Genomic DNA, 144,179 nt, shown 5'->3' with positions numbered 1-144,179 from the left:
TAGAAGAAGAAGCATTACCTTCAGTTTTTATTTGCTAGGTATTTCATCTTTTCAATCATTATCCACAGCATTATCATATTATCACAAGACTAAAGCCATCATAAAAGATAACTGAGTCATATACTTAATAACAGCTAACTATGCCAGCCCTATAGATTACAGTAGTCCTGCCATGTAGACAACAGAACAATGTCTTCTTCTGTAATACTGTATTTCTTTTTCAAAACTATCTCATATCACTCCAGAGTAATACAAGGATAAGATTTCTCTCAAATTCATAATCATGTTTGGCACCTTGCCAGCATTTGGTGTGTATATCTCAAGGTCAGAGCTGTTATGAGTTGATCTGAGTTTTACTCAGGGCTTTTTCCTTTTCTTTACTCAATACCTCGGGAGCAGGAGTTTCCGACCTGGGGTCCATGGACTCCTGAGTTAATGGTAGGGGTCCATGGCATAGAAATGTTTGGGAATGCCTGCCCTAGAGCTATAGATGTAGTCAAGTAGTTCCCACCTCTGTCTTCATCTCCAAAGCATCCATCCTCAGTAAGACTTGAATGCCTATGAGATGACTTTTTAGAGCAGCTTGTGCTTGAGTCTACTCAGGGAAAGGCTATCTTGGATTGGGTGTTGTGTAATAATCCAGATTATATTAGGGAGCTTAAGGTAAAGGAACCCTTAGGAGACAGTAATCATAGTATGATTGAATGCACACTGCAAATTATGAGGGAGAAGCATAAGTCAGGTTTATCAGTATTGCAATGGAATAAAGGGAATTACAGAGGCATGAGAGAGGAGCTTGCCCAGGTGGATTGGAGAGGGATAATGATGGGGATAACAGTAGAGCAGAGGCGGCTGAAGTTTCTGGGAGTAGTTCACAAGGTGCAGGATAGATATGTCCCACGGAAGAAGTTATTCTCAAATGGCAGGGGTAGGCAACCGTGGCTGACAAGGGAAGATAAGGATTGCATAAAAGCCAGGGAAAGGACAGATAAGGTAGCAAAAGTGAGTGGGAAGTTGGATAATTGGGAAATTCTTAAAAATCCAACAAAAGGCAGCTAAAAGACCATAAGAAAGGAAAAGATGAAATATGAGGGCAGACTAGCCAATAATACAAAGCAAGATACTAAAAGTTTTTCAGTTATGTAAAGAGTAAAAGGGAAATGAAAGTTGATATTGGACCACCGGAAAATGATGCTGGTGAGGTAGTAATGAGGGACAAAGAAATGGCAGATGAACTTAATAAGTACCTTGCATCAGTTTTCACTGTGGAAGACACTTGCAATGTGCCAGAGGTCCGTGAGTGTCAGGGAGCAGGAGTGAGCGTCATTGCTATTACAAAGGAAAAAGTGCTAAGCAAACTCAAAGGTCATAATGTGGATAAGTCACCTGGACCAAATGGATTACATCCCAGAGTTGTGAAAGAGGTTGCTGAAGAGACAGCAGATGCATCTTTCAAGAATCACTTGATTCTGGTATGGTTCCAGAGGATGGAAAATTGCAAATGTCACTCCACTCTTTAAGAAGGAAAGAAGGCAAAAGAAAGGAAATTATAGGCCAGTTAGACTAACCTCAGTGGTTGGGAAAGTGTTGGAGTCCATTATCAAGGATAACGTTGGAGACTAATGAGAAAATAAGTCAAAGTCAGCATGGTTTCTGTAAAGGGAAATCCTGCCTCTCGAATCTGTTAGAGTTCTTCAAGGAAGTAACAAGCAGGGTGGATAAAGGAGAAGCAGTGGATGTCACTTACTTGGATTTTCATAAGGAGTTTGATAAGGTGCCACAAATGAGGCTACTTAACAAGATAAAATCTTGTGGCGTTACAGGGAAGATACTGGCATGGACAGTGGATTGGCTGACAGACAGGAGGCAGAAAGTGGGAACAAAAGGGGCCTTTTCTGGTTGGCTGCCAGTGACAAGTGTTGTTCCTCAAGGGTCAGTATTGAGTCCACTACTTTTCACATTGTCAGTTATTTAGATAATGGAATTGGTGACTTTGTGGCAAAGTTTTCAGATGTTAAAGAAGATAGGTGGAGGGTTAGTTAATGCTGAGGAAGCAATATGATTGCAGCAGGACTTAGACGAGTTGGAAGAATGGGCAAAAAAAGTGGCAGACGGAATACAGTGTTGGGAAATATATGATAATGCATTTTGATAAAAGGAACAGAAGTGCCGACTATTATCTAAATGGGGAGAAAATTCAAACCTCAGGAGTGCAAAAGGACTTGGGAGTCCTCGTGCAAGACCCCCAGAAGGTTAATTTACAGGTTTAGTCTGTGGTAAAGAAAGCAAGTGCAAAGTTGGCATTCATTTCAAGGGAAATAGAATATAAAAACAAGGAGATAACGCTGAGGCTTTATAATACACTAGTCAGGCCACACTTGAAGTATTGTCAACAGTTTTAGGCCCCTTATCTCAGAAAGGATGTGTTGTCATTGGGGAGAGTCCAGAGGAGGTTCACGAGGATGATCCAGGAATGAAGGGGTTAACATATGAAGAGTGTTTAGCAGCTTTGGGCCTGTACTCACTGGAATTTAGAAGAATGTATGGGAATCTCATCGAAACCTACCGAAAGGACTAGATAACGTGGATGAGGAGAGGATGTTTCTAATGGCGGGGGTGTCCAGAACCAGAGGTCACAGCCTCAAATTTGAGAGATGATCCTTTAGAACAGAGGTGAAGAACTTTTTTAGCCAGAGAGTATTGAATCTGTGGAACGCTCTGCCACAGACAGCCGTGTAGGCCAAGACCATGAGTATATTTAAAGGAAAATTGATAGTTCCCTGATTGGTCAGGGAATCAAAGGTTATGGCAGAAGGCCATACAAGTGTAATGGGGTTGAGTGGGATACAGGATCAGCCATAATGAAATGGCAGAGCAGACTCGATGGCTGAATAGCCTAATTCTGCTCCTATGTCTTATGGTCTTATGGACTTTCACCTTCTCCCATCCTAGTCACTCCTCCTGGCCTGACGTCCATCTTCACTCTCTCAGGTCCAAGGGTTTCAAATCTGAGTGTGTCTTATTCCTTGCTAGAGGATGAGGTGTTGATGTGTTCCATCTGTCTTAACCACATCAGTCTCCTTCCCTTAGCTCAAACCACCGTGCACCCCTAGCTTAAGAATAAGGAAGGCAAAAATAATCCTCTGCTCTATTCTGCAAATGGAAGCGAGCATGTTATGAGGTATAGCAGCACATTGTCCTCCTGAAAGAGTTGACATCATTTGTTGGGGCAAGGCTGTCAATCAGCCACTCTTTTGCAACCAGAGAGATATGGACAGGAAATATTCCTATCAGAAGATTTACAATGTTCAGTTCTCTTCTTCCCTCTGTCATTACCTTCTTCCTACAAGAGGACCACAAACTTGTCGTTGGGCTTTGAGGCCCGGAGAGCCACTGTAAGTATTGATTCTTGGACACATCCATTTTCACCAACAGAAAGGACTAGGAACTCACTAATGCATTTTTCAAACCCTTCAGCAATCAACCTCTCCTGCTCCCTTCTCCTCACCAACACCTACCAATGCAATCACCAGCATCTGTTGTTTCCTCTGCATTTCCCTCCTGGCCCCGCCGTGTTCTCCAAGCCAATTCCAATGTGCAAGATCCCCTCTCTCGATACTTCCCTGACCACGCCCTTTCATTGGGGTCCATGGCATCAGCCGCCCTACACTCCAGAATTCCCATTACAAACACTTGCACTTCCCATCTGAGCTACGTCGAAGCAGATGAAGCATCGGAGAGAGAAGTGTGTGGATGGTAAAAGACAGCAGACTGGCAAGGAGAGCATTGAACATGAACATAGAACAGTACAGCACATTACAGGCCCTTCGGCCCACAATGTTGTGCTGACCCTCAAACCCTGCCTCCCATATAAGCCCCCAACTTAAATTCCTCCATATACCTGCCTAGTAGTCTCTTAAACTTCACTAGTGTATCTGCCTCCACCACTGACTCAGGCAGTGCATTCCATGCACCAACCACTCTCTATGAGTAAAAAACCTTCCTCTAGTATCCCCCTTGAACTTCCCACCCCTTACCTTAAAGCCATGTGCTGCTGTATTGAGCAGTGGTGCCCTGGGGAAGAGGCGCTGGCTATCAACTCTATCTATTCCTCTTATTATCTTGTACACCTCTATCATGTCTCCTCTCATCCTCCTTCTCTCCAAAGAGTAAAGCCCTAGCTCCCTTAATCACTGATCATAATGCATACTCTCTAAACCAGGCAGCGTCCTGGTAAATCTCCTCTGTACCCTTTCCAGTGCTTCCACATCCTTCCTATAGTGAGGTGACCAGAACTGGACTCAATACTCCAAGTGTGGCCTAACCAGAGTTTTATAGAGCTGCATCATTACATCGCGACTCTTAAACTCTATCCCTCGACTTATGAAAGCTAACACCCCATAAGCTTCCTTAACTACCCTATCCACCTGTGAGGCAACTTTCAGGGATCTGTGGACATGTACCCCCAGATACCTCTGCTCCTCCACACTACAACAATCAAAGTCACACAGCAAAATTACAGCAGAAGAATGGCCGAGGAGGAATAATGTTAAGTAATTGGGAATTCAGTGACCCCCATCACCCAGGACATGCCCTCTTCTCATTGTTATCATCAGGACGGAGGGACAGAAGCCTGATGATGCACTCTCTGCAATTCAGGAATGGCTTCTGGGGGACATCCGATTCCTAAATGGACATTGAACCCATGAACACTATCTCACATTTTTTTATATTATTTCTGTTTTTGCACAACTTTTAATTTAACTATTTAATATACATGTATACTCACTGTGATTGATTTACTTGTTTATATCTTTCCTATGTTTATCATGTATTTCATTGTACTGCTGCCACAAAGTTGAAAGTTCCGCAACGTATGCCGGTGATAGTAAACCTGATTCTGATTTTAATCGGAAAGACTCGAAGGAGTGGTACTGTAGCTTAGTGGCTAGCACAGCTCTTTACATTGTTTATTCCAGGGACCAGCTGATCGCGCTTATGCTGGCCGGTTTAGCGAGCAGAGCGGCGGACACCCCGGCTGAAATCTGGAGGAAAACACACAGAGGATGCAGAGGGGGATCACAAGGTGAGGAAAGAAGACCGGGTCGAGACAACAGAGACTTATGGAGAAGAGGATTTCGGTGGATGAGTTCACGATGCTAGCCAGGTGTCAGAGAACATTTCGGGAATGCAGTGTTATGTGTTTTACTGGAACGGGGCTGCACGAGGACATACCCGATCCATGGAGGGCTTCCAGACCATTCGGGCTGACCGGAAGTGCACTGAGAGCGGTAAGCGTAAAGGAGTTGGGGGCTTGCTGTTCTGGTTAACAACAGATGGTGCAATCCTGGTCATATTACAATCGAGGAATGTGTTTGTAGACCAGATATTGAACTTTTTGCTGTTGGACTCCGGCCATATTCCACCGAGATACAACACTGGGCGGCACGGGAGGTTATTCCTGCCTGTGGCCATCGAACTTTACAGCTCCTCCCATGGAGAGTCAGACACCCTGAGCCAATAGGCTGGTCCTGGACTTATTTCCATCTGGCATAGTTTGCATTTTGTTGTTTGATTGCTTGTGGTTTTTGTATTGCTATATTATGCTCTATTCTTGGTTGGTGCAGCTGTAACGAAACCCAATTTCCCTCAGGATCCATAAAGTATATCTATCTATCTATCTATCTACAGCACCTGGAATCTCCAATAGGGGTTCAATCCCTGCCACTGTGGGTAAGAAGTTTGTAAGTTTTCCCCATGACCATGTGGGTTTCCCCCAGGTGATCCAGTTTCCTCCCACATTCCAAAAAGACCAGGTTAGGGTTGGTGAGCTGTTGACTGCAATGTTGGCCCCACCTGTGGGCTGCCCAGCACAATCCTGGCTGATTTGATTTGACTCAAAATGACATATTTCACTGTATGTTTTGATACACACGTGACAAACAGAGATAACCTTTTATCTTTTTATAGGGCCGAGTTCTGCGCAGAATTCAAGGTCATTCCCACGTAAAATGGGATTGATGCCTTTTAAACAACGGACGAAAACTGGAAGCGACACAGACAAAATGCTGGAGGAACTCGGCAGGTCAGGCCAGCATCCAATAAACAGTCGACGCTTCGGGCCGAGACCCTTCTTCTTGACTGGAAAGGAAGGGGGAAGACGCCAAAATCGAAAGGTGGGGGGAGTGGAAGGAGGATAGCTGGAAGGTGATAGGTGAAGCCAGGTAGGTAGGAAAGGTAAAGGGCTGGAGAAGAAGGGATCTAATAGGAGAGCAGAGTGGACCATAGGAGAAAGGGAAGAAGGAGGGGTCCCAGGTGGTGGTGATTGACACGTGAGAGAAGGAAAGTACCAGAGCGGGGAACAGAAGAAGGGAAGGGGGTGAAGAATTTTTTTACCTGAAGGAGAAATCATATTGGAGGCTACCCAGACGGAACAAAAGATGTTGCTTCTGTACCCTAAGGAGTGCCTCTTCTTGGCACAAGGGGCGGCCGTGGACCGACATGTCGGAATGGGAATGGGAATTAAAATGTTTGGCTTTCTCGTGCTTAAGGTAAAAATTTTAGACTGGAACAAAAACTGCAGTCGCACCTAACTCACCCCTCCACTTACTTCAGGGAACATAGAAGAGTACAGCACAGGAACGTCTTCATCCCACAATGTCTGTGCCCAACACAATGCCAAATTAAACTAAATCTATTCTGCCTGCACGTTGTCCACATCCGTCCCTTTCTTGAATATCCTTACTTATCCAAAAGCCTCTTGGTAACGTCACTATTGTATCTGCTTCCCCAACTGCCCCTGGCAACAAGTTCCAGGCACTCGCCACTCTCTGGGTAAAAAAAAACTTGCCCCACACTTCTTCTTCTAACTTTCCCTGTAGCCCTATTTCTCTCTCACACGCTCTCCTGCTCCCTTTGATTCTCCTGGCCAACGGTTGCACCAGGGTTAACTTCCACCAGCTAATTTCCATGTGGGAGGAAGCCAGAGTAAGTCATAAAGCCTGAGTGGTCACAGGGAAAACAGGCAAACTCCACACAGACGACCCCAGGAGCCAGGATTTGAACCTGGGTCCCCGGAGGAGGGAGGAGGTAGTTCTATCTGTAGCAACGCACACCAAAGCTGCTGGAGGAACTCAGCAGATCAGGCAGCATCAATAGAGAGGAATAAACAGTTGATGTTTCAGGCAAAACACTGATGGAAAAGTATTTGTTATTTGCTAAAGTGAATCTCTGAGGAGGGTAAATTATGGTATTGTTGTGCAAATGTGAGATTGTGCAATGCCTTGACATCACGTTGGGTCAATAGACTTTGAACGTGTTACAAAGAAGAGAATAGTAGCCCAAATTATTAAGCTTAGGTATTGAGCATCCGGGTGAATTATAGGCAGGAACGTTACATCACTGCAAAGTGCACGTATCACAATGCCTGCTCATTTTAAACTGGTTTCATGGCTACTTTCAAGTCCAAAACTGCCAAGTGGTGCATTGAATTTCCTTCTCTTGCCAAGAAATCTAAACTCATGGGAAAATCTCTGACCTGACATCTTCAGTGCCTCTCAGAGAGATGTCAAGTTGGGGTGAACTGAGGAAGTCAGGAGTGAAAACATTGCAAAAGGCACGCACAGATCTGTAGTTAGGCTGTAAAAGGTTGTTCGTAACTAAGGAGATCCCTATCTCTTTATCAGTTTATCTGCAATAAAGCAGACTGTAGATAAGATGATCATCTTCTCCTTGACCGCAACAATGACTTCGTGACTGTTGGAATCCTGGGACATAGGGTCCAGGAGCAGAAAATTGTACTATAAAGTTTCATCAGTGGGTGTGGTGAAGCAATTAACCTTCTCAAAGTATCATGTGATCCTCACCAATATGCGTTTATCTAAACATTTGAAAGTGGCTCTGGAGATCTGATCAAAAAGACCTGGGACTGGTTTTGTTTTATCTGCAAGCACACATTGAACAGTGTATTGGAAGCCTTAAGGGATCTTGCAATAGACGGTTTCCCAACCCACACCTATGTACATAGAACATAGAATAGTACAGCACATTACAGGCCCTTCAGCCCACAATGTTGTGCTGACCCTCAAACCCTGCCTCCCTTATAAGCCCCCACCTTAAATTCCTCCATATACCTGTCTAGTAGTCTCTTAAACTTCACTAGTGTATCTGCCTCCACCACTGACTCAGGCAGTCCATTCCACGCACCAACCACTCTCTGAGTAAAAAACCTTCCTCTAATATCCCCCTTGAACTTCCCACCCCTTACCTTAAAGCCATGTCCTCTTCTACAATCCCAAGAATGAGTGTTGGAGACTTCTAAACATTCCTGGAGTACTAATATCCCTGGTGGACACAGTTCAAAGCACCCAGGTGTTAAAGGTAACACAAGAAAGTCTGCAAATGTTGGAAATCCAGAGCAATACACACAAAATGCTGGAGGAACTCAGCAGGTCAAACAGCACCTACGGAAATGAATAAACAGCCGATGTTTCAGGCCGAAGCCCTTCATCAGGAAAAGAAGGGGGAAGACGCATGAATAAAAAGGTGCAGGGAACAGAGGGAGGCTAGCTAGATGGCGATATGTGAAGCCAAGTGTGTAGGAAAACTAAAGGGCTAGAGAGGAAGGAATCCGTTAGGAGAGGAGAGTGAACCTTAGGATAGAGGGAAGAAGGAGAGGACCTAGGTGGAGGTGATAGACGGGTGAGAACAGGTAAGAGGCCAGAGTGAGGGAATAGAAGAAGAGGGGTTGGGGAGTGATTTTTTTTTACAGGAAGGAGAAATCGATATTCATGCCATCAGGTTGGAGGTTACCCAGTCAGGGGTTACCTAGATTGACTATAGTTCAGCATTTAATACCATCATTCCCACAATCCTGATTGAGAAGTTGCAGAACCTGGGCCTCTGTACTGGATTTTCAACTTCCTAACTGGAAGACAATAAACTGTGCAGATAACATATCCTCCTCGCTGATGATCAACACTGGTGCACCTCTGGGGTGTGAGCTTAGCCCACTGCTCTGCAGTATATATACACATGACTGTGTGCCAAGGCATAGCTCAAATACCATCTCTAAATTTGCTGACGATACAGCCATTGTTGGTAGAACCTCAGGTGGTGACGAGAGGGTGTACAGGAGTGAGATATGCCAACTAGTGGAGTGGTACCACAGCAACAATCTGGCACTCGACGTCAGTAAGACAAAAGAGCTGATTGTGGACTTCAGGAAGGAACACACACCAATCCTCATAGAGGGATCAGAAGTGGAGAGAGTGAGCAGCTTCAAGTTCCTGGGTGTCAAGATCTCTGAGGATCTAACCTGGTCCCAGCATATCGATGCAGCTATAAAGAAGACAAGACAGCGGCTATTCTTTATTAGGAGTTTGAAGAGATTTGGCATGTCAACAAATACACTCAAAAACTTCTATAGTTGTACCATGGAGAGCATTCTGACAGGCTGCATCACTGTCTGGTATGGAGGGGCCACTGCACAGGACCGGAAGAAGCTGCAGAGGGTTGTAAATCTAATCAGCTCCATCTTGGGTACCAGGCTACAAAGCACCCAGGACATCTTTAGGGAGCAGTGTCTTAGAAAGGCAGTGTCCATTATTAAGGACCTCCAGCACCCAGGGCATGCCCTTTTCTCACTGTTACCATCAGGTAGGAGGTACAGAAGCCTGAAGGCACACACTCAGCGACTCAGGAACAGCTTCTTCCCCTCTGACCTCTGATTCCTAAATGGACATTGAATGGACACTACCTCACTTTTTTTTTTAAATATACAGTATTTCTATTTTTGTACATTTTTAAATCTATTCAATATACATATACTGTAATTGATTTACTTGTTTATATATTATTATTTTTTTATTTTATTTTATTTTTCTCTGCTACATTATGTATTGCATTGAACTGTTGCTACTGCTAAGTTAACAAATTTCACATCACTTGCGGGTGATAATGAACCTGATTCTAATTCTGATTCCGAGGTGTTGCTCCTTCCTCCCTGAGGGTAGCCTCATCTTGGTACAAGAGGAGACCACAGACTAACATGTCGTAATGGGAATCAGAATTTCAATTAAAATGTTTGGCCACTGGGAAGTTCCACTTTTGGCGGATGGAGCGGAGGTGCTCGATGAAGCAGTCCCCCAATTTACGATGGGTCTCACCATTGTAGAGGAGCCTGCATCAAGAGGACTGGACACAGTAAACGACCCCAGCAGATTCACAGGTGAAGTGTTGCCTACTCTGGAAGGACTGCTTGGGGCACTGAATGGACATTAAAGATGTTCACCTCAGTAAGATTTCTTTCCCTATTGGCTGTGGCTTGACTTGGCCACAGGGTCTAGCTCTGTGTGTAATGCCCTGGGGTCATATTTTTTACTGTTATGCTGTAGGTATTTCATTTAGCAGTTCCGCAAGAGCAGTCTGTCTGTTTTCAGCCTGTTTGGGTTATTGTTGAAGATAAGAGATGAGGAGAAACCTGTGCCATCCATTTAGGATGGTCGAATTAAGGGGAGGTTTCTCTGGTGAGGGACACTAAGGTTGGGCTTGGGGCTTTTGTTCGAGAGGAGATGAAGAGAGAAGACACAGGAGAGAAGAGGTCATAGGATTCGACCCGGAGCGAGACCATGATTCAACAAAGCCACGGACAAGATCGTTTGAGGGTCGGTGACTACGGAGAAACTTTGAGCTCCAACTTGTACACATTTGACTGTTTCATTAAAATGGGCCCTTTTCTTTTTTTTGTTCTTTTCTTTACTAACCCCTTGGTCAAATTAAAATTCATAAATATCATCTTTTAATTGAATGTGGTGGCACTAATTTGAATTACACAGCATCCACACAAACAGCAATTTGGGGTGGGAGAGTGTCTCAATCTCATGAGTTTGGTGGGACCGGGCGTTGTCTTCCTAGACTTACGCAGCCAAGGAGACTGGGGGCTTCACATGGAAGGCGTTTGTAACCACTAGTCAGCCTCTTGCTCTCTTGTACCCATTCTTCCACAGCTAATTCTCAATCACCTGTCCATGAAGTATCAGAGCTCAGGTGAAAGGAGAGAGAGAAATGTGGGTCTAGCGCGGTGGTGTAGCAATTAGCGTAAATCATTACAGTGCCAGTGTTCCATTCCCACTGCTGTCTGTAGGAAGTTTGTGCATTCTCCCCTTGACCACCTGGGTTTCCTCCCGGTGCTCCAATACTCTCCCACATTCCAAAGACGTACAGTTGGCGTTAATGAGTTTTGGGCAGGTTACATTGGCCCCAAAGCACTGCAACACTCGCGGGCTGCCCAGTACAATTCCTGCTGATTTGATCTGACACAAACAACGCATTTCACTGTCTGCTTCGATGTGCAGGGGGCAAATAAAGCTCAGCTACACTCAGTCGATACTTTATTAGATACCCTCTTCACTAATAAAGTGGCCACTGAGTGTACGATTGTGATTTTCTGCTACTGCAGCCCATCCACTTTAAGGTTCAATGTGTTGTGCGTTCAGAGATGCTCTTCCTCACACCACGGCCATAACGCATTGTTATTTGAGTTACTGTCACCTTCCAGTCAGTTTGAACCAGTCTGGCCATCCTCCTGAACTCTCCCATTATCAAGCCTCAGAACTGCTGCTTACTGGACACTTTTTGTTTTTGACACCATTCTCTGTAAACTCTAGAGACTGTGTGAAAATCCCAGGAGATCAGCAGTTCCTGAGATACTCAAACCACCCCATCTGGCACCAACAATCATTCCACCGTCAAAGTCACTTCGATCACATTTCTTCCCCATTCTGATGTTTGCTCCGAACACCAACTGAACCTCTAGACCATGTCTGCATGCTTTTATGCATTGAGTTGCTGCCACATGATTAGATATTTGTGTCAATGAGCAGGTGGACAGGCAGACATAATAATGTGGCCTCTGAATGCATCTATTCATTCTGCTCATTTCAACAATATAGTTGCAGGTGAAGGCTCCATTCAGCCCCTCGTTATCCTGGAAGACCCACTTCACCCCATCCAACATTCTCCCCATTGTTGTCTCCCAAATTAATCCTTTTTTTTTGTCTCACCACCCCTGTCTGGGAAATTATTCTGAATTTTAATCATTCATTTGTGTGATTGTCTGTATGACAGGCCTAAAGTTACCAGTTTCTGGCTATAACACCACAGTGGTATTCCCACAGCTTAAGATAACCTCATACACCTTGTACGGTAGCATGGTGATTAATTACCACAGTGGCATGTAGATATCGGAACTATTGATCAGGAGACAAGAGTTCAAATCTTATTATGATAGACGGGGACTCAAGATTCAAATAATTCTGAAATAATAAAACTAATTTTGTCAATTGTGACCATGAACTCTAATTGGCTGCATCACTGACTGGTACTGGGGAGGGAGGAGTGGGTGGGGGGAGACTATCGCACAGGATTGAAGTAAGCGGCAGAGAGTTGTAAAATTAGTCAGCTCCATCATGGGCACAAGCCTCTGTAGTTTCCAGGTCATCTTCAGGGAGCAATGCCTCAGAAAGCCGGTGTCCATCATTAATGTGCTTGTAAAGCAACCTGGAAGGTTCAGAAACAGTATCGGTTCATGCTGTCTTCTCATTGTTACCATCAGGAAGGAGGTACAGGAGCCTGAAGGCACATGCTGAACAATTCAGGAGTGGTTTCTTCCCCTCTGCCAGCAGATTTCTGAATGGACATTGAACCCACGAACACTACCTCACTGCTTCTTTTTTTAATTTCCTATTTTTGCACTACTTATTTAATCTAACCATGTAATATATATATATATACTGTAATTGCATGACAAATGCCAGTGATACTAAACCTGATTCTGAAACTATCAGGTTGCTAAGGAAGCACATTTGCAGTAGGTATGTCCTAACCTGGACTTTCTTTAAATGTGGCTGGACCCACAGCAAAGAAGTGCCCTAACAGAGAGCAATAAGGAATAGACATTAGAGTGGTGGGAGTGTGGAGTGCGCTACTGGAGGCAAGTACACTTGGGAGACTCTTGGATGGGCACAGGCTTACTTACTGCCTGTTACACCACTGGTGTTTAGGGCAGCAATGCAGGCCCTACATCTCTGTCAGTGCTTGGCCACTCAAATGGAGAAGGATTCTTCATTGCTGTTTCCGTAACAGTGATGTAATGAAGGTCCTCCATCTCTGGCGGTGTTCAGGGCTTCCTTCATTGTGTCAGTAGCTCAGCTTTCACTACTGTCACTCATGCAAGTCCCAGGTGGAGACTCAGGAGTACCGTCGCACTCAGATGTAGAAGAACTCTTCATTGCTGTTTCCGTAACAGTTTTGTTGTACCAGTCAGGGTTGTTATCCCTGAGCTGAACCCCTGAACCTGGAGGACCGGTGGACCACTCTTAGACTGGCCTCTACCCTTTGACCTGTTTGGCATGGGTGACCCTACCAAGAGCCAAAGCACAAGGCCCTGACTCCAGCCAACATAGCTCTCCATTGAGACACGCGAGCCCCCAAACCGTGACAAGGTTGTGGTCCTCTTGGAGGGATAGGCATGCAGATGAAAGAAAAATGGAGGGCTATTTGGGGGGTGGGGGAAGCATTAGATTGATTGTGGAATAAGCTTAAAGTTTGGCACAACATCGTGGGCCAAAGGGCCTGTACTGTGCTGTACTAGAACATAGAACATAGAAATCTACAGCACATTACAGGCCCTTCAGCCCACAATGTTGTGCCGACCAACGTTGTACTCTAGAAACTGACTAGAATTTCCCTAGCGCATAGCCTATTTTTCTAAGCTCCATGTACCTATATAAGAGGTTCTTAAAAAGATCCTGTTGTACTGTTCTATGTTCAGCCCTGCCAGCTCTATAATAAAAAAATGCTTTTTTGTTTCCGTATTGGGAAGCTATGCTCTCTAAGGTCTGTTCTCAGACCTGCAGCCACTGAGCACGGTAACCAGTCTCAGTCATATTCTCTGCATGGAGTCCGACACTCGAATAACTTCCCCATTTCTCGAAGATCAGAACTAGGCACAACCTGACCACAGCCCTACAAACACTGGCCAGTGCCTGCTCTGATACATAGGTGATGATGCCAGCCCTGCCATTTGCTACCACAAGATACAAATCCAGCAGATTTATGAAGCCATTCTGCCATTAGCTTACGCAAATTTATTGTTACTGAAGCAAACTTAGGCCAACATGCAACACAGTTGCAAAGACGCTGAATTAGATCAGATTTTACCCAAAACCTGGATAGTTGGAACTTAATTACTGTATAGGAAATCAATTTAAGCTCTGTAAAAAATGGCTCTAAGTAAATGGGTGTCCTGGAGAAATATAATTCTGGGAGGCATTAATTCTAAGAGGAGAGACAAGAGACTACATCCAGCAGCAATGCACGAGGAAAGGGGACCTCTGTGGGTCAGGCAGTATTTATGCTTCAATTTGAGATCAGATGACGGGTCTCAAGCAAAACTGCAGCAGTCTGATCATCACATGCTAAAAAAAAATGCGGCCGCAGACAAACGCAAACCAGCTTGTTTTCCACCGAGTGAGCACTAGAGGGCAGCACCAACAGGAGGGGCCAGGACACAACCCCCACCCCAACCCAGCATGGATACCACGCCACACTGCCTCCAGTATTTCCTTCCCTGAGCGGCTGGAACCGGGGCTAAGGGCCTGGTCTGCACCACAGCCGAGACCACTCAACTCCCCCGCTACGTCCGAGCACACGGCCATCCTACCAGAAGCCCCCTCCATAGATGCTATCTGATCCACTGAGTTGCTCCAGCCTCCAGGAGGCATGCTTTAAGATCGGCTCCTGAACTAGCAGTTATTTTTAAAGAATATGAATAAGGGTGGGAAAAAAAGCAAGTCTGAGCTTGTGATTTAAAGTTGTTACTGTCAGACTCTAAAGAACCAAGAGAAATTTCTTACTGGTGCAGTCACACCACTGACAGACACACTAAATATAAATTGTCCCTAATATCCTACAGAGAGAGGAATGAGCAAATGACAATTGTTTTATATGTATTAGTCAGCTCCCCGAGTCACGAAGAGAGGGATTATTCCTGTTTACAGAAAAATCATCAACAGGAGTATTTTAGGATTGTTTACCATAAGAAGTACAGTAGGAGTGAATTAGGCCATTCAGCCCATCAAGTCTGCTCCGTCATTCTATCATGGCTGATTCATTATCCCTCTCAACCTCATTCTCCTGCCTTCCCCTCATAACCTTTGACACCCTTAGTAATCAAGAACATATCAACCTCTGCTTTAAATATACCCAATGACTTGGTCTCCACAACTGCCTGTGGCAATGAATTCCACAGATTCATCATCCTTTGGCTAAAGAAATTTCACCTCATCTCTGTTCCAATTAGCTCCAATCTGCTAATTAAATTTGCTGGCGATACTACACTGATTGGCCTAATCTCAAATAAAAATGAGGCAGCCTATGGAGATGAAGTCATCACCCTGACACAGTGGTGTCAAGAAAACAACCTCTCCCTCAATGTCGCAAACACAAAGGAGCCGATTGTGGACTACAGGAGGAATGGAGACAGGCTAACCCCCATTGACATCAATGGATCTGGGTTTGAGAGGGAGAACAGCTTTAAGTTCCATCTCATGTGATCTGTACACACCAGCTATGCGGTGAAAAAGGCACAACATCACCTCTTTCACCTCAGACGGTTGAAGAAGTTTGGTATGGGTCCCCAAATCCTAAGAACTTTTTACAGGGGCACAATTGAGAGCATCCTGACTGGCTGCATCACTGCCTGGTATGGGAACTGTACTTCCCTCAATCACGGGACTCTGCAGAGAGTGGTGCGGACAGCCCAGCACATCTGTAGATGTGAACTTTCCACTATTCAGGACATTTACAAAGACAGGTATGTAAGAAGGGCCCAAAGAATCAATGGGGACTCTAGTCACCCCAACCACAAACTATCCCAGCTGCTACCATCTGGGAAATGATACCGCAGCATTAAATCCAGGACCAACTGGCTCCAGGACAGCTTCTTCCACCAGGCCATCAGACTGCTTAATTCATGCTGATACAACTGTATTTCTATGTTATAGTTGTTGTACATACTATTTATTATAAATGACTATATGTAAGGGGGTTTCGACTTTTATGTTACTGCAGAGGCTAATTAAAATGGCGTCTTTGTTATGTTAATGTGGGGAATGCGGCTTTGTTGTGTTAAACGTAGAGAAAGTTTGCACTAGCGGCTTGTTTTGGTTTAGAGGGTGATAAGAGAGTGCTATTAACCAATTGGGATAGTTGTTATGGTTTTGGTGTATTTGAAGATACTGTATGCGCGGGGTTTTGGGGCAGAAGGCGGGAGAGCGAGACAGAGGATGGACGAGATGCTGTGAGTCCGCTAACGGGATCGGACACCGAGCGGGACGTTCGGCGAGGAGACGGAGACGGACTCGTGTGGAGTGTCTGGTCGACCACCGTTGTTGGTCCCAGGCGGCCGGTCGAGGTGGTCCGAGGGGGTCGCAGGGTGAAGAAGAAGGTCCTTGAGCTCCAACGGTTTTGTGCACAAAGAGATTGAACTTTGACAAGTGTGGCACCTTTTATTTTCCTTTTATATTTTATTCTCTCTTAATTATATAGTTCCAGTAATATCTATAAACTGTAAATCATTTAATCGTATCTGGTATATTGTCTGTTATTTGGGCGGGGTGGGGTACCTCACACAGCATCCACACAAACGAATTACCCAGTTTGCCGGGGCCGAGGCTGTTTCCCTAGACGACAGCGAGCCGAGCAACCCTGAGGGTGGCCGGGGGGGCTACATATAAATTGCACATTTAGACAGAGACATAACGTAAAGATTTTTACTCGTGTATATGAAGGATGTCAGTAATAAAAGTCAATTCAATTCAATTCGATTCAATTCAATTCGATTCTAAAGCAACACCCTTCTATTCTGAGGCTGTGCCCTCTTGTCCTAGACTCCTCCACTACTGGAAACATCCTCACCACGTCCACTCTATCTAGACCTTTCGATATTCAGTTAAATAGTAAGATGAGTATTACAGTTCAGTGTTTGGCACAGGATGTCCTCGACCTGCACAGGTTGGGCTTGACTCTAGTAGTTAACAATACTTATTCTTGAGTATAAAGAAAGTAATGATATTCCACTTGTTTGCACAATCTCATTCTCTTTAATATTTGGTCAATACAATTGGTTTGTTATTGTTGCATATACTGAGATACAGTGGAATACATTGTTCTGCGTGCCACCTAGACATCATTCCAAGCAAATGTGCATCAAGCTGGAACAAGGGGAAAGGCAGTAACAGAATGCAAAATATACACTCAGGTATTTATTAGATACACCTGTATACCTGCTCATTAATGCAAATATCTAATCAGCCAATCACGTGGCAGCAACTTGATGCATGGAAGATGGCAGACCTGATCAAGAGGTTCAGTTCTGGTTCAGACCAAACGTCAGCTTGGGGAAGAAATGTGATCTAAGTGACTTTGGCCGTGGAATAATTCTTGGCATCAGACAGGGTGGTTTGACTATCTCAGGAACTGCTGATCTTTTGGGATTTTCACACACAACATCCTCTAGAGTTTGCAGAGAATGGTGTAAGAAACGAAAAAATCATCCGGTGGGCGGCAGTTCTGTGGGGGGAGATGCCTTGTTAACGGGGGAGGTCAGAGGAGAATGGCCAGACTGGCTCCAGCTGACAGGAAGGCGACAGGAACTCAAATAACCGTGCCTAACAACGGTGAAGAGCATCTCCCAACATACAACACGTCAAACCTTGAAGTGGCTGGGCTTCAGCAGCAGAAGACACTCGGTGGCCACTGGAGATAAAGTGGACACTGTGTTTGTGTTGCAGTTCAAGTGAAAGTGCGGTGGAGTCAGACAAATGAGGGTCATGATGAGGTAGATTGAGAGATCTGTTCATGACAGCAGAATAGAAGCTGTTTTTGAGCCGCTGGTGCATGGCTTCAGTTTTTTGTATCTTCTGCCTGATGGGAGGGGAGAGAAGATGATATGGGAAGGAGGTTTTTTGGTTTTGTTATCTGCTTTCCCAAGGCAGCGAGAAAAGATCTCTTCCACTTTGCAAAGTCTCTAGGCTGTTTACAACAGTGAGCCACTAAATAATACCATTAGTGTTACAATGTGAGATCATTTGAGATAGTTTGAAGGATGTTATTGCCATAAGAATGTAAGACTGATCAGAGCCAGCTCACCTCAGGTTAAACCTTGGGTGATCCCAATGAGTTGGACCCAGACTGCCATTATTCAATTTTTACTTGGATTTACCAAGTTTATTTATTCATTTATTGAGATACAGTGCAGGTCTTTTCAACCACGCTGCTCAGCTATCCTCTGATTTAATCCTAGCCTGATCACAGGACGATTTACCATGACCAATTAACTTACCAAATGGTATGTCTTTGGATTGTGGGAGGAAAGCAGAGCACGCGGAGGAAACCCACACAGTCAAGGGGAGAACATAAAAAACTCCTTACAGGCAGTGGCAGGAATTGAAGCCGGGTCACCTGTACTGTAAAGCGTTGTGCTGACCACTACGCTACCGTGCCTCCTCTGAAGTTCTCAGGTTACACAGCAAAGTTATCAGTGGTTAAATTACTGGACCAGCATCCAGAGACCTGGGCAATTGATCAGGAGATACAGGTCTAAATCCCATCATAGCAAATAGGTAAGCTTATCCTCAGTAATAGTGACCATGACATTTCCAGACTATCATAAAAAAAAAATTTGGTTCACAGTCTTCAGGGAAGGAAACCCCTGGTATGTCCCACAGCAATGAAAACAACTTAACTGCCCTCAGCTTCAGGGCAATTAGTGACGGACATTAAATACCAACCTTACTAACAATATCCACATGCTATAAATATTAAATAAAAATATATAATAAATATTACCCCTATCCATTCAATAGTTCCATTATTGTAGTTGCAAGACTTATCCAAGGCCCAACATATTGACGCAATTGCAAAGAAGGCACCTCAGAGCTATAGTTCAATCGGAGTTCGAGGAGATTTGGTACGTCACCAAAGACACCAGCAAATTTTTGCAGACGTACCGCAGAGAGAATTCTAACTGGCTGCATCACCGTCTGGTATGGAGGGGCCTCGACACAGGATCACAAAGAGCCTGTAGAGGGTTTCAAACTCAGCCGGCTCCGTCTTGGGCACTAGCCACCCCAGCATCAAAGACGACTTCAAAAGGTGATGCCTCAGAAAGGCAGGATCGATAATCGAGGACCCAGGCATCCACCATGTGCTCTCCCATGATGCTACCATCAGGGAGGAGGTACAGGAGCCTGAAGACACACCCTCAACGTTTTAGGAACAACTTCTGCCCCTCTGTCATCAGATTTCTGAATGGACAATAAGCCAACCCGCGAACGCTATTTCTTTTTTTGCACTACTTGTTTAGTCTAATTTTTAATATACCTTTTATTGCAGCTCATAGTGAATTTTCATGTGTTGTACTGTACTGCTGCTGCAAAACAACAAATATCATGACATACGTCAGAGATATTAAACTGATTCTGATTCTGGTCGAATCTAGAGCAATTTTGATGGGGAGCCTTTTTCTGATTTCTCCCAGAAGGAAAGTAGGCGTGAAGACAATTTCACTTGGTAAGATAATGGAAAACAGGGCTGGGTGAATCAGCAGCTATCCTACACGTATCTCGACTTCAGCGGAAGGAAAAGATGATACTGTTTTAAAACACGCCACTGATTTTGCTTCTCCTTGTTTGTATTCCATTGCACAGCTAACATTCCCTCCACTCTCACTCCACTCACTGTCCTCGATCAAGCTGTGTCCCAATCCTTTCACATCCTCTCATATTCCTAAACAGGTTTTACTACAGTATAGTGGATTTGCAGGTGGCGAGGTGGAGATTTGTCTCTACCCGAGGAGGCATAAAGTACTCCTTCCCCCTGCCAGCCTGCAATTCACCCTTGGGCAAGGTGTAGTACCTGCTTAGCCTCCCCCTCCCTGAATCAGGGTCATGTGAGGCCATGTGAAGCCATGGTGGATGGTTGTATGAGCAGCTGATGCATCTGACAAGTCCTGTTTATGCAACCACTGATGCCAAGCAGACAATCTCTGAAGAGTATTGGCAATGGCTGGGGTGGTCCATCTTGTAAAGACACTGCCCAGAAGAAGGCAATGGCAAGCCCATAAATCTGCCAAGAGCTATCATGGTCGTAGACCATGTTTGCCCACATCATACGGCAGGATATATAATGATGATGAAAGTGGATTCAAAGACCTAAACGCCACAGAGTCTGTCGTCAATTAATGATGCCACTCCCTGCCGACTTGATGGGACTGCACTGCTCGCAAGAATGTCAAAGAAGAACCTGCTTTCAATCTTACAGATGTTTTTGAATGGAAGAATATGTCACATTTCTTAAAAAATATCAGTTGCTTCCCACAAATGTACAACCGTTATTGTAATGGACATAGCCATTAGGAAGCTTTAGAGAGGGCGCAGTGGAGATTTACCAGGATGCTGCCTGGATTAGAGAGCGTGTCTTATGAGGAAAGGTTGAGTGAGCCAGGGCTTTTCTATTTGGAGAGAAGGAAGATGGGAGGTGACTTGATGTGTTCATCCATCGTTGACGTCGATGAGGACCTGGGCACCATTATGTTGGTGTCGAGACCAGCGCGTGAAGTGAGGGAGAGTTGCACAGCATCAACCTCACTCTCTCTTCCCAATTCCCATCTGGATCCAGTGGCAAGACAGAGTCGAGACGGCTGGAGATGGGACTAGGCGCAGTGGATGACCAGGATGTCTTCTGTGTCTTGTCCTGCTCTACACGTTCCACAACGCTTGCAGAGACCGCCTTCTTGACCGTTGGACCTTGACAGAGATATACAGAGACTTGATAAAGACGTACAGGATGATAAGAAGCAGACAGAGTGGACAGCCGGTGCCTATTCCCCAGGGCGGAAATGACTAAAACAAAAGGACATAATTCTAAGCTGGTAGGAGGGAAGTATAGGGGGATGTCAGAGATATTTTTCTTACAGAGAGAGAGAGGCAAGTGCATGCAACACACTGCCAAGTGGCGGCAGAGGCAGATATATTAGCGATATGTAAGAGACTCTTAGTTAGGCACATGGATGATAGAAAAATGGAGGACTATGTGGAAGGGAAGCATTAGATTGATCTAGGAATTGGTTAAAAGGCCGGTACAGCATCACGGCTGAAGGGCCTGAAATGTGCTGTGCTGTTCTATGTCCTAAACATTAAAAAAAAAACAGTTGCATATCTGCGGAACCTTCCTTTTCATGAAGATTAATTGAACACTTCCTGTGTTAGTACTGTCACGATTACAGTAAGTAAGAAATGATGAAATGGGGTGTCAGTCTCGCAAATGATGCTGCCGACCTCTAAACCAGCTGGGAGGGGTTAGATTCTCAATACTGAGGAGGTTAAGTTGGGAAAGGACCATTTCCAGCACCAGTCCTGATATCATAGTCCTGATTCCAATTAAAACAGAAAATGTTGTAAGCACTCAGGAGAAGAGAAACAGAGTTAGCTTTTCAGGATGAAAAGCCTAGAAATTTTCTTTCGCTTTCCCTGGCCACAAATGCTACCCAACCTACTCAGTATTTCTGCCACATCTTTTTTCACTTTAGAATTTGAGCACCTGCACTCTAGGCTCTGTTACGGCAAAGCATTACCAAGAAGACAAGGGATATGAATCTAGGATGTTCTCAATACTTCTTTGAGGAATTGGAGTATCCTCACCAACTCATAGCAATAGCTGGCCAATGGCTGTCAAAATGGAGATGGAGCATTTGGAATGCTATTGAGATCCATTGAGTCCCCTCATCAGAAGCACGGGGTGACAGAAGACGCAAAGAGCCTCTCACATCAGACAGCATCCTGTCCATTTGACTGTCTGTGACAGAGCCTGTGGGTCCCACATTGACCACATTGAGTGGAAACAGGACATCCTTGACTCATTGGAGCCACCTCTGAAGAATGCAGGGGTGCAGCAATTATGCTTCGCACTGCCAGACCTCGTGAAGACCGTAATTGGAAATGGGTGACAACCAACAAGCATGGGGTGAGAAGTGAATGGGATCTGCCGAGAATTTGGAAGATGATCCCCTTCACAACTCTGCACTAATTAGGTCCTCAACCGCAATCAGAAACTGAGCGTGTGCTCGTATAGTCAGAGGTGACTCAAGAGGTAATGTGTCTGTCTGATCTCTTCTATATACTAAGTAATAGAAGAATACAGGAACGGTTATTACCCTTCGTCCATCAGGCTCCTGAACCCGCGTGGATAACTTCACTCACCTCAACTCTGAGCTGATTCCACAACCTACAGACCCACTTTCAAGGACTGGACAACTCGTGTCATCAGTATTATTTATATATTTGTTTGTTTATTTATTATTATTTGTCATTTTTTGCATTTACACAATTTGTCTTTTGCAATTGGTTGTTTTGTCAGTCTTCATTGATTCTATTGTATTTCTTGTTCTACTGTGAATGCCTGCAAGAAAATGAACCTCAAGCATAGTATATGGTGACACAGATGTACTTTGATAATAAATTTACTTTGGACTTTTGAACTTCGAGCAATCCTGTTCGGCTCTTCCTAACCCCCAAGTGGCGTTCTATAAGGGCGGCGCATGGACACAGCTGCTGGCATTGATACCTCACAGGTCCAGTGACTGGCTTCAGTCCTGATCTCCAGTCCTAATGGAGATTGCATTTTCTCTCTGCGACTGTGTACGTTCCCCTGGGTCATCCCAACGATGTGTGGGTCGGTAGGTGAACAGTCCACTGTAAATCGCCCCTATTGTATGGAAAATCTGGGGAAGTGTTGATGGGAGTGGAGGAGGACATGTTAGAAGGAACATAGAAGTGAGGGAGTGAGGTTGCTCTCTGAGATTATGTCGACTCAATGAGTCAAAATGACCTTCTTCCCTCCCCACCCCCTGCAGCGTATGAATGAAATATGGAATGAATGGGTCTCATGACTTCAAACCCCAAACACCAGACTCCACCCTCGCACTCCCGCACATATCATCAGCATCACCCTCCCTAGCCACAAGCAACAAACACCACTACGACGGCCTATGCATTTAAACAAACACAACCATCAACCAGTGGATTTTGATGGCAGAAAAAGCATTAAAATTATGTATATTACCCAAATACAACAACTTAGAGTTATTCAGCAGAGAATTATGCTCTTCAATCCCTGCATCCACCAAGAAGTAACTTATATGAATTCAGTCTTACTCCTCTCCATTTGCACCACTCGCTCATGTGTTTTCCAATCTTATTTCTTCAAGAAAATAATTTCACTCCATTAATTCATAATCGCACACCCCTCTAGCTCTCTGTTCTAATAATACATTTAAAATGACAGAATAGTTGAGAAAGGAGACTTCTATTGCAGTTACATGATGTGCCAAGTTAACAAAATATATAACCAGACCTTGCAGCCCATTGCGGCCATCATTATGATTTCTATCAAATTATTAGTTCCATTGATAGCTCGTTTCACAAAAATATTCCAAAACAGAATTCCTCCCTGACATTCTGCATCATCAATCCATCAGGCTAACAATAGTGACTAAGTGAGCTCTGTATTTCTAAAATCACCACAAAAGTTAGCACTGGCCAATTAACGAAAGTCCCACTTCTGCACCCTAGGGTTTTGCTGACACACATCAGGAGTCATCTAACTTACCTTCTGAAAATCCAGAGTTGCTTCGCCCACCAGTGTTCAGCAATTACTGTAGGAGTGAAGCAGAGGACAAACACTATCCCCTACCTTGTCACAAGTCAGTAAGAAAGAGTTCAAGATCTTGTTGGTGTAGAATCAATAAAAATGTTTAAAGGTGTAATCAGCTGGTTAACAAATAACAGCAGCATCTACTCATTACCTTGTGAGCACAATATTAATCATTTGTAATTGGCAGTTTCTGCAAAACCACTGAGGCCCATTTATCTGGGATTACCCAGCTTGGTTTTTGATTCTTCACTTTTTGCTCCTCTCCTCCCCACCCTGTTTCTGTGCAGTGCCACCTTTTGATTCTGTTCAAAGAAAGTCCTTCTGTCAAAGAACCTTAGCCTGCGTCTTCCCAGGTCCTGAGAGAACCCTTATCAAGCAACAAGTTGCAAGAACTGTCCTGCTCTTTTTCAAGATGCTTGGAACTCATGCTGTTCTGGCCTTCAGATGCTTCATCGGAGTTGGTCCTCAGTCCTCAAATGGAGGCCAAGATATTGAGTATCACGCACCATCATGGCAAGCTTCATTCAGCCTCACATTCAACCCTTCCCCTTCATAAAGTCACAAGGGGCGTATCAGAATCAGCTTTAATGTCATTGGTATGTGTCGTGAAATTTGTTGTTATGCCAACAAAAACTGTAAATTACAGTAAGAAGTATGTATTTATTTATTAAAGTTAACTTAAATAATTAGTGCAAAAGGAGAAGAAAAGCAGTGGGAGAGTTCTCATGGGTTCACTGTCCATTCAGAAATCTGATGGCAGAGGGGAAGAAGCTATTCCTGAATCATTGAGACTGTGCCTTCAAGCTCCTGTACCTCCTCCCTGGGTGATGGGGGTTCTTAATGATGGATGCCGCCTTTTTGAGGCATCGCTCCCTAAAGGTGTCCTGGATGCTGTGGATGGTGCCCATGATGGAGCTGACTGAGTTTACAACTCTCTGCAACTTATTTCGATCCTGTGCAGTGCCACACCCCTCACCTCCACCCCACTCCATGGTACTTCTGTAGAAATTCATGAGTGTCTTTGGTGATGTTTCAAATCTCCTCAAATTCCTAATGGAATATAGATAACGTGGATGGCCAAAGTCTTTTCCACAGTATAGGGAAATCTAAAGCTAGAGAATATAGATTTAAGGTGAGAGGGGGAAGATTTCAAAGGGATCTTTTCCACACAGAAGCTGGTAGGTGTATGGAAGGAGCTGCCAGAGAAAGTGGTAGAGGCAGGTACATTTACCATATTTAAAATATATTAAGGTGGGTGCTTGGATAAAAGAAGGTTTAGAGAGATATGAGCCAAAGCTTAGCAAATGGGTCTGGTTCAAATAGATATTTTGGTTGTCAAGGACGGGGTAGGCCTAGGGCCTATTGCCATGTTGTATAACTACGACTCACAGCTCTGTGACAGTGATAAGGTTAAACATTTTGGTTCTATCTCATGTGATTTGTATATAATTCGCCTCATATATTAGGAATTGATCTCCACACAGATTTTATTTTCAGGAGTACTCACTGAACAAACCAAGCAGCTAAAATAAAAATTTTCCTTCACTTCAGATCTTAGAGTCCTAGAGCTATAGAGAAGTACAGCACAGGAATAGGCCCTTCGGCCCATCTAGTCCATGCCAGAAACATATAATCTACCTACTCCCATCAACCTGCACCGGGACCACAGCCCTCCACACCCCTATCCGTGTATCGATCCAAATGTATCTTAAACGTTGAAATCGAGCTCACATTCATCACCTGGTGAAATAACTTCGGATTAGTGTCCATTCCTAATTAACACACTCTCTTAGAGGGAAAGTGTCTGTATTTCAGAACTTCTTTGCAGTCCTTTCAAAGGATGGGCGGAACTGACCGGTGTGAGCTGGAGGAACTCCCACTGGAGCAGAAGAAGGTGAACCTCCAAAGCTCAAAACTGAATCCCACCGTCCTAAACATGGCACTGACTAGAACAATTCCAATTTCTATTCCAGCTATTTTGCAAGGAATAAAATAAAAATTGTTATCTGTCAAGTGTGGTAGATTATATAGTAACCTTCATGGATAATACAGTGCGCCCTTGGAACTGTTGCCCGATGTCAGGTTTCATTTCACTTTGTCAGCTTTCTCAGCTCTAAACCCATCACATATTCTGCTGAAATAAACAAATAAATCCCAATTTTTCTTTTCAGGAAAGGAGTATCAAATTTTAAAGGATTTTTATATTGTCATGAAAGGATTGCTAATAGAGCATCACTCAGATAGTTAGCTGAGAACTTCCTCAGAGCACATTACCTCCCATACTCCCATGGCTATGGGGAGGAAGTCTTCCCAAAATGTTTAGTGTTAGGACGTATTCTGGAGTTAGGGCATGTACCAAATATTTACTTCAACAGTAACCAGAATTCGAACATGAACGTGAATCGTAGATTGAATTAAAATGCAGCCCTGAAAAGTAGTTTTGCTGGAGCTTTGGACTAGAGTTGATTGCAAGCCAGACAATGTGATTAACAATCATTTTGGGTGTCTGGAGAGTGGGTGCAAAGGAGGAGTGTGAAAACGATATGTAACTCAAAGGAAGCATTGTAGATGCATTGTAACTATAGAACTGTCCTGCTGTTACCTTTGATCTTTAGCATATAGAAGTATCATTTAATACTGGATTAGGAGGCCTCTTCCTCCAAGAGTGTCTCATTCTGTTGAATAAAACACTTTCATATCCTTTAGCCTCAGGGTCTCCCTGCTGACATTGGTCACGTTACAACATTTAGTTATGTGAGACTAGGTCAAAGGGTGAAGGGTGTAAAGTGAAATGGTGAAGAGGTGGCTTCTTCACTCAGAGGGTAGTGAGAACATGGAATGAGCTGCCATCAGAAGTGGTGGATGAGGGTTCAATTTCAACAGTTAAGAGAAATTTGGATAAGTACACAGATGGGAAGGGTATTGAAGTCTATGGTCCAGGTGCAGGTCAATGGGACTAGTTCAGCCTGGACTAGATGGGCCGAAGAGCCTGCTTCTGTGCTGTAGAGTTCTATGTATATTGAACACTCAATGGCACTTTACAAGATCAGTTAAATTCTAGGTCTTCAATATCATATTATAAAGCATAGCTGCAATTAAAATCTCTTTGTGGTAAGTGCAAAGCCATTTTCATTTATTATTTTATTTGGGATCCAGGTCATGCTGACCAAAGAGGCATCTACTGCCCAACCTGAGTTGCTCTTTGGAAGTTGGTAAGTCTTCTTCCTGAAGAGCGGAAGTCCATCTGATATAGAAATATGTCCAGAGTCCTATTGAGGAGGGATGGTGCACAGCTTAGAGGAGAACATGAAAGTAGTGGTGCTGACATAAGCCTGAAGTTCTTTTCCTTCTTTCATGGTAGAGGTATTGCATCAACTCCTGATTTACACCCTGTAAGTGGTTGAAAGGGTTTGGATATTTAGAAGGGAGTCACTTGCTGCAGGATGCCCAGCTTTTCTTCTGTACTCATAAAGATATTATTTATGCAGTTTCTGGTCGACACCAGAATACTGATGATGAAATACAGAGGTGACTATATTGAGGGAAGATGATTAGACTTGCTCTTTGTTGTGGATGGAAAGCAGTTTGCACAATAGTTTTAATTCTGTCTCAAGCCCACAGGCAGGAGTGTCTCCATGAGAATCAAAATTCCTTGTGTTTTATACATTGTGGGTAGAATGAAAATGCATAATAACTGCATAGCCTATCAGATGCCACCATTACCACTTTATGGGAGATGGGTGGACAGAAAGCACATTGCCCTCTCGATAAGTTTAAGAAAGAGGACTCTTTTTCTTAGTCTTATGCTATAATGGTGTCAAATACCTTGATTCTTAAATGCATCATACCCCAATGTCTGGTCTAATTTCTGTTAATGGCATCTCACATTTCTCATCTACTTACTGTGTGTTTTTCTGTTATCCTTTTCCTTGTCTGTTCGTGTCTCCCGGCCCAGAATTACAACATCTCTTTCAAGCTGTTGACAGTAACTCGTAGCCCCTTCTGTCCATGTACGTTTGGACAAGCGTCCCTGAATCCTCACGGTCACACACATATCAAATTAAACAAGTATGTTGTATATCTCTACACATACACACATTGAACATAGAACAGTACAGCACAGTACAGACCCTTCAGCTTATGATGTTGCGCCAACCTCATAACCTACTCTAAGATCAATATAGCCCTTCCCTCCTTGATAGCCCTCCATTTTTCTACCATCCACGTGCCTATCTTAAGAGTCTCTTAAAACTCCCTAAGGTATCAGCCTCTACCACCACCCCTGGCAGCACATTCCACACACCCACCATTTTCTGTGTAAAAAATTACCTCCGGCATCCCCACTCCCATACTTTCCTCCCATAATGTAGTAATAAAACAATAAAGATCAGGATATCTCACAGAGCAACCGTAAGACTATCTCGGATCTTTGTAAATACTGTGGTTAATTTCAGGATCCAATGATATTATAGGCTGCAGCCTGTGTAAATGGCACAAATGTACCATTATAATCAATAGTAAAAAGAAGAAAGCAAGAGGAAGACCAAGACAAATGATGATGGAGACAGCTGCCAGAGAACTGGGAATGAATACCAATGAATTGATCCACTTGACCCGAAACAGGAGTGTGTGGGCCATGGCAGTCAAAGCTCAAACTGGGCACGGCACCTGATGATGATGATGATGATGATCAATAGTGGTTTGTGTTGGCAGTGGTGAATCATGGCGATTTCAATAGTCGATTATCATTTGTAATAACAGTTGTAGACTTGATATCAATATGGGTATAACATAAATCGATTGAAGATTGGAGCATGCTTATTATGAATAGTTCCCATTACCTTTGCCCTCTGACTCTATCTCTGGTTAGGTCTCTTTCTCTCTCTCCCTCTCTCTTTGCTCCCTAGCAGTCATTGTCCAGCTCAGTAATGGTGCAAATGTTTCTTGCCACTTATCAGCCCATGCCCGAAGTTTGCCCAGGTCTTGGTGCATGCACGAACCATCAGCAAACACTCCCCCTTTTGACCCCCTGCGAGCAGGGTTATTGCTAAGTGACCGAAACAAGGACTCTGCACACTGAGGAAGTCTTGCAGTGATGCCCTGGAGCTGGGATGATTGGACTGGCAGCCATCAACTACAGTATTATTTGAGTGTTTTCCACTTGGTCCCTATTGATTGTGGCTTCCGAATCAGGTTTACCATCGCTGACATATAGTTTGTCATGAAATTTGTTGCTTTGTGACAGCAGTACAGTACAATACAAAAAATATACTATAAATTACAGTAAGAAGTATATATATAAATTAAAAAACAGTGTTCATGGGTTCTTTGTCCATTCAGAAATCTGGTGGCGGAGGGGATGAAACTGTTCCTAAAACACTGAGTGTGGTTGTCAGGCTCCTGTACCTCCTGCCTGAGATTAGTAATGAGAAAAGGGCAAAGTGGGGGTCCGTAATGATGGGTGCCGCCTTCCTGAGGCACCGCCTTTAGAAAATGTCCTCAGCGGCAGGGCGGCTAGCGCCCATGATGGAACTGGCTGAGTTTTAGCGGGGTTCCTTGATGCTACCATCTGTGAAGTGCTGCCTTGATGTGGATGTAAACCTCAGGTTCGGCCCGGCGGTGTTAGTCTAGGGAAGGCAGTCTCTGGCCCCACCAAACGTGTGAAATCTGAGGTGCAAAACCTCTTCTTTGTGTGGATGCTGCATGATGTGTTCCCCTGTTACAAATCAGTACCTCGCAATAACAGACAGTACACCTCATGCAAGTAAATGATTTAGCTTTATAATTCTTAATTTGTCTAGAGGGTTAGTAAAGAAAAACAAAAAGAAAAGGGCCCATTTTAATGAAACAATCTAATGCACACGTTGGAGTTCACGATTTCCCTTCCACTGGTCCTCCATTGATTTCCCCCAGGTTTCATCGACCCCTGACCCCACACCGTCCACTCCTTTCAGGCATCTTTACTCTTCATCTTCCACCGAACAAAAGACCTCGAACAACTCGCTCTCAGGCACACAACAAGAAAAAGAACACTCCCTTCATGCCAAAGCCCCTGTTATCTCTAGTCCGAACCCAAACACTGCTGCTAAAGAACAACCATTACATTGGCAGTGAAACCTGGTCCATGTTTGAACCCTGGCAGCGATGAGGTCTGCAGAAAACTGAGTTCTGAGCAAAATCCGAATTAGGCATTAAGGAGAAAGTTATTCATGAGTTAGTGCTGCTCAGTCACACTGCCAACCACACCTTGCAGATGATTGAGAAAGGCCTCATTTGGTGATAATTAACCTGAATGGATTCGACTTGCTTTTGACAGAACATGCGTGAGCAATTTAAATTATAAATCATAAATAGAAAATAGAAAAATGGAAAGTAAGGTAGTACAAAAAAACCGAGAGGCAGGTCCAGATATTTGGAGGGTACGGCCCAGATCCAGGTCAGGATCCGTTCAGCAGTCTTATCACAGTTGGAAAGAAGCTGTTCCCAAATCTGGCCGTACGAGTCGTCAAGCTCCTGAGCCTTCTCCCGGAGGGAAGAGGGATGAAAAGTGTGTTGGCTGGGTGGGTCGTGTCCCTGATTATCCTGGCAGCACTGCTCCAACAGTGTGCGGTGTAAAGTGAGTCCTCAGACGGAAGATTGGTTTATGTGATGTGCTGCGCCATGTTCACGATCTTCTGTAGCTTCTTTCAGTCTTGGACAGGACAACTTCCATACCAGGTTGGTTTTTACAGTACATCTATAAAAATTAGTGAGGGTTTTAGGGGACAGGCCAAATTTCTTTAGTTTTCTCAGGAAGTAAAGGCGCTGGTGGGCCTTCTTGGCAGTGAACTCTGCTTGGTTGGACCAAGTCAGGTCACTTGTGATATTGACCCCAAGGAACTTAAAGCTTTTGACCTGTTCCACTTGCGCACCACCGATGTAAATTGGGTCGTGCAGTCCGCTACTCCTTCTGAAGTCAACAACCAATTCCTTCGTCTTGCTGACGTTGAGGGATAAGTTATTGTCTTCGCACCATGCCACCAGGTTCTTAATTTCCTCTCTGTACTCAAACTCATCATTACCCGAGATACGGCCTACAGTTGTTGTGTCATCAGCAAACTTATATATTGAGTTTGATGGAAACTTTGCTACACAATCATGGGTGTACTGTGAACACAGCAGGGGGCTGAGTACGCAGCCTTGTGGGGCACCGGTGCTCAGAGTGATTATAGAGGAGAGCTTGTCCCCTATTTTTATAGCCTGGATCCTGTCTGTGAGGAAGTTGAAGATTCAGTTGCAGATCAAGTTAATAATCTGGAGTTTAATTACAACCTGGCCAGAAGTAATAATGACCACAGTATTAATAAATTATTATAAAACCCAGTCTTGTTCACTGATACCTTTTGGCAGATTAAATCAACCATCCTTACGTGATCTAACCTATATGTAATGTCAGACCAACCAATGAGGCTGGCTTTTAAATACCCTCCGAAATGATCCAGTATGGATGGGCAACAAATTTCAACTTTGCCAGCAAAGTCCAGTAAAGTGAGTACATCTGAAAAAATCAGGAGGAGGTTTCCTTACCCATGTTTGACCAGGTTCCCCAGGGTTACTCGCTCTTACCTACATGCTATGTTGCCCCTTCTTTGTCTTGCCAATAGGACGGGACATACCAAACGAATGGAATGAGAAAATCTGTCCCATAGCCAGACTGTACAATTCTGTGATGACAGCAAGATCAATCTAAATTCTGTTGTATTTAGATTTCAACCGCAAGATTCTTAAGAAGACTATGCAAGGCCAGTTAAGTAGTGAGGGACTTGCTGTGTCTGAATTTATTCCTATGTCAATGTCAGGCAGTCAGTCTGTCTTCATTTTTTTCTCATTGTTTCAACACAATGCTTACAGTGCAACCTGGGTGGTTTCCTGAACCATTTCAGTTAACTACTTTTGTCATGCAAGACCTAAATTAATGTGCATTCACAGATCCTAATGAAAAATAAAGTTTATCAGTGTGTTTACTCAGCTGAGCAGCAAGACCCCTGGAAGTTCAGATTACTGAAGAGCGTTCACTGTGAACTGCCTCCCGGGTCCTTTATCGGTTCACTGTAGAACAACTGTCCTTAATCCAAAGCCGACAATGGTGTCTAAGTGGTGTAACATTCCTCACGTGGGCCAAGAACTTGCTGCCGTTATTAGTGAGCATTGCATAAAATGTCAAGTTTAATTCCCCTGAGGAACAGTTGAGCAGAAAAATAATGAAAGCACAAATTACCTTTGTGTCAGTCAGGGTATGTCCACATCAGATAAACGTGGATTCAAGTCCTTCTTGATATTGAATCACAGTCTACTGCAGGAGTACATTATCAATAGCATCAGAGGAGACAGGACATGGGAGGCCATCTACCTCCGAATCAGAATCTGGTTTAATAGCACCGGCATGCGTTGTGAAATTTGTTAATTTAGCAGCACGGGTACAATGCAATACATGATGAATATAGAGAAAATAAATTAACAAATGGATTACAATAAGTATATATGTATATTAAATAGTTAAATTAAAAATAGTAGTGTAAAAACAGAAATAAAAAGTGAGGTAGTGTTCATGGGTTCAATGTCCATTTAGAAATCGCTTGGCAGAGGGGAAGAAGCTGTTCCTGAATCGCTGAGTGTGTGCCTTCAGGCTTCTGTACCTCCTTCCTGATGGTAACAGTGAGAAGAGGGCACGTCCTGGGTAATGAGGAACCTTAATGATAGACACCGCCTTTCCGGGCCACTGCTCCTTGAAGATGTCTTGGATACTACAGAGGCTGGTACCCACGATTCTGTGTTGTTCCTTTTCACACCTTGTGGCGCATCAGGCGGAATTTCTTTGCAGTTTCTTTAGCATTTGTCTGTTTTTTTACGAGGCCGAGTTGCTAGCTTGATGCACAATGGATGAAAAGCGTACAAGGAGGCAGCCGGATTTGAACCCAGGACCTTCGGCCTCAAAGTCCAGTGCTGATGCCACTACATCACCAGCCGACTAGTACCCATGATAGAGCTGACTAATTTTACAACTTTTTGTAGTTTCTTGAGCAGTAGACCCCATACCATATCTATCAGAATGCTCTCAACATTACATCTGTAGAAGTTTTTCGAGTGTTCTAGGTGACAAACCAAATTTCCTCAAACTCTGAATCAAATATAGCCGCTGACTTGTCTTCTTTATAGCTGCATCGATATGTTGGGACCAGGTTAGATCCTCAGAGATATTAATCTGTCTGTGAAAAGCAAGACATTATTAGATGATGGAGAGACTCTCTTGGTGTCTGTGATACGACAACAAATTGGCATATGGCTGTCATTCATCTCACTAATTCTCATTTGATTAACTTCCACTAAAAGGCTACTGTATTCAACAGAGAAAGCAGGCCAAGGAACGGCAGGTAGAATTTAACTTGGATAAGTACAAGTGATGCATTTTGATAAGTTAACGTACAGCAGTGTGGGGAGTGTTGTAGAACAGAGCGGCCTTGGGGTATAATGACGTAGTTCCCTGAAAAGTCATGAATGTCATTCACACAGTAGATGCTGAAGATCCAAAACAACAAAGTGCTGGAAGAGCTCAGCAGGTCAGGCAGCATCCTTTCCAGTCCCGATGAAGGGTCTCGGCCCAAAACATCAACTGTTTACTTTTTCCCATGGAAGCTGCCAGGCCTGCTGCGTTCCTCCAGCGTTTCGTGTGTGTTGCCATGAGTGTCACCCATTGCAGTGACGCCTGTGGGTTGGCTGCGTGCACACAGTGACTCGGAACGCACATCCAGGTGACTAACAGGACTACCAAAGCAGGATCAGCTACTAATAAAATGCAAACTGTGAATTTAACCTGATGCCAGAGCTGGCCACTTCTATTTAATATCGCACGCTGGTGGAGCACTGCACACACTCTGCTGTGGCTACAATGCACAGCCGTCACTACGTCCATATCAGTTCAGTTTTTCATTAACCCCTTTGAGAGACATTGAGCAACAACAAATAAAGCCTCTACAAGGGCCATTTCAAAGCTGGTAAAAACAACAAAAATTAACTCAATTTATTACCTTTGTTCTGCTCTGAGGTCCTGATTAGATACGATGGGTTTCTAAGGTCAGTTAAAGGAATTCCTACTATGAGTCCTCATTGCCAATCAGCTTGCTTCATTTTATTTGACTTCATTTTATTTTTCTCTATTTTTTGTTAAGGCACTGACTTCTCGCCAGTTTGGCTCCACAGGACATAAAGAATACGGCAGAGGAACAGCCCCTTTGGTCCATCGTGCCTGTGTTGAACATGCTGCCAAAACAAAGTAATTCTATCTGTTTGCACACGATTCATATCCCGCCATTCCATGGGCGTTTGTCTAATTGCAGCATCCGTCATCAAGGACCTCCATCGTCCAGGCCGTGTTCTCTTCCTGTTACCGCCTTCGGAAGGAGGTACAGGAGCCTCAGGTCCCGCACCACCAGGTTTGGGATCAGTTATTAACCTACAAATATCAGGCGTGGGTAATTTCACTGACCGCAACTCGGACTCCATCACCTGTGGACTCACTTTTGAAGAATCTGCAACTCACGTACTCAATCTCAGTGATCGTGTGGAAGTTATCTAATTGACCGGTTAACGGGGTTATTTGGAGAGTGAGAACACAAACAAAGGAGTGTCAAATCTTGAAAATGTCAGCGTTGTCGGACATGCCCAGCAAACGGGAGGGAGAAACCCCTGTGGTCCTGCCACAATGCAATTGAAAGAGCTGCCACCACAGCAATTCACTCCTTCCCCTCCACCATCCAGGGACAGAAAATTGTCCTTTCAAGTGGGACGGTGATTTGCTTCCAGTTTAGTGTACTGCATTTCGTATCTACGTCGTGGTGGCCTTTGCACAGGAGAAACCAAATGCAGGTTGAGTGGCTGCCTTGTAGACCACCGGCATTCAGACGCAGAGTCACCGCCATGTTTCCTGCGGCCTGCTGATTTAATTTTCCGCCCCTCCCCTCCCACTGACTCATCTGTGGCCTCCTGCACTGATATAATAAAGCACAAGGAACTGCACCTTTCCAATTCAATATCAAAGTCAACAATTCTGTCATGGACAAAGAAGCGAGCGGAAATAAAATCACTGTAGACATTACACACCCTGCAAACTGCTATAGGGCTACTAAAACAAAAATCTTCATGCCAGCTTAAAAGTTTCTTTCTACAGGCAATTAATCTGATCAACCAGTCTAGTTCGCCCCTCAACCCCATCTATCGATTACATCAGTCACTAAATTGCAAACATTTTAAATTAATTTTTATAATGCTGTTTACATTATAAATTAATGTTGGTATGTATGTATTTATGTACGTTTTATCCCATATTTGTGTTTCTAACTTTGTTTTTAAGACAAACCTGACTGTGCAGGTAGGCCCATTGTCTCTGCCTGCTCCTGCCCCACTGAACTCGTGTCCTCATACCTCATCTCCATTCTATCCCCCTTGATTCAGTCCCTTCCCTTTCCTGGGCCTGACCACCTCATTTTCACCATGGGAGGGGTATGGAGGGCTATGGTCTGGGGACAGGTCGTTGGGACAAGGCAGTTTAAATGGTTCAGCATGAATTAGGTGGGCTTTTCTATGACTCTATGACCATGGACGTTCAGTCCCTATACACTTCTATCCCCCATCAAGAAGGCCTTAAAGCTCTCCGCTTCTTTCTCAATAAAATAAAATAGCCAGTTCCCCTCCACCACCGCCCTCCTCCATTTTGCAGAACTGGTCCTCATCCTCAACAAATTTTTCTTTGGCTCCTCCCACATTTTGCAAACTTGAGGGGTAGCCAGGAATGCCTGCCTTTTCGATGACCACGTAGAACAGTCAATGTTCCCAGCCTTCCCTGGTAATGCTTCCCAACGCTCCCTCCACTGCATTGGTGCTGCTTCATGCATCCATGCTGAGCTCACCAATTTAATTAACTTTGCCTCTAACTTCCATCCAGCTCTTAAATTCACTCGGTCCATCTCTGACACCTTCCTCCCCTTTCCCAATCGCTCTATCTCCATCTCTGGAGACAAACTGTCGACCAACATCTTTTATATACCTTCCAATTTCCACAGTTATCTTGACTACCCTACCCTGCTTCCAGTAAAAATTGTATTCCCTTTTCTCATTTCCTTCATGTCTGCCGCATCTGTTCCCAGGATGCAACTTTCATTTCGAGAACATCAGAGTCGTCCTCCTTCCCCAATGAATGGTGTTTCCCTTCCTCCACAATTGATACTGCCCTTGCTCACATCTCCTCCATTTCCCAAGCATCCACGCTCATCCCATCTTCCCATTGCCTAAACAGTGATAGAGTTCCTCTCGTCCTTATCTACCACCCCATCACCCTCCGCATCCAATACATTATCCTCTGCAACTTCCCCCATCTCCAAAGGGATCCTACCACCAAACACATCTTTCCCTCCCCTCTCTCTCTCTCCACTTTCCACAGGGATCACTCCCTCCATGATTCCCTTGTCCATTTATCCCACCCCACTAATCTCCCTCCCGGTACTTATCGCTACAAGCACCCGAAGAGCTACACCTACCCATTCACCTCCTCCCTCATCTCCATTCAGGGCCCCAGACAGTCCTTCCAGGTGAGGCAACACTTCACTTGCAGATCTGCTGGGGTCGTCTAATGTGTCCAGTGCTCCCGATGCAGCATTGGTAAATTGGGCCACCGCTTCGTCGAGCACCTCCACACCATCAACTTCCTGCTGGCCAGACATTTTAATTCTGATTCCATTCCCGTTCTGACATGTCGGTCCACAGCGTCGTCTTGTGCCACAATGAGACCAGCCACAGAGTGGAAGAGAAACACCTTATTTTCCACTTGGGTAGCCTCCAATCTGGTGGCATGAATAACAATTTCTCTTTCTGGTTAAAAAAAAAATCCCTCCTCCTCCCCTCTTCTTCCATTCCCCACTCTGGCTCCTTATCTCGTCTCAACTGCCTGTCATCTCCACCTGGTGCCTCTCCTCAGAATCAGAATATCATCACCGGCGTGTGTGGTGAAATTTGTTAACTTAGCAGCAGCAGTTCAATGCAATACATAATATTGAAGAAGAAAAATAAATAAATAAATTACAGTATACATATATTGAATACTCCTTCCCTCTCTCCTATGGTCCACTCCCCTCTCCTATCAGATTCCTTCCCATCCAGCCCTTTACATTTCCGGGCCACCTGGCTTCACCTCTCACCTTTTACCTATCACCTATCACCTGACCTGCTGAGTTCCTCCAGCAATTTGTGTGTGTTGCTTTGGATTTCCAGCATCTGCAGAATTGCTCTCGTTTTTATTTTTAAAATAAATGCGTGGTAAAAGAAATATGTGGTAACTTGCCTGAAACAGTATCATCCAGTAGCACTTAATTGTCTTATTTTTTAAATTTATTCATTTATGGGATGTGGGCGTCGCCAGCTAAGCCAGCATTTACTGCCCATTCCTATTTTTAAGTCAACCAGATTGCTGGAGTCACATATAGGCCTGACCAGCTAAGGACGGCAAGGACGCCTCCCCTAACCAGATGGGTTTTTACAACAATCAACATGGTTTCGTGGCAATCCGATATTTTTATGGAATTCAAAGTTTATCATCTGCCATGGTGGGATTCGAACTCATGTCTCCCAGCATATAACTGGGTCTGTGGATTACTGATCCAGTGGTGGTTACCACTACGTCAAAGCTCCCCATAACCCCATATATCCCCATATATCCACAGTGACAAAGCGTTTTGAGAGGTTGGTGTCGAAACATGTCAACTCCTGCCTGAGAAGTAACTTGATTCTGCTCCCATATGCCTACTGGCACAGCAGATGTCATCTCATTCGCTCTTCACTCAACTCCAAAGCATCTGAACAGCAAAGATGCATGCATTGGAATGTGTTTTATCAACTACAGCTCAGCATTCAATACTGTCATCCCCTCAGAACTAATCAACAAGCTTCAAGACGTTGGCCTCAATACCCCCCGGGTGCAATTGGATCCTGGATTTCCTCACTTGCTGACCCCAGTCAGTTCGGATTGGCAACAACATCTCTTCCACAATCTCCATCAGCACAGGAGCACCACAAGGCTGTGTGCTTAGCCCCTGCTCTGCTCACTTTACACTTACAATTGTGTGGCTAAGCACAGCTCCAGTGCTATATTCAAGTTTACTGATGACACACCACTGTCATAGGTCGAAACAAAGGTGATGATGAATCAGTACAGTATATAGCAAGGAGTCTGAAAATCTGAGTGAGTGGTGCCACAACACCAACCTCTCACTCAATGTCAGCACGACCAAGGAGGCGACTTCAGGAGGAGGAAACCGGATGTCCATGAGCTGGTCCTCATCGGAGGATCGGAAGTGAAGAGAATCAATAACTCTATATTCTGCAGTGTTATCATTTCAGAGGATCTGTCCTGTGTCCAGAATGTAAGTGCCATTACAAAGAAAGAACAGCAACACCTCTACCTTCTTCGAAGTTTCAGAAGATTTGGCATGACATTTAAAACTTTGACAAACGTCTACAGATGTGTGGTGGATAGTATAATGATTGGCTGCCACACAGCCTGATATGGAAACACCAATGCCCTTGAATGGAAAATCCAACAAAAAGTAGTGGATATGGCCCAATCCATCACAGGTAAGGCCCTGCCAACCATCGAGAACATCTACATGGAGCATTGTCACAGGAAAACAGCACCCATCACCGGGACCCCACCACCCAGGTCACGCTCTCTTCTCGCTGCTGCCATAGGAAGAAGGTACAGGAGCCTCAGGACTCACACCACCAGGTTCAGGGACAGTTACTACCCCTCAACCATCAGGCTCTTGAAACAGAGGGGATAACTTCACTCACCCAATCACTAAACTGTTCCCACAACCTATGGACTCACTTCCAAGGACTCTTTAGCTCATGTTCTCAATAATTATTGCTTTTTTATTATTATTATTTTATATTTGCAGTTTTTTTGTCTTTTGCAGACTGGTTATACACCCAGTTGGTGTGGTCTTTCATTAATTCTATTATGGTTAATGGATTTATTGAGTATGCCCACAAGAAAATGAATCTCAGGGTTGTATATGATAATATGTGTATTTCAGTAATAAAACTACTTTGAACTTTTAATATAATTCTTTATTCTGCATAATTATTGAATGTTGTTGTGTTTAGTTGGATGTAGTGCCAACACACCACAGCAATTTCCTAATACAAAGTTCAAAGTAAATTTATTATCAAGGTTCATATATGTCCCTATATACAACCCTGAGATTTATTTTCTTGTAGGTACTCACAGTAAATACAAGAAACACGATAGAATCAATGAAAGACCACACCCAACAGAATAGACAAACAACCAATGAAAGAGAGAGAGACAGAAAGAGAGAGGGGAGGAGAGAGGGGAAGAGACAGAGGGGGAGAGGGTGGGAGAGAGGGAGAGGAGGAGAGGAAATGAAAGAAACATCAAGAACATGAGATGAAGAGTCCTTGAAAGTGAGTCCATAGGTTGTGGGAACAGTTTGGTGATGGGCTGAACGAAGTTGAGTGAACTTGTCCCATTTGTCCTCTCTGGATCTAGTGCATTCCCAGCATAAATGGAGGAGATGTTGTGTGGCCAGTCCAAACCGACTGTGAGAAAATCGAGAATCCAGTTGCACGATGAGGCATTGAGGCCTGGTCTTGGAGCTTATTGATTAGTCTTGAGGGGCTGATGGTATTAAATGTTAATGGAGACCATCCTGATTAATGCACCTTCACTGTCCTGATGTTCCAAGGTTGAATGAAGAGCCAATGAAATGGCATCTGCTGCTGTCCTGCTGTGAGGGTAGGCAAACTGGACCCAGTCCAAGTCTCTTCTCAGGCAGGAGTTGATATGTTTCATCACCAACCTCTCAAATTCCTCACAATGGACATAAGAGCTACTAGATGACAGTTACTGAGGCAGATTACTACGTTTTTCTTGGGCACTGGTAGAAGTCTCCTTGAAGCAGGTGGATTCCTCAGACTGCCGAAGCGAGAATCAGTACAGGTCTTTAGAGAGATTAAAGGTATTGGTGAACACTCCAGCCAGTTGATCAACACAGGTCTTTAGTACACAGCCAGGTATCCCATCTATGCCAGATGCTTTCCGTGGTTTCACCCACCTTAACGGTGCTCTCACGTCAACCTCAGAGACTGAACTCACAGGGTCACTGGGGGCTGTGGGAGTTCATGATGACAGCCCAGAGTGAGCATAAAAGGCATTCAGCTCATCTGGCAGTGAAATCTAGTTGTTGCCTACGTTGCCTGGTTTCACTTGGTAGGAGGTGATAGCATTCGAGCCCTGCCACAGCTGTCAAGCATCCTTCAGCAATTCAGGTTTGGTCTGGAATGGGGAGGCAGAGGGGTGGCTGAGGTATAGCTTCAAGTCAGTGGATTAGGCTGTGTCGAAGGCCTCATCACAGCATCTGAACGAATACACCGACTTTATAAAAACTTGCCCAACTGAAAGCCCTGGTTGAACCGTGAGATCCACAATCTGCTGAGGGCCAGGTCAGTGGCCTTCAGGTCCGGTGACCAAGTAAACTACAAAAGGTCCAAGTGCAAGCTCTGGAAAGCCATCTCACATGCAAAGTGGCAATGGCAGACTCTGGACGAACCCCTCTGCCATGCCACTTGTAGCTGAGTGAAACGGCGCAGATGTAATTTGTCTTATTCCATTCATTTTTTGGAATATCTGAAACTGTCCTGCAACAAACTGTAGTCCAATGTCACTGACTAATTGTTCTGGAACACCAGCCCTTGTGAAGAGGCTTCTCAACACATAACAGTGTGTGAGGCTGTAGCGGAGGCTACTGGGAACACTTTCTGCCACCTTGTAGGCGCATCCACTACTACCAAGAAAGTTATGCCTATGAATGGTCTGGCAAAATTACATGAGTCCTCTGCCAGGGCGATGCAGGCCATTCCGAGGGACGGAAAGGGGCTGCTCTTGGCATCTTCTGGGCGTGTTGGCATCCGGAACAATAGGTGGCAAGCTGCTCCCTCTGCTGATCCATCCCTGGCCACCAGACAAAGCATCAAGCCAATGCTTTCATTTTGACCATGCCTAGATGATCAGCACATAGCTCCTCCAACACTTTAGCTCTCAGCCAGAATGATAAAACTCTCGATCCCTACATAAGGCAACCCCCGTCAAGGGCAGTTTTATGCTAGCACTGGTAAAAATGAGGGACCTGGAAGTTCAGCTGCGCAGCCCAGCCATGGAGACCTGAGACAGTGTGGCGTTTTTTCTGGTTTCTCTTTGGATCATCTTTGGTGTAATAGGGAGACTTTCAATTTGCATTAGGAAGAGTACTTCAAGAGAAGTGCCTTTTTTTTGTAATTTTTTCCAATATTTCCTTTTCCAAGGATAACTGGGACAATCCATTGGCACTTCCTCTTGAATTCCATCCTGTAATTGTTTCATCCAAGAGACAGGCCCTACCTCTGTATTCATGCTGCTGCAGTTAGTGGAACACCCTTCAGTGGACTGAAAATGGATCAGTAGCGAGGGTAATCCCCCTCCCAAACAAGTACTAGTTGAAACGCTTCACACCCCAAACCAGACTCGAGTCCTCTCTGTCGATCTGTGCGTAACTTTTCTCTGCAGCAGTAAGGGAACGTGATGCAAAGGCTATAGCGGTTCATGTCCGTCACTCATAACACTTGATGTGACTGCATCTAGAGCGCAAGGCGAGGCATCACAGACGAGCATCGCTGGACAATGTGAATCATAATGTGTGAGCATGGTGTCTGTTCAACCATTACCTTCACCTTTTTGAAAGGCACCTCACACTGCTTAGTCCATTCCCATTTCTTCCCAATCTGTAGCAAAGAGTTCAAGGGACGGAGCACAGCAGCCGTGTGTGGCAGGAACCTGTTACAATAATTGACAAATCCTAAAAAGGCCCGCAATTGCCACACATGCATTGGCCTTGGAGCATCCACCACTGCTTGAGTTTCTCAGCACACTTGTGTACTTCTTCTGCATTGATGGTGTGACCACGGTAGGCAATGCTTGTTTAAATAGTTCACACTTGTTGCATTGTGCTTTGAGCCCATAACGTTCTAATCTTTTTAACACTGCCTTGAGATTTTGGAGATGTTCCTTTATCATTCTTACTGGTAACAATGGTGGAATCCAGGTAACACTGGGTTCCTGGAGTGCCGATGCACCTCGTTCATAGCTCTCCATCAGAATGCAGGTGCCGATGCTACTCCAAAAATAAGTCTATTATAGCAACAAAGTCCTTTGTGAGTGTTTATGGCAAGAAACACTTTGGACTCTTCTTCCATCTCCATCTGTAGGTAGGATTCAGCTAAGTCCACTTTGTTGAAGTGTTTTCCTCTAGCAGGATTAGCAAAGATATTCTCTTTCCTGGGAAGAGGGTATTGATTTACTTTCAATACCAGGTTGATGGTGACCTTAAAACCACCATGGATCCTTACAGACCCACTCTTTTTGACTACTGGGACTACTGGCAACCCTCATGGGCTCCACTCAAGCTTAAAATGAATTCCTTCAGCCTCCAAGCAATCTAGCTCTCTGGCTACTTCATCACAGATTGTATAAGGAACCAGACGGGCTTTATAAAACCTGGGTGTGGCACTTTCATTTAGTACTATTTAACCCTTGATATGTTTGAGTTTTCTAATCCCATCCTTGAACACTGCTGTGGCATCATCCAGGACCTTTCTTAGTTCGTTTTCAGTTAACACTCTTACAGGGGATGTGGCATGCAAATAGTGGATGGATCTCTGTCGAGTTGTCTTAGCCAGTCACACCCCCACAAAGCTGGCCTCCTGTTTTTTTACCACATACAACCCCAACACAGCCCATTGGCTGCTGTATTTCACCGCTAAGAATGCCATTCCCACAGGAGTTATATTTTCTCCAGTGCAAGTTCTTAGTTGGATATCTGGAGGCAGGCTTCAGTTTAGGATCTTTGAAATGCCATTCAACCTCATTTTGTGGAATGACTGGAACAGCTGAGCCAGTGTCCAATTCCATTTTAATTATTTTCCATTCGCTTCTGGTGTAAGCCAAATTGCTTGTCTATTGTTAGTTTTCACATTGTAAATCATAAGGCTACTCTGTCCTGTGCCACTCTCATCATTATCAGATGTTTCATCAACAATATGCAGATTCCTGCTCTTTTTGAAACTGCAACTTCTTTCTCTACCCTGTGCAGTCTATTTAATTTTTGTCTGCCTGACATGCACTTCATATGCCTCCTAATTTGTTGCATTTTCTGTTCTTTTAAATGGGAGTTGTGCTTCAGTTAGGAGCCGTTTTTGAATGCTTTCTTGTAAGTTTTCCACAAACTAAATGATCTCTCAGTGCATCATTAAGCACATTATCAAACTGACAATGCTCAGACAACTTCAATACACTGAAATGGACTTCTCTTCCTTTCAATTCCACTTATGAAAGCTAAAACTTTCTGCAATCAACAATGGTTTCAGTTCTAAATGTTCCTGCTTTACTATCATGATATCAGCAAAGCTCGTTTCCAATGGTTTTGTTGGAGCAGTCAAACATCTAAGTAAACTGTATGCCTTTAAATCCAATGCACTCAGCAAAATTGGCTATTTCATTTGCTTCAAAATACTGCTCAATTTGGTCAGTATACTAAATCCTGTTATCTGATGTGTAATGGAACAGGTTTATCTTTCCAATGTAACCAGCCATTTCTGCTTTTTTATGATTATTATTGACTGGTACTCACTGCTTATGAACCCATGAATTCTTCTGTTTTTTGCCTTTCTTTAAAAAAACCTTGATCATTTCTGCACGTACTGCACTGCATTTTTTTTAACTCTACAGTTTCTTGCTATGCTTTTATTAAAACTTGAACATCTTCTGCTTCAACAAGTAGGTAGTCACTTCAGGTTAGTTTTTAAAATATCTCATCACCACGGTTACGTTTTGTAACTCTAACAGATAAAATTAATTGAAAGGAAAACAAAGGAGTTCGAAATGTGAGTCTAACTTCGTGCTTACTTTAAGCGAGGCACAGATGTATCACGTGGTAGCATCATGATGTATGCAATTCACATACTTACATATAACCCACAGTGCATTACATCAACAACAAAGAATGCTTAATCAAACAATAAATTTCCAATATTTCTCAAATATTAAATACCCAACAACAATCATGGGGATAACATTTCCAAGCCTGACTCTGGACAAGTGATACAGACTCACATTTCACAACATTTTACACTCCTCTCTTTGTTATCACATTCCCTGACTGCCCCCATTAACCTATCGACCAGATGACTTTCACAAATTATCCTTGCGGCAAGTTAAAACTAATTTGTTTTCTCTCCTCCTGGTATTGTGGAAAGGTCTTGGACTTGAAACATTAACTGTTTATCCTTCCATCATTCTGTCTGACTAGCTGAGTGTTTTCAGCTTTTTCTATTCTTTGGGCTTGAACAGTGTGTTGGCCTGGTGTCTCCAAGTATTCCAGTTACAGTGCAGTTAGGTACACAGTCCAATGTTGTCCAGTAATACTTGTCAAACCTGAAGAAATTTCAGCTTTTTTTTTTGTGTGTGAAGTTCTTTTTGAATTGTTTTTGAAATCACTTTGGACCAGCAACATCTCTGAAACAAAATCAATTCTGTAACAAATCGGCAGTCTTACAAAAGTGACAACACCACATTAACCAAAGACTTTTTGCAAGCACAGCAGACTTTGGAGATAAGTATTGCGTCTGTGTTTACTGCTGTAAACACTCCGATCTCAATGCAGAAAATGGTGCAAACAGCAATAAATTCCCAAACTTCAACATTATTGATCTGTTAGTTTGAACAGATCTCAACTATCACTGAGCAGCAGCAAGAAAACAAGGTATTTTTCTTTCCTCTAGACGAGCTCTCCAAATATTGAACAATCAAAAGATAGATGACATACTTGCTTCCTTTACGGAATTCAGAGCCGTTGTTTTCACCCTCCTTGGCTCATGGATAGAGCCAATGAGAATCCTTGTTGTGATCTCCAGGTATTGACCTGGCTGATTGTTCACCTTTCTTCCTGTAACCTCATCAAGAGATCAGTAAATAGATAAACTCCATATCACTGCAATGGCATGGAGCTATCCTGGCAAACACTGTTTAATTTAGTTTAAATTTGTAGTTTAATTTAGGATCTGAGGTGAAGATAACCAACTAGTAATTCCTGTCCCTGATCACTGTCCAAACATTGCTACTAAAATTTACGCCAGGGATATAGAATAAGAGAATAAATTTCTCTAGTGTGATGCCCCACATGATGCGATTAGACTCATATGATCTTGCCTCCCACTGAAGATGTCATCTCGGCAGGAGATTGCAGATGACCTCATAGCCATTCTACAAGGGTCAACACCTTCATGAAAGGAGGAAGAAAATTAGCTACTAAACCAGAAAAGAAATTGAAAAATAATCAATCATTCAATATTCAAACACAAGGAAATCTGCAGATGCTGGAAATTCAAGCAATGCACACAAAATGCTGGTGGAATGCAGCAGGCCAGACAGCATCCATAGGAAGAAGCACAGTCGACGTTTCGGGCCGAGACCCTTTGTCAGGACTAACTGAAAGAAGAGATAGTAAGAGATTTGAAAGACAGTATCATTCAATATTGTACAGGTCCTTCAGGGTTACAGCAGGGTTCCAGCCCTGAGGACTGTTCGTAACCCTAACATTGCATAAATCAGAAATGTAGGTACAAACTGAGTTCCAACAGGGCAGAAGATGTCTGCAGAGGTGGGGTGTCCCAACAAATGGAGTCTGAACAAGCACTTTAAATTTTGTTTTGCCATACAAATGGAGTCTGAACAAGCATTTTAAATCTTGTTTTGCCAACAATAACACTGATACCAACAAATTTAATCGGGTTAATAATACCTATCAAAGCTTTTATTGCAGACAAGGCTTTACATGCAATTCACATCAAAGTTGCTGGTACCTCTTCCTAGAGATGCTGCCTGGCCTGCTGCGTTCACCAGCAACTTTGATGTGTGTTGCGTGAATTTCCAGCATCTGCAGAATTCTTCGTGTTTGCGTTTACATGCAATTGATGGTTTTAAAAAGGGAGTTGTTGCTGGCCTGAATGGTGAGTCTCTAGGTAAGGTTCATGAAATGGACATCAAAATGTATTACTTAGAATGTATACTTCTTGGGTTCAGTGTGGCAAAGTTCCAGCAGGACGGTCACCTGCAGCAGTCAGATGTTTTCTCAAACATTCATTTGTATTTCCAGGCCATACGTATTCGACCTGTGATGGCCGGTGTAGCAAGAATACTAAACTAGTTTCAGTACTGGCAGCCATAATACTGTTCCACAGTCTGAAACATATCTTGCAGAGGGAACATTTGGAGTGCTAATCCTTAACTCCACGAAGAACATCAGCTGAGCTCTTCCTATTGCTCTTCTAAGACTGTAAGACATAGGAACAGAATTAAGCCATTCAGCCAATCAAGTCTGCTCTGCCATTTGATCATGGTTGACTTATTTCCCCTCTCGACCCTATTTTCCTGCCTTCTCCCATAACCTTTGACTCCCTTACTAATTAAGAACCCATCAACTTCTGCTTTAAATCTACGCAATAACTTGGTCCCCACAGCTGTCTATGGCAATGAATTTCACAGATTCACTGCTCTCTGCCTAAAGAAGGTCTTACTGATCTCTGTGCTAAAGGGGCATCTTTCTATGCTGAGGCTGTATCCTCTGGTCCTGAACTCTCCCACTATTGGAAGCACCCTTTCCACTTTCACTCAATCTCAGCCTTTCAATATTTGGTAGGTTTCAATGAGATCCTTCTCTTACTTCTAAACTCCAGTGAGTACAGGCCCGGTGCCATCAAACATACCTTGTACATAAACCCTTTTGCACCTGGGTTAATCACATAAACCTCCAATGGACCCTCTCCAATGGCAGCACAATACTCCAAATAAATACCTGAAGATCAACACAAGTCTTCAAAATACTGCATGTTTGATAATAATCCTGCTGTTGTACCGGACTTTGGCAAGACATGTGGTGCCTGTTGGTGCATGTGTGCATGTTGGTTCTCTGTACTCAAGGAAGAATAGCCATACCTGGAATAGGTCCAGCATAGACTCTCTCGATTTCAGGGAGGAGAAACTAAGGAAGTTGGCTAAGGCACACCTGAGTTTAGACAATGCTCTTCTTCATTGCAAGGGGTTTGGAGTTTAAAAGAAGTTGGAAAACTGGTGCGATATTGCAGACACCTTGCCTGGAATGCTACAATAGTTCTGTATTCCATTTATAAAGAATAATATCCTTGCGAGGAAGGCAGTGCAGAGGATAGGATGCCACAGTAGCGTGGTGGTTACGGTGATGCTATGACAACTCAGGGTGTTTGGAGTTCGGAGTTCAATTCTGGTGCTGCCTGTAAGATGTTTGCATGTTCTCCCCATGAACCACGTGGGTTTCCTTCCTGTGTAAATTGTCCTGTGATAATGCTAGGTGGGTTGCTGAGCAGTGCCCCTCATTGGATTGGAAGGGCCTGTTCCGCATTGTATTTATAAATAAATATTTTTTTTTCCCTTGGGTGACCACTAGAATGAAGTGATGAGTGGGCCAGACCATGCATCAACTAATCTTATTAAGTGGAGCAACATGGCTGAAGGACTAAGAATGATACTTAATCTTGATTCAATGTGCTTAGAAACCTACCTCTGTAATAAAGTTGGTCTGATGGTCCACCTAGTGGCATAAGAAGGAAAAGCAACTTAGAAATCCCATTTCAAACCCCCAGTTCAGACGTCGTTGCACTGCAAATGAACAATTTCTATTCTATTAACGTTGTATTTTTTCCAATGTGTCATTGCTCAACTGTATGATAAGTCCAGAAACAAGGAAACTGATATAACATATTTAAGATACAAAGGAGGTGATTGTATATTCTATCATAGCCAAGGGAAGACAGAGAAACCACAGTTTTAATCTACTGCAATCTGGTTAGAAGATGAAAAAGAACTAAATTATTCTCGATTCAGAGACCCTGAACATCGAATCGTCACAAAAATCTTTACAGAGGCACCCCAGAGATCAGTGGTTAAATTTGTGGTGTGTTCCAACAGACCTGGAAGATCCCATTTGTAATCCCTAGCCTTTGCAGATCAGATATTGTTAGGCAGACCATAGCCAAGAACTATAACTAACCATATTATTCCTGGGCTGTGGAGAATTGGAAAAGGGCTAATCTTATTTGCCTACTTATAACAGTCCATCGGGTTAAAGCTGGCTCCCAGCAGAGTAATCCCATCAATTGCATTATATCTCTTCTTATTTGCCTTTACCCCTACAACTTATTCTCCTACATGTCCTTCAATGTCCCTTTTTAATTCCATTTAGCCATGAAGGAGCAATTTAACACCACCAGTACATTCCAACGTCCAAGGTCAGGATCAGACCTGTGTTCTTGGAACTGTGAGGCAGCAGCACCATCTGCTACACCACCTTACTGCCCACCAGTTCCCTTTTCCTGCCCATTATCCTAATTCATCATGTCAGATTTATTTACTGTCACTGACAAGTGTCGTGAAAAACGTGGCTTTGTAGCAATTTTGTGAAATTAGCAGCACTTGTCAGAAATCCATTACAATTAGGAATGTGGTGTATACCAATACTGTGCAAAAGTCTTAGGTACATGTAAGTTCTGTAAAGCAAAGATGCTTTCAAAATAAGTTTCGAAACATCAAAAAAATTACTATAAAGAGCAATAAATCAAGTCAGTATTTGTTGTGACAACCCTTTTCCTTTAAAACTGCATCAACTGGCTAACACGAGGGGCATAGTTTTAAGGTGCTTGGAAATAGGTACCGAGGGGATGTCAGGGGTAAGTTTTTCACACAGAGAGTGGTGGGTGCATGGAATGCAGTGCCGGCGGCGGTGGTGGAAGTGGATACAATAGGGTCTTTTAAGAGCTTACATGGAGCTTAGAAAAATAAAGGGCTCTGCGCTAGGGAAATTCTAGGCAGTCTCCAGAGTAGGTTACATGGTCGGCACAACATTGTGGGCCGAAGGGCCTGTAATGTGCTGTAAATTTCTATGTTCTATGTTCAACTCTCTAAGATACAATGCCATGCAGTTTGATAAGAAAATTGGCTGGCAGAATTTGCCACAGTTCTTCTGCAGACTTTGGCTGTCTCACTTGCTTCTGTCTCTCCAGGTAATCCCAGACAGCCTTAACGATGTTGAGATCAGGGCTCTGTGAAGGCCATTCCATCTGAAATCATACCAAAAATCTAGGGTGCCTAAGACTTTTGCACAGTAATGTTCATAAAATCAGTTAGTACTGGTTATACCTTCTCTGGCTCCAATTAATGAACGTATGACTATCGTGAAAAAAGCCTTTTCTTATGGAAACAGAAAGGTTATGTAACAGTGTGGTTATTTAAAAATCCAGCATCTACAGTCCCGTGTGTCCATATTCAAAAGTGTGAATCCTATATCAGAAATAGAAATAACCATCTGTTTAACTGTCCTTTATATAAAAATAATGGCAGATAGCAGGTTAAAACAGTTTAGATACACTTCTAAGTTTCATTCTTCCCTTAATCGTTTTTGCCATTGCTCATTTCTGCGTTTGCCAACATTTTCATTTGGAGAGTAAAGAAATTACTGATGATGTTAATAAGAAAAACTATTACTTCATTGTAAGTACTAATCTTATTTAATTAGTTACATAAATATAAAATTAAATTGAAAAGTGTTTGAGGCATTACATTATGGGCATAAACAGAATGCAAATAAGACAATGTAGAGCTATGTAAAATTCTGCCAGAAGATCGGGGAAATTATTTCAAAGTACTGAACTGAATTTGGGCAAATTATCAAAGTACATGCATTAACGTCTGGGCAGGTTTGAACCCACAGATATTTCAGTGCAATAAATTAGATGGCTTGTGATCTCATTTTGAAAGAGCATTCATGGGTTGGCAATCCTACTTGACAACCATGGAAGTCACTGAACCTTTAAACCAATGCTAAAAAGATTTTCATTTATATTGCACTTTCTTGCATTCTCAGAATACTCCAAAAGCACCTTGCAGCCAAGGTATTTAACAAGTATGTTCAATGTTGTACCTGACAAAAAGCAGAAATCAAAATTGCAAATAGAAAGGATTAGCAAACTGCAAATACGATGATGGCAGGTGTGTCACTGGTGCTACTTGAGGGATAAGTATTAGGCAAAGACCTCCAAGGCTGATTAATATTACAAGTAACATATAAATTGCATAGAGTACGTACACAATTAGAGATCTGCCCACAGATTACACGTGCTGCTGCAAGTACAAAAGCACAGAAATATCATTGTGCTTCAGGTAATAATCGTGCTATGTGAAAAACCACAAAATGACGGTGATGTTAATTCATACTGCGGTCAATATTAGAATTCCTGCTGTTATGTTTACTAATGAACAACTTCTATACATCTTTTCCCACACAAGGAGTTCAAGTACCATACAATTAAGAAACAATTTGAGAAAGCAAATAGTGAAAGGTTGTTTCCACTACTTTACAGATTGGACCAGACTCATCAATTAGCTTGAAGGAAAATGGAGAGAAAACTCCATCTATCCTTCTCTCCCTAAATGACACATACAGGATAAGTAGATCATAATATTTAAAAGGTTTCCAATTAATTTTCAACAAGGAAGTATCTGGGAATCCTTGTTGACACATATTATGGGCCTTCCTTGACGTGACTTCTACAGTTCATGTATCTCTACACACTCTCTCCCTCAACACAGAGCTTTAATAAATCGGTTGGTAACTGTGCAAATTTCTTCAGCAAATCTCAAAATTTCAGATTTCAGTGGGATAAGAGGTGGGGCATATTGGGAATTGCATTGCACTGGATCAGAATAATTAAAGTTGATCTTGGAGATTATTTGTATCAAATTACTATTTGAGGATTGAATACAGTTTTATATCTAGTACTAGAAATAGTGAAGCAGAAATTTTATCTGAAGGTGGGTAAGTGTGAGGATGAAGGATTATAGTGGTCCATCTGGTGACTAAATCAGCAGATTCAGACCTGGTCAAGGTTCCATGCTTTGGACCTTCCTTAACTTGGTAGGCGGTTACCTGACCTTTACATGGTGCACAGCCGCTTTCGGAGTAAACTTTTGACAATGGGAACAGTTTTGAATAAGGATGCTTGTTTACTTCACAATACCTCTGCAAAGTACCTTAGAAAACTTTAACATTTTTAAATACGCAATATCAAATGGTGCAGCAAAAAGTAGTTTTGAAATTACAAATTCAGAAATGTTTTCATTCCTTCAATTAAATTAAACTGCCGATATTTTTTAAAAATCTGGCTCAAAGTCATGCAAGTGTTTAGCAGAAAACAGGTTTGTATTAGGAGTTCTTCATTTGCACTGTTAGGTGGTCGAAGAGAGAAGGACGAGTGATGTCCTTATAGAGCTTTATAAAATCATGAAGGGCACAGATAGCGTTGACACTCGCAGTCCACTTCCCAGGGAATTCTAAAACTAGAGGGCGTTAATATGAAAGGGGAGAACTTTAAAAGGGACTCAAGCTGTAAGATAATCACATAATGTAGGTAAAGTGGATTCCGGTTAATTGGGCCATCAGTTAATCAGACCAGCCACTTAATTGGGACAGGAGACTGTTTCTGAACAGTTTCTAATCAGTGTCAGATATGTGTACTTGTGTGGCCGTTAGTATACCATGCTTATTGCGAACAGTTTTTAAATAGAGTCAGTTGTGTGTGTTTACGTTCAAAAAGTAGTAATTTTTGTCACTGATAGTTGGTGAAAATAAGCAAAAAGACTTTCAGAGCCCTTTTGCTCACTGCGGTTTCAGCATTCAGGTTTGGAAATGCCAGAAACGGCCAGAAATGGTTTCACTACTTCAACAAGTTAAGATGCAGAATTTGAAGGTATCGACAATCATTTTGAATGTTACGTTGAAAATGAAGATTTGCAGGATGCAATTGTCAAAAAGATTGTATGAAGACAGTCCACATCTACACTAAGTGCCTGCACTGATTTCTGTTCATTTACAGTCAATCAAAAAACAATTAATTCCTCTGTCACTAACTATTAGGAACTAATACAGAGTTTTATAGTACTGTAGTACTATTGGTAGTGTTCTCACTTGTTCTGTGTTTTAATTAAATACATAGTTTGTCAGTCAGTTAAATGGTAGTTTGTCTTTTGTTGTACCTTTTTAAGTATTTCCAAGAAACTTTAGCTAATTGAAGCAGCCGCTTAATTGGTCCAAAACGCACTGGCCCTATAGCCCAATTAACCTGAATCCACTATATATAGAACAAACTGCCAGAGATAGTGGTAGAGATGGATAACAATTACAACATTTATAAGGACATTTGAATACAAGTACATGTATATTAAAGACTTAGAACAGGGGTTCCTAGCCTGAGATCCACAGATCCCTTGCTTAATGGGACTGGTCCATGGCATAAAAATGGTTGGGAACCCGATTTAGAAGGATTTGGGCCAAATGCAGACAAATGGGACAAGATCAAATAGGCTTGGTGGTCAGCATGGATAAGTTCTTACTAAGTGCCTGTTCCAATACGGTTTAACACAATGTCAACAGCGGTATATCTGTGAAAATACAACTTTGTTTCAATTATGTCCTCTGTAGTCCCCAAGAACCTGTTTGAGCTGGGGCTGGGTGCAAAATTGGGACCATGTAAGTACAACTCCCCAAGAACCTGTTTGAGCTGGGGCTGGGACTGGGACCGGATTAGTAGGTGAAATGTGTTTTTGTTGGTCTTCATTACAGATTCCTAACATTGACATCAGTCTGCAACCATGGAGTTGGATCAGTGACCATCAGCAGGTCCAGTGTCAACGAGGAAAACGTACAGCTACTGAGAACCCCACAAGCACTACTTTGTGTGCACCTTCCAGAGAGCAAAAAACACCAAGGGAAGCTGCAGACTGCCTTCTAAATAGAAGCTTACAACAAACGTGGAAGGCATGGCTGAATGTGCTTTCAGTACTTACATGAAATTTGGTAACTAATTATTCTCAGCTCCTTTCATCCAACTTTATGGGTTTTGAGCGACATCACACCAATCCCCAAATAGGCAATGGCTCCAGCTATCTGTGGCACTGAAATGATGCCGTTGAAAGAGTGGGAGTAGAAGCACTGTGTTGATCCAATAAGGGTGATAAAAACAAATAGAAATAGAAATGATAACTGACCCATAAGCTTAACAGTAATGAGTACAGCTATTAGGGACATAATGAAAATATTCCATTCCACAGCACAGCCAACCACCTACGCTGAATACATTATGGCACTTCAAAGGCTTTTCAGTTTATTCTGTACTCCACCTACGTACACCTTTCAAAACAAAATTGTCAAGGAGGTGTTAGTGCTGATGAACATTGTCCTGTCTCTGAGACCCTATGTAACATTTTGCACACCCACGTCCAGTTAGGCAGTAAGTGAAGGCTCCTCTATTCTGCTTATAACTTAAGAAGTTACCGGGTAAGTGCACTGGTGAGATATCTTCAACTTTGCATGCCCAACTCTCGCAATGAGATCAGCAGCAATTCTAAGACAGTTTCAGTGGGGGGCTGCACCCTTGAAATCTGGGTGGCAGGGGACAGTGTGAGTGACTTCCTCTGGGAGATTCCAAGCCCAAGGTAATAATGAACTTTCATTCCAGTTACAAACCAACACAATCACAAAAACCTTAGAAGGTGGAAATGCCTACACCATGGTAACACCCCGACCCACAAATATTAAATTAAATTATAGCTAAATAGATTGCTGTTGAAATGATGCAAATTATTTGTGACATTAAAAAGGTAGAAGATGGTTATAGCCCTGAAAAATCATTTGTCATGCCTCAGTATTTTTTAGATCAGTCTGTGTTGCTTCCACGCAATGTTTTAAAATAACATTCAAGTATTTGACAACTATTTCTCTCTCATCAATAGACACCTCCTGAAGGCTGTTTATATTCTGAACAGCCTCCTGCAATATCCTGACCCGATCCTGTGGGTTGGACTGAGTCATTGTTTCATCAGCCTCCTCTCCCGACGTCAGGAAGCGCTGAACAAAAGTTCGGATCAAGCTGCCCTTTGCCGACAGGGCTTCGTGGATGCAAGGAAGGTCTTTGCCAGTGACGAGACGGAGGAGGTGGAGCAGCGTCTGACAGATCTGGGTCCGCAAACTGGCACAGTATTTAAACTCCAGGAAGTCCTCAGTCTCCTCGCTCTTTTCCAGGGCCAGCACCAGTGCGGTCCAGATCTCACAGAACTGGTTACTGTCACCATAGCGTTCGCGGGTATCTGGGACTGAAAGTGCCATGGCCGACTTGATGCGCACTTTGAAGTTCTTGCAGGTTTTTACCACTGATGTCAAAGCACCATATGCTTGTGGTGCCCAAGGAGCAGAGTCTGTAAAAATCAGCGACAGAAAAACAAATGAAAGTATTCCATCACATTATACTTCATTTCAAGCATTAATCACAATCTCAAGTGACACTGAAAACCAGGCCTAATGTATTTTTAATTGAAGAGCTATACAAAGAAACATGCTAAACAAAGCTGCAGCAAAAGTGATTATACACTCAGTGGCCATTTTATTAGGTACACGCTCGTTAATGCTATCATGTGGCAGCAACTCAAGGCTAAAAACATGCAGACATGATCAAAAGGTTCAGTTGCTGTTCAGACCAAACATTAGAATGGGAAGAAATGTGATTGAAGTGATTGTGACTGTTGGTGCCAAATGGGGTGATTTGAGTATCTCAGAAACTACTGATTTCTTGGGATTTTCACACACAAAATCTTAACAGTTTACAGAAAATACTGAACATCCAGTCAGGAGCAATTCTGTGGGCAATAATGCCTTGTTTATGAAAGAGGTCAGAGGCAGATCAAACAGAATCTATGGAAATAGTCGATGTTTCCAGCCAAGACCCTTTTTCATGACTGAGAAGGAAGGGGGAAGATGCCAGAATAAAAAAGGTGGACGGAGGGGAAAGAGGCTAGTTGGAAGCTGATGGGTGAAGCCAGGTGGGTCCAAGAATGTCCAGACTGGTTCAAGCTGACAAGAAGGAGACAGTAGCTCAAATAATCACGCATTACAAAAGTGAATGCAGAAGAGCAACTCTGAATGCACAACAGGTCAAACCTCGAAGTGGGTGGGCTACAGCAGCAGAAAACCATGAACATACACGCAGTGGCCACTGTATTAGGTAAAGGAGGTAAATAATAAACTAGCCACAGAGTATATATCCACTTCTCCATATTCAAGGGATTCCTGGTTCCAGTCACCTACCTGAAATAAACAGCACTAAGTGGAGGAACATAAAGCAAAGGTCCAGCAAACCATCTAAAAGCCTTAGATTTTTATTAAGCAACCTTTGATACTAAGATAGCCCTGCTCCTTATTCATATTCCACTGGCTATTTTAGCTGAAGAAACGGGGAAGGAGAATTCTATGAGCAATATACTGTAGTAGGTGAGTTTCAGCTGGAATCCCATTGAAAGATCCAATAACCACAGCTTGTCTTGCCACGGGCCAAAGCCTACATTATACTTATAAATAAATGTACTTTAGAAGGAAAAGATTTTTTAAGAACACCACTAGATGGAGCAGGTCAATGCAATACACTCCAAACATCTTTCAAACCTCTCCAAACAACCAAATTCATTCAAGTGAATCAAAATCAAGTGACTGTTATGCAACACCTTTGATGCAAAAGATCCTGTAGCATAATTTTGAAGAAAAGCAGGGGGTTTGTTAAAGATGTTCTGGCCAATATTTATCTCTCAATCAACGTAATTGAAACAGATTAACTGATCAATATTGCACTGCCATTTGTGAGAGGTTCAATGCGAAAATTGGCTCCTGCATTGTCTACAATTGACTAGCCCAGCCTTCAAAAGTACTTCATTGGCTATAAAGCAATTCAGGATGTCATATAAGGGATGTAGAAGGTATTAAAACACTCAAGCCTTTCTGGCACTGCAAACAGAAAACACATACACAGCTGCCTCTCTTCATACTGTGAATTCAAGACCACTATATGGAAAAGATCACTTGGATTCCCAGTCAATTGTTATGAGGCTGGATGCAATTTCTGACAGGATGGTGCAAGCAGACAATTATAAATTTATAAAAAGAAAACTTGTGCAAATTCTTAAAAGGTTAAAAAATGTACAATTTATTCATAAATGAGACTAGTCACATCTCTTTTTCAAAATAGTTTGCACACTCACAATGGGCTGAATAGCTTCATTCTGTGCTATATGAAGCTATTTATTATGCGACAATACCATTTGCACCACAGGGCACCATTGACATTTACTCTTCCTGCAAGTAGCAAACCAAAGACTGACAGGGAAGCCCACTGAAAATCACATCAAACACTTCACAGCTATAAAGTTTTAGAAGAGGTGGAGAGCTCCAAAGGTCAGCAAATGAAATACATACCGAGTGGAATAGCTGGGTTTTTGAACATATTTCCCAGTGCATAGCATGCATTCCATCGCACCTTCATGGTTGCCTCACTCTGAACAGTGCGGATTAAGGCTTGAATTGATTCTTCGATGCCTGGCTTGAACTGGGCCTTGGAAATGTGATGGGGTTGCAGGAAGTGCAGCAGGTTTCCCAGAGCCCTCACTGCATTGCTCTTTACCTGATCATAAAAACAGAATGATGTTCAGTATGAAGGAAGATCCGATTTTTCTTTAAACATTTCAAAATTCTCAATGTCATTTCACATACATTGCACTTCAGTAATAATCTGAATACAAGAGATTCTGTGGGTGCTGGAAATCCAGAGTAACACACACAAAATGCTGGAGGAACTCAGTAGGTTAGGCAGCATCTATGGAGAGGGATAAGCAGACATTTTGGGCTGAAACTCTTCATCTGGGAATCAACTTTAGCTTTATTTCATCTTTCCATAAATAGTTTCAGTTTTCATAAAATATGAATATATAGCAGGGCTATGAGGATAAGAAAAATTTGGAAGGAACAATCTGCTAGAGTAAATTATGGTACTCAAGTACCACAATTTCAACATCTTAAAGTCATTTGAACAGGTACATGTTGGGAAAGGTTTAAAAGGATATGGGACAAACACAGGCAAATGGGACTAGATCAGTTAGGTGAGCTTGTCAGCATAGATGAGATGGGCTGAAGGGCCTATTTTCTGTGTAGTATAGTTCTAAGACAACCAGCATTACCAAATCAAATCAAAACCAGGCATGGAGCAATACAGTACTTCCAGTCTTGTGCTTATGCTTAAAGAAGAGAGATCCTGAGCAAAATGATTCATAGAGAAAATACATGGATAGAAAGCTTCAAGTTCAGTTTATTGTCATTCAACTGTACACATGTATACTGCCATGTATAACGTTCCTCCAGACCAAGGTGCACAAGACAGCATATAGCTCACACATATAATACATAAATTAATATTACCATAAATTAACAAATAATAAGATGCATATATGATACACGTTAAAAAGTAAACAGTATAACGCTCCTGGCAGTTCATGTGATGAGACCTGGGTGGTGACAGAGAGTTCAGTAGTCTTACGGCCTCGGGAAAGAAGTTGTTTCCCACCCTAACAGTTCTTGTCCTAATGCTATGGAACTACCTGCCTGATGGTAGGGTGTCAAAGAGATTGCTGGACTGATGGGAGGGATCATTGTCAACACTAAGGTCCCTGCGTAAGCAGTGGTCCTGAGAAATATCTCTAATGGGTGGAAGAGAGACCCCAATGATCTTTTCAGCAGTCCTCGCAATCCGCGGTCAGATACCTTGCAATTCCAGAATCAGTGATGCAGCTAGGCATGACACTCTCAATCATGCTCTTGTAAAAATGGGTTAAAATGGTGGGGGTGGATGAGGGTGACCTCAATGTCCTCAGAAACTAGACACACTGCTGTGCTTTCTTGACCAAGAGATGATGTTTGGGGACCAGGTGAGATTGTCCACATAGTGGACAATCGCAGACAAATGGGACCAGCTCAGATCGACATCTTGGTTAACATGGACAAAATGGGTAGAAGGGCCTGTTTTCATGCTGTATAACACTATGACTCTACTTTGATTATATTACAATGGATTTTTTTTTTACTCATGCTCTAATACTTTGATAATTGATGCTTCCTGACCTGCTGAATGCTTCCAGTATTTTCTGTTTCATTTCCAATTTCCAGTGTTTGCAGATTTTCAATTTTCACTTACTATGATAAATCTTGTTTCTGAAAAGGCACTAAATCCCTTTAAGGATGCACTCTGTAATGATCTATCTGTTCAGACAGATTAGCCAGGATATCTAGTAAATATGTAACATGCTCCACGATTTGGAGCTAAAATGGGAAATTATATAACAGTTTCAGATTATTTTGCATCAGTAACAATAAGAATGACATCAATTGTTTAATCTCTGAGTACACTGATAAATCAATGTTAATAGACCACTGGCAGATTGCCCGTGGCATTGATCATTGTCAGCTGGTGGCTGTACAATTTCATAATAACAGAGATGCTTTTAAGACTGCAAAATGCGAAGTGAAAATTACAGTAAATGCATACCATACACAAGATTACTACTGAGAGAGTCATACAGACAGACAAAAAGCAAACACCACTGGAATAAAATGTTACTGTGAACCTTGTCTTTATCATGGGATGCATGAGTTGCCGATTTCAACATCTTAAGAAGCAGAACATCTGAGAGTTCCTCTTGAAAATCTAGACCCATGGACTCCCTGAGAAAGAACAAAATGACATAAGGAAATAAACCTGGGGACATTACCCAGAAAAACATTCACAAGATAAAGTCTTATGGAAGCTATACGACCCATGAACTACTTGGTTTTCCATTTGTACTTTAATTTTTCTTTAGGCAAGCAAACATCTTCATTATACAAACGTTTGTATATCATTGGCAGAATCATAGAATACAGCACAGAAACAGGCCCTTTGGCCCACTGACAAACAAACGCCCATCTACACTTATCGGGTTTCAATCTTTGCGCTTGGGACTTAACTAAATGTAATTTTGAGGACTTGAGAAAATCCACAAGCAAGGTAATGACAGGCCACTAGACCGTAAGACATCAGGACAGAATTAGGCCTTCCGCCCATTGAATCTGCTCCGTTATTCGATGATGGCTGATTTATTATCCCTCTCAACCCCATTCTCCTCTCCTCACCCATAACCTTTGAAGCCCTTATTAATAAAGAACCTACCAACCTCTACTTTAAATATATCCAATAACTTTGCCTCAAAAGCCATCTTGTAGCAATGAATTCTGCATATCTGGCTAAAGAAATTCTTCCTCAGCTGGATCACAGACTCTTCACATCCACTCTATCTAGACCTCCCAGGGCCTGTTATTAAAATTAAAAGATGTTGCCCTCCCATCTCCGGTTCTCCATTCTCATTTGAAATCGGTGCTCATTATTGACAATAAATGGCAGGGTGACATGTAATTTATTCCATGAATAAATATATAAAAATAGTCACAATGGATCCTCCACTGTTCACCTGCTGGTATGAGTGTAGAACATCTAACATTCTTGGCGGGTGAACAGCAGACATTCCAGTGCAATTATTTTTATTTATTCATTCATTAAACCTCACACTTACTGACTATCATTAATTGCCACTGAACGGTTGAGGCAGTTAAAAATTAAACATGTTGGCAGTCTGAATTTGTGATACGTCTTCCATTCAACTTCCCTTCTTGAGCATGTGACCTAGCTTCCACCTTCATGCATTGCTCAGCAAACTCACAATACAGGGCATTGCTGGTGCACACCCACTTCAGTAGCATGGTAACAATTGCCAGCCTCGCACAATGACAGCAAACCGCATTCTGGCAGGGCTCAATTTCCATCTATCATTAATTCACGCAAGCTTTGGACATTGAAGGAATGCATGTAGGGGAAACAATGGATACATACATGTTGGCGATCAAGGTGTCAGTGAGATTAGCCAGCGACCAGGCTGCCTTAGTACGAACATTTAAGGACTTGTCATCCAAGGATGTCAAAATGGCATTTGCAGTGTCAGCAACAAACATCACGTCCTGTTTCATGAAGAAAGTTAAAATTTAGTTTTGATAATGAAAATAAGGTATTAGTTTCTTTCACTCACACCTTTAATGAACTGAACTTAAAGAATGAAAGTCAATCCACAGCTGATGGGTCATATTGTGTCCAATCAGTTGCATTTATCCCCACAATTTTCCAATAGCTCTGTTTAACATTTATGACTCTAGGAATAAATCAGCTTAAGGATCTGGAGTTTTTAATCCAGATATTCCGTAAAGTAGAGCAGAGCATAGGTGGTGACTAACGTCTCAAGATTTAGAAACCTTGGTATAATGTAAAAGGGCCAATGCTAAGTACAATCAGACCTTCAGCTCAGTCCATCAGTGCTACGTGGATAGGTGGAATGAGAAGCTTGATGTGTCGGCAGACCTTCATCTCAGCTCTGATATCCACATCTCAATGCAGAGGAACAGAGGTCTTGAGGCCAGCTGAGCCATGAAGATGTTACCCAGCCAAAGGGAATTCTATTCAGTCCAAAGGTGCCTTGTCAGCATTAGCATGGTGCAGCATAGGGAAGCTCCAGATATTCTGCTCTACTTTCAAAACACAGTGATGACCTTTTAGCTTTCAACGGCATTGAACAGAACACTCCTGTTCCAGAGTGCTGCTTGCAGGATCATGCTGTGTGCAAATTCACTGCCACATTTACTACAGTACAAGAAGATTAAATTACATTAGGTGTGAAGGGTTTTGTGACAACTTAAACTGCAAACAATAGAGTATAACTAGAATCCTTTTTGCTCCATTAACTCACATCCATTATGACATGGGTTGTGTTATTAACAATGCATTAGAAACAAGAAAGATAGGAAATGGTATTTGTATTTTCACAGGGTGAGTTTTTGGTCTTTATTATATCTATTCTAAAGCGTAGTAGCGTATGTATCATACAGCAACACAGTTTATTACTCACTGTATAAAAATTCACAGAAAGGTCAAAGAGAAATGTGCCACAAGGAATTTGCATTGAAACACATCATTATGCAATATTTAGAGCTGATTATCCTCAGTTATCCTCAGACTAGCAGTTATTTTATGCAGAATTCTTATCACATTCCTACACCTCTTCTTTTAACTTGATGTGCACTGTAATTTTTTCATTTTCAGTCTCTGACCCAGATTCTGGGCGTTTCCCTTCCCCTTTCCCAGTAGGAAAGGGTACTGTTAGGATGAACTAGGCTACTATTAGGATGAATTGGGTGTTACACTAGCATAGCAGTTAGCATGACGCTATATAACTCCGACATCCTCTGTAAGAATGTTAGTATGTTCTTCCCATGTGTACAAGGGCTTCCTCTGGGTGCTCTGGCTCCCTCCCACCAGTTGTAAGATGTACCAGTTGGTAAGTTAAATGGTCATTGTAAATTGTCCTGTGATTAGGCTACGGTTAAATCAGTGGGTTGCTGGGGCATGTGGCTCAGTGGGCCTGTAGGGCCTGTTCCACACTGTATCTCAAAATAAATATGTTAATTAGTCAATAAATTACCTTTATTTACAACATCTACAGCTTTACTTCTCATGTCTCATGGATTCACATGAAATATCAACTATCAGGAAATATACTTGTTTCCACAGCAATCAGTGCTCTTAATCACCCAGCGTACCACCCTGCAACATGCTGAAGAAAGAGGAACACTCAACAATTAATGAACATTCTCAATTCTACAGGATTAGCTGTACAACAGAGGTGATTCACTGACCTGTCGGAGCGAGGGGAAGAGGATGTAAACACCCAATGCTCGCACAGCAGCCGCCTTGACCAAGGGATGTTCACTGTGATTCAGTCCAAGCAGCAGAGTGATGCATAAGATCTGCTTTTCATTCTAACAAAACAATTTAATTAGAGAAAAAGTTGAAACTTGGAGTTTAGCAATATGCTCCATTATGTAAACCTACTCGTTTGGAAGTCCAACAACAATCAGTAGTCACCAGGATTAATTTTCTCACGTTTCAACTTTATAACATTTTTCCCTTGAAGATACTGGACCATGAATCACAGAGTCATAGTATACTGACAAGTAGGCACCCTACCTTATTAACTCTTCCCCCAGTAGCTGGTCCACAGCCTTCTACACCTAAGCAATTCAAGTGCTCATTCAAACATTTCTTATACGCTGTCAGTGAGTCCATTTCAACCACTCTATCAAGCAGCACATTTCAGGTACCTGCCACTCTCTGAGTGAAGAACATCTATCTTGCATTCAATTTAAATCTCTTCCCCCTTATCTTAGACCTGTGCCCTCTACCTTTATCTACCTCTGACTTGGGGAAAGGTTTCCTGCAATCTACCCCATCTACACCCTTATAATTTTAATTACCTGAATGATGTCCAGTCCTAACCTTCTCTGCTCCAGAGAGATCTGATCTACCCTCTCCAGTCTCTACTCATAACTGAACTGTTCCATTCCAGGAAACATCCTGGTGAATTTTCAAAGTTCGAAGTATATTTATTAACTAAGAACATATGTCGCCAACTAAAACTGGAGATCTATTTTCTTGCGAGTATTCACAGTAAATACAAGAAACATAATAGTAAGACTGCCCCCAATAGGACAGACAACCAATGTGCTAAAGACAACTGACTGTGCAAATACAAAAAGGGAAAAAGAAATACTAATAAAAATAATAAATAAATAAGCAATAAATTTGAGAACCTGAGATGACAAGTCCTTGAAAGTGAGTTCATAGGCTGTGGGAACAGTTCAGTGTTGGGGTGAATGAAGTTATCCCCTCTGGTTCAAAAGCCTGATGGTTGAGAATTAAAACTATTCCTGAACCTGGTTGTGTGCTCTTGAGACTGCTGCTGGGCTTTTTTTCTGCTGCCTTTCCTGAAAAGGGAGGCCAAGTCTGTTTTCCTCCAGTTATTTGGTATCGCATCCACATTTAGCGAAGATTTAAGAGATTCCAGCAATCTCTTCCCTTGCCTCTTGTAGCAGCCTGGGATAAATTCCATCCATTGCTGAAAATGTATCCACCTGCTAAGGAAAAGAAAACCTCCTCTTTGACCCCCTTCCCTTGTCAACTCAGTCTCAACCTTTCCAAACCTCACTAGCATGTCCTATGCTTTGGTAGAGTAGCTACTGAACTCCTTGTTAAATGGTCATCCTACAGCAGGGTATCTCAACGAAAGGCAAAGAAGTGAAGGAAACCTGCACTTCCCTGTAAAAGTCACTAAAGAACAACCAGGAATACACATTCCATAATTCCTCTTATTAGTCCACAGGTATATTGGCCAGCTTCACTGTTTTTAACACTGCATTGCAAATTTGGACAGCAAAACAGACAGAAATAAAATTGCTAAATCCATGAAATTTGCTGTAAAGGTACTGTAAGTGCAATACTAATTATGTATTCACTTCGGTTTACTGCCAAAGTGGCCTTGTTGTTTTCCCTGTATGGAATTTGCTGATCTTGGGGTTATCTAAGGATGTAATCATAATCCCTCCTTTTCCTTTACCCTACAAGTCTCTCTCTCCTACATTGCAGACAGGATAGTGACTTAATGGCTAACATCCTTCCCTCAAGCAACAACATCAAAAGAAAACAGTTCATTCGTTTCTTTTTCTTTGTGGCGTTGTTTCCAGTGTACAATAGCAAGTGTGTTAATCTATTTAACAATCATCATGAAACCAAATAACATTTTGAAGAATCTGTCAACACATTAAAATAAAACAAACAGAATGTTAAGAAGGAAGCACAGCAAAACTTTACCACAGAATAAAAGAATGCCAAAATACGGCAAGGTTTATCAACCATTCTTACAGGCAGACTGCTAAAAGCTTCTGGTAAAATTGAGGAAATTGCATCACAGGTGCTGGTCTGAAGTGTGGAATGCTCATCATTTTGTAACGCCCTTGGCAAAGGACCACTCAACATCCTGGACCAAAAGGTCACGACCTGCAATAAGAGAAATTATCTTAACATGGGTGACTAAATAGAGCCAGCAAGGAAGGGAAGTCTACAGATTCACCGTAGCATTTGCTGTACAGGAGGCTTGGAATTTCATAGACCCCCTGGGAGAGAAGCGAGTCCCATTGGGGTGGATGCTAGAAGATGTAATATTAGGAAAGAAGCATTCAGATTTCTGAACAGTTAACATCTGTATTAAATAGCAAATTATTGAGGTGAAATGGTGCCTTGTGGCAACAACATTTGAGGAAGGGTAAATTATATTAATCATGACATGAGCTAACTTGTACCTGACAGTAACAGACAACTGAGAGATAAATAACAACGTACCTGGGTGACTGGTACTCTCTGATCATGGGGTGTGGGCGAGTCTGGTTTATGTTGCTGGACAATCCCTGAACCGATCTCCTCCACCAGCTGAAATGATACAAGATATTCTTCAAAAGCAAAAGCAACCAGCGTAATGATACTTTGAAGCTCTTCTTAAAATGCATGTCCTGAGAAAGGCAGGATCAGAGAGAAACTAATGATGTCTAACATTGAAAAACTGATGCATTATGTCCTTTAAATCTGGCCTGTTGATTTTCTTGGCAGTCCAAGAATATTGATTCTCATAGTGGGGTACAATTTCAATGGGCAGTGAACATCAATAGAGAGTGTAGGCAAAATTTGAGAGAGATGACTCTAATGCCAACCTCATCGGAGCACTCACCACAATGATCACAGCGTAGCTTTTGCATGGTAATCAGAAGTAAACTCTTCTGGGTCGATTTCCTCTCTCCTCATTCAGCGCATTAAATCTCAATTATTGTTCAACTCATGACCAGCAGCTGACTTTGGATCTCTCTGCCAGTCCAATTTTAATCAGGTCCTACCGCAAGGTCAAGTTTCAGCCTGTTGATGTTTGAGCCACAATCTCACTGGGTGATGGAAAAGAACTAGGAATCTAAATGGTCATACCATCCATCTGCAAATGATTCTATCTACAACAAACTCCTCCTAGTCTGTATTATCTCACATTACTGCAAGATTACACCAGTGTGTCTCAGCACAAAGAAGTAGCTGATATGGAGTGAAAGGAATATGGGATGAAAGTAGTTTGTTCTCTGTAAGGGTCTGTAAGCAACAGGAGCACTGGAATCCAGGCTAGGTTGGGGGCTTCCTTCCCCCCCCCCCCCGCTACATCGCTGCTGCTCTCCAGTGTTCGTTCCCTGGAAGACAGGCTGGATTGCCTATGGCTGACCCAGCGCGAGACTAGTTGATTTGCCTTCTTCTGCGGCTGAAACAGCACGAGATGAGGGACTGCTGTGTGCTTGTTCTTGTAGAAACATGGCTCCAGGGCAGAATTCCGTGCACCATCAATCTTCAGACCATACCACTCAGGGACTCGTGCTAATATTATTTTTTGTGACTGTATGTGCTATCATAACTGTACTGCACCGCAGGAATGCTGTTTCGTTTAGTTACATACATGTGGATGGGTGAATGACAATTAAACTTGAACATGCAATGTTTAGCTCACGCAATAATTTCCAAGTGAGCAAGAGCATTCCTAAAGGTCTTCAGCAAATATGACACTTCAGCAAAAAAGATACTACTGCCCTCCCATCGTATTGTGTACAAAGCTAGGCAGGGAGCTAAACAACTTCCCAAAAATCACCCAAGAAACTTTCTTCAGGGTTTTTAAGAGAGAAAACTGCAGAAACTTAAGTAAAACACATATTAGATTCAATACAGAATCGCCACACACCTGAATATACCAATACTATCAACTATTTTCACAATCAGCATTAAACAAGAGAATACACATATGCAACATTCTATAGCTATGCCATAGACTAGAGTGAAATCATGGCACAATGACAGCAGAATAGCGATGAACGATAAACATAATACTTCCTTCAAAGTATATCTATTAAATGTTCACCAGTATTAACTCACGGATATTGCTGTTTTAAGAGCAATTAAAGAGTGGATGAAGATGAATGTGATTCGACTGTGTTTTCTCCAAGTTGAAATCCAAATTAACCCGCGCAGGAAATAATGTAAAAAAAACACCTATGAATAAGAAATGATGTCTGTACAAAACGAACTGCATACAAAATGAACAGCACCTCTAGAGGCAGAACTAAGATGTCTGGTGTTTGAAAAACAAAAGGGTGTGAGACAGCTGGTCCATCAATACACGATTCTAATGCCTGGTATCAATAAGAAATTGGTGCTAAGTTCACATGGGGTTTTCCCTGTGAAAACTCAGTGAAAAGCAAAGGGTGATCTTGCAAACATTCTTCTTTTTTAGTTGTTTTGAGTTACAGCAAAAATTGCAGAGATTTGCTCAAAAATTCTATGCATTCGATTCACTAGCCTTATCACCGCATCAAAAGATAGCCAAATAGGGGACTTCCGGTAGCGCTCATGGAGTGAAGTCGCGTTCTTGACTCGCTCCATTACTCTGAGCTTTTCTTCTTATGATCAGCTATATTTTAATTAACCATTAAGGCATCGACTTTTACAATACTTTGAAACAAATTGGGCTCTTCGATAATTGGATGTTTTTAAGGTCTGCTATGTCTAAGAATGGAAAAAACGGGAAGGACGGCAAACCTCCGGGTAGACCAAAAGGTACCGATTTCCCTCCGACTGAACCACCGGTGACTTTGAAAGCTATATCGGAACTAATTCAAAGGGAAATTTCAACCTCTATTACAGAGCTGATTCGTGAGGAAATTTCAATTAATTTCCAGAAAATTGCCGATTCAATCGAGAAGATACAAATATCTATTACAAAACATCAGTCGGCTATATCTGATCTTCAAAAATCCACGCAACAAAGTGAGCTCAAGATGGAGAAAATCGAAGAAACAATTAATGTAATGAAGAAGAAACTCGACTTTCTGACCTTTAAAAACTCTGACTTAGAATCCAGAATGCGACGGCAGAATCTTCGAATGATTGGGGTGCATGAAGCTGTTGAATCTGATAACCCTATGAAGTATTTTTCTCAACTTTTAAAAGATGCATTTCCTACTGTATTTCCTGACCAACCACCGTTATTGGATCGTGTTCACAGAGTTCCATCATACTCGCTTAGGTCAGATAAACCTCGACATGTCATTTTACGTTTTCATTACTTTCAAGACAAGGAGAAACTGTTTCGTTTCGTTCGATCTAAAGGTTACAATGATTTTCTGGATCTTAAGTTCCGATTCGTGGAGGATTTCAGTAAACCAATTTGGAATCAACGGGTCGTTACAGATCTGTGATGTCGGAACTCTACAAGATGGATTTAAAATCAGTGCTGCTTTACCCTGCAGGTCTAAGGATTCGTACGTCGGATGGAGCCCTCCGTTTTTTTGAATCTCCTTCGGATGCCCAGAGCTATCTGGATCAATTTTCACCTTCAACATCTTAATCGTAATTTTTAACTATCTCCGTTGATCGGAGAGTTGTGAATTTGTCAGTCTTAATTTTTTTTTGCCTTATATGGGCAGAAAAGTATATTTTTGATTATTTAATATGGTTGCTAAACTTTCTTTCTAACTGCGTCATTCCTTTCTTTTTCCCAGGGGATTCTGGGTGGTTATTTCCTCACCGTCATTTTACGTATTTCCTTTGTGGCCTTAAATTTTGTAGTTTTTAAATCTACTTTGTTTTGTAGGTTTTTATAACTAGTTTATGTTAATAATCTCATTTTTTTTGTGTGTTTTGTTTACTCATAGGGTCTGGGGTTTGTTGCGGTTTTTTTATATTTTCTGGCTTTTACTCTGTTATATTAAGTGTTTGTTTTAATTGAGTTACCTTTTTTTATTCTTTTACTGTTTTATAATTAGCTGATCTTTTTTATATTTACACTTTTTTTAGGGAGCGTATACCGGAAGTCATGGGGGTAGTTTTAGTGCTTGCTTCTTTCGGGCTGGTCTGCGTTAGATTTAGCCTTGGGGTCATGGGGTAGGGGGTGGTGGGAGGGGCTTCATGTTTTAGTTTCTTTCTTCTTGGGCTATGTACATTATTGAAGTATTGCTTGCGTTCTTCTTCCCGGTATCTCTTATTTGTTCTGTTCCCTTTCCGGGTTCGTGGGTCGAGCCTATCGTCAATCCTCCTTCTTGCGGGTTGACTTTAGGGTTTATGGAGTCTATTATTAATTTTGTCTCCTGGAATACTAATGGTCTTAATCATCCTATTAAAAGGAAAAAAGTTTTTAAAGTGTTCCGGAGACTTAAAGCACAAATTTTATTTTTACAAGAGACCCATGTGCGGAGGGGGGACAGACTACGTTTTTTTAAATTCTGGAAGGAACAACAGTTTCATTCGAACTCCAATGCTCAGATTCGAGGCGTCTCTATTTTTATAGGCTCCTCAGTTACTTTTATACAACATGATACTATTTCTGATCCGAATGGTAGATTTCTATTGGTTAGTGGTCTACTATTTAATAAAAAGGTAGTTTTGGTTAATGTTTATGCTCCTAATATGGACTTCCGGAATTTTATAAATCATTATTCATTCAGTTCCCGAATTTGAATGAGTTTTCATTGATCTGGGGCGGAGATCTTAATACCTGTTTATCTCCAGCTTTGGAACGTTCGGCTCCTCTACGGACCTTACCTAATAAATCTGCAACTTTGATTAATTCATTCCTCTCTGATTCTGGGTCGACGGACATTTGGCATTTTTTGCATCCTCAGGAAAAAGATTTTACTTTTTTTTCACATGTTCACCATTCCTATTCAAGAATTGATTATTTCTTTATTGACTCTCGTCTTATTTCTTCAGTGATTAAATGTGATTATGACTCTATAACCATTTCGGATCATGCTCCACTTAAGCTTTCTATTAAAATTCAGGCCAATACACAAAATAATAGACAATGGCGTCTTAATTCGCTGTTGCTTCAGGACTCGGACTTTGTTAACTTTATGAATGAACAGATTGATCTTTTTTTTACAATTAACTATACAGAGGATATTTCTGTGAACATTCTTTGGGATACTTTTAAAGCTTATATTCGTGGTCAGATTATCTCGTATTCTGCTGCTTTGAGGAAGAAGCTGAAGCAGGAGGAGTTGGTAATTGTGGACAAGATTAAGGAACTTGATAAGAAATATGTTATAGCTCCTTCTGAGGAGTTATATAAACAAAGAACTGAACTTCAAATGGAACACAGTTTATTACTTTCGTCCTCGATTGGAAACCAATTAAAGAAAACAAGAAGTGAATTTTATGTACACAGTGCCAAAATTGGCAAACTGTTGGCTAATCAACTGAAGTCTAATTATGCTAAATCTCAAATTAATCAGATTTATAACCAAAATGTCCGACTGATACTTGATCATGCGGGGATTAATCAAACCTTCTGTGATTTTTATTCTTCCTTATATCAATCAGAGTCTCCTCGAGATTCTAAATATATGAATGATTTTTTAGATAACCTAGACTTCCCTGAGATTTCACAGGATATGTCTTCTATGTTAGATACTCCCATTACCACGGATGAGATTAAGAATGTTATTTTCTCTATGAATTTGGGGAAAGCTCCTGGCCCTGATGGGTTTACCGTAGAATTTTATAAATGTTTCGCACCTTCATTAATCCCTTGGTTCTGTAGGGTTTTTGAGGCTTCACTAAAACTTGGTAAACTTCCCGAATCTTTCAATAGAGCATCAATCTCTCTAATATTAAAGAAGGATAAAGATCCTGCTCAATGTGCATCTTATAGACCAATATCTTTATTAAATGTTGATTCTAAAGTTTTTTCTAAGTTATTAGCAAATAGATTAGAAAAAGTACTTCCTTTTATTATTTCGGAAGACCAAACGAGTTTTATTAAAGGTCGTTACTCTTTTTATAATATTCGCACACTGTTAAATATTGTTTATACTCCCTCACAAAATGTTCCTGAGTGTGTTATCTCTTTAGATGCTGAGAAAGCTTTTGATAGAGTAGAATGGCCTTACTTATTTAAGGTGCTTGAACTGTTTAATTTTAGCTCGAAATTTATATCCTGGATTAAACTGTTATATCATTCTCCTGTGGCCTCGGTCCGTACTAACTCTTTAAGCTCACCTTTTTTCCCTCTTTTTCGAGGTACTCAACAAGGTTGTCCTCTTAGTCCTTTATTATTTGATATTGCATTAGAACCTCTTGCAATTGCCATTCAAGAATCTCCAAATATTACTGGGATAACTCGGGGCTTAAAGTCCCATAAAATATCACTCTATGCTGATGACTTACTTTTATATATTTCTAATCCCCAAAAATCCATCCCTGCTGTTTTAGAGCTATTAGCACAATTTGGTCTTTTTTCAGGTTATAAATTAAATCTTAGTAAGAGTGAACTATTCCCGATTAATAAACAACTTCCCTTATATCATAACTTTCCATTTAAATTGATTAATAATTATTTTTCATATCTTGGGATTAAAATTACTTGTAAATACAAAGATTTATTTAAGATTAACTTTTTACCCTTAATTGACCATATTATTCAACTTTCATCTAAATGGTTTCCTTTATATTTAACTTTGATTGGTCGTATTAATGCATTTAAGATGTTTTTTTTGCCAAAATTTTTATATATATTTCAGGCATTACCAATTTTTGTTCCAAAATCTTTTTTTGATAAAGTTGACTCCAAAATTTCTTCATTTATTTGGCAAAATAAAAACCCGAGACTGGGTAAAATACATTTACAGAAAGCTAAGAGAGTGGAGGTTTAGCATTACCTAACTTTAGATTTTATTATTGGGCAATTAATATTCGACATATGAAATTTTGGTTACTTGACCAGGATATACTATCCATTCCTAAATGGGTAGCATTGGAATTACAATCTGTTCAGGGTTATACACTTGGCTCTATTTTAGGTTCCTCTCTTCCTTTTGATTTGAAACGCCTTAAACAGGTATCTAACCCGATAGTTAAATATACCTTACGTATTTGGTTTCAATTCAGAAAATTTTTTGATCTTAACCAATTTGGGCTAGTGATTCCTATTTTAGGTAACATATTTTTTCCTCCCTCTTTTATGGATCGTGCTTTTCAAATTTGGAAGACTAAGGGTATTTCATGGTTTTGGGATTTATTTTTAGATGGTTCCCTTATGTCTTTTGAACAATTATCTAATAAATATAATTTATCAAGAATACATTTTTTTAGATATCTACAAGTTAGAAATTTCCTAAGTACTATACTTTCTTCCTTTCCAATGCTTCCTCCTACATACATTTTAGATACTATAATTAACCTTAATCCATGTCAGAAAGGTGCATCGGCTATGATTTATAATATTATTATGAAACTTAGGAAAGCTCCATTTGATAAGATTAGGGTAGATTGGGAACAGGAATTGGGGTTTATCATTTCCGTGGATGACTGGGGGCAGATTTTACAATTAGTCAATACTTCCTCTATCTGTGCTAAACATTCCCTAATTCAATTTAAAGTTGTTCATAGAGCACATATGTCCAAAGATAAATTAGCTCGCTTTTATTCTCATATTAATCCTTTTCGTGATAGATGTCCGGGGCAGATAGCCTCTTTAACTCATATGTTTTGGTCTTGTCCTACTCTGGAAACTTTATGGAGAGACATTTTTAATATTATCTCCAAGGTATTGAATATAGATATCTCTCCTCACCCTATTACTGCTATCTTTGGACTACCTAAAATTTCCAGTAATCTTTCTCCTTCAGCCCGTAGAATGATTGCATTTCTTACTTTAATGGCGAAAAGATGTATCTTACAACATTGGAAAGAGCTTAATGCTCCAACTACCTTTTTTTGGTTTTCTCAGACGATATTATGCTTGAATTTGGAGAAAATTAGAAGCAATCTTTATGACTCCTCATTTAAATTTGAACAGACCTGGAGATCTTTTATTCAATATTTTCATTTAATGTAATATATACCCTTCTTGTTTTTTTTTACTGTTTTTAATGGAGGTCGGGATTGAGGACGTGATTTTAAGTTTAACTCTGTTTGGTTTCAAGTTAGCCCATTGCTTTGCTTTGCTTTTAGTTAGTTGCACGGTGGGTTTTTTTGGGGGCGTTTTTTTTCCTTATCTCTATTGATATATATATAAAATTAGTATACTATTATGTTACCTTGGTACGTTATGTTTAAATTACATTGATTGTATCTTTTTTTGTATTAATATCTCCTGTAATTTTATTATATTTTAACAGTGTATTAGTGCCTATATGGCTTACCATTTTGTATACTTATTCAATAAAAAGATTTAAAAAGAAAGAAAAGATAGCCAAATAATAAAATATTTCAAAGGTAAAATTAGCTTTAGTGGCCTTACCCGAGCACCATGCAATTGAATAGATGGATCTTGTTCTTCCATGCTTTTGCAAGCAACTTCTCCTAGCTCCATCAAGCTCGCCTGGGCCATTCTGAAATATCCTTTGACAAGCAGAGCCAATACCTGCAAGCCAACAAAACATATCCCTTTCATATTTTCATCTAATGAGATCTCAGGCAAATTGAGCGACACTGCAGAATCAACAAAGGCTGTTACCCACTTGTCACTTCTGTTCTGTAAAGGTTCTGAATTATTTCTTTTCCTCTTTAGCTATAAGACCAAATGTCAAAAGATGCATCTTTAACAGTAATGTATATGACAGAAATACACTCAGTAGCCACTTTATTAGGTACATCTGTACACAGGCTTGTTAACGCAAGCATCTGATCAGCTAATCATGTGGCAGCAACTCAATGCATAAAAGCATGCAGGCATAGTCAAGAGTCATTCGGGGCAGAAATGTGATCTAAATGACTTTGTCATGGAATAGCTGTTGGTGCCAGACGGGGTGGTTTGAGCATCTGAGAAACTGCTGATCTCCTGGGGTTTTCACACATGACAGTCTCGAGAGTTCACAGTGCGAAAAACAAAAAAAAACAGTGAGCGACAGCTCTATGGCAAAAATATCTTGTTAATGAGAAAAATCAGAGAATGGCCAGACTGGCTCAAGCTGACAGGAAAGCTAGGTAACTCAAGTAACCATCAGCGGTGTGCAGAAGAGCATCTCAGAATGCACAACACATTGAAACTTGAAGTGGATGGGCTACAGCAGCAGAAGATCACACCGAGTTCCACTCCTGTACCTAATAAAGTGGCCACTGTGGGTATATTTTCAACTATGCACCAAACTAATAAAGCACCTTCATTCAATACCATAAAGTATACTTCTTTTTTAAATCTAAGTTAAACAAAAAGAAATCACAAGTTGGGAAGGTGATACAATTCGCACCCCATGACCATACCCTGTGAATAACAAACAACACTTGCTGTGTACTGCATGCCACTGTCCAATAGGACAAAGACCAGTAAATTATAACTGGAAAATGTCCGCCACAAGCTCATCATTGGCACCTTCGTCACAGCAACATTGCTAAGATCCTCATTCTCAGTGTAAAAAAGTTCAAAAAATCCTGTGAGAGTGTTACAGAGCCATCTCAGGACTCTGGTTAAATAAGGCAACATGAAATCTTTTGAGAAGTCAAATATGGGAAACTACACCAGCGAGGACTTAAAACACAAGAAAGTAGGAACAGATCGTCAAACCTGTCTCACATTCAATATAATCAGGGCTGATCTACGCTGGCCTCACATCCTCTTCTATGCCAGTTGCCCCTCACCCGCAGTCCCTATATCTTTCAAATACAGTGGATTCCAGTTATTTAGGACATATTGGGATCAATACATTTTGGTCAAATTAGCTGAAGTTTCATGGAAATAGTTAAAAATGTATAAAAATGATAAACTACTATTTAACTGAGTAACAAACTGTGTACTTAAATGAATTCCAGAACAAATTAAAACACTACCAATACCATACAGTACCAAAAATTGTGTATTAGTTCCTAATAGTTATCAATGGAGGAATTCATACACTGCCATGTTTTTTTATGATTGACTGTAGTTGAATAAGGGGGTGTATGGGATGTCCAGTGAAGGGGCAGCTCATTCACCTTTGGTCCTCATCCACACTCGGGTCTCACCTGGGAATCCAAGTAGCTGTTTGCATGTAACAGTGGTCACACCCCGGTATACTGCTTTGATAGAGAGGCTAAATCATGCGAGGGTAACCGGCGGGCCTCATATCCCAGTGAGACAGGGGTATGCCTGGCCTAGCATGCAAAGTCAGCTCCCGGATGAGATGTACAGTGAAATCGGATGGCCAAGAAAGTGGTTCAGCAATACTCTGTGAAGGGCAACGGGCGTCATGTGGCACAGAAGAAGTCATGGTTATCCACTGCAACCAATGAAGACCCCAGTTGTGACAACTACTTGTACCACTGGAAATGGACTTCAGAGATCGAGAGAGTGAAACTGCCCTAATGCAACAGCTTTTCCACTTTAAAAACTCTGCAGCATAGGTTCCTTGTCATCATCGAATAAGATAAGACAACCACCAAATAAATAAAATCAGCAGAGACACCTAGTGCAGATATTGGACTGCCTTCATACAATGCCTTAGACAATTACATCCTCCAAATCTTCATTTTCATAGTAACATTCAAAATGATAGTCAATACCTTCAAAATCTTCGCAGTTCCTAACTTGTTGAAGTAGTGAAATAGTTCCATTTACACCTTTTCTGACATAAGACCATAAGAAAAAGGAGCAGAATTAGACCATTTGGCCCATCGAGTCTACTCTGCTATTTCATCATAGCTGATCCATTTCCCTCTCAGCCCCAATCTCTTGCCTTCTCCCCGTATCGATTAATGCCCTGACTAATCAAGAACCTATCAACTTCTGTCATAAATAAACCCAATGACTTAGCCTCCAAAGTCACCTGTGGCAACAAATTCCATAGATTCACCACTCTTCGGTTGGAGAAATTCCTCTTCATCTCCATTCTAAACGGACATCCCTCTGACCTGAGGCTGTATCCTTTGGTCCTAAACTCCCCCACCATAAGAGACATCCTCTCCACGTCCACTCATCTTTCCTCACCACTAACTCAAACTGCAAATTAATCTTTATGAAATCCTGCATGAGGACTCACAAATTCCTTTGCACCTCAGATTTTTTAAATTTTCTCTCCATTTAGAAAGCAGTCTATGCTTTTATTTCTCCCGAAGTGCATGACCATATGCTTCCCAACACTGTATTCCATCTGCCACTTCTTTTCCCATTCCCCCAATCTGTCTAAGTCCTTCTGTAGCCTCTCTGCTTCCTCAGAACTATCTGCCTATCCTTTTGCCAATCAACTGTCTAGCTCTTGGCTCCATCCCTCCCCCTCCTGTCTTCTCCTATCATTTCGGATCTCCCCCTCCCCCTCCGACTTTCAAATCTCTTACTAGCTCTTCTTTCAGTTAGTCCCGATGAAGGATCTCGGCCTGAAACGTCGACTGTACCTCTTCCTAGAGATGCTGCCTGGCCTGCTGCGTTCACCAGCAACTTTTATGTGTGTTGCCTATCCACCTATTTTCATATCAACTATAAACTTGGCCGCAAAGCCATCAATTCTATCATCCAAATCAATAACCTATAACATAAAAAGAAGTGGTCCCAACATAACCCCCTGTGGAACACCACTAGTCATCAGCAGCCAGCCAGAAAAGGTTCCCTGTATTCCCACTCCTTGCTCCCTACCAATCAGCCAATGTTCTATCCATGTTAGTACCTTTCCTGTAATACTATGGGCTCTTAACATGTTAAGATTCACCTTTGTCTATCCTGCTTGTTGTTTCTTCAAAAATTCCAACAGATTTGTTAGGCAAGATTTTCCCTTAAAAGAAACAATGCTGACGTTAGCTTCACACACAAATGCTGAAGGGTCTCAGCTCGAAACATCCACTGTACTCTTTTCCATAGATTCTGCCTGGCCTGCAGAGTTCCTCCAGCATTTTGTGTGAGTTGCTCAGATTTTCAGCATCTGCAGATTTTCTCATGTTAAGGATTTAATGTCTTCAGCCACTTGTGATAAGGCTGATTTTAGCCTATTTTATCACGTGCCTCCAAGTAACCCGAAACCACATCCTCAACAATCAACTCCAACAGCTTCTGAATGCTTGGAACCACAGTGAGCAAGTCAATTCTGAATGGTGTTACTGCTTACTTCTTGCCAACTATTAGTGACAAAAAGCTCCACTTTTTGAATATAGGCCCATGCAAATGACGCAAGTTAAAAAGTGTTTGATCCAAGCACAGTGGAATGTCACAATGTATGCTACTCAAGCTAGTTAGAAACCATTCGACAGCAGTCTCCTGTCCCAATTAAGCAGCATAGGGTCCCAAATAAACAAAGTGTATCCCGTAAACACTAGGAATTCTGCAGATGCTGGAAATTCAAGCAACACACATCAAAGTTGCTGGTGAACGCAGCAGGCCAGGCAGCATCTCTAGGAACAGGTACAGTCGACGTTTCAGGCCAAGACCCTTTGTCAGCGTCCTGACGAAGGGTCTTGGCCCGAAACGTCGACTGTACCTCTTCCTAGCGATGCTGCCTGGCCTGCTGCGTTCACCAGCAACTTTGATGTGTGTTGAAAGTATATCCCGACTATTTTCTCGATTAGTTTTTGTTCTTTAAGAGTTGTCCCAAATAAGTGGCCATCCTGATTAACCAATGGCCCAATTAACCAGAATCCAATGTATTTACCTATCGTCACCTTAAAGATATCAACTACTTTAGGAGACAGAGAATTCCGGAAGTTCATTACTCTCGGAGAGAAGAAATTAATGCATACCTCACTTTTAATAGATTGTCCCCTATCTTAGAGCTTTGTTGCCTTGTGTAAAACTCCCCCACTGATGAAAACATCTCAATATCTACCTTGTACTCCCCTTAGAATCTCATATCTTTGGATAAGGTCACTGCTCATTTCCAGGGGAAAATTTCCAGGGCTGTCCTTACCACGATGAAGAAGCCAGAAAGAATATGGCAAGGGAAAATAGAAGAGTGAATAAAAGATTTAATACATAAAGAGGTTAGGATTAAAACTAAAACGCAGCTCTCTGAACAATGTATCAAGTGTTAGGGTCTCACCTGTAGTGCCTCTACTCGAACAGGGGAAGCTTCATACAAGCTACTTCCTGTGCCTGAGCCCGTGTCACTGTCAGAGTATGACTCCTGCTTCGGCATGGTAATGATGGAAATGCATAACTGGGTCAGCCAGCAGAGCTCCAGCTGTGGGCTTTCCGGAATCTGCTCTTCTCTTTCACGGTTTGCAACCAGCTGGTGTTTTCTCCAGGACTCGGCATCACTGAGGCGGTGGGGTGTCCCTGAGCCGCTGCTCGAGAGGCCTAACGAGCTAGGCTGCTGCAACAGCAGCTGCACCTCAGGGAGAGGCGCCTGAACAGACAGGATAGCCCCAAGCAAAGTCAGGCTGCACACACGCACATTGACATCTAAAGTTTCAGGAGGAAAAAAAAAGTACAATAATCTTTCTGGTTAAAAGCATGGACAGTGATCAACTTTCCTGAACTAGTATCAGAATCACATTCAGAATCTGACTACACAATTGAAAGTGCCCTATTTACAATGGTTAACATGGTAGCTCTAGATCTATGATTGTTCAGTTCAAATGATAACTTCATCTGCAGGCTCAATACACAGTAATTCCACACAAACATCAGCTATGTAGTTCCAGTTCTGTAACTTAAACAACATTGGGTAGTGCCAGGTCTCTGATGGTTCAATCTAATACTAACCAGAATTAAATCATCTTGTACAGATTAAAGATCAGCTTTGTTTTTCATATGTACGTTGAAACAGAAGTGAAATGAATCATTTGCATCAATGACCAATACAGTCCGAGGAAGTGCTGGGGGCAGCCCACAAGCGTCATCACGCTTCCAGTGCCAACTTTGAATGCCCATAACTTACTAACACGCAAGTCTTTGGAACCCGGAGGGAAATTGGAGCACCTGGAGGAAACTTGCACAGTCACGGGGAGAACATAGAAATCCCATACGTACAGTGGTACTAGAAAGTTTGCGAACCCTGCAGAATTTTCTCTATTTCTGCATAAATATGACCTAAAATGTGATCAGATCTTCACACAAGTCCCAAAACTAGATAAGGAGAACCCAATTAAATAAATAACACAAAAACATTATACTTGTTCATTTATTTATTGAGAAAAATTATCCAATATTACATGTATTTGTTGGAAAAAATATGTACATCTCTGGGATAATGCCTTCTACAAAACCATTTGGAGTCAGATGTTCCAATCAATGATATGAGATTGGAAGTGTGGGTTGTAGAGCTGCCCTGCTCTATAAAAAAAGACACACAAAGTCAGGTTACTTACAGAGCCTGCTGTTCTTAAGAAAGATCTGTTTATGTACACCATGTCTCAATCCAAACAACTTTCAGAGGACCTTAGAAGAACTGTAGAGATGCATAAAGCTCGAAAAGGCTACAAGAACATTTCTAAAGACCTGAGTGTTCATCACTCCACAGTAAGAGAAATTATCTACAAATGGAGGAATGGTGTTCTGCAAAGATCACACCAAGAGCACAACGTGCAATGCTGAAGGAGGTGAAAAACAACCCAAGGGTAACAGCAAAAGACCTGCAGAAATCTCTAGACATCCCTTGCTAAAGTCTCTGTTTATGTGTCCACTGTAAGAAAATCAATGAACAAGAATGGATGGAGGAAGCCACAGTTCTCCAAAAAAAAACACTGCTGCACGTCTCAAGTTTGCAAAAGACCACTTGGATGTTCTACGCCTCTGCTACAATGTTCTGTGGACAGATGAAACAAAAGTTGAACTTTTTGGCAGAAATGCGCATTGCTACGTTTGGAGGAAAAAGGGCACTGCACACCAACACAGAAACCTCATCCCAACTGAGAAGCATGGTGGAAGGAGCATCATGGTTTGGGGCTGCTTTGCTGCCTCAGGGCCTGGACAGCTTGCAATCGTTGAGGGAACAATAAATTCAAAATTGTATCAAGACATTTTATAGGACAGGGGTCCCCAACCTTTTTTGCACCACAGACCAGATTAAAATTGACAATATTCTTGCGGACCAGCCGATGGAGGGGGGGTGAGGGTGCTGGTGTTCAAGTTCAACAGTGCGTAACAGGGAATGAGGAAAGGTGCAGCTGACTCATATAGTTTCATTTTGCCAAATCACCACAGCCCGGTAGCACATGCTTTGCGGCCCAGTACCAGTCCGCAGAAGGGTGGTTGGGAGCCACTGTTATAGGAGAATGCCAAGGTAGCAGTCTGTCACCTGAAGCCTAATAGAAGTTGGATAGTGCAACAGACAATGATCCGAAAGACAAGAGTAAATCAACAACAGAATGGAATTCGTGTTTTGGAAAGGCTGAGTTAAAATACTGACCTTAATCCTATAAAATGTTGTGGAAGGCCCTGAAACAAGCAGCTCATGCAAGGAAGCCCACCAAAATTCCCAGGGCTGAAGCAGTTTTACAAGGAAAAATGGCCTAAAATTCCTCCAGGCCGATGTACAGTACTGATCAACAGCTACCGGAAACATTTGGTTAAAGTTATTGCTGTACAAGGGGGGAGGGATGTCACACCAGTTTCTAAAAGCAAAGGTTCACATACTTTATCCAATAATTACATGTAACATTGGATCATTTTTCTCAATAATTAAATGAACGCGTATAATTTTTTGTGCTTTTTATTTAAATAGAGAAGATTCAACAGGGTTCACAAACTTTCTAGCACCACTGTATAGTGGCAGAAATTGAACTCCAATCACTAGTGTTGTAAAGCTTTATGCTAACCACTATACTACCTTGCAATCCTTCTGTGCAACGGATCTTTAGACCTTTAATTCATGTAGGAAAAATGCAGAGGGAATGGACACAAACAATAGCAAGATATGTGACCTATAGAAATGACCTTCTAGTTTGTTTTGAGATACAAGCACCTAAGCATCTAATATGATGGCAGGTCACACACCCTCATAGTACAGAGGCAGTAGTGACAGAACAGGAGAGATCTATTACTCTTGCCCTAAGTCAGGCATTTGGTGCTTTATCTTTAAAAACAGAGTGCACTTCCCAAAACTGAATTGCCCTATATACCACTTGTTAAAAGTTGCAATAAAGGATAGAGAGGAAACTAAGTAATTAAAACATATGATCTCCAGTTCTACCAGTCAGTTAAGCGATGAACTACACAAGCTTGGGATCTGATCTCTTGCCCACATTCTCAGCCAGAGAAAGATGCAGGTATTAAGAAAATGAAAATTATACAAAAAATATAACAACAGCAGGAAGTGCATTTTGTAGTCAAATGGGCTGGGGAGGTGTCCAGAATCATCAAAAGGTTCAGGGAGGAGAGCTTTGTGGAACTGGTACAGAGGAAGAATTGAGACCTGGGTCATATAAACCATAGAATGGCTGGGCAGGCTTCAAAGGCCAGGTGGTTTACACCTGATCCCACTTTCAGGTGTGTTTTCTTGTATGTTAGCCAGTACTGGTTTCTATCACTGTTGTGACTGTTTCAGGACAATCAGAAAACTGTGAAACAACCAGAAACCAAAAGAAAAACTCAACTCATTGCTCTTGGCTACTACAAAAATTATTCATTCATGACTGGGTAACTGGGGAATAAAAATACATAAACCAAAGCTCCTAACTTAATTCTGTACCTTATTTTCCAGCTCTCTCATTTTCTGCCTTTCCTTCCTGACCTAGCTTTTATTTTCTAACCATGTAAAAGGTCCAAATTTCCTTCCCTCTGTATTACAATAATGACAATACTCATTAACTAGCCGTGACGTGCTTTCTGACAGCCAGAGGTCAAAGAAAAATAAAATACTCTTACTGTCCTGCCTCAGTCCATCATCCCCACTTTACTCAAAAGCCTGTGCTTCAGGATCCATCAACAAAAGTAGAGGTCGCCTTACACATTTGAAAATAAACAGAAGCACAAACCTCGAAAGCAGTTGTAAGGTTTAATGTGATTCCAAACACGAGTAAGAAGTCCTGGTTTGAGGCGATTGTAGGGCACATTAGTCACCAAATTGGCAAGACACTGTTCCAAGAAAAAAAGAAAAATACAAGATCAAAATACTAAACTTATAAGACACCACCCCAACTTTTAAAAAGTCTTAAAAAATAGTACCCCTCAGTACAGCACTCTCATTATCACACCATAATGTAGAGTATGCTACGACATCCTGGAGTTAGAATTGAAACAGATGTTTGCTTAACTGAATTGACACTTATTCACCAAAAGGACACAAGGAGTGTATTAAACACAACCGATTCTGCAGATACTGGAAAACCTGAGCAACATATACAAAGTGCTGGAGGAATTCAGCAGGTCAGGCAACGTCTATGGAGAGAAATAAGCAGTGGACGTTTCCGGCCAAGATCCTTCACCAGGACAGATACATGATAAAGGGTCTCGGCCCGAAGTGACGACTCTTTATTCCTCTCTATAGATGCTGCCTGACCTGTTGAGTTCCTCCGGTATTTTGTGCGTGTTACTTTGAATTTCCAGCATATGCAGAATCTCTTGTGTTTAAGAATAAAAGCAAAACGGTTAAACTTGAATACATTAAATAGTGTTATTAGAGAAGTTCAGCTCATTTAGCATATTTAAGTTTGGGAATTTTATTCATCACTCCATTCTTGTCTTTAACTTGAACTCGCTGAATCATCATCTTCATCATCATTATGTACCGTGTCATATGACGTGGACAATCATGGTTTTTCCAAGACCATGTTTGATCTTGGCAAATTTTTCAATAGAAGTGGTTTACCATTGCCTTCTTCTGGGCAGTATCTTTATAAGATATAATGTCAACAAGATATTTGCTTAGAAGGAACTGAAATGATTCAAACTACTGGCAGGTGATAGGTGGTTGGGTGGGTGAAGTAAGAAGCTGGGAGGCAATAGATGGAACAGGTGAAGGGCTGAAGAAGATGAAATCTGATAGGAGAGGATAATGGACCATGGAAGAAAGGGGAGAGGCACCAGAGTGAGCTGACTGGCAGATGAGGAGAAGAGAAGGGATGAAAGGTGAACCAAAATGTGGAATGGAATTTCCCTTCATTGATACTGCCTGACCTAATGATTTCCTCCAGCATTGTGCGTATGTTGCTCAATTTTTCCAGAATCTGCAGTATCTCTTGCGTCTCTGTAGAATCAACTAATCAATAAACACATTAAGATGCAGTAGGAGTACATACGGTTTACCTTGATTATCTGTGTGAGTGTCTGTGGTGAGGATTCTGCCACTAAGGCAAGCAACAGACATCTGTGAAGCTCCCGGATGCTGGAAGCCAGGGTGACAGAGAAAGGTATGAAGGCTCTGCGATGGTCATTGGTATCTTCCGCAACAGACAGAAAGTGCTTTGATCCTTCCAAGATGGCTGATAAGACTTGCAGGGCACCAGCACGGACCTGATCGATATAAATTGGTAAATTGGTTTATGATCGTCACACGTACAGAGGTACAGTGAAAAACTTGTCTTGCCCATAAGATCAACTCATTGCAACGGTGAATTGAGATAGTACAAGGTAAAACAATAACACAGTGCAAAATAATTATTCCTAGGATTTTAATTTAAATAGCAGAACAACTCCAATTGAAGTAATGAGTGGATCTGCAAAGAGCAGCTTGTAACCGAGTAGCCACACTCCATTTACTGAAATACTGAACTTCAGTAACTCATTCTTCTACTTTGTTCTTTAGTCATCAAGCTTTTGTCCACAAATGAAAGAGAATTGTAATCCGTATCTTCAGAGGACACATATTGCACTTAAGTCAATATATGAAGTGCAATCTATTACTCTGCATGGATCTCAAATTGCTGATAATAAACATTAATTCTACAACTAATTGATTTCAAATTTCCAGACCTACAAAACTCAGAAAAGGCCAAATCAACCTGTGCTGTCTGCCCAGTGAGGGTCTGGTTATCTGGGATCAAAGAGCACAAACTAAAATCCAGATTTGCAGATTAATGATTAATTTGTATCATACAAGCTAGAATTTCACTATCCCCTGGCTAAAAAGATGCCTCCTCATCTCTGCTCCAAAGGGACATGCTTCTATTTTGAGGTTGTGCCCACTGGTCCTAATCTCTCCCATTACAGGTGTCCCCCACTTTTCAAACATTCGCTTTACGAAACCTCACTGTTACGAAAGACCTACATTAGTTACCTGTTTTCGCTAACAGAAGGTATTTTCACTGCGCGCAAAAAAAATCAGCACACAATAAAAATCAGCGCGCACCCCGAGCAGCCGCTCTCCCCGGGATTTGAAACTGCATTCAGGACGGCATTGCATAAACACGTGCCTGTGAGCAACCGTTAGCAAGATAAGTTCTAAGGTATTGGAAAAGCCTGAAAGAGTTCATAAGGGTGTTACACTTAGCGTAAAACTAGACATAATTAAGCGTTTCAATCGTGGTGAACAAAGCAAGGATAAAGTGAGTTTGGTTTGTGGAAGTTGACGAAGGTGATGTTGAAGAAGTTTTGGCATCCCATGACCAAGAACTGATAGATGAAGAGCTGATGCAATTGGAAGAGGAAAGGATAACAATCGAAACCGAATGCAGTAGCGAACGGACTGAAAGTGACTGCGTGAGATTTTCGCTGCAATGATAAAGTATGACTTTAATTTTGAAAGGGTACATAGGTTTAGGGCATATTTGCAGGATGGTTTGAGTGCTTACAAAGAACTGTATGATAGAAAAATGCGCGAGGCTAAGCGGTCAAGCACATCAGTCACAGCAGACGACAAACCTTGACCTTCGACATCGAGGTGGGCAGTCATAGGAGAAGATGAGCTGCCTGCCCTAATGGAAACAGATGACGATGAGATGACACCCCAGTGTCTCACCACCCCAACCCCCAGTCCGCGGACAGATACCGATTCGTGGAGAATGCAGCGGTAGCCGGGAAGCACCCAGCACATCTTTAAGAAAAAAGCCGAAATAAACAAGCAAATTAATTAGGTGCTGCCCCGCACGTAATTGTCGGCCCAGATCAGAGGCGATGCAATCGGCAATCGCCTCTGATCTGGGCCGACATATACGTGCCAGGCCGCACTTAATTAATTAACTTGTTTATATCAGCTTTTTTCTTAAAGATGTGCTGTGTGCCTCCCGGCTACCGCTGGACCGCTGCATGCTTTGCGGATCGGTATCAGTTTGCTGCCCGGAGGGTGGGGGCCACTGCACCACCCCAACCTCCAAAGACTGAGTCTAACACACGATCATCAGTGTGCTCGGTGTCTTCCCGATTCCCGTAAGTGATACTACACTGTACATACATTATTTCTACTTTATATAGGCTATGTATTTTTATGTGTTATTTAGTATGATTTGGCAGCTTCATAGTTTAAAGGTTACTGGAGAGAGTGTTTTTGCCAACTGCGCTTGCGTGAGATTTTCTGCCGAGAGCACTTGCGCCGTGTTTTTGCCGATGGCGCTTGCGTGAGTTTTTCGCTAAATGATTGTGGGAAAGTATTTCTACTTTACATAGGCTGTGTATTTATCATATCATTCCTGCTTTTACTATATGTTACTGTTATTTTAGGTCTTATGTATTATTTGACATGATGTGGTAGGTTATTTTTGGCTCTGCGAACGTTCACAAAATTTTCCCATATAAATAAATGGTAATTGCTTCTTCGCCTTACGACATTCTGGCTTACGAACCGTTTCATAGGAATGCTCTACCTTCGGATGGTGGGGGAAACCTGTATAGGAAACATCTTCTCCACATCCACTCTATCTAGGCCTTTCAATATTCAATAGATCTCAATGAGATCTCTTCCCTCATTCTTCTAAACTCCAGCATGTACAGGGTCAGAGGATTCAAGCACTCTTCACGTGTTAACCCTTTCATTCCCCAGATGTGTTAACCCTTTCATGTTTAACTCATGTGTTAACGCTTTCATTCATGGATCCTCTCCAACACCAGCGCATCTTTTCTTAGATAAGGGGCCCGAGACTGCTCAGTACATGAGGGGTAACTTCTATCAGCAAATTAACCAATCAAGCAAAGTATTTTTAAGATGTGGGAAGAAAGTGGAGTACTCGTGAGAAATCCAACACAGTGACAGGGAGAACATGCAAACTTCTTTCAGCCAACACCTGAGCTCAGGATTGAATCCAAGACTCTGGTACTACAAGGCAGTTGCTCTACAAGCTGAACAACTGTGTCATCCTCGTTATTCCTTGATGCCTTATGAACTAATTTAATCTAAAACTAGATTCAAATTACAAGATGTAACGGCAGTATAAAAATTAAGGAAGTAAATTCTACAACAAATCAAATAGGTGTGTAATGGAAAGACAAGTGTTTAAAAATTAATAGCAGTTTTACAGTGTTAACAACAGTTACATCGTAGTTACAGGACATAGTCTACCTTACAGATAGGGGATTCATTTCTAGGCAACTAGATGCATTTGAATTATACTTTATTACTTACTTATGTTTTGTGCTGTGTGTGACAGATGTTTTGTGGGTGCACTGTGGTCCACAGAAACGTTACTTTGTTTGTTTGTACACATGTACAGTCAGGTAACAAAGCCGAACTACTCCTTACCTTTGGTGATGGATCTTTTAATGCAATGGTCATCAAGGATACAGCCTGTGGGCTTCCAATACCAGGAGCATCTGAAATAAATGATGACCAGTAGCCATAAAGAACTTTCTTCTCTATTGACTTTATAGTTGAAAGGAAGCAGGATAAAGCTCCCTGGCGGACTTTTCCCTGAAGTGACCTATAAAGCCAAAAGAACAGTTCTGAGACCGGTTATTTTCTCTTTCCTTCTATTATTTCATGTTATACTTTCTCATCGGCTGAAGGTGCTGACCAAGTGAAAGGCTCCATGGAGCACATATTGGGAATACAAGCACAAGGCACACACTAAACTAAGAGATCTGTTTTCAGCAGGTAAAGCTACTTGTCGGGAATGTAAAGGTGTTAATTGGTCACAGATCTTAACCACTAATCTTCACCATGTCAGCAACTATTATGAGTAAAGCTATGAATAGTGTGGCCAATAACTAGCGTTATTTGAGTTTCCAAGTTGTGCATTTGCTTTTATGAGGACATGGCATACCATTGTTTTATATACTTTTAATTCCCCTTTATTCTTAATCTCAGCAACGTGATATACATTTTATACATAATTGACATTTGGATTATTTATGTATACAACCACATTCAAAGATTATGTTTCTCCTAGCTGTGGAATCTTGGACAAGGGACACATTTAGCGAAGAGAAATTTCTGAAGAGAAATTTCTTCACTCAGTGGTGGGGAACCTTAAGAATTCTTCATCACGGTTGAATGTGAAAGCTCAGTTCATGTTCAAAGGCTTTCAACTACGGATTTCTGGTCAGTATAGCAATCAAAGAACATAGAGATTGTAATGGAAAAAGGTACTAAGATACAAAATAAGCCATGATCTTGACAAATGGCACAGCATACCTGAGGAAAGGTGGACTACTCCTGTTCCTATTTCTTACATTCCTAAAAACAAAGAAGGACGCACAATATATAAATACTTTATATTTTAAAATCAGAAAATACTTACCGCAGTTTGCTCTGGATTCCACCCTCAGTATCGGAATACTCAGAGTCAGAACTATTTATTTTTTTCCAGGTGGGATAGAAGGAATTTGAAGCATCTTTTCCATCCAAGGATAGTACTATCCTATCAGAGAAGTTCTCTGGTCCATGAAGGAGGTTAAAAGTCATGTTTCCTCCTCTTTGCCTCCCATTCTCTGGTTGACAGAGTAGCTCTGGCGGTGATATGTCACTGTGGAGGTCTTCCTTTTGATCTTCTGAATGTTCCTTCTTGTTTTTGGATCGAGATTTCTTTTTTTTATGCTTGTCAAGAATAAAGAAATACATAAGAATGTATTCTCAAACAAAAAAGGGGAATCAGTTTCTACTTCTGATGGACCTCACTTTCTTTAGATGAGAGATCTGATTAGGAACTGTGTTTAAGATGGAATAGAAAACTTACTTATCTTGCACTCATACTTGTATTCCTTGGTTTTACAGAACTCTGAATGGCTATTCTTCCTTTAGGACAATGAATGTAAGACATGTTAGAACTGTGAGATTTTAGCTAAACCTGAACTCTGACTGAGTAAACCATGTAGTTCTACTCATTCTAATCCCAGTCTTTCCAAAGGCAAGTTCTAACATCCTTGTGTTGAGTCAACAGAAATCCGGGATCTAATAGGCACATGCTAACTCACTTATCACCATCCTTGAGCAGAAAACCTCAGCTCCAATTTCTTGCACTCAAGTTTATCTTTTAGTGTATGACATAACTACCTGTCAGTAAAAATGTCCTAATTTCATCAATACTCACCCCATTAAACTTCTAACAGGCAACTTCAGTACCAGCCACAATGGCTGCTAGTGCAGTCACACTTAGCTTATCAGAAATTTAAATTGCTGAAGGTGAAAAATCAAAGATGACAGCTTATAGCTCTTTCACCTATTTGTACAATGAAAATCTGATGGATGGGGTAAGTAAATGAAACCCAGCTTCATTCTGTTTGCAGGAAACTAAAGGCAGTCTCCTACTGGAATAAAGTAAGAAAAGTAGACAGCTCTGATACTTGAGCCATTCGCTCCTCATCTGTACTTCATCCTACAATGAGGAGAGAGAAGACTCCTTAGCCCCTCTGAACACATCCTTCAGGAATACCAACTCTATTGCCATATTATAACAACATTCAACAGCGTCTTTAAGGAATTCAACCAAGATCTTTTCATATTATATGCCAATAATTTGAATGACCAATTTGTAGACAATACAATGACAGGTGAAGGTGTAGATAAGGTTGAGGAAGCACAGAGTCTGATGAAGGATTTGGACAGACTGGGGGAATGGGCAAAGAAATTGCAGATGGAATATAGTGTAGGGAAATGTATAGTCATGCACTTTGGTAGAAGAAATAAAGGTGTAGACTATTTTCTGTATGAGGAGAAAATTCAAAAATCAGAGGTACAGAGGTACTTGGGAATTCTTGTTCAAAATTCTCTGAAGATTAACTTTCAGGTTGAGTCAATGGTAAGGAAGGCAAATGCAATGTTAGTATTCATTTTGAGAGGACTAAACTATAGGAGCAAGGATGTAATACAGAAGCTATATAAGACATTGGTCAGACTGCACTTGGAGCATTGTAAGCAGTTTTGGACCACTCATCTAAGACAAGTTGTGCTGGCATTGCAGAGGGTCCAGAGGTTCATGAGTGTGATTCTGGGAATGAAACTCCCAGAAACCTATCAAATATTGAAAGGCCTAGATAGAGTAGATGTGGAGAGGATATTTCCTATAATGGCTGAGTCTCAGACCGGAGACCACAGCCTCAGAATAGAGGGACGTCTATTTAGAACAGGGACAAGGAATTTCATTAGCCAGAGGGTGGTGAATCTGTAGAATTCATAAACAACAGGAATTCTGCAGATACTGGAAATTCAAGCAACACACATAAAAGTTGCTGGTGAACTAGTCCTGACGAAGGGTCTCGGCCTGAAACGTCGACTGTACCTCTTCCTAGAGATGCTGCCTGCTGCGTTCACCAGCAACTTTGATGTGTGTTGCTGTAGAATTCATTGCCATGGACAACTGTGGTGACCAAGTCACTGAGTATATTTAAAGCGGAGTATAATAGATTCTTGATTTGTCAGGGCATCAAAGGTTACGGTAAGAAGGCAGGAGAATGGGTTGAGAGGGATAATAAATCAACCATGAAGGAATGACAGATCAGATTCAATGTGCCAAATGGCCTAATTTTACTCCTATGTTTTATGGTCTAAGAATCCTGACCTGATGTTTAGCTTCAGTACAGAGAGTTATTTTCTGACACGTGCCCTAAACTTGCACACTTCAGAAACAATAACAACGATAAAGAGAAAACTTCTTTCCAGTGATTTAAAATCAGATCACAGGCTTCTGTGTAGAGGTCCCAATGGAAAGCAACCTTATGAAGTGACTCGATGGGCCAAATTTCCTATTTCTGCTCTTATGTCTTACGGTCCTTCTACGCAAATGTAATATCACATATCCAGGCCCAAAAATAATATCCATTAGCTATTTAAGAAAGAAGAACTGCCTAATCAGGTTTCTCAGAAATGTTTCAATGGCCTTTACATACTACATAACTGAGATGAAGTTGTTTATCACATTGACAAACACAGCAGCCATTTTTACAACACACATCTTATAACCAGCACTGGAATGAATGACGATTTGTTTATTTCACCGATATGTTTTATGGTAGCATCTGAATTTTAATTACAGCAGTCCTGCGAGATGGGCAATAACATTTTCAGGCCCCGTTATACATTACAATTTACTTTCATCTCCATTGAAGCAAATTTAAAAGCAAACTGCAAACACGAAGGAATCTGCAGATGCTGGAAATTCAAGCAACACACACAAAATGTTGGTGGAACGCAGCAGGCCAGACAGCATCCATAGGAAGAAGCACAGTCGACGTTTCAGGCCAAGACCCAGGGATAGAGACATAGTGCTTCTTCCTATGGATGCTGTCTGGCCTGCTGTGTTCCACCAGCATTTTGTGTGTGTTGCTTAAAAGCAAACTGGTAGGGTTTGTAATGGGTGGCCAAACCAAAAAAAAAATTACAATTTCCCCTGGGGATAACATATCACCTTGTTGGCAGATTGTTTTAAAACAAGGAACTCTGGTGCACCAAAGACTGGACAAATACCAAAATTCATGATGATCGATATCTTTAGTGCTATTAGCATGACGGTTAAAAAAACAGACTAATAATTGGAAACAGGATTGTTTCCCCCATGGAAAATGAGGAATATAAATAATTGAATCATTTGGAGAAGAACAGTGACCATGGAACTCACAAACTGTTATAATTTTACAGGGAATAAATAAGACCATACGACATAGGAACAAAATTAGCCAATCGAGTCTGCTACACCAGTCCATCATGGCTGATTTATTATCCCTCTAATCCCATTCTTCTGCCTCCCTCATGTAACTTTTGACCCCCTTACTAATCAAAACCTATCAACCTCCACTTTAAATATACCCAATGGCCCAGTCTCCTCAGCCATCTTTGGCAATGAATTCCACAGACTTACGACCCTCTAGCTAAGAAATTACTCCCCATCTTTGTTCTGAAGGGACATCCTTGCACTCTGAGGTTGGGCCCTCTGGCCCTAGATTCCTTCACTATAAGAAACAACCTTCTCTACATCCACTCTATCAAGACCTTTCAATATTCAATAGGTTTCAATGAGATCTTCCCTCATTCTTCGGAACTCCAGCAAGTGCAGGCCCAGAGTCATCAAATGCTCCTCATTCGTTAACCCTTTCATTCCCAGAATAATTCTTGGGAACCTCTTCTAGACTCTCTCCAATGCCAACACATCCTTTCTTAGACAAGGTGCACGAAACTGCTCACAGGTGCAGTCTGACCAAAACCTTATAAAACCTCAGCATTAGATCTTTTAGCCACCTTTAATCAGTTTGTCCTTTTTATGACTTCATACCCATAGGACTATGGGAGGTTCTTGACTACCGAATGAAATAGCCCTGGAAGCCACATGGTTCTGTGGAAATTATAGAGGACAACAAATTCTGGCCTTGACAGTGACAACAACATCCTGTGAATGAATTTAGTATAAAAAGCATTCAATAGCAAGGTATAAGGTTATTTTTGAAAATCCATGATTACCCCCACTTGTTTTGAAGTGTTTGTGGCACCTCCCGTTTGGTCTTTAGTAGGTGAACTGCCTTCATACTGAGGCAGAGGCGTTGGATAAAGAATTGCAGGAACTTCAATGTTCACACCTGGGAAACCGTAGAACATGTATTTCTGGGAAGATATGAACAAATGGGAAAGAAGATACTTAGCCAAATAATTACAGACTGCAAATCTAGTTAAACAGTATTTTTTTAAACATAAAACAAAGATTGAAGGCTAAGAAAACTGCCTGCAATTAATATTTCCCAGGTCACTGCTAACTCCAGTCACAATGCTTCAGAATGAACCAACTGCAGGGGTTCATCAAATCTTGCATAGCTCCAATGTGCCATTTAAAGCATGTATAAAGGAAACTACGATTAATTAAGAATGCAAACACTGGCTGTTAGTGGCTCTTCCCTATAGATTCACTTTCACTGTTAACAAATAAATTGTTCAGCTATAGTTAGACAAAGTTCAGGAGGTACATGAGCCTGAAGATACAGACTCAACATTTTAGGAATAGCTTCTTTCCCTCCACCACCAGATTTCTGAATGGACGTGAACCAACCCATGAATACTACCTCACTATTTTTGCTCTCTTTTTGTATTACTTATTTGATTTAATTTTTTATATATTTTTTATTGTAATTAGTTTGTTTGTTTATTGCTCTGTACTGCTGCCACAAAACAACAAATTCCATAATATATGTCAGTGGCACTTAACCTGATTCTGATTCTGGAAAACTTACAGTCACTTACCTTAAGAGCTGCCAGGAGAGTTCCCAGTTGGTCAGCTTGAGTCAGATTAATTCTTCCGGCATTCAGAATGGAATGGATGCCCTTCAGTGCATTTTGTAACAACTGAAACAAGAATTTCAACCTCATCAATTGCTGAAATGCACTATGGGCTCAGCTGATGGTGTGAGAGATAGAGAGCAATGCTACAGTGGCAGGTACTCGCAACTCCAGGGCTTAGGGGAATGTGTATTTAGTGCCAACATTGGGAAGGGCAAATCTTACTTAATCTGTTGTGAGAAGACACCGGGCACCCCACAAACAGGAGAGTGCTGACAGGGAGTGAAATAATAGAAAAATTATATCGGCATCCATTAGTCTCATGAGACTAACAGTCCTTCCAGGTGAGGCAACACTTCACCTGTGAGTCGACTGGGGTGATATACTGCGTCCGGTGCTCCCGATGTGGCCTTTTATATATTGGCGAGACCCGACGCAGACTGGGAGACCGCTTTGCTGAACATCTACGCTCTGTCCGCCAGAGAAAGCAGGATCTCCCAGTGGTCACACATTTTAATTCCACATCCCATTCCCATTCTGACATGTCTATCCATGGCCTCCTCTACTGTAAAGATGAAGCCACACTCAGGTTGGAGGAACAACACCTTATATTCCGTCTGGGTAGCCTCCAACCTGATGGCATGAACATCGACTTCTCTAACTTCCGCTAAGGCCCCACCTCCCCCTCGTACCCCATCTGTTACTTATTTTTATGCACACATTCTTTCTCTCACTCTCCTTTTTCTCCCTGTCCCTCTGAATATACCTCTTGCCCATCCTCTGGGTCCCCCCCCCCCTTGTCTTTCTTCCTGGACCTCCTGTCCCATGATCCTCTCGTATCCCCTTTTGCCTATCACCTGTCCAGCTCTTGGCTCTATCCCTCCCCCTCCTGTCTTCTCCTATCATTTTGGATCTCCCCCTTCCCCTCCAACTTTCAAATCCCTTACTCACTCTTCCTTCAGTTAGTCCTGACGAAGGGTCTCGGCCTGAAACGTCGACTGCACCGCTTCCTACAGATGCTGCCTGGCCTGCTGCGTTCATCAGCAACTTTGATGTGTGTTGCTTGAGTCTCATGAGACCATGGATTTGTGCCTTGGAAGGTTTCCAGGGCGCAGGCCTGGACAAGGTTGTATAGAAGACTAGCAGTTGCCCATGCTGCAAGTCTCCCCTCTTCACACCACCGATGTTGTCCAAGGGAAGGGCATTAGGACCCATACAGCTTGGGACCGGTGTCATCGCAGAGCAATGTGTGGTTAAGTGCCTTGCTCAAGAACACACACGCTGCCTCAGCCAAGGCTCAAACTAGCGACCTTCAAATCACTAGACGAACGCCACACAAGGGAATAGAAGAATTAGGGCCGGCTGGTGGTGCAATGACATCAGTGCCGGACTCTGGAACGGAGGCTCCCGAGTTCGAACCCAGTTGGGTCCACTCCCGAGTACGCTTCCATTCATGCCAGGTTGAGTGTTGAGATCACAACTTGACCTCGTAAAATAAGGGGAAAAATACTGTGAAATGTCTGTGTGAGGAGTGGCGTGTCACAGTCTCCCTCTCTCACTCCGCGCCTTGAAAAGACATGAAAAAGACATTGTCCCACCAACATTGCACATGCACGCACACACACAGACGCGCACACACGCACGCGCCACAAAAAAAAAGGAATAGAAGAATTATTCCCTCAAAAGCTATGCCCTGGGATTATGTCAAAGAGCTGCAGATTTCAGACAAACATAGCTTGATGACCATACATCTTCAATGCACCGTAACATGACAAGAACCTCTGACTCTGCTTTTATCTCTGTCAATTTCTTTATTGCCCTCTAGAAAGGCAAATCACAACTTTGTGATTAATAATAACCTTTCAATAACTCTGCCGGAATTGCCCTTTTCTCCAGAAGATACCAGATACAACTGATCCCATGCACTTGCCAGTTATTTTTTCAATTCCTTTCTATATGTGGCACTCAAGTGCACACACATTCACCAACTTGTTCTTTTCCACCAGAATGACTTCATTAGTACAAACTTTAGCTGGTTTAAATATTGATGGAAAACAAGTGAACTGTCCTTCACAGGTATTATCTCAAAGTTTGGCAATTGGACAAAACATGACAGGACCACAATTACTATTTTTCTCAGAGTGTCTTCTATTTAATTGCTGAATGTACAATTAATTAAGCAAAAGATTTTCACAATTTTAGATACAGGTCTTTCTCACTCCTTGAAAGAGTTACATTTACAGTCAACTCATATTGCTCAAAATTATTTAATAAATTCTGCAGTTGAAGCTCTTGTGCATATAGGCAGACATATGATACACTTTGGAACATTATTATACACAAAGCTTTTCATCACATCATGGGTACTTCCCTCAATCTATGAGAACAGAAACGTTGTGAAATGTTTGCTGAGTAGAGGTGAAGAGAAGCCAACTTATAAAACTACTGGTGGTTGATTAGTAAAACTGAGGCACTGCAATGTTGACCAAACTCAAACTTTCTCATATGGAAACCCCATAGTCTTAGCAGAGGTCTAGAAAGACAATGACTTCAAGTACAAAAACTTTCTTTAGAAGTGTACAATAATATTATCCAGCCTCAAAAACACTTCACAGCCATTTAATGCACTAAATGGTCCGTGACAGGTTATGGCATTGGAACAGGGTTAAGAAAGCAGAATTAAAAAGTAATTCTACTTAAATTGATTTTACACACATGCACAAAAAGAAAATCAGAATGAGAAACATTATTTCCTGTCATTTAGGGCTTGTGACTGATAGGTGCAGAATACTATTCACAGCTTGTGGTCCCTATTGCCCTGGTTATACACAACGTTCTGCTATCACGACTTTTGCTTTTGGCTGTTAAATTATATCATAATGAAATCATCTATGTATTGCTAGGTCATGACTCATGATTTCCATGCAGAGAGCTCTTAATCTATGGTATAAAGGAAAAAATGGCTTTGCAATGATACAGTGACTCAGCCCAAGAATGGTTAAACTGCTTTTACAGCATTGAAGTACTTTTGAAGTGCTTTATGATGGAAGGAATGCAAGAGACAATATTTTCCATTATCTTAAGGCATAAGTTGGAAGCCTTGCACGTCTTTAGCTGGAGACCAGACTGCACAATGGAACGGTAACCTTCACTTGTTTAAACACACCTCCTAATAGCAAGGTTTAGCATCACTGGGATAAAGTTAGCTTCACTGGGATACAAGCAAGCAGAGCAGGTGAGCAAGGATGTGGAAGATGGTGTATAATAGGGGGGAAATGTGCACGTAACAGAACTATCACTGAACATCCAGGTCAGACTGGCAACTAGGAAGACAAATGGTACATTTACTTTACTGGTGGAAGGGTTTGAATACAGGAATAAGGAAGTCTTGTGCTACTGTAATTTTGGTCTCATCACCAAAAAAAGCCTGCACTTGTCGCAGTGGGAATATTGCAAACTGATTTGATGGATAGTGTGTTCATCACACAAGGGTGATTTTGTAGGCCAAAAATATATACTGTATAGCATAGAAAACTGAGAGGAAGATCTCATTGAAACACAAAATGATTAAATAGCTTACAGGCTAAATAATAGGGAATATTTTTCATAATTGTGTCCAAGACCAGGAGATATGTTTTCATAAAAAAGAATTGGCAATTTAAGACTGAAGTGGGGAGAAAGTCCTTCAGAGGGTGGTGAAAGTTTGAAATTCTCTACACCAGACAGCTATAGTGGCTCTGTCATTGTGTTAATTCAAAATGGAGAATGGCGGATCTACCGAACTTTAAGAGAATCAAAGGATGTGGGGATATTGCTGAAGCAGGTCAGCCATGACAGAGCAGGCTCAGACCTATTCCTATTCCCCATCTCATTTCTTACATTCTTAAAAGCCAATCACAACAAGTCAACTCAAATATAAACATATAACTTGATCTTAGGTGCATGCTACCTAGTTACCTTACAAACTGTAACATCATCAACTTCAGAACTCTTTGGGTTCTTCAAGACATTCAGAAAGGTCTGCAGCGATATGAGTTTGTACTGTTCCTCCAGGTAAGCCTGCCCAGGTACACTGGCAACAAGAAATTGAAACAATTCACTTCCAGGTTCTGGACCTTCTACAATTTTCATTCAATACTTAAATAAAGATAGTGAGTTAATGAGGTTTGATTTTATTCCATCTTCTTTGAAGAACTGTTTTAAAATGGTTACATATTATTGCTGTTTTCAACATGTTATGTTTGAGATGAATGTGCCCGGCAACACCAACTACCATAAACAAAGAGGCCTTGAAAGGTGTTTCCATAACAGGTAAGGTGGTAGTTAACTTTAACATGGATTGGGTCAGTAGCTGGGGCAGGATAATGATTCATCTAATCTCCGCCCCATGATGCAGGCAGATGACAAAATCTCCCTTCATCACCAGCTCAGTGAGGCTCCTTCAAGGCATCACTCAAAATGAGGATCTTTAATATGGTGAAAAGGAGAGTTGGTGCAAGGACACAACACCAACTCAAGATCACCTCGAAATCACACACCAAAGCCACACCGTGGTGCAGTTAGTAGAGCTGTTCCCTCATAGTTTCAAATCTCTGGGTTCAATCCTGACTTCTGGTATTGGTTGCATTTGGTTTGTATGTGCTCCCTCTGAACCTGCACATTTCCTAGAGGTACTCCAGTACTCTTCCATGTCCACATATGTGCAGGTTAGTAGGTTATCTGTCTAATGTAAATTCCCCATCAGGTAGATGCTAACGGGAGTTGATGGAAATGTGTTGAAAATATAACAGGTTATTAATAGGATTCGCATAAATGGTAGGCCTTTCTGGGATGTATGAGTCTATGAGCATTCTAACTCAAAGTTCAAAGCAAATTTATTAGCGAAGTGCACATATGTCACCATATACATCCCTGAGATTCATTTTCTTGCAGACATGCTCAATAAATCTGTAATAGAAGAATAACCATAACCTGTGTATAAGATGATGAGAGGCATTGATCGTGTGGATACCCAGAGGTTTTCACCCAGGGCTGAAATGGCTAACACGAGGGGGCATCGTTTTAAGGTGCTTGGAAGTGGGTACAAGGGGTATGTCAGAGGTAAGTTTTTCACACAGAGTGGTGGATGCATGGAATACACTGCCAGCAAAGGTGGTAGAGGTAAATACAATAGGGTCTTTTAAGAGACTATTAGATAGGTACATGGAGCTTAGAAAAATAGAGTGCTATGCAGTAGGGAAATTCCAGCTAGTTTCTAAAGTAGGTTACATGGTCAGCACAACATTATGTGCCGAAGGGCCTGTAATGTGCTGTAGATTTCTATGTTTCTATGTTACCATAATAGAATCAATGAAAGATCACATCAACTTTAGCGCTCAACCGGTGTGCAAAAGAAAACTGTGCAAATACAAAAAGAAAAATAATAAGAACAAATAAATAAGCAATAAGTATCAAGAACATGAGATGAAGAGGCCTTAGAAGTCAGTCCATAGGTCGTGGGAACATGTCGATGATGGGGCAAGTGAAGCTGAGTGAAGTTATCCCCTTTGGTTCAAGAGCCTAATAGTTGAGGGGTAATAACTGTTCCTGAACCTGGTGGTGAGAGTCCTGAGGCTCCCGTACCTTCTTCCTGATGGCAGCAACAAGAAGAGAGTGTATCCTGGGTGGTGGGGGTCCCTGAACGTGGATGCAACACTGCTTCTTGTAGATGTACTCAATGGTGGGAAGGGCTTTACCTGTGATAGAGTGGGCAGACTTTTGAATTGCCATTTATGCTATCACTATTTTATTACATCCTCTCTTTGCAACCCTTCTTCTCTTTTTTTGCTTCTCCTTTAGAATTAGAATTAGAATCAGAATCAGGTTTAATATCACTGGTATATGTTGTGAAGTTTGTTAACTTTGGGGCAGCAGTACAATACAATACATGTTAATAAAGAGAAAGACTTCTATACCTTTTTCCTGACAGTAGCAATGAGAAGAGGGCGTGTCCTGAGTGATGGAGGTCCTTATTGATGGGACACCACCTTTCTGAGGCACTGCTCCTTGAAGATATCCTGGATACTTCGTAGGCTACTGCCCATGATGAAGTTGACTAATCTTACAACTCTTTGATCTTTAGATGGATTCAACCAAATGTCTGTCTTATGTTTACTATCTGCTTTGTTTTATTCTTTCTCTCCAGTCATCCAGGAACATTTTTATTGTGCTATCTTTCTTCCTCAAGAAAAATACCTATATTGCATTTAAACTATCTCTTCCTTAAAGTCTAGCTTGGTCTAGTTACAATTTTACCTGCCAATGTTTAATTCAATTTACCCGATCCAGATGTTAAGACTGCCCCTTCTCCAATTGATTATTTTTATCTCAGAGTGGTCCATATCCATTTCTTTCTCTATTTTTAACCTTATGATACTATGATCACTATTTAAAAATTGATCTCACTGCTTCTCTGCTGGGTAATAGCTTACCACTGACTTTTCAAGAGCATTTTGGGTAGGCAATAAATACTCCACTTACCAGCTATATCCCCTGAATGAATCAAGTACAAAGCAGCAGTCCAGCACACTGTCCATTAACCACGAAATCAAGCATTATGAGATGGTCATTGGGAAGAAAATGAAATATTAAATTCCCAGTAATATAGTTTTTACACGGAAAATCAATTTTGAGAGACAATAAGCCAGATTTCACCAAGATGTTGGCAGCGCTGTTCATCTCCACAAGTCTAAGATTCCCACATGTCTGCTCATGAAAATCACCTCTTAGATCCTGCAAGAGGCAAGACCCAATAATTTCACTGAGGATTGTAGGCCTACAGATGCCAAGGTTTAAGCAAGTTTCTATTTTCAAAAAAAAAAGTGCGTTTTGTTTAGATATTATTTAAGTACTCTATGTTTTACTTAACATCAATTACCTTGCCAAAAACAGTTCATATATTTTTTAAAGAAATGTAATTATTTACTATAATTTTAATATGTTTGACAAATCTCCATGCCAGAGGCAAAAGAAACTACTAAAGATTCTTTCAAGCTTTAACAGCTAGCAAAGCTTGGGGCAAGTCCTTACCAAGAGTCAAATTTTTCAGGGACATTTCGAGGACCAGGTTATTTCAGTGCATTGTAGGACCCACAGTGTTTTAAGACCATAAGATATAGAAGCAGAAGTAGGCCAATCGGCCCATCAAGTCTGCTCCACCATTCAATCATGAGCTGATCCAATTCTTCCAGCCATCCCCACTCCCCTGCCTTCTCCCTATACCCTTTGATGCCCTGACTAATCAAGAACATATCTATCTCTGCCTTGAATACTTGGCTTCCACAGCCGCACATGGCAATAAATTCCACAAATTTACCACCCTCTGACTAAAGTAATTTCTCTACATCTCTGTTTGAAATAGGCATCCTTCAATCCTGAAGTCATGCCCTCTTGTCCTAGACTCCCCTACTATGGGAAGTAACTTTGCCATATCTAATCTGTTCAGGCCTTTTAATATTCCAAATGTTTCTATGAGATTCCCCCCTTTATTCTCCTGAACTCCAAGGAATACAGCCCAAGAGATGCCAGACATTCCTCATATGGTAACCCTTTCATTCTTGGAATCATTCTCTTGAATCTTCTCTGAACCTTTTCCACTGTCAGTATATCCTTTGTAAAATAAAGAGCCCAAAACTGCACACAAAGTGTGGTCTCATGAGTGTCTTATAGAGCCTCAACATCACATCCCTGCTCTTACATTTTATACTGTGACGAGAATACACATAGATTAAGATGTTAGCTGTCCTGTGCTGGCACCAGTGGGATCAGCAGTTGGTCTGCCATCTGCCTCCAGGAGAGAGAGAGATAAGGAAAACAATGGAGCAGCATTTGGAGATGTTAATGAAGGGACGGGAGAGAGTAACGGAAGGAGAGCTGTCAAGATCGGCTCCCCCTTTGAACCCTGAACTGTTTGAAGTGATGGACAGGCGATACCCCAGCAGGGGGATAAAAAGGGACAGGTTCGCTAAGGTACGACACACACGACACCCCGAGGTAACGAGACCCTGGAAGCGGTGCATCTCTCACAAGTCGGTGGGAAGTTTTGGACGGCTGGTCGTGGGACAAGCCATAGGCACACAGGGTGGAAAGGCACAATCGGCGGGAACCTGGTGTGTGTCCACCCTTGCCTGGGTGCCAGGTTCACTGCAGAGAAACGATCGTATCGGGAAACGGAGGGGTCACGGTCAGTGACCTCAGATGACATCACAAAGGACTTGCCCGAAAGCTGACTGCAAAGGTCTGTGTGGAAGCCGTTTTGAATATTCATTCGTTTTGCTCTCTCTCTCCTTCCCCCCACTGTCCATCGCCACGGCAGCGATTACTGCGAACTGAACTGAACTAAATTGAACTGAACTTTGCGTCACTTTGAAACTGGTCATTTACCCCTAGACAACGATAGAGCTTGATTGATCCTGTTATCTTAATTCTGTGTACATGTATGTTTATCATTGCTGAACTGTTGCATTCATTATCCTTTTGATTAGAGTACTGTGTTGCTTGTTTCTTTAATAAAACTTTCTTAGTTCTAGTAATCCAGACTCCAACTGAGTGATCCATTTCTGCTGGTTTGGCAACCCAGTTACAGGGTACGTAACATAAGTGGGGTTCTCGTCCGCAATCTTGATCGCTAAATTTGGGACGGAGTAAATTGATTGGGTCAAAATTCCCGAAAGAAAGAAAAGACAAACAGCAGAAATGGAGGCTGAGGAATTTATAAAGGCGCCGACCTTGGAGGCATTAGAGGATGCCAGGAAATCGGAATTGGTAGCTGTGGCCAAACTGTTGAATCTTGCTAAGGGGAAGTCAACAATGAGGAGAGAGGAGATACACAGAGCTATCGTAGAGCACTATGTATCTAAAGGTGTGTTTCCCAAGGCGAGCTGGAGGTGGTGTCTATTGAAAAACCTGCTGGAGACGCGGTACAGGTGCAGCTTGAAAAACTGAGACTCGAGCACGAGTTCCGGGTACGGCAGTTGGAGCTAGAAGAGAAAGAGAGGGACAGACAGTTGGAGCGAGAAGAGAAGGAGAGAGAGTTAGAAAGGCAGGAGAGAGAGAGACAGTTGGAGCGAGAGGAGAAACAGAGGGAAAGGGAATTCGAGCTGGAGAAGTTAAAGATAAGGGCAGAGCAGGGGCCTGTGCCAAACCAAGGTGGAGGGTTCCGGGTGACCCAGGAGGTTAGGCTGGTTCCCCCACTTCACAATACCGACGTGGATCGGTACTTTCTCCATTTCGAAAAAGTTGCTACAAGTCAGGACTGGCCGAGGGATAAGTGGGCTGTTTTGCTTCAGAGTGTACTGAAAGGGAAAGCCCAACAAGCTTACTCAGCTTTGTCCGCGGAAGATGCCCAGAGGTATGAGGTGGTGAAAGAGGCCATCCTCAGGATTTATGAGTTGGTCCTGGAGGCATACCGGCAGAGGTTCCGGAATGCGAGGAAGCAGTGGGACCGCACGTATTTAGAGTCTGCCCGTGAGATGCAGACATATTGTGAGCATTGGTGCGCCTCGAAGGGGGTAGAGGGGGATTATGACAGACTGCTACAGCTGATCCTGATTGAGCAGTTTAAAGGTTGTGTCCCTGAGGGTATGAGACCCTACCTAGATGAGAAAGAGGCAGCCACGTTAGCCGCAACTGCTAAGGTAGCGGATGAGTATGCGTTGACGCATAAAATGAAGTTTGCCCCGAGTAAAGGCTACCAGAAGGGTAGTCAGGACGGTGGGGAGAGTCCGCCGGAAAAGTCAGAAAGTAAGCCGAGGACTAGTGAGAAGGATAAGGTAGACCGGGAGCAGTCTGGTAGGAAGTCTCCTGGGGTCGTCTGTTATAATTGCGGGAAAGTCGGACACTTTGCATCCAGGTGCTTTGCCCCAAAGAAGGAGACGGGAAAAGGAAAAACGGCGATTTTGACTGGGTGTATCAAGCTGGTAAACGAACCGCTAGGGGAGGACAGGTCTGCCAAAGTTCAGGAAGGGCGCGAGAGGTTTATCTCGGCCGGATTGGTGTCAGTGAAGGAGGGGTTAAAACCAGTTCCAGTGCGGATCTGGAGAGACACAGGAGCGTGTCAGTCACTGATAGTGAAGAGTGTATTAGAGTTTAGCTCAGAGACCCAGACTGGTGAGGTCAAGGTCAAAGGTATTGGGGAAGGGACAGAGGCAATCCCTTTGCACCAGATACAATTACAAAGCAACCTAGTCTCTGGACTAGTCACGATCGGAGTGAGGTCCGAATTACCGATGAAAGGCGTGGAAGTCTTGCTCGGTAATGACCTCGCCAGGGGAATCGTGTTCCCAGCCGTGAGATTGACAGGTCAGCCTGCCAGCATTGAGGCCCCGCCCATGGATTCACAGGTTCATCATGGGACTGTGGTAGTAAATTTAGCTGAGACGTTTCTGCCAGCCTTGTACGAGAAGGAGGTAGAAAGTGAAAAGAAGGAGTGTAGTGAAACAAGAGGTAGTGAGGGAGCTGAGACAGACTTAGCATTAGCCAGGGAAGAATTTGTGCAGGCGCAGGAGCGAGACAAGGGGCTGATGGTTTTGGCAGAGACAGCTCTCTCTGACGCAGAATTAACAAGGGAACCAGTAGGCTATTGTGTGGAGGAGGAAGTGCTAAGGAAGACAGGGAAACCAAGTACCGTACCCGCAGATGAGGAATGGGGGGTGGTGCAAAAGAGCTATGGGGATGAGATTTTTAACCTGGCCCACAAGGTACCCCCCAGTGGACATTTTGAGGTGCTGGAGGAAACAGTTGGTGGAATCATGAAAGAGGATTACCGGCTGCACCGGGGGAAGGATGTTATTGATTATGGCCGACGCGAACTGAGGCAGTCACAGGCTTTTGATATGCTAACAAACCTAGTCGGTGTTAGCGCAGAAGTCAATGAAGCTAGGGTCTCCCTGATAAGAGAAAAAAACCATTTTGAAAAGATGAGTAGGGTATCGACCAGATGGGAGAAGGCTATTGTTTTGGCCAGCTCTGCTGATAAGGTCTCTCCCTTAATCCCCGAACAAAGCGACTCTTTAGGAGAAGTAATTAAACGACTCACACACGTGTGTTTGATTGTCCCGAGGCGATGCAAAGAACTGGGACGTTGGGTGGTGTTTGTCACACTAGGCCAGCCTAGCGAGCAATACCCCTATAGAATGAGTAATACAGTGACGAAAGGGCTGGCGAACACAGAGGTGTGTATTGACGATCTAATACGGCTGTCTGAAGCCAGTTTCATAGTGAACCTTGAAAAAAATGAGTTCGGCCACACGAAGGTCACTTACCTGGGAATTGTGGTGACACAGGGGCAGCTGGCAGCGATGCAAGCTAAAGTGCGAGCTATCTCTGACATCCCAACCCCGACAGACAAGAGGGCCCTCAGAAGGCTCTTGGAGATGGTGGGGTACTGTAGGAAGTTTTGCAATAACTCTGCGGTTACTACCCCTCCCCCTCCTACTAAGCCCTTGCGAGAGAAAACTAAGTCGGAATGGGACAACCCGTGTTATTGTGGTCCGGGACGAAACCCAATGAGAGGTTACATTGATCGCAATTCATCAGTGTTTTTGGCCACTATGAAGTTTGCTAAGTTGGAGCCTGGTCTAAGGGATTATTAATAACACATATAAAAGGAACAGGAAATGTGATTGCTGACTGTCTGTCAACGTGTTGACAACTTCAAATTCGCTGTATTAGCCAAATAGCTGATAAAGATGTGTATTTGTGTGTATCAAATAATGTATTCATGTTTGTAATTTTTACCCCGGTAAAAATCCTTTAAAGGGGAGAAGTGTGACGAGAATACACATAGATTAAGATGTTAGCTGTCCTGCGCTGGCACCAGTGGGATCCGCAGTTAGTCTGCCACCTGTCTTCAGGAGAGAGAGAGATAAGGAAAACAATGGAGCAGCATTTGGAGATGTTAATGAAGGGACAGAAGAGAGTAACGGAAGGAGAGCTGTCAAGATCGGCTCCCCCTTTGAACCCTGAACTGTTTGAAGTGATGGACAGGCAATACCCCAGCAGGGGGATAAAAAAGGACAGGTTCGCTAAGGCAAGACACGCACGGCACCCGAGGTAACGAGACCCTGGAAGCGGTGCGTCTCTCACAAGTCAGTGGGAAGTTTTGGACAGCTGGTCGGGGGACAAGCCATAGACGCACAGGGTGGAAAGGCACGATCGGTGGGAACCTGGTGTGTGTCCACCCTTGCCTGGGTGCCAGGTTCACTGCAGAGAAACGATCATATCGGGAAACGGAGGGGCCACGGTCGGTGACCTCAGATGATATCACAAAGGACTCGTCCGAAAGCTGACTGCGAAGGTCTGTGTGGAAGCCGTTTTGAATATTCATTCGTTTTGCTCTCTCTCTCCTTCCCCCCACTGTCCATCGCCACGGCAGCGATTACTGCGAACTGAACTGAACTTTGCGTCACTTTGAAACTGGTCATTTACCCCTAGACAACGATAGAGCTTGATTGATCCTGTTATCTTAATTCTGTGTACATGTATGTTTATCATTGCTGAACTGTTGCATTCATTATCCTTTTGATTAGAGTACTGTGTTGCTTGTTTCTTTAATAAAATTTTCTTAGTTCTAGTAATCCAGACTCCAACTGAGTGATCCATTTCTGCTGGTTCGGCAACCCAGTTACGGGGTACGTAACAATACCTCTAGAAATGAATGCCAACATTGCATTCACCTTCTTCACCACCGACTCAACCTGAAGGTTAACCTTTAGGGTATCCTGCACAAGGACTCCCAAGTCCCTTTGCATCTCTGCATTTTGAATTCTCTGCCCATCTAAATCATAGTCTGCCCGCTTATTTCTTCCACCAAAGTGCATGACCACACACTTTCCAACATTGTACTTCCAAATTCTGCGAAACACCAGTCGCACATGGCAGAGTACTCACGTGTGAACCAGGGGAAATACAGGCAAGGAGAATCCCTGGTCAGCAAAAATTCCTGACCACAGCACTTGCCCTGCGAGACTCGGGTAAATAAGTTTGTAACTTCCGAAGTGTACTTGTTCAAACAATTCTCCAACTAGACCAGTTGATGAAGCATTGCACTTTGACAGACCAGAGCAATGCATGTAAACAGATCATTTTGTTATGCTGTTTATGCATGTCCCACTAGCCAACAATGAAGAAAATATGAAGAAAATTATTGCAGAAGTCCCTGAAATTCTAACTCTCTTTCAGTTCATCCATCATTGGAAATAGCACTAGCCAGTGAGGAGAAAAAAGAACAGGACTGAAAGATTTGTTTTAAGTTAAGTTATTATGCAAAGTGATGGGATGGTCTACCTCAGACAGAGATTAGACATGCAGTACACAGCTGCCCTCCGTAGGTCCACATCAGACTCCGCCGGTGCACTAAGCTGCAGTAAGATTCCATTTTTTCCAAGCAGGTCTGGCAGGAACTGGAAAGGAACACAAAACTGAAATTACATCTCACATTTATCACTAGCCCTAACTAATAAAGGTCTTCAAGGCAAAAGAATGCCATACTTTGCTTCACAGGTAATCAATTATAAAACTGGAAAATACAGCAGTCTTGTCAGTATTTGACCGTCATGCACAAGTCCCTGGACAACGGGGGCAAGAACGTCCCCAGTGTCGCCCTCACCCTGATGGCCAGCTTCGTATGTGGCTGCATCAGGTTGTGTGTAGAACCCAGGTATGTGGGCACCAAGTTCCACTATGTGCCCAGGTTCTACCTGTCGCCCTGGCTACGAAGGATGGGTCTGGCCCCACTCCCGCGCAACGCCCCAGTCAGCTGGTCGTTGCCGGCATACCTGTCCTACGTAGAAAAGTTCTTCCATGAGAACGCCTTTGACCACAGGGCCATCAGGCAGTGGTCAGCACGTAATGTCCTGCAGGTACTGCAGGAGAAGGACGTGATGGACACAGTGGGGTGGTTCCCCGAGCAGACTGTCCAGTTCATCTGGCAAAATGCCTCATCGCCAGATCTCACCAACAGGCACCAAGACCTCGCCTAGCTGGCGGTGAGAGGGGCCCTCCCAGTCAGAGCCCTCCTGTGCACTCGGAACGTCGTCTCCACACCCCACTGCCCACGGGAGGACTGCAGTGAGGAGGAGTCTGTGACCCACCTCTTTGCACACTGTCAGTTCACAAAGAGGGTGTGGAGGAAGATGGATGGGCTAGTGTCACATTTCATCCCCAGCAGCTGCGTAACAGAGGACTCTCTGATCTACGGGCTGCTCCCGGGGACGCACACGGAGACAAACATCCGGTGCTGCTGGCAGATCATCAACTCAGTGAAAGACGGCTCTTTGGTCGGCCCGAAACTTGATGATCTACCAGCACATGGAGATGTCCGTGGGAGAATGCTGCCAACTGGCACATTCTCGGCTGCAGGAGTACGTGCTGAGGGACGCACTGAAACTCGGTGCAGCCACCGCAAGGGCCCAGTGGGGAAGGACCACAGTATAGGTTTCTCCACCCGTGGGAGTGGGAGGGGTCGGGGGGCGGGGAGTATACCCCTCAACAATGATATGGTAAGCTGAACTACTGGAGTGCCACGTGGGTGGCTATAAATACGGATACGTACTGACTATAATGGAAACATATGTAAAGGATGAAAAGTTATTGAATGGTTTATTGTATATATTTATTTTTGAATAAAGTATATTTTGAAATTTAAAAAAAATTTGCAAGATCAGAAGAGTGGGTGTAAATCTGCCACGGGAAGAATAGCAGGAGGGGGAGGGGAGTTGTTTGTGATGCCATAAGCGAACCATATCAACACAGATACTAAAACAGAATTTAAAAATCTGTAACTAATATTTTTAAAAACGTTAAGCTTTTTCATTCATCTGTATGTGGCACAGCAATTCTAAAGGGATCCCAAACTAAAATTTAGCACAGTCCTTTCTTATTTGCCCTTTTTCATGTGTCAGCTATAGTCCTGGGAATGAATCTGGTAAAACATTTGAGCATCCCTGTAAATGCCATCAGGATTACTCTGGGGCTGAGCAGAATTTGGCTGCTGAAAAATCCTACAATGCATCTCGACATAAATGGTTCTTTGATAATAGCAGAAAAGGAAGCCATTCAACCCATCTAGCCTTTGCAGTACCCAGTAGAACCAATCAGTCCTGTAGTCCCACACTTGTCCTATGACCTGCAAATTAGTCTTACTCAAGTACCTATCCATTTCCCTCCAAAAGACCTGATTGATTCTGTTTACATCACCCTTACAGGCAATAAGTTTCAGTTCATCCTCTCTGATTTCACAACTACTCTCCCTCTTCATTCTGATCCTTGAAACACTGGCTAATGCTCTATCTTTTTTCTCTGTAAGGAGAACCTCTCCAATCTAATGTTATGGCTGTGCTCATCAGAGGAAAATGCAGTTATGATCCTCATCTGATCCAATGGACTCACTGTGGAAGACTAAAGTGCTGCCTGGAGATGTTGGTGTCTTTCTGGGACTGCAGTCAAGGAATCTATGCTTTCAATTACACTTCCCTGGATCTCGCACCACCACGGGAGCACAACAGCAGGCCAATACTTTGACCAAATCCAAAAATTTCTGGGCATCTTTGTTCATTTTTGACAAGTTCCAATAGATTGTCTACAGCTGAAATAGTAATCTGATGTCATTTGACACCAACAAATGTGCTTCCTAAAACCAGTATCTACATTACTGCAGATTTTCAAAAGTTAGCCTTGAAAATTGGTTGAACAGGAATTCGATGACATTGATTAACACGAGCAGATGAACTCAGCAGTTTTTTTTAAACTGAAACAATTTCTTTACTTCAAACACATGAAAGTCTGCAGATTCTGGAAATTCAAAGCATCACACCCAAACTAATGGAGGAACTCAGCAGGTCAGGCAGCATCTATGGAAAGGAGTAAACAGTCAATGTTGGACTAAGATCCTTCTTCAGGACTGAGAAGGAAGGGGGGGAGATGCCAGAATAAAAAAGTGGGTGAAGGGGAAAGAGACTAGCTGAAAGGTGATAGGTGAAGCCAGGTGGGTGGGAAAGATCAAGAGCTGGAGGAGAAAGAATCCGATCGAAGAGGAGAATGGACAATAGGAGAAAGGGAAGGAGAAGGGGACCCGGGGGAAGTAATAAGCGGGTGAGAAGAAGTGAGAGGTCAGAGTGGGGAATAGAGGGGGGGTAAAATCTGTTCACCAGAAGGAGAAATCGATGTTCATGCCATCAGGTTGGAGGGTACCCAGACGGAATATAAAATGTTGCTCCTCCACACTGAGGGTGGCCTCCTCTTGACACAAGGAGGAGGCCAAGGATCGACACATTGGAAAGGGAATGGGAACCGGAATTAAAATGTTTGCCCACCGGGAAGTCCTGCTTGTAGTGATGGTGTGGAGGTGCTCAACAAAGCAGTCCCCCAATTTACAACGGGATAAGGGCCTGGAGGGAGATTAGTGGGGAGGGACGAATGGACAAGGGAATCAATGAGGGAGTGATCTCTGAAGAGAGCCAGAGGAGTGTTGAAGTTGTGTTTAGTGGTAGGGTGCCTTTGGAGATGGCAGAAGTTGCGGAGGATAATGTGTTGGATGCAGAGGTTGATGGGGTGATAGGAAAGGACAAGAGGGACTCTGTCACTACTAAGGCAGCAGAAAGATGGGGTGAGAGCAGATGTACAGGAAATGGAGAAGATGCGGGTGAGGGTAACATTAATAGTAGGGGGAGGGAAACCCCGTCCTTTAAAGAAGGAGGACATCTCTGATGTCCTGGAATGGAAAGCTACATCCTAGGACCAGATGCAGCAGAGGCAAAGAAACTGAGAAAAAGGGGAATTTCTTTTATTTCCCTTCTCTGCTAAATACCCTTGTGTCAGCTCCTTAATACAATCCTTCTGGATTTTATTTTCCTTTTCTCAAATGAATCAGTTCCCACCACCCTTTCAGGTAATACATTCTAAATCATGATGTTTTATCGTGTAAGGCCATTTCTCCAAATCTCATCTATAGTTTTTTAACTCATTTAACACATCTAGAGATGGCTGTCCTTTACAATACCTTAACCTTAATAGGAAATCTGCAGTATATCTTTGTTTCCAAAAACATGGACATACCTTTTGGCACCGCGGTCCATTACCATAGACAAGAGCAGCTACGGCCTGCAGTATTTCGACGTGAGTCCAAGAATTACATTGCTGCAGGGCTCGGATGCAGTATGAGAGTAAAAGTTCCAAACTCTGTTCATCAACTGTTACCTTAGAAAATAACAAACGTAAAAGTTCTCCAAGCATCTTAACCAACACTTCTCTAACAGCCCAGAAAACAGAATGACTGGTTATAGATTACACACGACAGATTTCTGAAAGAAGTGTCAACTAAATTCCTCTCCTAGAGAAACATTTAAAAATCTTATTTACTTTTAACATCTATTAAATATTATACTTCCTTCTTTTTTTCTTAAACGATATTAATTATCTTAACAACCTTCACTGGACAAATTACTTGATTTCTGGTTGTCATTTGGGAAACACCTTAATTTGCTATCCCCTTTTTACTATTATCACTTGGTCAAACAAAATGACAGGCAGCTAACTTTGAGTTGTAAAGGGAAGTTACATCCAAATAACTTAGTTGCATTTTTGTGGTGATTACTATTGTAGTAGTCAAGGAACGTGGGCATGTGGCCAAGTGGTTAAGGCACTGGACGTCGCGAGTTCGAGCCCCAGCCGAGGGAACGTGTTGTATCCTTGAGCAAGGCACTTAATCACACATTGCTCTGCGACGACACTGGTGCCAAGCTGTATGGGTCCTAATGCCCTTCCCTTGGACAACATTGGTGTCGTGGAAAGGGGAGACTTGCAGCATGGGCAACTGCTGGTCTTCCATACAACCTTGCCCAGGCCTGTGCCCTGGAAAGTGAAGACTTTCCAGGCACAGATCCATGGTCTCGCAAGACTAACAGATGCCCTTACATGGAAAAAGTGGATGGGTGTTTTTAAATGAACTTTCAAGAGGCATACAAGAGCTGGTCACAAAATTGAGAGCATATGGGAGTAGTGGTAGCCTAACAATATTAGCTGAGAGCAGATTAGGAGCTAGAAAGTGAAGAATAGAGTAAAGCAGTTTGCACTCCATGTTTCAGAATATAAAGAATGCATTCATCAGCAAATTTAAAGGCAATTCAAATTTTCATTTCTTTTAATAAATAACTCTACATCCAAGTCAACTGTCCCTGTAAGAAGTGCACATCAAAGTACAAGGACGCAAAGGATATTGATGGAACAAGTGAAACTATGGCCAATAGAACCTGATATGGAAAAATTTGAGGTCATCCACTGGAGACGATGGTGGATCACTGTAGCTTATAATTGCAAAAGGCTTGAAACTGCTGAACAGAAGAAAGATTGTGGGGTTCATGCACAGAATTCATTATCAGCTGATGTACAGGTACATTAAAAACGTTGATGCTGCCCCACAATTTAAGATGAAAGCTATGCTACAGAAATGGAAAGCTGATGTTCAACCGCATTTGGAGTACTACTAGGTACCACAACCTTAGGGAGCATACACAGACAATAGAGGGAAGGCAGTGCAGAATCACCAGAGCGATAACAATGGCTAAAGGGGTTAAATTGTAAGGGGTGATTGCATATTCTAAACATGCGTTCCCTTCAGTACAGAAGTTTAAAGAGTCATCTCTTTAAAGCCTTTACAGTAATCAAAGGATTTCAAAGGGCAGTTAGAGAGAAACCATTCATTGTGGTGGAAGACCTTAAAAGTAAGATGCTACTATAAAAATGAAATTTGAGCTTAGCTATTCAGGAAGCACTTCTTCACTCAATGCAAAATGGAAATTAGGAATTTTGTTCCCCACAAAACTCTGAGATTGATAAGATTTTTGTTGATACCAGATTATAAGATACAAAGTGATCTTCTTGCCTGGTGGAACACACTCAGGGGGATGAACAACCCACTCTCCTTTTGGTTAATGCTTTTCTAAAGAGATGCAATGATTTCCCACTCCCTCTAATTTATTTTATCACAGCTCTTTATTAATTGATGGAAACACAAGCCTAATTGTACAATTAAGCCCAGTAGGTCACATTCATTTACAGATTCTATTTACATTAATCTTAATACTCCAAGTTGGGAACAAAGAAGCAATGCCCTTGTGTTTTGAGGTGGTGTCCTGAATTGACACACCTTTGCCTTAACATTCCTTGATTCTCCCCACATAGCATTTCAAAGCTCAGGATTCCCCAGTTTTTACTGTAAATCACAGACCATCTCTATGGTGATAACATTAACTGTGCTACAGATAATCTGCAATGTAACCTTCTACCAAGTCACTGCTATTCAAAGTTCCAGGAAGACCACCCTCATATTATACCCAACAATAATATTCAAATATTTCCAGGAGCATTAACTGGTGCAAAATCCTAATTGGTAGTTTCCCGAATCCAGTGTCCCATCATAAAACCCCTTCTGCCACTTTTAAAGGATCATGGCATTCAATAAAGCCAGAGTTGCTCAATATGCTGTGCATCCGTTAACAATCAGAGCATCAACACAGTATCACAGGAACAGAAGTAGACCGTTCAAACCATTTTTTGTTGTTTTACCATACAAAGGAAATCATGTCTTATCTATGTCCTGGATTCAGCAACCTGTTCTGACCCTGCATCTAGATGCATTTCATTCTTGACTAACATTAACTTTTACCAAAACACAAACAAATCAACTTATTCAGTTAGTTCAACAATGTCATTGAGAAGTGCAATCAACTATTTACCATGAGTAAGGCCCCAGTTCCAGCTAACTGAGTAACAGAGCTGTTTAGAGCGAATAAGAGTTTTATGGAAGTTCATACCTGCAAACGGTTGAGCAAATGATGGATTAGTTGGCACATTTTGCTCACAAGGTGCTCCTGGTTTAACTGAACAAGTCGACAAGCTTGGACAAGTAAGGAACACACATCCTGCAAGTGGAAAGCAAATTAATGAGACTTCTTAGGGCAGTAACTTTTATTTTAATCTATTCACATTGTCGATAGGTCACTTGTAATTTGTACATCTGCCAACTCAAAAATCCATGAGAATGTCATTGAGACAGCATGGCAAACTATTGGTCCAGTGCATTAAACTTACACTGAGAAACTTCTCACTGCTACATATTACATTTAGTTGTCAGTATATCAAGAGATTTGACACATACATGTTTCATCAGCTGGAACCCTTATGTCAAAATCCAAACTATAGTTTTCTAGTTTGTCTCTTCCATATTAGCTGCCATTTTATGCACAGTTAGAAACTGTCTTCTTAATCACCTACTTTGACATGCAGCTCTTGCAGTGCAATGACATTTAGAATGAAAAATCTTCTGGCTTCTACTCAGCTAGCAGCACTGGCGACCTAAATTCTACTGAGTCTTTGAGTATACGGTTAGCTTTCTCAATGCCCTGAGCTGTGCACTTCTGTGAAGGTGGAGATTTGCGTCAACATGCAGGTTTATGATCAGCTCTCTACCAGGATGCAATCACTTTTATTTTCAGGAGAATAAGCACGGTACCCTAACCACATTTCAATGCAGACTGATTCAAGGACCTTAATACAAAAACAGATCCATTTGCATTGAAGTTGATTTTACATTTTCAGGTTGACATCCTCCAGAGAGCAAACAACAGAACAAAGGCTTTGGACAAAAATGCTGATACGTGTTGTACATTACATACTCCTGCAGGCTTGACAGCATTTGCTCCTTTATACTATACAATACGTACTCTAATTTAAAGAGAAATACATGCACAAATGTATTAGTAACATAAAAAAGAAAATGCTACTTAATTCTTATACCTTATTTCCATAATTCAATACAATCAATATGAATCAACACTGCTTACCATATTGCTTATCACTGTGCTGTCATCAAATTTGGTTTTAAAGTGCATGAAAATACTTTGTTATTCCTCTTTCCCACTATTTATTTACTTTTTGTAACATGGTAACTTTTATGACTTGTACTGTACTCCTGCCACAGAACAACAAATGTCACAACTTATGTCAGTGATAATAAACCTGATTCTGATCCAAGTCATAAATGAACACACCTACTAAAGATCCCCGTGGAACACCGCTTGGCATATCTTCTCAATACAAATACCTCATCATTCCAATTCCTGGACCAGATCAATAGCTTGGATTTGATTCCACAAGGTTCCAATTTAACTAACAATCTCTTAGGAGGAATTGAAAAACAAAATAAAAAGCTGCAGATGCTGGAAATCTGAAAGAAAAACAGCAAATACTTTTGAGCGTTCAAGTAACACTCTTGAACGAAGAAACAGGTTGATAATTTTTACTAAGAACTTTATATGCTGTGTCCGAGGAATTCATTCTGAGCTATTGTCCACTATTTTAAGACCCTAAGACCACAGGAGCAGAGTTAGGTCATTCAGCTCATCAAGTCCGCTCCACCTTTTCATCATGGCTGATTCCGGATCCCATTCAATTCCCTACACCTGCCCTCTCACCATATCCGGTGATGCTCCAACCAATCAGGAATCTATCAACTTCCACTTTAAATATATCCACAGACTTGGACTCAACTGCATTCTATGGCAGAGCATTCCACAGATTCACCACTCTTTGGCTAAAAAAGTCCTCCTTACTTCTGTTCTAAAAGGTTGCCCCTCAATTTTGAGGCTGTGAGAAACAGCTTGTTGTCGTATTATTGATCTAGTGTATAGAATAACTGTGCAGCTGGTATTTTCAACATTAAACAGAAGTACGAAGATTTTAGCTAACCATCTTTCCACATTACTAAATGCCTCGTGAAAGCATTCTTGTTCCCAACAATACCTGCTCTGTACACTGTGATTTGGCACATATGTGGTTGAACTGTCTCAAGATTAATTTAATAATTAAGGTATTGGTCTCTTCTCATCTTAACTCTATTGAAAACCTGCTGTTTTGGCTGCTGTGATATTGGCACTTAACCAACCATATCGTCTTCCATTAGCACTGCCCTCTAACTTTCTACACAGATGAAATTTCAATGAGTTTTGATGGGCTATGCAGTCAATCAGATATTGTTTGCAATAGGAGAAAGTACATTAAGAATAGTTCAAACCAAATAACTCCCAATAGATAATATTTCAATACAATTGTACGTAGCTTACAGTGCAGAAAAGCATCATACAGGTCTTGACACAAGTTCACGGCAATCACCCTACCAGGAAACAATGTTTTCAGTACTGCATGTTTATTTGGGTATGCACAATAGATTTTCCACAATTGCTAGGCTATTAGTTATGTAGCACCTGCTTCTCCGTTGAGGCCAAGCGACAGCTAGCTTGCATGTTATATCAGAATGGCATGATATAGCTTGCACCAATTACCCAGTGCAAATGCAAATGCCTGATTACAGTTTTATTTCTTATACATTCCAAGTAAAAACCAAATCTGAAGAAAAAGATAGAATGAAAATAGCATTGTTATTGTGGGCTATCTCTAAAGTCAGATCATTTATATATGTCATTGCAAACTCTCCATTTAATTGTTCATTAAAATAGAATTGCAGTGAACTGTTTTCATCATTGTCTCAATGAACATGTAGCACAAAGTGCTTTAAAACGTGTTGCAAGACACTATACAGATGTAAGTACCCTTGTTGTAATCTAACCATCTTGCTTCATAATAAAACTTTGAGAATTAAGGAGACCAAATTTCCCATTTTATATCAATGAAGTTAACAAAATATACTGGGGAAAGGTAACAGCAAAAATTAAACATCAGTGAATGCAAGCCTATTTCCTCATCCTCTCTCCAAGGACAAATGCACACTCTCTCATTGAAACACTAGGATTGGATGTCAACTGCAGCAAAATCTCCAGTGACTGGTTATCATGCAAGATCTCAGGAGGCTTTATTGAAATGACAACATCAAGGCTGCACTTCAGGTGCAGATTACAACTGGATAAGATCCAGCAAATACTAAAGTCATAGAAGAGTAAGCAAGTTACTACTAAAAAAGTGTTAAATGAAAACAACTATGCCTTTAATTTAGAAAAGTGTTCTTAAACAATTTACAATAACATAATCAAAAAACCATCCTAAGATGAAAAGAAATTATATTGTCAGGATAGTGGTGAAGTTCAAAGTAAAGTTTATTATCAGAGTACATACATGTCACCACATACAACCCTGAGATTCTTTTCCTTCAAGCATACTCAGTAAATCTATAGAATAGTAACCATAACAAGATCAATGAAAGATCAAGTAGAGCATAGAAGACAACAAACTGTGCAAATGCAAATATAAATAATTTAGCGATAAATAACAAGAGCATGAAATAACAAGATAAAGTCTCCTTAAAGTGAGATCATTCGTTGTGGGAACATTTCAATTAGAATCATATGATTTTTCATTAAAAAGTTGTGAGTCCATTCAGTCCATTAATCTATGCCAAATCCTCGTACAACAATCCTTTCTATTTCTCCATTCTTCTCCTGTAGAAATACAAATTATTCTCTTCCCTTTTGAAGCCACTAATTGATTATGTTTCTGCAACTCTATAGGCAAGTTTGCACAGTCAAGCTATAATAGAGTGTATGTTTCACAATCTAAATCCAGAAGATCTGGATAATGACATTTATAGGAAGGACTAAGTAGGAGCCACAATCCAGAAAAGAACCGAAATAACAAGATCAAAAAAAGTACAGCAGGCTTTCCCTCCGGTGGTTGGGGGGCGGGGGGGGGGGGGGTCACTGGTCTAATCTATTGACAAGGTGCTATGTGAGATGAGGAAAGTGCTGGACGCAAGAAAAATGGAAAAACGGTAAGAAAAGCAGCCATTGTAAGTCGCCCCTGATGCAGAGATGAGTGGTAGAATCTGTAGATCGTTACCGAGAATATGGAAAGAATAAAAATCAGGATAATAGGATTAGTGTAAATGAGTAGATATAATAGTCTGATATAAAAACAGAAAACACTGAAAAATCTCAACAGGTCTGGCAGCATTTGTGAAAAGAGAAACAGGTTGGAAGGACTTTGACCTGAAATGTAAACCCCATTTATTTTTGACTCATATAGAACTGAGGCAAGTAGAACATGAGGAATCAAGAACAAAGTTCTGCTTTACACCAAGGAGTAGCTTTGGGCCCCTTATTTAAGAAAGGGCATCAGAGAGAGTTCACAAGAACGACTCCGTGAATGAAAGGGTTATCATATGAGCGATGATTGAAGACTCTGGACCTGTACTCACTGGAATTTAGAAGAATGAGAGGAGATCTCATTGAAACCTATGGAATGTTGAAAGGCCTAGATACAGTGGATGTGAGGAGGATGTTTCCTATGGTGGGGGAGTCTAGGATCAGAGTGCACAGCCTCAAAATAAAGGGAAGTCCATTTAGAACAGAATTGAAGAGGAATTTCTTTAGCCAGAGTGATAAATCTGTGGAATTTGTTTCCACAGGCAGCTGTGGAGGCCAGGTCACTGGGTGCATTTAAAACGGAGTTTGATAGGCTCTTGATTAGTCAGACTGTGAAAGGTTATGGGGAAAAGGCAGGAGAGTGGGGTTAAGAGGAAAATGATCAGCCATGATGAAGTGGCAGAACATACTTAATGAGCTGACTGGTCTAATTCTGCTCCTATGTCTTAAGAACTTATGGTCTAATCTAACCCAGATCAGGAATAAGAAGACAACTGTTTGACCTAGACTTTCTAGAATAGAATGAAAAAATAAATGTACCCCTGATGGCCATTTAGTGTGCTTCTGCTGGCCAACAAACAAGCAGCCAATTGGCACCAAATTTATAGATTCCCATATGAAAAATAGCAGTCAGATATAATCTACAAGGCCCTGAATCAGCACCTTCATCATGCCAAGGGGAATGCAATAAATCAGGAGTCTGAAAAATAAGTAAGCTCATTCCTCCATGACTGTATTTGATCACACTGATGTATACGAATCATTAGCAAAGAAAATGGACCTGTATTTTTTGCAGAAACTTGCAATGTCTGCAGAGCTGAAACTTAAGACATTAATGCGAGCCAACCACTAATTTAACTTAGCTTTTACACTTGTAAGCTGAATTAATCATATAAACCAACATTATCATAAACTACACAAAATCTGGCATTCCACTAACTCAGTGATACTTAAAAGAGACCTCTAGGTAACCCACGGGGTCAGTAGAAATGAGTAAATTTCTCACTGCAATAAGAACAAGATATTAAACTCTATAGTATCTTAACTTTACACCCAATTTCTGGTACAAACATCAGAAGGTACTCAGCAATGCAGTTAATCTGAGAAGTTAAGACAACTTATTCAATTATTTGGAACTGTAGCAAATTAGTCATATACTCCAAATTTGCCATGCTCACTAATGGAACAGAATAAAATTACAGGAACTAGAGACCAATAAAGAACTTGCCATGGAATTCCTAGCCACCAGGAATAGATATATGATTTCAATATTACACACTAGAGCAATTCTATGTTCTTCTGAAGGGAATTCTCCTTTCCTTTCAGATTCTTTCTTCTCTAGTCCTTTACCTTTTCCACATATCACCTCCCAGCTTCATTCCCATTCCCCCACCTACCTGGCTTCACCTATCACTCCTTTCCTTCCCCTCCTCCCACCTTCTTACTTTGGCTTCCTCCCCCTTCTTTTCCAGTCCTGATAAAGGGTCTTGGTCCAAAAAGTCAATTGGTTATTCATTTCCATAGATGCTGCCTGACCTGCTGAGCATTTTGTGTATGTGTTGTTCTGGGTTTCCAGTATCTGCAGAATTTCTCATGTTTACAATGAGCATTTTATTTTTGGTTCTTATCAGAGTGCAGCGATGCATATATGCATTTTAACTAGATACAAGGACTAAAGGAAAATAAATCTTTATTTAGAACTGGGAAACTACCGCAAACTTAAAACATTTATGATAATCTGAGAGGGAAAAAAGCAATATGTAATTTCTGCAATTATAATCTGATTATTTATTTAAAATTACAACACCTCCCCCCCCCCCGAATTACACCCATTTGAGCAATTAACCTACAAACCCATACGTCTTTGGAATGTGGGAAGAAACCAGAGCACCCAGTTTAGAAGAATGAGGGGATACCTCACAGAAACATTTCGAATGTTAAAAGGCATGGACAGAGTGGATGTGGCAAAGTTGTTTCCCATGATGGGGGAGTCTAGTACGAGAGGCATGACTTCAGGATTGAAGGGCACCCTTTCAGAACAGAAATGCGAAAAAATTTTTTTAGTCAGAGGGTGGTGAATCTATGGAATTTGTTGCCACGGGCAGCAGTGGAGGCCAAGTCATTGGGTGTACTTAAGGCAGAGATTGATAGGTATCTGAGTAGCCAGGGCATCAAAGGTTATGGTGAGAAGGCGGGGCAGTGGGACTAAATAGGATAAAATGGATCAGCTCATGATAAAATGGTGGAGCAGACTTGATGGGCCGAATGGCCTACTTCTGCTCCTTTGTCTTATGGTCTTATGGAAACCCACTTGGTCATAGGGAGAACATACAAACTCCTTACAGCAGAATTGAACCCGGGTCACTGGTACTGTATTAGTGTTACGGTAACTGCTACACTACCGTGCTGACCCTAACAACTGGCTATAGTTTTAAGGCAGCAACTCACATCCTATCATGACAAATTAAGAATTTTATGTCTAATCATACACATTGATAGTTCTTTTTAAGAAATCAACCTACTTATTACTGTAATTTGGGAAAGGAAGCCTCTTCACACTGTGATAACACTGCAATGTTTCGTCAATCAGTGCAAACCAAAATATGATGAAAGTTCCAAGTGGTAATTATCCACATTCAATATCTAGAAGAGACTGCCACTAGTTACACATTTCCATTTGCAGTTTTAACATCTGGGTAGAGTCTGTCCAATTGAGGATAATATTCTGGAGTACAGACACCTTAATCGCAAAGAAAAATTAGATGATGCTCCTACAGTTAGTTAGGATGAAGGAAAAGATTTGAGTTCATGATGCATCACTATCACTTTTCACCAGTGAGATCTGCCTATTGACTGGAATGCCAACAGCTATTTTATTTCTCCTTATTCTAAAATGACATAATTTGACCCCATGTCAATGTACATTTTAGTAGCATTGCATGGGTAATCCAGAAAATGCAAACAGTGCAAATAAGAACATTATTCTCCAAGAGCCTAACTTGTTGTTAATGGTGACTAGGGAAGGGCAGGATCAAGTAGCCAACATCTGCAAAGAGCTAATTATGCACACCTTTGTGCAAACAAAGTTAGTGTGGAACACAGCTGCAGCATGTTATGACTAACCCTTCCCAATGATAAGTGTCAAGAGCCATTTCAACTCTGTATACTTACTTACTGCAACTCATGAACCACTTAATACTCTTAATACAGCCTCTTAATACATTACCATTTATTTGTTTCTTACCTTTTTATTGACAAGTCTTTTCTTCCTACAACTAGGGGTATAACCTCTGGATAAGTAATCAATTGTTTTTAAGTATCAGAGGAAAATGACTGCAAATCCTTGGAATTTTGAGAGGACTGTGGGTGCTGTTTTGTTGAGTGTATTCAAGGTTGAGATCTTTTTTTTCAACAATGAGAGAACTGGAGGGTGTGCAGATTGAGTGGCAATGTTGACTTGGGAGCACAGGATTAAGACAAAGGTTAACTTTATCACATACACATCAAAACAGCGAAATGTGTCATTTACATCATATCAAATCAGCGAGGATTCTACTGGGCTGGGATGCCAGTGTCACCATACATTTGGTGCCGACAGAGGATGCCCAAAACTCACTAACTCGAACTAACAACTGCATTGGTGCTGCTTCCTTCACCCATACCAAGCTTGTTGACTTCTTCAACTTTGCCTCCGGCTTCCACCCTGCCCCAAGTTTACATGGTCCATTTCCGACATCTCCCTTCCCTTTCTCAATCTCTCTGTCTCTATCTCTGGAGACAGCTTATCCCATGATGTCTACTACAAACCCACTGACACTCACAGCTACCTGGACTATACCCCTTTCCACCTTGTTACTTGTAAAAATGTCATCCCCTTCTCTCAATTCCTCGTCTCTGCCACATTTGCTCTCAGGATGAGGCTTTTCATTCCAGAACTAAGGAGATGTCCGCCTTCTTCAAAGAAAGGGGCTTCACTTCCTCCAACGTCAACGCTGCCTTCAACCACAGCTCTTCCATTTTGCGCATTACTGCCCTCATGCCATCCTCCAGCCACCCTATCAGGGACAGGGTTCCTCTTATCCTCACCTAACCACTCCACCAGCCTCCAGTCTAGCACATAATTCTCCATAATTTCTGCTATCTCCACATCTTCCCCTCCCCCCAACACTTTATGCTTTCCACAAGGATTGCTCCCTATGTGATACCCTTGTCCATTCGTCCATCCCCACTGATCTCCCTCTTGGCACTTATCCTTGCAAGCAGAACAAGTGCTACACCTGCCCCTACCCCTCCACCCTCACTACCGTTAAGGACCCCAAACTATCCTGCCAGGTGAGGTGACACTTCAACTGTGAGTCTCTTGAGGTTATCTATTGTATCCAGTGCTCCCGGTGTGACCTCTTGTATATCAGTAACACGTGACATAGATTGGGAGACAGCTTCACCGAGCACCTATGCTCTATCCATCAGAAAAAGTGGGATCTCTCAGTGGCCACCCATTTTAATTCCACTTCCCATTCCGACATGTCCATCCATGGCCTACTCGTACCGTCATGATGAGGCCACACTCAGGTTGGAGGAGCAACACCTTATATTCCGTCTGCGTAGCCTCCAACCTGATGGCATGAACATCAATTCCTCGAACTTCTGGTAATGCTGCCACGCACCCCACTTCTCTATTCCCCATCCCCTCTTCCGTCTCTCACCTTATCTCTTTGCCTCCCCATCGTCTCCGTCCGGTGCTCTTTCCCCTTTTTCTTTCTTCCATGGCCTTCTGTCCTCTCCTGTTAGATTCCCCCTTCTCCAGCCCTGTATCTCTTTCACCAATCAACTTCCCAGCTCTTTACTTCACCCCTCCCCCCTCCTATTTCACCTATCACCTTGTATTTCTTCCTCCCCTCCCCTTACCTTTTAACTCTGACCCCTCATCTTTTTCTCCAGTCCCGCTGAAGGGTCTCAGCCTAAAACGTCGACTTCACTCTTTTCCATAGATGATGCCTGGCCTGCTGAGTTCCTCCAGTATTCTGTGTGTTATCTTGAACCATACATCTTTGGAATGTGGGACAGGAAATCAGAGCACCCGGAGGAAATCCACATGGACACAGGGAGAACATACAACCTCCTTATAGATGGTGGTGGGAATTGAACCCCAGTCTTACTATAATAGTATTATTCTACTGTGCCATACTTATAATGAACTTACTGAATATTGTAACCATGTGCCTGTTCGTACTAATATTCCATATGTTCATGTGGGAGAGCAATGAGTTACAGAAAGCTTCAGGAAAGAGCACAGACTGAAATGATGAAATGCCGACATTAGAAAGGGAAGAGGAAAACAGACTGATATGCAAAACAGAAGTAGGGAAATATTATATTCTGTAACTCCAAAATCCAATCGAAGGAAAAGGCACTGGAGCCGGGGATATCGATCTACTTACTACTCTTTGCTTTAGTGAGGGGAGGTGATGTGGTGGCATAATAACATATGCCATTCGCATACTTCTTACATATAACCCATAATGAATAAACAAACAAAAAAATGACTCAATCAAGCAATATATTTCAAATATTACTGAAATATTCAATACACTACAGGAAAGCTTTGCTGTTTCTAAAGGATAAAAGGAATAAACGTAAACAAAGGTGACTCCTTCCAGTGACATTTCATTGTGATCTTCTGCACCTTGACACACATATTATACATCTGTACAACAGCCCCATTTCACAGATTCTGCCAATGGCACAATATAGTCATCATTTAAATAAATCCTTAAAATATTCAAAACTACCGAATATTCCTGCAATATGCTTGATTGAAGATGATCCCTGTTAAAAGAACAATGTATTTATAATCAAAGTCTTTTTTGAAGATTAATACAAAAAACACATGCAAACAAGTATTTTTCACCAGAACAAGCCCCTGAAGCCTGTCAATGGTATTCTCTCCAAACTGTATATATTTTCTCTCATTACAATTTTCTCAAGGTAGTGACTAAACAACAATGAAAATTTCAAACCAAAAGTTATAATCTTCTCCAAGAAACATTGTCATCCTGAAATACATACCTGCCTCTCAAAGTCCAACCCTAAATCTCTGTTGTGAGAGGTGGAAACAGGTAAGGCCGGCCAACAGGGCTCGGGTGAAGCTGTAAAGGCCAATCCCCTGTACAGTGGATGCAATGGATTACAGAAATATTGATGAACTCCAATCTTACAATCGACTTTGGATGATGAAGTGGGAGGTCATCAATGGCCAATGCTCCACCGGGAGCTGAAGGCCCAAGAAGAAGAAGAAATACATAACTATAATACTCCATAAATTATTCACTCATCTCGATCCCTTAAACTTTTATTTCTATGCATAAAATAGAAGCAGGCTATTCACCCCAATGAACCAGGCTAGTTTTTCTTCTTGCAGCCTGTTTCTACATTTCATGATGTTCACTACTTCCATCCAATCCCCTATCAACCTCCTCTTTTCCAAGATGGACAACAATCTACTCATCTCTGAAGTAAGCCCTTTTACTCCCTTCCTAAAACCTTCACATCACTCCAACAGTGTACTGCCCAGAAAAGCACACAATATCCCATTTGTACTTGAACAAATGTTTTACAAAGGTTCATGACCACCTCACTACTGCACTCTATGAAGCAGAGGATTGCATGTTTGCTTTTAAATCACTTTCCCAATCTGGCCTGCCACTTTCAACAAACTATGCACATGTACCCCCACATTTCTCTGTATTTGCAGTTCTCATGGATTTTTTATTCCTGTATTTTAAACTGCATTTCTTATTCTTCCAAACAGAATAAAATGTATCACAATTCTCAGCATTAAATTTCATCTGCACCAAACCATTCATCCCACCTGTTCATATCTCCTTACAGTACAATTAACTGGTTAACAGACAAGTTCTTTTTAAGGTGTTCGTTAGCTTAGTTGCAGCCTACACTGAATGGCCACTGTATCGGGTACTTCCTGTACCTAATAAAGTGACCACTGAAAGCATGTTCATGGTCTTCAGCTGCTGTAGCCCAACCACTCTAAATTCGACATGTTGTGCTTTCAGGGATGCTCTCCTGCACACCACTGTTGTAACGTGTGGTTATTTGAGTTACTGTCACCCTCCTGTCAGCTTGAACCAGTCTGGCCTTTCCCCTCTGACCTCTCTCATTAACAAAGCGTTTTCATCCACAGAAATGCCACTGACTAGATGTTTTTTTTTGTTTTTGCACCATTCTCTGTAAACTCGAAAAGACCGTTGTGCATGAAAATCCTAGCAGTTTCTGAGATGCTCAAACCAGCCCGTCTAGCACCGACAATCATTCCACAGTCAAAGTCACTGAGGTGACATTTTTTCCCCTTGACTATGTCTGCATGCTTTTATGCATTGAGATACTGCCACATGATTTGTTGATTAGATATTTGCATTAACGAGCAGGTGCAGGGGTGTACCTAATAAAGTGGCCACTGAGTGAAAGACCATTTAATCTGAAGGTTCTTATCCAAATTCATGAACAGCATGTACAATTCACTTTCTATACCCTAAACACAAAATAATCTGCAGATGCTGGGGTCAAAGCACCACTCACAACATGCTGGAGGAACTCAGCAGGTCGGGCAGCAACCATGGAAGGGTTCCGGTCCGAAACGTCGACTCATCGTTTCCACGGATGCTGCCCGACCTGCTGACTTTCTATACCCTTTTTGGAGATGAGATCTTATTTTTGATAACTTGTAATATTTCATCCAAATGGCCAGATCAATCGAGCCATATTAACTCATACTGCTGCACATAGGCTGCAGCAATTGTCAATATAACAGCAATGCAGTCACTTCAAAACTGCATTTGTATTCTATTATAAAAAGTTAAGACATTCCACAACACTGATTCATTTGGGATGATGTTTAATAAAATCTTTAATTTATTGACTATTTTTGACACATCCACGGAAGCTTCACAATAATATGAATTTTCCAAATGAACAAAATAAAGACATTGACAATGAAATGGTAAACTTGCTGTACTGTACGTCATTGAATTACTTACCCCTAGCAAGAGGTATTGGTTCTGTTTATTTGGTCTGATAGGATGATACATTTACTGGTTCAACGGAGGAGGGGGAAGAAAATATTTACCCAGGATCACACTACTAACAGAAATGGATCTGTTTTCAGGTTGTTGTGTAACGTTGATGCTGCTGATATTCAGGAATAAAAATCAGAACTGTAATAGCAGTAAATTCCATTCAGATCATTGAGTCACACCAGACCTTAATAGAGCGATCAGTCCAACTCTTTCGTATAACCATATAACAATTACAACACAAAAACAGGCCATCTGGGCCCTTCTAATCCGTGCCGAACTCTTACTCTCTCCTATTCCCACCGACCTGCACTCAGCCCATAACCCTCCATTCCTTTCCTGTCCATATAGCTATCAACCAGGAGCAACAACTCTTCAAAGACCCATCATCGTGGATGTGGAGTACCCCACAGAGCATAGACTCCTTTTCCGGGTATTATCTTTTCTATTTTTTGATTGCTCATGGAGGGTCAGGAAACTTAGGAGGTATGTACACAGGTTGTGTAAATTTGTGTGCTTTTTAGTTGAGACAAATCATAAAGATTCTGTCTGTGCCTCTCTAATCATTATTACTAAGAAGTGAATCCTTATAACAGATGCTTACCTTGGGCAGCTGCTGGGTAATCCACCCAATGTTTTGTCCTTTCTTACCAATGATGAAGCGGGGAAGCCAAGCGGGTGAGGTTACTTCTGCTATATCCCAAGGCATATCTCTCAAATGCCTGTTCAATTTCCTATCGAAAGCCCTGATTGATTATCTTTCCAGTAATTCTGTGAACCCTCACTGTCTAGGAAAGGTTTTTTTCTATTATAACACCTTAGGATGTCCTAAAAAGCTAAACAAATAAGTTTGAAATGTAGTCACAAATCTCACCTTCAATTGGGTCAGAAAATCCCACCAGAGGGATGAAAGTGATGTGTCTGGATGGGAATAACTGCCAGGAGAGTCAGCTTCCTAGAAGTGATCACCAATAGCCTGTCCTCATCTAACCATGAGGATGCCTTAGCTAAAGAAAGCACAATGGTCCCTCTACTTCCTCAGAATGCTAAAGAAATTCAGTATGTCCCCCTTGACCCTCACTGATCTTTATAGATGCAACATAGAAAGCATCCTACCTGGATATACCAATTTCCCCCAGGATCAATAAAGTATGACTATGACTATGTATCATGGCTTGGGAAGCAACTGCTCTACCCAGGACTTCAAGAGACTGCAGAGAATTGTGGACACAGCTCAGCACATCAAGGAAACCAGCCTCACCTCCACAGATTCCATCCACACTTCATCCTGCCTTAGTAAAGCAGCCAACGTGACCAACAACTCCACCCAGCCTGAATATCCTTCTTCGCCCCTCCCATCAGGCAGAAGATGTAAAAGCCTGAAAACACGTACCACCAGGCTCAAGGACCACTTCTACCCTACAATTATAAGATATTGAATGGTTCCCTAGTACAATCAGATGGTCTCTTGACCTCACAATCTACCTCATTATTGCATTGCGCCTTATTGTCTACCTGCACTGCACTTTCTCTGCAAGTGTAACGCTTTATTCTGCACTCTATTATTGTTTGCCTTTGGACTATCTCAAAGCACCGCTGTAATGAAATGATCTATATGGACGGCATGCAAAAAAGGTTGTTCTTTTCACCGTACCTTATACATGTGTCAATAACAAACCAATCTCCCAATAGTCAAACGATTGCGCCTTTTTTGTCTATACAGGAAAATCTTTTCGTGATGCAATAACGTACATCCACACCACCACCAAACTGCAACAGAAGGGCAGCAAAGGGTTATATTTAGTTATGGATGGTTAACGTCTCCCAACCCCTTACCTCGCGGTTTATGCTAGAATGGTTCATATAATTCTCCGAGATGAGCTGATCGAAGACCAGGTTCAGCTCAGTTTTGAAGTTCTCGCTGTCTGAGGCCCTGATGGTGAAGAGCTTGTGACGGAAGCGGCTGAAATCACAATCTAAGTGGGAAGTCGCCGCCGGCTCCCCTCGCCCCTGCTCGGCGGCCATGACTCTGCCGCACTGAATCACTTCCTGCAACCAGGCCTCCTCTCCATGGTAACGGACGCACGCAGCCACCAACTCCGTCCGGGTCAAAGACCACAGGTCCCGCGGCGGAATCCCAGTCAAGTTGCTGTCGCTACGGAGAGTTTCTCTTTAACTTTTAACTTAAATGTCTGTGAGACTCAATAGGTTGCTCAAATGGAGAAAGATAAAACCTAAGCGGGGTTCTGAATGGCTGGCCGTTTGCACTCTACGAAAGACATTTTTATGGTCAAGTATGCTTTTTAAGACTGGGAATAGGGAAAAATCATTTTCCTTGGATGGAAGCCGGCATTTGTGATTTTTAAAAATATTTCAGAAATAAACTTTACTCATAATGATATACATAAAATAAAAACGTTACATTTTTAGTGGCATACAGTCAAAAGATTCAGTAGTGTTCATTCTTTACTTAAAAATCAGCACCGTACCTTCCCGGGGCTGTGCACCCTCTCAGTGCCCCACCCGACTCAGCCGCTCCGTGTGCAGTATCCCTCTGCAGACCCAACATTTCTTGGACTCGTCAAGAAACACAGGCTGCTGGTTGGAGAACGTACCTTCCTCGTAAGCATGCCAGCGGTATTTCTAGGTGGTCAACCAGGCCAATATTTGCTGTATACTTTGAATGGTATACAATAAAAATGCTGATTCATAGGATGCCGGTGATAACAATTACGTATAATTTTAAATTATTTCTGTTCTCATTATGGATTATTTTCTGCCCATTCAATTTTGATCTACAACAGCATATGTTGTCCTATTTTATTGCAATTATTTTCTGGTTACAATGTGTGAGCATAAATACTATATATTCTGTTTGTTCATAATAAGTAAGTTTTACTTGCTGGGCGAAGTTCTGAATATTTCCACAGACTGCCAAATTTTTCCCCTAAAATTAACTTTGTTAATAATATACACCGTACATGGGACATGCCTTTTTTGATATTATTTATACCATCAATTCGACAGGAATTTGAATTTGAATAGAAATTTGGCAAGATTTGTTGGGCCAATTAACATGTTCTTGTCAAAAAAAAACTTTATAATGTTCTAATACATTTTCTTACAATTTATTCATGCTGCTCATGTTTCCATTAAATAATGCACTCTAGCAGCATTTGAGATGGAGACAATGATTTTTAATGTTGTTTTTCCATGTGTTCAGTCGCCGATATGCTGTGCCATATTTATAAATCTGTCTAATGCAACCAGGGCACTACCATTTTGAAGAAGGACTGGAACATTACAAGTGACATGGAACAGCTTTGACGTGAAAGGTTAGAAAGAGGGGCCAGATCTTTTAAAGCTTTTCCTTTCTCAGCACTGCAAACCTCACAGTATTTGAAAGATTGGGAATTTTCCATCGCATCTTCATTTAAATTGCAAATTCACAGTCTTCTGAAGAAATTGCTTTCAATTTTTAGTTCTGACAAAGAAATGCAAAAGACTGTTTCTGTTGAAACAAATTGCTGATAGTCATGTATTTTAAAAATTTAAAAATAAGAACTGGGAGCAGACATACGCCATCTGGTCCTTTGAGTCTGCCCCAAAATTTATTAAGATCATGGCTTTCTAGCATTTTGTGTCATTTTTGATTAATTTATAATCATCACTGAATTACATAAATGGTTAGATTTTCATTTTGTTGCATCTGATTCCAATATTTTAACAGTGTCATAGGATCCATTTTTGCAAATTCAGAATCTGTGACTCACAGCTGACTCCTGAGATGGATTTGATTCCTGTAGTTATGCATTGTAGGTTATGGAAATAAATATTAATATTTCACATCAGCATAATTACATGCAGTTTTGTTGAAAAGATGTGAACATTATTGAGTTCAAACAGGCTAAAATCTTTCTGGCATGGGTACCATGGTAACTAGAAGTGAGCCTCCATAACCTTGTGGGTTTTGTTGTATTATTTTGTGTAAAACAATATGCAAACAACCTCTGATACCAATGCCAATTCATCCACTGTGAAGGTAAACTACAAAGTAGAATGACCCAATATTGATCCTAATCTCTGCTCATGTAACTGACTGGACCTCGGAGGGAAAAATCGGCTTCAGTTTTTGTTCCCCATTGTACATGAAGAATTCAGTCCATAATTGTGGGTATTGTGTGAGACCAGAATATAGCTTGACTGCAGCCCCCTTCAACATCCTGCTGATGGCTGTGTGATAACATTATTGAGAGCAATTTTTTGGCCGAGGTGCTAGGTAAGCCCAGGACAAATGAGGAAAATCATCAATTTTAAAACATGACAGTTTTCTTTCTTCTCATTCCCCCTGGTGTTCTGCAAAGAGATCATACCAGGGGAATGGTTCTCTTGGATTATCCACATCTTATTATATTTACACATGTTCAAATAGAAGCTTCATCTTCACATTCCTCGTTGTGTTTTCCACAGTGATCATTAACTGGGATTGAGAAATCTGACGAGACTTTCTTTCCATTCCACTCAGCCTACCAATGCTGAAACTACAAATAGTATCCTGGCTTCTCATCACCTGAGGATCAAACATTCACCTGAGAATGGTGATTCAATCAAGAATCAGAGGAATAAGTTGAAGGAAGCCTTGTTGAGTTATTGAAGAATGCCTTGCCAATCTTATTAACTACAGCCAGTATGATGAGAGAAGGGATATTTATCCAAGTCAGCAGAGTGCAATTAAATGAACTGAGTGGTGCAAAACATCTTCCAATTTTGTTGTAGTTTTTATTCATCCTATTTTAGGAGGTGAATTGCTCATTGCAGAATATTCATCCTCTCGGTGATCCACAGGACGTTGATTGAGGAGGATTATTTGAAGATTCTATTAAAAATCATGGGAAGATGAATGGAAATTCTATTCTAAGTCATGCCCTCCAGTCCAGATATTAGCAGGCAAGTGATTTTCTTCAAGCAGCTGCAATCATGACATAACTGGGCCATTGATGGCAAAACCCAAGGTGATCAGGTGGATGACAGTCACGTACAATGGTGGCCTGAAACTTCAGTACCAGAGTTCCAACCATCAAGGTGATCTTACTGCTCGTCAGGCCATCGTAAATCATGGCTTCCATTGGCGTATTTTGCAAGGATTGTTCAGTGCCATGTTCGAATATCGAGGACATCACCTCTCACTGATGTCATGTCCACTGATGAATACACAAGGTCAATGGAAGTGAATGGTTGTGGCAGAACCTCACCTATTATAAATAAGTTGTAAACATGTCCATTTTTTTTTTGCTGAATAATTGTGCAGAATGTAAGATTGGCTGCACGGAATACTGTATCTTTTTCAGCAGCATGGAATCAAAGATGACTTGCTTCCACTAGTGTCTATCCCAGTACCTTTGTTTTGTAAGTATGGAATAACCTATGCTCACCAAATACCTTATGACAGGTGTGGCCAACCTTTTACATTCCATGCATCAATTTTTTCACGCATGAGTTCTATATTAACATATTTTTACAAGAATTGAATGGGGGTACAAGGGTTGTATGGCGCATCTGAACTCGTGAGTGAAAAAATTGACGCATGGAATGTAAAAGGTTGGCCACCCCTGCCTTATGGGCTTGATCCAAAGGCAAGGAGGTTTAAGACAGTTGGAAAGCTGACTCTGCTGCACATTCTGTACACATGTAGACATGCTCGAACCACACAGTCACCATTAACACAGATGAATGACCTTTCACTCAGCTGCCCTCCTTAAGTCACCCCATCTCTGACCCCTTTACTAACTGCCTTCCTTGATCGCCAACCTTCTCATAAACGCAAGAGATTCTGCAGATGTTGGAAGTCCACAGCAACACACACAAAATTGCCGGAGGAACTCAGCAGGTCAGGCAGCATCTACGGAGAGGAATAAACGGTGACTCTTTGGTCCAAGACCCTTCTTCAGGACTGGAAGAGAAGGGGGAAGATGCCAGAATAAGAAAAAGGTGGGTGGAGAAGGGGGGCAAGCTAGAAGGTGCTAGGTGAAGCCAGGTGGGTGGGAAAAGAGCTGGAGAGGAAAGAATCTGAGAGGAGAGGAAAGCGGACTATGGGAGGAAGGGAAGGAGAGGTACCGGGGGAGGTGATAGGCAGATGAGGCTAGAGTGGGAAATGGAAGAGGGAAGCAGGAGGGAAAAAGAAAAAAAACCAAAAACATTAAAAATTACCCAGGAGAAACCGATGTTCATGCTATCAGGTTGGAAGCTACCTAGACAGAATACAGTTGTTGCTCCTCCACCCCAAGAGTGTCCTCATCACCGCATTGCTTCCCGATCTCTAGCTAGCAGTAGTTCGTGCTGAGAGTGAAGCTACCCAACAAATGCTGTGGTGTACCATCAAGGGCCACTTCCCAATTCTCAGCAGCTGAGCCCAGAACCTCTCCTAGAGAACTACACGATAAATCTTCATCTTATGCTAGCATACAATAGACCCAGCAATCACCCATATGGCACTAGGGTGTTAAGAGATCAAAGTGGTATACAGCTAAATATGTCTTTAAAGTGATGTATACATAGGACCATAAGTTTAATGAGTCATATCACCAAGATACTTCTAAGAATTTTGATGACAAGAGCTAAAAGTAAGATACAAACTGAAATAGGTAAAGAACAATATGGTTTTGTGAAAGACAAAGGTACAAGAAACGCGATATTGATGTTAAGGATACTATCAGAACGAGCTATTCAAGTGCAAAAAGATTTGTTTGTTTTATCGACTACACAAAAGCATTTGATAAAGTGAAGCACAATAAGTTATTTGAAATATTACAGGAAACACTAGATCCAGATTCAAAAGACCTCTGCCTAATCAGAAATCTGTACTGGGAACAAACTGCCGCCGTAAGAATAGATGGAGAAGTGAATCCGTTTACGAAAATCAAGAGGGGTGTTAGACAAGGGTGTGTTTTCGCCCGATTTGTTTAATGTGTACAATGAAACAATATTACAAAAAATAAGAGACATCTTGGGGATCAAAGTTGGCGGTGAAAACCAATAATTTCAGATATGCGAATGACAGTGTTAATGGCAAGTACGGACGAAGAACTACAAAACTTAATTGATATAGTTGTTGAAGAAAGTGCAAAAAATGGGTCTATCAATTACAAAAAGACATTATGTATGGTGATATCCAAAAAGGAGAATCCTATCTGCAGGCTGAGAATAAATGGGGAAATCATAAAACAAGTACAGAACTTTTGCTACTTAGGAAGCTGGGTGACATCAGATGGCAGGTGCTACATGGGCATCAAAAGAAGAATAGGAATGGAAAAAGACACCTTTACGAGAATGAAGAGTATACTAACCAACATCAAACTAGGCATGACAACCCGCCTCAGAGTACTGAAATGTTATGTTTATCCAGTTATGTTATATGGCTCAGAATGTTGGACAATACCTAGTGACATGAGGAAATAAATTGTAGCAGCAAAGATGTGGTTTTTGAGGAGGATGCAAAGAATATCATGGATGAAACAAATATCTAACAAGGATATCATGAACAAACACAAAAAGAGAAATAATGTATGAGATCATGAAAAGGCAATATAACTTTATTGGTCATGTGACTAGGAAAGAGAAGTTAGAATGCACGGTAATTATGGGAACGATTGAAGGGAAGAAAGCAAGAGGAAGGCAAAGACAAATGATGATGGAGACAGCAGCCAGAGAACTGGAAATGAGTACCAATGAATTGATCCACTTAACCAGAAACAGGAGTGTGTGGGTCATGGCAGTCAAAGCTCAAACTGGGCATGGCACCTGATGATGATGATGATGATGATACATATCATCATATACTACTTTGAGATTCGTTTTGCAATCATATACAGGAAAATAAAGAAATTCAAAAAAGACTACTGCAAAGGCTTAGATGGGAGTGGAGCTAGTTCCAGTGTAGATTCTCTGCAGTAGAAATGTGTTCAACTGCCTTTGCTGTTACACCAGACCATTTCATTGATGTCACACAAACGAATCAGTTCCTGGACTGCCATTTGGGAATCACAGGGTCCTCAGGAAGGGAATTTTACTCCCCAACTTCATTATGGTTGATATAGGATTATATTTTTCTTTCTCCTGACCCCCTTATCAATTTGCAGTTTTTACAGTGGATGATGTTTTTGAAATATTCGGGCATTTTCCAAATAGCCTCATTGTTAAAGTGAAATTGACCGAAGTTTTATTCTGCAATTGAAGTTAAGATTTTCTCTAGTGCAGACCACAACACATCAGTAATTCTCTGCTAACTTACCCTTCCCCAGCAGAAGGCAATCCCACATTAATAAGCACAAGGAAGAACGCACTCTGCTTTCCCCTCATGCACTACCAACTCAAAGTTTACTCTCTTAATCAAAAAGATCACTAGAAAAGTTTTGGCTGAACATACATTATACGGTAAATAAAGTTTCATAAATATGTTCAAGATGTGTCAACATATTACATACTAGAACACTTAAATAAAGGGGAATTCAGATGGAACAAATTAGAGTAAAGCTCCTTACCCTGTATCCCAGCAATACATTTCTATTTTATCTTCTGAATGTAACTTGGAACAATTTCTCAAGAAGTCTCATTCAAGATACTAGAGAACATCTCATGATTAACATTAAAAATGTCCCCTTTACCATTCCTATAAAACCCTTTCTCCACAAGATGCAAGTGTGGCAGGCAAAATTACCATTTAAAGAGCCAATCCTATAGATTAAAAGATGAGACTTGGGCTTACTTCATTTTACTGAACATTTATTGGTCTGTAATGATTTTCTTTATACAGATGGCTTTGAAATACACACATGTTGAAATTTGAGAAAACATCTTAAATGAACTTATGCATGGGGGGCAGGGGGTGAATCAGAAGCTAAGAGAGTTCCACAGGGTTTAAGTTAAAATCCATTACTCTCCCTGATCTACACAAGTGTTAATAGAACAAATCAAACAACCTAAACAATGTCAGAATACAGATAAATTATGTTATGCAGCTTCTTTATGCAACTAATCCTATGGAAACTAAGCTCAACCATAGAGGTTTAATGCTCCTTGGAATATCATTGTCTTTCATGGGTTGAACAAATACAAAGCAGAGGAATAAACATGCGCCACGTGTTTGACAATACCTTCCATACCCTCTACAATGTAAAATAGGTGCACAGGAACACTAATCTCCTCACTATTCTTCAAGACAAACAATCCCAACTCGTAAATTTCTTACTTTAACGATGAATCTGATTTTTAACTACTTGAATACATATGCAAGTTACCTACCCAATGTCATTTCATCACTTAGGGTGGACATTCATTAAGTGGCAAGCTCACAAGTGATTGAAGACAGTTGGGGGGGTGGGGTAACAAGCTGATAGTGTTAATGCCTTGCATATAATTACCTCTAGTCTAGAGCTAAGTAAGTTGCTGCAAAAAAAGCTTTTTAAGGACTGCAGTTGCCCCCAAAAGATAGTGTACAGTCCCTTTTAATAAGTGGGGGGGAAATCACACTAGCAAAATCTGAGTACGTACTCCAAGATAGCCACTATGGTCAAGAATGGAAATTGTTACATTGGATCAGAAGCTACAAAAGAGACAAGACAACTTCCATAACTGACAGAGGTCTGACACTTTCCATTTATTGGCAAATACATTAAATTAGCTTAGACACATGAACCAGGATTGAAGCTTTTTCATGCTTTAATCACAAGCTATGTACATACAAATACACATCGGGGGGGAGGGGGGAGGGGGAGAGGGGAGGGAAGTCAAAATTTCCTCATTTTAAATTTCTTAGATGTCACTTGGGAAGACTAAATCAATATAAGCACCTTGCATTTATTTTTAATTAGTTTGCTTATATCAAAGATCAGTTTGAAACCTTCTAATGAGCCAGGGTTGAGTAGGGGCGGGCAATAGATTATGAATGGACAAAACACACCACAAACAGTTTGGTGAAAATCTTCCTCAACATGCAAACAGAAAAGTTAGGATAATGTACAAATTGCCTAGTAGCTCCTGTACATTTTAGAGCAACTTTTGACTGTTGCAAACTTGACAGTGATCTTACAAATTTTAAGGTTTCTCCACATTTGGCAGATTACAGCACAAGGAAAAACAAATTGATTGTTTCGTCCTGTTTAAGGTGCAACCAAACCATTCTCGACATTTCTGGCAGGCCAGCCATTTCATGTTTCTATGTAGCGGATTTCTTTTTAAATTAAAAAACCTTACTTAGCCACAGAACAGGGGAGAATCAAAACCCAATAATCTTTTGTAATCAAAAAACGTTGCCAATACAATTCACTGCAATAGCAATCTCCTGCTATCAGAAACAGCTTTAAAAAAATGGCAATAAGTATCTTAAACCCAACATCTGCACTCTTCGAAATAGTAAGAATTTGATGTGGGATGGGGTTAGATTTGGTGGGGGGGTGGGGAAATGGGGTGTTGGGAAGGAGAAGGGAAGAAAAATGAAATGTATTTCTGAATGAAATTAAATTAAATGCTTCTATAGAAGTCTAATAATCCAGGTCTTCAGGTAGAACCATCCCAGGTTTTTTTCCTAAATATTCAAAGGCCACTGTTAACCATTTCAGTGCAATGAAAAGAAAGAAAAAGCCATTTTGGGCATTAAAGCAAGTTTACTGCTACATATACACAGAAGATAAAGTCCATGCAGCCGTTTAGCCATTAAAGGGACTGTGGCTCCAGCCGTCAGTGCACAAGTTCATTTTTATTCCCCTTTCTCTTTTTAGCCAGACTTGAATAGAAGAATCGCAACCTGACCCAGGTAAAAGTAGATGAAGTGTTTTGTTTCATGTGTGACATAACTACCAAAGTTTCTGCCAACTATGCAGTGCCAGGTAGGATTGTACTTCTTGTCGAATTCCTGCAAAAGAGCAAAGAATTTTCATTAATCGATATAGTTTCCCCACCCCCCCAAACATGCCCTGCTGCATAGCCAAACCCAGAACAAGACACAAACGATACAGTGGCAATTGCTGAAGGTTAAGTTTTGGCAATTAATGACAAAATCCAGGATAGTGCAAGGGCATTTGTGTGTTGTCTTTTGCACATTAGTTGTTTGTCTTTGTGTGCAATGTTTCATTGATACTATTGTTTCCTTGTATTTACTGTAAATGCCAAGAAAATGAATCTCAGGATTGTATGTGGTGACATAAAAGTACTTGAATAATTAATTTACTTTGATGGCCCCAGAATTGCACATTTAAGTTAGTTTGGGCTACAGTTGTTCACGGTACCCCTTCGTTTGAGTTGGAGCTGGAACAGTAGTATGCAACTATAAGGATGGGTGGGAAGAGAAAGAAAGAGGTCGGGCTTGGCTGAATTATCCTCATGAAGAAATAGCTCAATAGACAAGAGCAATAAACAATCTGCTGGAGGACCTCAGCAGATCAAGCAACATCTGTGGGAGGAAAGGAACTGTTGACATTTCAAGCAGCATCTACGGAGGAGATTAAGCCCGAAACATCGACTGGCTATTCCCCTCCGCCCGAGTTCCTCCGGCATGCCACTCTGGGTTTCCTGCACCTGCAGTGCCTTGCGTCAACATTTCAGGTGGAAACCCTGCAGCAGATGCCATTCGGCCTGCTGAGTTCCTCCAGCAGATTGCTCATTGCTTCAGATTGCAGTGCCTGCAGTCGACTGTGGCACCTGGACAGACTGTGGGCTAGGATATGAAGGCCATTAGACAGGGTGGGCCAAAGGAGCCACTCCCACATTGTATGAGCCCACAGCTCGAGAGATACCAGAACAGTTACTGGCAAATAAGACGTTCCCCAGCCCCTCTCCTCTCTTTCCTATCGCAGGTATGGCATGTTAAAGCACTGGCTACTTAAAATTCTAGACATTTTTAGTCTGCTTCTCCCATCATATATCACTACAAACTTCCAAGGAGAAGTTGTAAATCCAAAACGAGTTGCATCAGCATTCCTAGAGAGCACTGTGCTTTCAACAATTTCTGCTGGCAACGATTCCAGTTGTGAATCATTTGTACCTTGGTGCCAATATCCACTTTGGACCTTGAAACTATTGCCTGACGCTGGATGGGGCTGCAATAGTTACAGTATTTACTAGGCATCTGCAAAAACTCAAGTTACATCACTGTACACTGGAACAAGCTGGACTCACACTAATTTTTCTTTGAAGATTTCCTAGGGAATCTGACCTCGGTCTCCAAGGTGCCAACTGTTGAGTGTATGTGGTCCAAGGGGCACCAAGATAGGCGCAATGAAGCACCAGGCGTCAGTCTATAGTGATCTCCGATGACATCTTAGTGAGGATTAACCCTATGGGTAACGGTGGCCTTCCACACTTCGACCATTTGCAGCAGCCCGTGTACTGTTCAAACGCCACTTAAAGAGAATTTACCTTTTTGATGAAGGCAGCGATGTCCTTTTCGATGTTGTATTTCTCCATCGCCTGAGTTGCACAGTCCACCGCATCCTGCTGCATATCTTCAGACATGTCAGCATTTTTAATCACAGCTTTTCTATCGGACATCGTGCCTGCGTTTGGGGGGGGGGGGGGAGAAAGACACGGCGACTCAACAACGTGCTTCTAACTCAAGGGTAAAGAGAACACTCGCGGTACGGTACTGCTGATGCCGTGATAGTTCTTCTTAAAAAAATAACTGGCTAAATAAGACCGATTTGATTACTGAAGTTCTACATTTAACCCTTGATTGAACTGACGAGGACCCGTTGTTCAAACTTCCTGCGGCGAGATTCAGAGAAGGCAAACGCACCCTGCATTCATCCAGAGCAGAAGATTACGGCGCGCACACACACACCCCAGTCCCAAAGCCCATCATTCACGCAGGACAAAACGAGTCTACCTCCATTTGCAAACACAAGAGGCTGACAATGGCACGCAAGGGGATATCTCGGGCTTCTAAAAAGCTTTCACATTTTAAGTCCAACGAAGTAAAAATATTACACGGGTCACAAAAACTGAGGATACAATACGTTCAAAGCCACTGTCGCACCCCAATCCAGATTTTATTAGCGATAAATAAATTATACACAGGTTTAGCACTTGATGTACAAACGGCCAAAAAAAGGGACTAAGATGAGGAAAGATATATTTTTTTAAAATAGGTACTGCATTAAATTTTAGCATTGGGACCAGACTTGACTCTCCCGTGAAGGGTCATCGATAGCTCAAAAGGTGCACGTTCGATCAAACGCTGACAGAATTCCTTAGAGATTGGTCTGTTGGATTTGAAGGTGGAGTCCTCAGATTTCTGCAGAGGACCAAAACGGTCCCCTCCCCCATTTTAATCTTATTCTTCCAAAAATAAAACACCCACTAGAATTTAAACTTTATTCGCAGGCAGGTTTTTTTTTCCACCGTCGTATTGTAGATTTGTTCTAATGAATTCAGCAAGCATAACCCTCCCCGTTAAGGCAAAGTACTCGCTACAGACTCACGTAATACAAGTGAACGCAATGAACACGCTTCCCTTGTAATTAACACATAATGGGCTTGCAATACGTCCTAATAAAAAAATATGCAATTTCTACCAGTATCCTCCTGGACTAATATGTTTTAAAAAAAAAATAGGCTGCAGCAAATAGGTGTACTGGCACCAGCATTTTACAAAACGCTGGATCTTTTAACGGAGGTCATTTTAAGGTAACTTACAGGGAAAAAATGTAACTAGATAGAATGTAACTAGAAAAACGCTAGGAATTAAAGCAAACAATAGGAAAATAACCACACACACAGAGATACATGCCTTGCGGGAGATGATCTCACCTTCCCGGTACTGAACTGCCAATCTCTCCAGTGAAGCTATGCTTTTTTTTAATTCCCTCGTAGCCGCTTTCTCCGCGATGCAATCTGCTGTTTAGTGACACCCCGCCCCTTCCGTGTCTTCTTGAAATACCGCCCCGTCCCTCCGCAATGGCTGAGCTGCGCGTCCGCTCCATTGGCTGCGAGCGGCCCGTCTTCGCGACCCGTGCATTTTCCCCTTGCCCGTTTATCCCTGCATTTTATTTCCTCCCACAATGCAGCGCGATCGGGAAAACTTGTTCCCAAATTTCACTCGTCGGGATCGCAACAGGCTCGACCGCAGCCGGCAGCCGGCGACCCGCTCCACGCCGTTGCGTGAAATGCGGGGGGGTCACTGGTTGCATAGCTAGATTTACGTTTAGTGGGGTGGCACGAATGTTTGCAGATGTAGCAATAGCACATCATCTGTGTGGCTACCCTGCAGAGATGGATGATGTGACCGCGTTGCCAATGGCAGCTGCTAGATGTGTTTCCAACAAGCGGAAACCGTCCAAAACGGCAGCTTCTGCCCTCCAGAGCGAGGTTAATAACATTCAAAACTCGCCAATGTTGCAAACTGCCCGAGAAACTCGTGGGGAGAAATAGATTCACAATACTATCGCCGCTGCACCCCACACGTCAGCCTCAAACGCACACAGAGAAATTAACTTTTCAACTTACTCTTTGAGAAAGACACTTATTTCGATAACAAAAACAGTGATGGAAACACTCAGCAAGTCTGGCAGCACCTGTGGAAAGAGAAACAGAATTGAGTTTCAGGTCACTTGGCTTGGAATTGGAAATAAAAAATGTACCGGGGAAAGGGGAGGTTAGGGTTGTGTAGGTGTGATCCTGATCACGTGCTGGCTTCAGGACTTTACACATTCTCCCTGTTCCTGCTGCTTTTTCCACTTTCCATCTACGTCACAAAGATGTGGTGGTAGATTAATTGTCCTTGAGCAGTAAAGTGGCTAAGAAATCAAATAGTTGGCAAGCATGAGGTACGTCATCTGAAATTGCCAATTTGCTTCCCCTGCATGTGATGGCATACAAGTGTTATCACAAAAAAAAAGGTACAACAGCACCTCTTCTTTTGCAGAGGTTGGCATAGATTTGGCATGTCTCCAAAAACTTTGACAAACTTTGGTAGTTGCAAATGGAGAGCATCCTAATTGGTTGCATGGTGGCCTGGTATGGAAATACCAATGCCCAGAAATGAAAAAAAGCTACAGAGTGGTGGATACAGGCCAGTCCATCACAGTCGGAGCCCTCCCCACCGTTGAGTAAATTTACTAGGAGCACTGTCATAAGAAAGCAGCATCCATCATCGAAGCCCCCGCAACCCAGCCCTTCCCCTCTTCTCACTACTGCCATCGGGCAGGAGGTACTGGAGCCTTAGGGGGGCCCACACCAGCAGGTTCAGGAACAGTTATTACCCAAAAACCGTCAGGCTCCTGAACCAGTGTGGAGAACTTCACTCACTCTAAACTAATTTGATAAACAGACTCTTTACAACTCATGCCCTCAGTCTTATTTTTATTTATAGTTTGTCTTGTTTTGCACATTTGTTGTTTGTCAACCTTTGTCCGTTTATGCTTTTTTTCCTAAAAATCTTTTTGCATTTCTTTTGCCCCCCCCCCACCTTGAATCTCCAGGTAGTACGTATATAGTAACAGATCTGTACCTTGATAATAAATTTCCTTTGAACTTTGAATGTGAGGCAGAACAATTTTCAGAGTTACAGGGAAATGGGCCTAATGGGAATGTTGGTTTGGGAATAGTCATGGGGAATCTGGTTTGGGCATGTGGGTCATCTTAAAGCTGGGAGTATCAGCCTAGGAGAGTACAGCAGGTATTCCCTCAGCTATCAGTGAATCTTGGTGATCTCTACAAAGCATATAGGAGAGCGAAGGTCATCACCGCTCTTAGACTAGGAACTTGGTGCTACTCAAAGGCTTTGCTGAGACATTGGAAGCAGGGAGAGGCTCCTTGTTGGGGAGATAGGGGCAGGCTGATCAAGATGTTTAATGTAAGCCCTTTCTTTTGTAGGCTTCTGTTTAGCTAGATGGCTCCCAAGTCTATGTATGGAGTTTGGTAAAGTCTTTGTATAAGACTTTAGTTGTGCATTGAACTCTTCCCCAAAGACCCTTCAATGACAAGGTTATTAATTAACCCTTTCTTATTTACAGAACAAGGTCTAAAATAGACTTTTTCCTTATTGATTCTTTAACATATTGCTCTGGAAAAGAATCTTGTATACATTCCATAAATTCACCATCCACTTTATCACAAGAAATTTAATCTCTCCAATCTCTGCGTAAGTTGAGACTCTACAAGTCCTGAAGTATTGTCTCAACCCAGAATGTTGACTCTCCCTCTGTTCCTGTTGAACCTGCTGAGCCGTTCCAGTACTTTGTTCTTTGCTCCCTGAATGTGCTGTTCACAATGTTCTCAGCCTCATGATGCAACACAGTAAACCGTGGATCTGAAACTGCTACAGTTGGAGATACTTCCCAGGCACGTAGGTGCTTCAAACAGTGGAAACAACCATGACCTCCCCCATTTCTGAGGAGACTGAGGTCCTTTAACATCTGCCGGTCGATGCTGAGGATGTTCTACGAGTCTGTGGTGGCTAGTGTGATCATGTTTGCTGTTGTGTGCTGGGGCAGCAGGCTGAGGGTAACAGAGACCAACAGAATCAACAAACTCATTCGTAAGGCCAGGGATGTTGTGGGGATGGAACTGCACTCTCTGACGGTGGTGTCTGAAAAGAGGATGCTGTCCAAGTTGCATGCCAACTTGGACAATGTCTCCCATCCACTACATAATGTACTGGTTGGGCACAGGAGTACATTCAGCCAGAGACTCATTCCACCGAGATGCAACACAGAGCGTCATAGGAAGTCATTCCTGCCTGTGGCCATCAAACTTTACAACTCCTCCCTTGGAGGGTCAGACACCCTGAGCCAATAGGCTGGTCCTGGACTTATTTTCTGGCATAATTTACATATTACTATTTAATTATTTATGGTTTTATTACTATTTAATTATTTATGGTGCGACTGTAAGGAAAACCAATTTCCCCTGGGATCAATAAAGTATGACTATTCCCTATACGATTCTATTCACCATTCCCTCACCATGGTCAAAGGACCCTCAAACATGTCCAGACCGTTTGCTACACTTTTCCCTTCAACATTTTCTTCCTCACTAGAATTTCCCCACCCACTCACTCTGACCCACTCAGCCCACGTCAGGACACATCCCTCCCACCATCAGAAGCATCAACATGAGGCATGCCTTAAGACGCCAACATCTATCATCAACGATCCCTATTATCGACGGCCTTGCCATCCGTCAGCTATCAGCAAGCAGAAGTTACAGAAGTCTGAGGTCCCTCACCACCAGTTTCAAAAACAGCTACTTCCCCTTCAGTTAACACAAATAAAAAAAATGCTGGTGAACGCAGCAGGCCAGGCAGCATCCCTGCTGTATTCACCAGCATTTCTTATGTGTGTTGCTTGAATTTCCAGCACCTGCAGATTTCCCCGTGTTTGCGTTTTTAACTTCCCTTCAATTATTCAGTCCTTGAACCAGCTTTAACAAACCCAATCACTACTTCAGTATAGTACCACTTTGACCAGTTTGTATTACAATGGGATTTGTGTTTATTTTTGGTTCTAATTGTGTTCTTTCCTGTAAATTTATGTTTTTCTTCTGAATGTTTGTCTCTTGTGCTATCAGCCTGTGATGTTGCTGCAAGTAAGTTTTGCATTGCACCTGTGCATACGTGACAAGAAACTCAGCTTAGACTCTGACATTCAACGGATCATTTTTCACCTTTTCCACCACCTCCAAGCTATCGCCAACCAGATTTTTTCCTTGCCTCTCAACATTCTGATGGTACTGTTCCCTTCACAACATGAAGTTAACCCTAATATCATCTCACACATAATCATAACACCACACATCATAATCACACACCAACATTCAAAGTTCCAAGGAAATTTAATATCAAGGTACCTCCTGAAGCTAATAAAGTGGCCGGTGAGTGTGTGTTCATGGTCTTCTGCTGCTGTAGCCCATCCACTTTAAGGTTTGACATGTTGTGCATTCAGTGATGCTCTCCTCCACACCAATGTTGTAACGTGGATAGTTAAGTTACTATCACCTTCTTGTCAGCTTGAACCAGTCTGGCCATTCTCCTCTGGCCTCTCATTAACAAGGTGCTTTCACCCACAGAACTGGATGTTTTTTGATTTCTCTGTAAATTCTAGAGACTGTTGTGTGTGAAAATCCCGAAGATCAGTCTCTGAGATTCTTAAACCACCCTGTCTGGCACTAACAATCATTCCACAATCAAAGTCACTTAGATCATATTTCTTCCCCGTTCTGATGTTTAGTCTGAACAAGAACTGAACCTCTTGACCATGTCCACATGCTTTTATGTGTTGAGTTGCTGCCATATGTTTGGCTGATTAAATATTTGCATTAACAAGCAGGTGTACCTAATAAAGTGGCCATTAATTGTATATGTTACAATATATTAGCTTGAGATTCACTTCCTTGAAGAAGTTTACAAGAAAAAAAAGTACAGTAGAATTTTATGAAAAACTATACATCAACAAAGACTGACAAACACCAATATGCAAAAGAAGACAAACTGTGCAGATAAAAATAATACTGAGAACATGACTTTTAAAAAGTCCTTAAAAGTGAGCCTAGGCCATAGACTCAGTTCAGAGTTGTGATGGTAAGTGAAGTTATCCTCAGCGGTTCAGGAGTTTGATTGTTGTAAGGTAATATCTGTTCTTGAACCTGTGGAACCTGAGGCTTCTGTACCTCCTACCCGATGGTAAAAGCAAGAAGAGGTCTAGCCTGGATGATGGGGTGTCTTTGATGACGGATGCTGCTTTCTTGTGGCAGACCCCTATGTAAATGTACTCAACAGTGGAAAGAGCTTCACTTGTGATGGACTGGATATATCCACCACCTTTTATAAATATTTCCATTCCTGGCCATTGGTGTTTCCATGCCAGGTCATGATGATACCCTCCTCTGTGCGTCTATCGAAGTTTTTCAAACTCTATAGAAGTCAAAATCTATAGAAGTTTGTCTCACCATGACACACCCTCTACTTCTTACTGAACCTTCCCACTCAAGCACATTTTTTTATCATCTGTCTTTTTGTTACCATGGGTGACTAAACCAGCCTGTAGTGAATTGTTAATTTGTACGTAGCCCACTTAGAAGACCGTAATGGTTGCCTACTATGAGGTCTCATTTAATGTAGGGCAACTAAGAACAAATTGGGTGAGTTTGTAACAGATCGTCAACATTCACTCCATAAGGGTGAGTCTTAATTTACAGTCAATATTTTAATTCCCAGCATCACTTCCATTGTAACCTCCATCACTGCCCCTGTGTATTATCATAATAATATTTGAAAGAAGGTTGAGAAACGCTGTATCATCCTTCACCTCAACACGTTCCAGCCTTCGAGATTCACTGAGCATCGTTCCCTTTTTAAAACAGTTGCTTGCTTTGTTATTTGCTGGGGGCGGGGTGGTGGTGGGAAAAGGAACACAGTCAAAGTTAACAGAACTTATAGTTAACAGATACCAACTATATACAGCCCGGGTACTGAATGGGTTGCATTTTCACAGATGTGCTGTAAACATGCTCCTTTGTCTATGAGTCATAAAATACACGCACGATATGGTAACTATATCTCTGAAGCATTGTAATGCATGACATCAAAAGCACTCAAGGCTGATAAGGAAAGAACAATTATAAAACAGTAAGAGAGAGGTTAAACTAGTCCTTCCATTTGCAGAAAAGAACATATGTTTGCAGATTGGACTTTTTAATATTTAGTAATATGGGAGCTCATTTATATTTACGAATAAGCTCATAAGTTGGGTGCTTGTAAACTGGGGATGGCCTGCAAGCAGGAGCCAGCCTCTTCAGGGATCTTCCAACTCAACCATATTATTTGTGGTATAGCCAATTATACCTCACCCTGATATAAATCTTTACTAGTCCCATGCAATGTATCATAGAACTTTGGACTATTTTCTAATACTTTGCAAGCAGCGATGGGCTTTGTAATCTCAAGGTGCCGCTGGGCAGACAAAGGTCTTCTCCAGAACTCCTGCAATGTAGTGTAGCAAATTCCTACACATGCGGTCTGGGAAACAAACCATAATATTTGTATCGAGAACGACTGTTTCGTCAACATGTACGTTCACGTATCTACAGTATATTTGTTCAATTTTGGGATACAGTAAGTGTGACATGGCCATGAGGCATTCAGGAACTTAATGGGTCGTGTGAAGACAGATGAGACAAAGGGCTATTAATTGGGTTCTAGTCACCTACTTCTAGGAAAACCACTAAACTGCCATTGTTTGGCAAATTATCCAACAGCTGCTCCCCCAGAGTCATAAAAAGAGTCTTCTGGCACTATCTAGAGAGAAATAAAAATCCTCTCTGATGTCCCAACATATTTAGAATGGAGTTTGATAGGTTCTTGATTAATCAGGGTGTCAGCAGTTGTGGGAAGAAGGCAGGAGAATGGGGTGAGAGAGATAACAAAGCGGCATGATGGAGTGGTAGAATAGACTCAATGGGCCAAATGGCCTAATTTTGCTCTGATGTCTTATGATCTAAAGAGTTATCCTTCATCTAAAATTGCCATAACAGATTATTTGGTTATTACTTTGCTGTTTGTGGGAGCTTGCTGTGTAAAGGACCATTCCTGCACCATAACCATGACAACATTT

General features: G+C 41.8%; 2 protein-coding genes across 5 annotated transcripts; both read right to left on the bottom strand.

The window, feature by feature from the left end:
- Positions 1-49,338: 49,338 nt before the first annotated feature.
- heatr6 (HEAT repeat containing 6) lies at positions 49,339-126,163 on the bottom strand. Of its 2 annotated transcripts, XM_063031951.1 has the most exons (21): positions 126,072-126,163; positions 111,155-111,262; positions 108,399-108,539; positions 104,631-104,746; positions 97,827-97,874; positions 95,265-95,379; positions 91,272-91,373; positions 90,501-90,641; positions 86,353-86,648; positions 85,356-85,533; positions 81,992-82,198; positions 80,722-80,821; positions 76,845-77,206; positions 72,149-72,271; positions 64,174-64,260; positions 63,697-63,831; positions 61,635-61,757; positions 59,785-59,909; positions 58,487-58,583; positions 56,289-56,493; positions 49,339-54,244 (listed from the first exon to the last, which is right to left on the bottom strand). In XM_063031951.1, exons 2-21 carry the CDS (start codon positions 111,191-111,193, stop codon positions 53,685-53,687), a joined length of 3,300 nt encoding a protein of 1,099 aa, XP_062888021.1. In that variant the 5' UTR covers positions 111,194-111,262; positions 126,072-126,163; the 3' UTR covers positions 49,339-53,684. The 2 variants fall into 2 exon arrangements, with proteins under 2 accessions (XP_062888021.1, XP_062888020.1); XM_063031950.1 differs by lacking the exons at positions 97,827-97,874; positions 126,072-126,163 and adding an exon at positions 125,419-125,607.
- Positions 126,164-132,349: 6,186 nt separating this feature from the next.
- Positions 132,350-138,126, bottom strand: LOC134336867 (dynein light chain 2, cytoplasmic). Of its 3 annotated transcripts, none has more exons than XM_063031458.1 (3): positions 138,076-138,126; positions 135,991-136,127; positions 132,350-134,488 (listed from the first exon to the last, which is right to left on the bottom strand). In XM_063031458.1, exons 2-3 carry the CDS (start codon positions 136,120-136,122, stop codon positions 134,351-134,353), a joined length of 270 nt encoding a protein of 89 aa, XP_062887528.1. In that variant the 5' UTR covers positions 136,123-136,127; positions 138,076-138,126; the 3' UTR covers positions 132,350-134,350. The 3 variants fall into 3 exon arrangements, with proteins under 3 accessions (XP_062887528.1, XP_062887527.1, XP_062887526.1); XM_063031457.1 differs by lacking the exon at positions 138,076-138,126 and adding an exon at positions 137,380-137,526; XM_063031456.1 differs by lacking the exon at positions 138,076-138,126 and adding an exon at positions 137,360-137,507.
- Between the last annotated feature and the right edge of the window lie 6,053 nt (positions 138,127-144,179).

This window comes from Mobula hypostoma, chromosome 23 (genome assembly GCF_963921235.1).
Source record: "Mobula hypostoma chromosome 23, sMobHyp1.1, whole genome shotgun sequence".
NCBI lineage: Eukaryota > Metazoa > Chordata > Chondrichthyes > Myliobatiformes > Myliobatidae > Mobula > Mobula hypostoma.
The sequence above is the reverse complement of the archived record's forward strand: the minus strand, read 5'-3'. Positions and strand labels throughout refer to the sequence as shown.

Bases quoted from the DNA above. Each gene is read 5' to 3' on its own strand.
- LOC134336867 (XM_063031458.1), bottom strand. From the start codon at position 136,122: ATGTCCGATAGAAAAGCTGTGATTAAAAATGCTGACATGTCTGAAGAT. The intron at 134,489-135,990 runs GTAAATTCTCTT...GCTCTTTTGCAG, and splicing joins TCGCTGCCTTCATCAAAAAG to GAATTCGACAAGAAGTACAA.
- heatr6 (XM_063031950.1), bottom strand. From the start codon at position 125,607: ATGGCCGCCGAGCAGGGGCGAGGGGAGCCGGCGGCGACTTCCCACTTA. The intron at 91,374-95,264 runs GTAACTAGGTAG...TTCTTGTTTCAG, and splicing joins ATGATGTTACAGTTTGTAAG to TTGTTACAAAATGCACTGAA. The intron at 63,832-64,173 runs GTACGTTGTTAT...CTCTTATTGCAG, and splicing joins AGAGAGTACCAGTCACCCAG to GTCGTGACCTTTTGGTCCAG.